Source organism: Perognathus longimembris, chromosome 3, assembly GCF_023159225.1.
Source record: "Perognathus longimembris pacificus isolate PPM17 chromosome 3, ASM2315922v1, whole genome shotgun sequence".
Taxonomy (NCBI): domain Eukaryota; kingdom Metazoa; phylum Chordata; class Mammalia; order Rodentia; family Heteromyidae; genus Perognathus; species Perognathus longimembris.
In genome coordinates this window covers 17,911,487-18,055,665 of record NC_063163.1, presented here as the reverse complement: position 1 = coordinate 18,055,665, position 144,179 = coordinate 17,911,487, and positions in this window count along the sequence as shown.

Sequence of the window (144,179 nt, the reverse complement as noted above, 5' to 3'; positions counted from 1 at the left end):
CTTGAAGGAAGCCAGGCTTACGCGGATCTCGGAGACGCTTCAAGAGCAAATCTGATTTAATAAGGGAGTGGCTAACAGTTGACATAGTAGGGGTGACGAGAAAAGGGGTGATTGACCAAGAGCTGGCGATAGGCTGGTGAGCTTGTCATAAGACCCCCTCATGGGCTAACTTCACCTGGATAGCACCACCCCAGGGGCAAAGCCCGCGAGAATGGGGAACACATGGGCCGGTGAGAAAGTTGGGGGGCTGGTCGCAAAGCCAGTTCTTCTGGTTCCGGACCCAGAGAATTGTGGCCTGCTTTCGAATTCCCCCAGGGCTGGGGGAAGGGCGGCGTCTTGGGAGCACTCTCCTCTGCCCTTCCCCCTCAAGGCCAAAGCTGAACCCCAACACCTAAAGATGTGACTTATTTTACTACATATGATTCCAGTAGAGGAAGATTTTATCAAACATAGATAATGACACATTGCTGTCCCTAACATTATTTTATTCTATTACATTTTATTCTATGTGCTCTGTGAACACATGAATTCCAATGCCTAGTTGTGTTTGTGAGTTTTATTAATATCTGTAAAGCTATTTTTATTATTTTTATTTTTACATATTTTATAGTTTTGTGGAGTATGTTTGTTGTATTTTTGTAATGGAATTGACAGTGATCATTACTCATAATAATGGTTATTACTGATAATTTAATTGTTATTAATGCTAAGGTATTTTTAAAAAGTTTTGATTAAACCACTTCCTGGTTTTATATACATGGATGTCTCCAAATTATCTTTACTTGATGTGATTTTATATTTGATTACTCCCAATGACTTGATGAATTTAATTTTAATTGAGATTTGTCTGCTAATTTCTCAAATATTTATTCTTCTTATGTTTCATTCTGGGTTAAATGTATGTTTAAGTTAATGTTAATATTTCCCTAAATTTTTATCAATGTTCCCTTATATTGAGCTTTAGACAGATTAGATTTAATGTTTTTTACCAAGTCTTAAGCAGTATTTTTCATATTAATAATTTTTTTTGGCCAGTCCTGGGCCTTGGACTCAGGGCCTGAGCACTGTCCCTGGCTTCTTCCCGCTCAAGGCTAGCACTCTGCCACTTGAGCCACAGCGCCGCTTCTGGCCGTTTTCTGTATATGTGGTGCTGGGGAATCGAACCTAGGGCCTCATGTATCCGAGGCAGGCACTCTTGCCACTAGGCTATATCCCCAGCCCCTCATATTAATAATTTTAAACCTTAAAGAGTAGTGAGATGAAATTTTCAATACTGTATATTTTAGGGGTTACCACAAAAGCAAGATATAAAGTCAGTAATACACTTATTTAGGTGGTAGTTATTGGCTACCTTTTTGCTAGATTTCTTATTGTGACTCGATGAATGAATCAGACATAATTTCCAAATTTCACATTTACACTTGTCAGTTTTTATTTTTGTTTTATGTAGTTGTACAAATTGATTGGAAAATAGGGGGAAATGATAAAAGAGGTGACATTGATCAAGATGTTCTGGTCTCATTGTCTGACTCATGGAATCAAAATCACATTACTCTTATTAAAGAAAATAAGAATAGAGACCACATTTAGATATTTCTCCAACCAGCCAGGCATCTTTACAGAGCCACAACATCATTTCTCTGAAATCACAAATAAACCACAAAACACAACTTTTACACCCTTGTCAGCAGTTTTCAGTGAAATTAAGCCAATCAGCTTTAGACAGATCAGCTTAAACTGAACCATTTGCCTTAAAAAGAATGTTAATATATAACAGCCAATCACAAGAAAGGTCAAAATATGTATTTTCTGCTTTACAAACTCTGCAATAGCTGTTGAAAGCAAGGCTTCTTTTGGCTTCCATTTGAAGTTTTCCATTTCTCAAACTATGTATTTAAACCTTATATAACCATTCTCCTCTGGCTTGATCTAATTTTATCTTTATACCTTAATGAATATGGGCATCATAGACATAAAAGAAATATATTGCTATGGTTTGGATATGAGGTATGTGTGTGCCTGAAGGTTAATGTGTTGAACTCTTTATCCTCAACTTGATGAGATTTGAAATAATCCCTAATTTGAGTTTCTGAGGATAGGATTCTTAGAATTATAATTGTTGTGATGGAACTTATTCATTTATATGAAGTATTTTTTTGAATCTATTACCTATTTCCAGATTTCTCAGAAAATTATGAACTTACATATTTGTTTTATTTCTCCTTGCCTCTGATAGAATCTCTCCTATGGCTTCAGACTTCTTTAAAATCTCTCAGAGATGGGTCTCTTTAAATAAAATGTACTTTAAATGAGATACATGTAGATAGTTTGTGGATATGAACATTGATCTTACATTTTGATAATCTCCTTTAGCTAGAATCATGTGTTACCAAATCCAGGCATCTTTTGTATCTTTGAAATGCAATCTATCTCTCATAGGAATTGAGACTCTCAGGATTTTTAAATTCAGTATTATTTCCCACTCAGACACTGAATTGATGCTTTTCCCAGTTTTCAGTACTCTTAAAAGAAAGACTGAAAATCAACAAGTAGTTGTTAACTGTTTTTTTCCTAAGATCCTTGTACTTTTGGAATGTTATTTACATTTAAAGTTTGGAATCCTCTTCTACAAATTAGGAGTTTCTCATCCTCGGTTCAAAAATCTACCTATTAATAACAAGTTACCCAGGTTATTTAAACAGCATAATAAATTGCCTTCTGCAACATTTTTGTTTTCTTCACAGAATTTATTACTAGCTGAAGTACTTTTTTTTTTTTTTTTACTCTATGTTCTTCCATTCATGGTTGTGTGTTTACTTTTTTTTTTTTTTTTGAAATAAGAATCTCAGACTCTTGTTTCTACAAAATTTCTACTTCAGGAAACACATTTGTTAGAGAAGCATTCTAGCATTTGAACTCAGGACCTGTACTCAGTCCGTTAGCTTTTTCACTCAAGGCTATTTCTCTAACACTTGATGCACAACTCGACTTCTTGTTTTGGGGTGACTAATTGGAGATAAAAATATTTCTTGCCTGTGCTGACTTCAAACTGCAGTCTTCAACTCTCAGAATCCTGAGTAGCATGAGCTACCAGAGCTTGCCTAGTTAAGCCAGATAGGACTAATGCACAGAGTAGCCAAGCTTAATACCCAAGTTGAATTTGAGTAAACATATTGTGTGAGTTTTCTAAAAAATTGGTGTAAACTATAAATAAATTAAATAAATACATATTTGGATAAATAAAATGCTGAATAGTTATGGGTTATCAAAAATCTTACTGATATTTTTGTTTAGAGTGAATGATACCTACCAAGAGAGTTCAAAATGATTTTATGTAGTTAACGTTTATGTAAAGAAATGTTTGAATAATTTAGTCACTTAATTTTTAAATGAATAATCATTTATTTATTGTCAAAGTGATGTACAGAGGGGTTACAGTTTCATATGTAAGGCAGTGGGTACATTTCTTGTTCTCCTTGTTACCTCCTCCCACATTTCCCCCTCCCCCTTTTCCTCTCCCTTCATGAGTTGTTCAGTTGGTTTACACCAAATGGTTTTGTAAGTATTGCTTTTGGAGTCATTTGTCTTTTTATCCTTTGTCTCTTGATTCTGATATTCCCTTTCCCTTCCCTAGTACTATTACAATATATACAGTATGCAGTGTACTCAAATGAGATACAGTGATTAGATTTGCTACAAATTCCAACTAATTATTAATAAGGGAGGTTTTCCAAGCCTGATCTTATTATTATAAAAGTACACATATACACAAACATAACAGATGTTTAATTGAAATGGTCCTAACAAAAATGTCACTAAATGTGCTATCTTCAATCTATTTATTTTCATTACTTTCTTAAGTATATTTAAAAATAATCAAAATTATTTTTTAATTATCGGGTTGTTTAAATTGTTTACAACATTTTTAAAATAAGCATCGTAAACATCTAGCTACATAATATTTTAGGGATTGTATATTTCAAAAACACTCATTCTCTATAAATTTTTGAAATATATTTATTAGTAAATTCTATAACTACTAAGCAACAATGTTGTGTTAGACACCAGTTATTCAAGGGTATGAATTTGAAGCAAAAAAGAAACTTTTAAGAACACAATAAAATAATTAAAACATACCACTTGCCTTTGGAATATTTTCATGCATCAGTAAAAATCCTTTCAGAATAGTAATAGAATAAAACATAATTAGGAAATGGCAGTCAATTACTCTTGGAAGTATTTCTATTTATCACCATTAAAATGCTGCTAAGCTTAAAGACAAATGTTAAGTGTGTGTGCATTTGTCAGATAAGAATTCTGAATAAATAGTGTTCTTAAGATTAGCATAAATAGCCTAAGGGAATGGCAGTCCATGAAAAGAGTCAAGAAATAACAGATAAAAGAGAAAAAGAAATAAAACAATGCCAGGTAAATCCATACATGGCAATTTAGAATACTTTTATGCTTTTCAATTTATTTAACAATTCAAACATAAAATTGATCTTTTTTTTCTAAAATATATGTGATCACTCCACATAATGATGAGCTCATTTTAATAGGGTTACATTCATTTATACCATTGTTTCTAAAACAATTTGGGAAATATTTCAAGGAGAGGTTCACACTATTTAATTTTTGCTTTTGTTGTTGTTGTTGTTGTTGTTGTTGTAATAGGGCTTAAACTCCAGGCCTGAGCACTGTCTCTGAGCTCTTTTGCACAAGGCTAGTAATCTACCACTTTGAGCCACAGCTCTGCTTCCTGTTTTCTGGTGATTAAGTGTAGATAATAGTCTCATGGGTTGGCCTGCCTGGACTGCCTTTGAACCATGATCCTCAGACCTCAGCCTCCAGAATGGCTAAGATTACAAGCATGAGACACCAGTGTCCAGCTAAACATTTATAACTATCTATATAACATTGCTAAAATCATAAACAAAATAGAAATACATGGTATCAGAAAGTAGTAATATAAATGCCACTGAACAACTTTCCTTTTCATTCTTTCTTGCACACTTCTTTTTAGAAAGGAGTAGTTTTGTCACTGTTCTATTTTTAGGGATAAATCACCTGCGTTTTACTTTTTAGATATTAACACCTTCATATACATGCATACTTTCTTGGGTCATTTCCCTTGGTTTCTATTTTTACAACTTAAAACCTTATTCTGTCCAAGTCATTAAGACTCTTCTGCATCTTAATGAATTATGTTTAGCTACATTTTTATAAGATCATCTCAGTCATTTACCCATTCACTTATTTTAGAACTTAGCACAGTGTCATTAGTAAATCATCTTTTGCCTCATTTAGGAAGAAATGCTCTTATTAAAATATACATGGTATAATCCTTCCAGGACATAGAACTCTAACCTTAACAACTACAGTTTTCTAAGTCAAGTATTGATTTTCTACACCCAAATCACCTATGTCACTACTAGGGAGAATGGATTGTGAAATGTCTTCAAGTTCTGGTGGCTTTGAGCCCATGCACCACTTATGTTCTTAGACAGAAACAATGCCAAAATACAGTCCATCTAGGAATGAAGACAGTGAAATGAAACTCATTGACAGGTGTTGCGTAGCATTGAGTACAAGGGTGAGGGAAACAAAAGTATAAATGAGGGGATCAATACTGTATATGCATGTATGAAATACCGGTGAAACCTCCTTAAACAACTAGAAGGCTAGTAAATATTAAGGAGATAAATGAGGTCCTGTCTGGGGTGAAGTACTATGGGTCGGTGGTATGGTAAATGAAGGAGAGTAGATATAGTAAAACTGTACTACACTGATTTCATTAAGTTGTCACGTGAATTTTTATGTTTAATTATATATGAACCCTATTTAAGAAGGAAAAACAAATGTTCCAATTCTGAAAGTTTCTTTTACACTGTAAAGGAAACCTTACATGGTTCCGAATTTATAGCACAAAAAATCTTACATATGATATAGTTTCAGCAGTTTTAGGTTTTTTTTTCTTATTTATTGTCAAAGTGATGTACAGAGAGGATACAGTTTCATACATTAGGCTTTGGATACATTTCTTGTACTGTTTGTTACCTCCTCCCTCATTCCCCCCTCCCCCTCCCCTTTTCCCTCTCCCCCCATGAGTTGTTCAGTTGGTTTACACCAAACAGTTTTGCAAGTATTGCTTTTGTAGTCGTTTGTCTTTTTATCTTGTGTTTCTCAATTTTGGTATTCCCATTCACTTCCCTAGTTCTAATACCGGTATATACAGTTTCCAATGTACTCAGATAAGATAGTGATAGTACAGGTACAACCACAGGAAGGAGATACAAGAGGATTAGGAATTTTATGAAAAGTAGAATGATAACATATATTGTTGAGCTGGTCAGCTGTCAATAGTTGGATTGTGAGATTATGCCATGTTTAGTAAACAATTGTAAAGAACCAAGAATTATTTATTGTGGGGATAGAATTGTAATTTAAAAGAGTAAAGGTTGGAACACAGCCACTTGAAAACAAAACTATCTCTATAATATAACCCAAAAGGGAACAAAACAATCCTTCCTTTTTTTTTAAAATGGTACTACAAAATGCAAATGCATTTATTTTAACCTAAAATAAGTTATTTTAATTTTATATTTATATGTAACTCGTTTTTTAAAAAAGGTACTTTTTATAGCAACTAAATCCTCTAATGATTAAATACAAATTTTAGAAAAAAATACTGATTTTAAACCACTAGTAATAAAATGCATTTTCATGAACTTTCTAAAGATCTGTAGATCTGTTCAGAGTGGTCCCCTTATTTTACAGAAGGAACAAATTCTTCTCGTTAGCAAAAATGAATTTCGTCTGCACAAAATCGTTTTCTTATATCATTACAAAAATCCTACCAAATATGCCCAGTTTGCTGAATATTGTTGTTCAGTATTGCTCTCAGGAAAAGGCAGATGCAATGAATGTCCCAAGGGGGGAAAACAAAACAAAAACTGACATGACACTTTCAGGGAGGAATTTTTGAAGCTGATGCCCTTGGTAATTTAGTTCCTCACAAAATTTTATAGGAGACTTTGCCATTCTTTTGTTCATCAGACTGGGAAAAAATACTGATGGTTGTGTTCTCTTTCTTCTTTTCATTTTCTTTAAAAAAATTCTACAAATATATTTTAACTAGATGTACTTTGTAACAGTGAATAACTATTATAATTGAACAGATGTGTTTAGAATTATATATCTTGCTATCAAATTAGTTTTTCAGAATGATAACATTTATTTGCTAAATATTTTATTTTTATTTAAATAGTATTCTTTTCTGCAGTAAGATTTATTTCAGGGATTGTTTAATAATTGACATAGCACTGTTCATGGATTTTCAAAGAAAATTCCATCAACCCTTTAGTTTTCCTCATAATTAGCAGGAGTTTTAACTTGTGAGCAATTTCTAAAAACATATAATTGATGTTTCATAAGGATTTAATGCAAATGAAATGGTATATAGTTAGTTAGAAATATGTTTGGGTAATAGTAATAGAAAAGAAGATAATAGTACTTTAAAATGTGTTAAGAAATTAGTTCTATGATCATTGCGAATGCAAATTCCAACACATAAACTTCATGAATATTGTGTTTATAGAAATATTATTTTATAGTTAGATAATTTCATAAATTGTGTCTAAACATAGTTTCTCATAAAACCCCGTTCATCTTGTATGACACTTATCCTACTCTGAGAACCTCTGAGATTTCAATTTTGATCTTACATGCTTCTAAGGAGACTATTTTTCAAACATTACAGAAATGTTTTTAGATTTGCTTTAGTTTTTGAAGGTTTTGTTTTATAGTTTTCCAAACTTCCAAATTAATGAAGGCTAAATTAGATACTGAATTAAAGTCTACTGCAAAACAGGTTTTGTTTTCTGGTTAAGAAAAATAGTTAAACAACCTGAATTCTACTCAACATACATTCTTAATTTTGATGTGCATTCATTGTTGTGATAAGCATAAACCTATTAAAATTTCAGCTTCTATTCTCTGAGTTTGTTCAACCGCCATCATGTTCTGATAACCTCATATTATTTTGTTTATCTCTACCTCAAGTGGTCTTTGCTTGGTTTTGGGTTGGCAAATGTATGCTAGAGTAAATCCATTTGGGAGCCACAAATGAATGATTAAAAATATAACACAAACAGAATATTTGGCAAACCTTTTCTCTGTTATGGATTTGAAATAGGCAAAACAGAAATTTGAAAGCACATTCAGAATTTATATCAGTAATGTAATGGAACACATTTTTTAAATTTTGCTTCAGATTTTAAAAAGGAGATATATTTCTGTTGTTTTAAGCACTAAAGTCAACATTGTTAATATCTGTATAATAAATGTACTTATGTTGCATATGTAAAACTACTTTTTCAAAGCAATTTTAAATAATATAAAACATTTTATTTTATGCTATTTAATTATTTATTTCATTTCATATTATAACATAGTGAAATACTTAACTTCTTAATTTTTATAAACTATGGAATAATCCATTTTGCATACTAAGCCATAGACTATTAAACCATATTTTACTTTCAAACAACCTGGGAACAATGATACACCACCAAACATGTAACTTTGAAAAAAACTGTTGATATATCCACCTAACTCTCACAACGCTTGTATTTATGTTATTGCACAAGTGAACAGACACAATTGACATTGTTTTGTAGCCCCTATTCTGAATTCCTTGCCAGGCAGGAATGTCCTTGTCCTTGGCAGGTTTTTTTTTTTTTTTTTTTTTTTTTTTTGGCCAGTCCTAGGCCTTGGACTCAGGGCCTGAGCACTGTCCCTGGCTTCTTCCCGCTCAAGGCTAGCACTCTGCCACCTGAGCCACAGCGCCCCTTCTGGCCGTTTTCCATATATGTAGTGCTGGGGAATCGCACCAAGAGCTTCGTGTGTAGGAGGCAAGCACTCTTGCCACTAGGCCATATTCCCAGCGGCCCCCCCCCCCCCACCTCCCCTTGGCAGGTTTTGGCTTATCACAGTATCCTAACATCTGAAAGCTGTAGAGGCCACAATTACCTAACTGCTATTTTTACAAATTTGTGTCAATATGATATGAAAGTATCTGAAATGCTTACTTGGTGCAGCTTTTTTCACAGATTTCATTGGGTTTGAGGTCTGGGTAGATGGAGATTGTATGAATGTCAGTAAGTATTCTACCCTCAAGACCTCCATACAAACAACGACATGTCAATGTGGACCAGTGGATTCTATTTGTTTACTAACATGAACACAAGTATTGAGTCAGTTCAATTATTAACAGAATTAAAAGTAATGTGATAGTCTCAATATATGTACAAAATATATGTGGAAGGTATCAAAATCCATTCAATATAAAATATTGTGTGTGGGGGGGCTTCTACTCATGATCTTAAGCTCTTGCTTAGCTTTTATACTCAAAGATAGTATTACATAATTTGACCTACCTCTCCACTTTCAGCTTTTTGCTGATTAATTAAAGATAAGAGCCTTACAAGATTGTCTGCACAAGCTAGCTTTAAACCACCCTCCCCGGTAGTCATAAATTTATGGTTATGTAATATTAAATAATGAAGGAATAACTATTTTCAGAAATTAACTGAGGCAATGTAATTATTCTTTCTACCTACTACATGTGACATTAATTCAGTGGAACATGCCACAAGTAAATCACAGCCAAATGGGAAAATAATTGAAAACCTAGAATCTAAACTTCCAACTTAAAATAGAATCCTAATAAATCAAGAATGCCCTTCAAGTTTCATCAGGTATATATTTACAGGAGTTTATTGTAATAGTTTATTTTTATCCAGCATCTTACATGATACTCAGTTCAGCTTAGGTGTCCCAGTGTTATTCAAGAGCCAGAGGAGTCACACAGTAGTAAAAGTTATTCCAGAATAACCTATTGGAATTTGAACTCTTGAATAGACATGTAATTTTTTTTTAAAAATCAGAACTCAATATTTAATAATACTCCAGCAACTATGGCTAAACTAATTCTCTTTCATTTTCTCTTTATGCGGAGTATTATGAAGCATGCAAGCTTGATAACAGATTTTAATTTTGTTTAATTGTGTTTCAAGATCTAGGAATTAAAGAAAAAACGTAAATGGTAGTCATTGCTATGTTACCCTTTATTTGGAGAAAGAACGGACTCAAATTTGATTCCAGAAGTCTAAAGTTGGCGTGTTTTAGGTTTTGATTAGGCTTTTTGAGGAAAAGGAGAATGCTGAATGAAGAGGAGACAAGAGAAATGATGAGAAAAGTTTCAAATTGATTACATTCCATGTGTATGGCCATATTATTACATTTTCTAAGAAAATATAATTTCTTTTAAATTTTCATTTGTGTATGTGCTTATTTTTGTTTGGGATATCTCATATGTTACTTAATATTCATTTCCCTTGTCATTAATACTTGCTTCTATTCATGAGAAGAAATTTAAATGAGAATTAAAGAATATGTATTGTGTGATGTAATAATATAACATGGAATAAAATTTTCTAAGTAATATTTAGAAACGTCAAGTTTATATTTTTCCAGAATTGAATTTGAATTAATACAAAGTACCCACTCCCTCAATTTTTGGTCCTCCCAATATTTTTGGTACTTGACATCAAATAGATCAATTCAGGTTTCATGATTCTGAAAATATAATAAATAATAAAATGTTATTAAAATACATTACATTGGTTTAAGTGTATATAGCTGTCTATGCCACTTGATAAATAGTTGGGCTTTATGCTTGGTTTTTACTGATTTTATTTAATTTTGAAAACTCTTATCTTGAATTTCCCTTGAAATGTTTTCATAATAAATATAGAGTAAGACATTTGCAATATAGTGTGCATACATAATAGTGTGTGCGTGTTATGTGCTGTATGCCTAATATATGCTATCTATACATAGCTTAATGTATATGTATAGTTGTATGTATGTATGTATGTTTAGCTTGAACATAAGCCATTAAATTATGCAATTAGATTTCAAGTGCAACATTTCACTGCCAATATAGATGTATTCAATCCTGTAGATTTCTTGAATGTCTCCTGGTTGGGCCACTTAATGATCTTGAAGTGTTCTCACTTGTGAGGTGTCACATTATTTATGAGCAGACTCTTAGGACTGTGGCAGCACACTAGGCAGCATTAATAAACAATGTCTTGGAGCAATGTATTTGTTTTCACAGGCTGAAATCAATTCACCTTGAAAGCTCTGCTCATATAGGATGAATAACGCTGGAGATAAAAAGATCTATCCTATTAGCAATAAAAGAATAGTCTCAGACAGTTATAAATTTAAAAGCAAGTATGTTTGTTGTTATGCATTGTCTCTGCCTTTCTATATCTTAAGCAGGTTTGGCTGTTTGCATATGCAAACTTTTTCTTTGTTTTCTTTGGTGAAATCTGGCACTGTTGGACATCAAAGCATGAGAAAAATTAAATCAACAAAGTTCATCTGTACACAAAGGAAGAAATATAAGAATGTTGTGCCGTGGCTCAAAGAGAGAGAGAAGGAAAGAAAGGAAGGGAAGGGAAGGAAAAGGAAGGGAAGGGAAGGGAAGGGAATGAAGGGAGGAAGGGAGGGAGGGAAAGAGAGAGGGGGAGGAAGAGAGGGAGAGAGGGAGGAAGGAGAAAGAAAGAGAGAAAGAGAAAGAAAGAGAAAAAGGATAGAGAGAGAGAAAAGGAGAGAAAGAAGGAAAGGAGAGGAGAGGAGAGGAGAGAGGAGAGGAGAGGAGAGGAGAGGAGAGGAGAGGAGAGGAGAGGAGAGAAAAGGAAGATGGAAAAGAAGAAAGGATGGATGGAAGGAAGGAAGGAAAGGAAGGAAATGAAGTTGCATGCATCGTGATTAAAATTTTGAAAATAAAGTGTTTCCTACTTAGAAATAACTTAGATTTAACTTAATTTTTTTTCAGAAGAGAAAAGGCAGTTGGTGGTTTTCAGGCTATTTGAAAGTTACTGTTCATTTCTTTAAATGTTTTAAAGAGTTAAAGAAGAATTGGAATAGTTAATGCACACTGTGTTGAATTTTTTAGTTGGATATGTGTAAAATATTTTTCTTTTTCTTTTATTATTACAGTAGTTAATATGCAGTATGTTGTATTTTTTCACTGGATATATATAAAAAATAATTTTCTTATTTCTTTTATTATTACAGGGGTTTGAACTCAAGGCTTTGCAGTTCCCAGGCAGCTGCTCTACCACCTCAGCCATAACATCATCCATTTTGCTTTTGTTATTTTTCAAATAAGATCTTGCTTGGGGCTGGGAATGCGGCTTAGCGGTACAGTGCTTGCACAGCATACATGAAGCCTTGGCTTCCTTAGCACCACATAAACAGTAAAAGCCAGAAGTGGTGCTCTGGCTCAAGCAGTAGAGTGCTAGCCTTGAGCAAAAAGAAGCCATGGACAGTGCTCAGTCAGGCTCTGAGTCAAGCTCCAGGACTGGCAACAAAAACCAAAATGAAACAAAAGATCTTGCTTTATTCCTGGGTTTGCCTGAACTATGATGATAGATGTGAGTCATCATGCCCAGATTTCTATGGGTTCAAATAAGAGTCTCAGAAACATTTTTCCTGGGCTTGATCCATGACCTAATTCAGATTTTGCGTTTGTTTAGTTGGTAAAATGCTATGAAAGGCAAGATATTTTTATAGTACTGGATGACATACAAATACATGTCACGACTACCTATTGAACAGATTCACCTTTCTTAATTAACAGCACTGAACCAAAATTGACCACTGAGTATGCAATCTCTGTACTATCCTCATATATTCTTTATTTTTTAATTGTAAAGGTGATGTACAGATGGGTTATAGTTATCTAACTTAGGTAATGAATACATTTCCTTTTGAACATTGTCACCATCTTATTCTTTTTCTCCCAGTTTTCCCCTCCCAACTCCCCCACCCTCAACTTGTATAATTCATTTTCTACATAGTGTCTGGTTTCACACTTTGTCCCACTCTTTCTGTGCTTCCCCTTCCCCTCCACAAATCAGATAAACCTATACACAAGACAAAGTGTACAGAAAGAAAAAAGAGTGGTAAAGAGAATAAATGAAAGATATGGAAAAAAAATTTCAAACAGTACAAAAAAAACTATTTCCATTCACTGTAGTTTATTTTGATAAACATAACTTAAATAATCATTTGTACATAGCTGTTGAACTTGTAATCCTCTCCTAAAAATATCCTCCTTTAGTCTCAGTGTTAAATGTGTAAGAGTCCTGTTTGATTAATACATTTAATAATCATGTCCAAATGTAATTCTTTTGTCTTTTACTATCCATTGGATATACTTATAGATTTCCAGGCATATTCTAATTATTAAAAATGAGGGATATCATGCAACCTGTGTTTCTCTGGATGTGGCTTACTTTTCTTAATATTATTTTTCTTTCAAGTATTTCCATTTCCTTAGGAATAGGGCAATGTCCTCCTTTGTGATGGGAAAATCGAAATTAGCTCTTTACACTGCCCTACTGTCCATACATTTCCACACACTCAAGTCATTATACACGATCTTTTTAAAATTCTTATTCTTTTTCACTAATCCCTGGAAATGCCATCATATTATATTGTCACAGGGTTCAAGGGAGGAGATTCCTTGTCCCTCCATGAGTCCACCACTCAGAGAGAGTCTCAAGCAAAAAGATGGATTTATTGGGGAGGCAAAAAGCGAACTGAATGGCCAGGGACACAGTGCAGACTCAGGTGCTGACATTGCGACCCCTAACAGTCCTCGACCTGGGGTTTATCAAGGTCAAAGCAGAGCAGAGATGTAGAAGTTCACACAGGGGTTAAAGCAAGCAAAAAACTAGTTAAACAAGCCATTTGCAGAAGCACAATTTTGCTGTCAGGTTGACCTAATATTTAACTTCATATTAACATTTGCTACCATGTTTCCTTTTTCAAGATGGAGTCACTTCTACTCCCCACAACATTTCCTACCATGTTTCTCAAATCAAGATGGAGTCAGACGTATGTACTCTCTACAACAATATGACTATAGGGCATTGCTAGTTTTATTTTTGTAAAACTTCTTACATGTTATATAGGTTAGAAGCTTTTTAATTTCACTAAAGATTATTCCTTTGCATGGATGCAAAACCATTTACTTATGTGTTTAATTGAACTATCGTTTCTGAAGTAAAAACTTCTTTACTCATCATTCATTTGGTTATTTTATTTACTGTTTAATTTTAAGGTGTGTGAGTACATTTCATAATTTATCAGATCTATATTTTCAAATATCCCTGTTTCTCTATTCATTCTACACACACACACACACACACACACACATATTCAGGCAGATATACATACACACATATGCATTTTTTCCTTAATAAATCATCCTTTCAACTTAAAATTAAAAATGGATTAAAAACCTTAATATAAATACTATATAATCCATAGTAATTTAAGTTATATTTCATATATACATAATTTGAGTTATATTTCATACAAGTTGTATAATTGCCATACAGAATTTTATCTTTTTCTCAAGGTGAGACAGGTAAATTTTGAATATTCCATCACTCTTCCAGGATTATTTTTCCTACATTGACCTAATATTTCACACTTGTGAAATGTCAGTTCAACCTATATTTTTCTTTTATTTCTGTTTTTACTATTTATCCTTTGGTTTACACATTTATACTTCTTAAATTAGTACTATTCTTTGTTTATTTTAGTAAAATTAATTAAATGTTAAAACCAATTAAGTAATAAATAATTGCCTTAATTAATTAAAATAGGGTTAATTTTAACACTGAATATTTTGCATTGTCTAAACTGTTCTTATTCAGAATAGTACTACATTTTTTATATTTTCATATTGTCTACAATTAATTTATCAATACCTCAAAAATTGAAAATGGATAAGTAAATGAATAAACACAACAGAGAAGTAACAATAACTTAATATTTCCAATATGACACATATTTTGATTAATTTAATCTTTTTCCATTATCATCATATCCTTTGTGTAGTTTCTATGTAGAGATTATCATGTTTTAGAAAAAATACACAATAAATGGAATATAATGTTTTAAGGAAATATTATAAAATGTATTTGCTTATTTTTTAATATTCACATTTTAAGTATTAAACAATTAAAATAGTATTTAAGATAATTGACAGTCTGCAGTTGCTATTTCAGAGTGACATTCTAAACTCAGTTATTATTTTTGTCAGTTTTTTTTGTTTCTGAAAGTCACATGAATGCAAGTAAAATAATGTTATTATTTCTTTACTGTGGGTAAATTTTCTTCATTACATAATTACTCTTTTTATTGAACGAGCTGCTATTTCTTCTCTGATGATAGAAAGGAGCAATAAGAGATCACATCTGTATTTTGTTCTTGGATTTCTGCGGAAAAAGTTCAGTTTCATTAAAGATGATATGTGACATATGTATGCCAAAAATAACTTTTATTAGATTCTGAAAATTTTATTTTACTAAAAGCTTGGTGAGGTCATTTTAATAATGAGCAGATATTGAATTCTTTCCATTCAAGTTATTAAAAACTTTAGTACATATTAAATAGGACTTTATTATGATTATTTTTATATCTGTTTTATTGATTTTCAGTATGGAATATTTTGAAGTCCCCATTAATTGATCTAAATTCTATCTAATTGTTTTCCTACCATACCACAATATATAATTTATATGAGTAGAATACCCTTTTATCTATACTATATCTCATTAACTTTTAAGCTGATTACTTAATACATCCATAGTTTTTAATTCAAACTGTTGGGTTATTACATTTTTTGAATGTAAAAAGAAGAATTTATCAGTATCTACTTTTTAAATTTATATTTTTATTATCTTTGAGCAGTTGTACAAAGGAATTACAATTCAAATCCATTTATGAATAAAATTCATCTTGGCCAATATTACCCCTTATAATTTTCCTATGTCTTATCTAATCCTAACCCTCTTCTCAATTTTCTTCATTTCATGTGATATGCATTGATTATTGTGAATGCATACTCCTCCTCTTCTCTTCATTTGTCTATCCCCTTACTCTTGATGATCAGTACTTCTCCACTTTCTAGTAAACCCTCAGTTGTTATTATACCCAATGTCCAAAATGCTACTTACAGTCTATGTCTTTAAATGTGTGGCTCTAATACTCTCCTCTTGCAGCTTTTACTCACTACTTGATCCCAAGGGAGCCCCGTATCTTAGACAGCCAACCACTTAATAAAAATTCATATTTATTATCTTAATATTAAAATTATTAGTCATATATACTAATTATATTCACATTTATTATTTATTTGATATTAAAATCACAACATAAAAATCTGAATAAGTTTGAAAAAAACAAACCTACTTCTCAGTTTCTATGGGCCGAGAATATAGAATAGCATAGTTGTGGATATCTGACATTGAGGCCACCATGATGTAGAAGTCAAGTTATCAAATAATCCTGTAGAATGTTTGTCAATGGCTCCTCCCTCTACAGTGCTTTTCTCTACATTGGAGCGGGCATTCTCTAAGCAAGAGAAGTGTAACATTCCACAGCCTAGTCCTTGTAATGCCATCCCATTATATTTGCTCACACGTTGATCATTAGAATTAAATCCTTAAATCAAGTTAGTGTGACAGAACTATGAAAAATCATGAGTGCCAGAGAGCAAAACTCATTGTAGTCCATTCTAAAAGTTATCTACCATAAAAAACAAATATTGATGTACTTTCTCTGAATCATGTAATGGTAATATATAATGCAGATATTCTTTCAATTATTATGTAAACCTTTTATTTTTAACTTATTGAATTAAAATATGCTATTAGTTAATAATCCCAAAATGCAGGATATAAGATTTTGTTATAGGTTTTGACAAGCTGATAGTCTCACTTGAGGAATTGTTTAGTAGCAAATATGCATGCTACTTGGCATTTCACAGAGCTTGCATTAAAAATAACTCACTAAATAATATTTCATATAGGCTTACTGTGTGCTAGAAAGGAAGGCAAAGGGGAAATGCATTTGTAAGTTAGTAATTCTTTTCCATTTGTTTCCATACTTAGTAAATATATTCTACATTGGTGGAATTAGTCATATACCTGTATTTTTCTCCAGTTGTTACACATATTCCTATGGAGTTACAATGGAATTTAATTCATCACAAGCATCAAAAATCTACTATTGAGACTTTAGAGAAACTTCACTTAAAATGAATTCCTTTGCTAATCCAATAAATTGTCTGAAATGATGTTCTCTTTTGATATCAAGGCTCTGGTAAGCTATAAAAATAATATCTCTGGGTTCATGCACTTGGATACCTTTTAAATATATTGCCTGAGACTGACAGGGGCATTGATGACTACTATTTGGATGTGCCCCTCCTGTAAACATTGTACCATTTATCAAGCATGCTGATGAGCACACCATATAAAATGGTGCCAGGAGGTCTTAGGAAAATACACATTTATTAGATTTTTTTCCTTCTCTTTATCTAAGAACTCTGTCATCCTGTCAACTGTCATGAGTAATGCTTTCAACTTGAATGAATTTGAGATAGAAAGAACAAATATGCTGCCACTTACCATTCTTTAAAAAGCTTGACTAATTCTGAATGCTGAGTGCAGGGAATGGACTGCTGACATGAACTATTTCTATCTTGCAAAATTTAATTCTTCTATTTTTTCTCTTTTCCTTTAGTCAAGATTGAGTGAAGAATCTTCAACCATCAGGAACTAAATTTACAGTTCCCTTAGCAAATGGTGGTAGCCATAAATTTTTTCCTCATTTCTCTTTCTGTTCCAATATCCTGGTAACTTACATGTGTGAATTCATTATGCCTTCAAAATGACACATATTGGATTTCTTGTTTGACAGCTGTGGCTGACAGATGAGGACATTCTAGAGATCATTCAAGGGCTGATGCCCTTGGGTGAAGTTGAGAGGTAGATGGCTGGTGGTTTATTAAAATCGGTTTGGATTTCTAAAGGAGACAATCACTTTCATAGCTTAGCAAGTGCATCAATTCCAACATTACAATGGAAAATCTAATCATTAATGCAATAACTTAATACTTTATTGTATGTACAAAAATAATATTTCAAATCTTTATCATAAACCTTCCAACATCTTCATCCAGGTTAGTGGTTTTGTGGCTAGTTAAAAGAGAGAGAGAAGAGGTAAAATTTGATCAGAAAATTGATTTTTAAATTCTATTGAGTAATCCTCATGCTGGTAGCTCACATTTATAATGCTAGGTACTCAGAAGGCTGATATCTTAAAGATTGTGGACAGGCAGGAAATCCAAAGAACTCATATACTCAACTATCCAGCAGAACATCAGAAGCATAGCCTGGCCTTAAGCAAAATAAAATAAAACAACAACAAATACAAAATAATGACAAAACACAAAGGGATGATGGCTAGGCCATTCAGGTCTCATTTCTGACACATGGAAAAAGACACACACACACACACACACTAATAACGAAAATAATAATATGTTGAGAATATATAATAGCATGTTGTTTTAAGAAAGAACTACTATCACATTAGACAAGATACTACATTTAACTACCATATTTTAGATAATGTTCAATTAAAGTATATTTTATCTTCTTTAAATTTAATTCAATTTTCAAGGTGATGTACAGAGGGGTTACAGTTACACATGTAAGGTAGTGAGTACATTTCTTTTCAAACCTGTTACTCTCTCCCTCATTTTTCATCCACCTTTCTTCCCCTTCAAACATTCCTACGCACCCCCCCCCCCAACCCACCAGGGAAACAGTTAATTTCCAACACAGTATTCTGTGAGTATTGCAGTTGCATTGGTTCACCCATTATACTTTGTCTCACCATAAGTTATCTTCAAACAACATATGCTGGATAGGAATGATGGCTCAATCCTACAAGCCCATGCACTGAAGTGTTGGACAAAAGGACGAGTGTGGTTTGAAGCCAGGTCAAGCAAAACATTTATGAGATCTCCATGCCAACAAAGAGCTGGTAATGTTGGTTATGTGGCTATCATCCTAACTATATGGGAAAACATGGTAGAAAAATCATGATAAAGGCAAAATTGGGGAAAATATTCCAAATTAAAAAGTGTTGGGTCATGATACAAGTGGTAAGTTCCTTGCCTGAACATGAGGTCCTTAGTTCAAAGCCCTGGAATTACCAAAATAAAATAAAATCATTAGCCTGCTCACTGATGGCTTTTATTGTTGTAAGCATCTATACAGACAGACACACAAAAACACACAGATATAATCTGAATAATTATTTCTATTTACATACTCTCAATACACTTCTGTCTTCACTCTTTTCCTTCCTCCTAACTTTCTCCTTTTTGCCACCCCTTACTTTATTCTCCATTTGTTACAGATTTGTCAGTTTTGATTCATTTGGCTACCACATGTCTGAAATATGCTTTTGGTTATGTGTATTTGTGTGTGAGTTTAAGCACCTTGTTACAGCACACATTCTAGCCGTAGCTTTAGAATCAAAGCATCTCTCTAGGTGTACTCATTTCTACTGGCATTTTATTATCTCTAAGAGACCCATAGTTGAAATAGTCAAATGATACATACGTTTGTACTATGCCTATAAATATACTTATTTGTGACAATCTGTATGTAGATTAAATATGAATTCTTGCTAAAAATAAGCAGCTTGTCATGAATAAGCACTTCTGCTTATCAGTGTCACTGAGAGTTAAAATGGCTCACATACCATTAACATGAATGTTTTAATTGCTGGATAAAACTATATGTGATTCAAACATAAATGGATGGCAGAGAATTTTATGTGGATATTGTGAATTATTTGAGACACAAGGTATTATCAAGATCAAAGTTCTGTTTAATGATAATATTATGTTCTGTCTTAATGGTTACTTGATTAAATAAGTAAAGGAATCAATTATAAAATTATTCAGGTATGATATGCACAGTGGCTTAGCATATGGAAGTGTAAACATTAGTTAAACAAAACTACATATTTTCTGTAGGGGAGAATAAGAGAAGCTTCAGTATTCTGAATTGAAGAACATTTGGAAAATTGCAAAAGAATGGAACAAATATAATTAAATGAAAGAAATTAGTTGACCATGGATAATGGAGTTGGAACTCAGGTCCATATATTTTGTGAGCCCTCCACTGCTCAAACCACAACTCTAGCCTTGATTTTTCCTTTTTCAATTAATTAATTAGTTTTATGTAAAGGTAATATACAGAGGGGTTTCAGTTAAATCAGTCAGATAATGAGTACATTTTTTAAACAGTGTCACCTCTTCCTTCCTTTCCTCTTAGTGTTTTTTTTTTCCCTCCTGATCCACCTCTCCCATAGATATAGTTCATTTTCAACATTATTTCACCCTTTGTTCAACCACTTTTCTGATTATTTCCAATGTATGGTCCTGCAAACTTTTCTGCTCAGGCTGATGTCAAACCCCAGAGTTTTTGTTCATAGCCTCCCATGTAGCTAGTATTCTAGAAATGAAATATTAGTGCCTGGACAACCTTAAAATACCTCAAATCAGGGAAGAGCCAAAATGGTTACAGGTGATGGGTGATGTGGTGGATGGAAAGATGGTAGGTGAACAATGAGAACTAATGTGAGTGGCTCTACATGAAAAGTTATTCGAGGACACTGTACTCATTCTTGTAACCTGCATAATGATAACACAGAATAAATTCTGAAAAGTTAAGATCTAGTAACACTATGTTACAACTTGTGTTTTTGTAAGGAAACCTGCATATAAAATGTCTATGCACTTTTATCCTCTAATTTCACAATGCAGATTTTCCTCTCCAATTTCAACTTCAGGAACAGAAATAAGGTCCAAATAATAAAACAAATTAATGAGATCACAAAATAGACTAGTTTCCACAGGAATATTTTAATATATGAAGCTCATTAAATCACCAGCCAAACGATTGACTTTCAACTTCTAATAAAATTTCTGGAGTTGCTCATTAATATTCTTGTTGATGTTGTTGCTTTAGGTAATGGTGCTGTTGGATAAAAAATGTTTGAAGCAGTTCTACACAGCAATTAGTAATATTGGAATGTTGTTACTGTATTAGCAACCTTATTTGCTATAACCATAAAATTTCATCACTCTGTATTGTCATGCCTAATTTAAGCTTAGATGCTACTTAAATAGGATCCAAAAACAATAGCTTTAACACTCTTAACATATTGATATGACTCTGGACAAATCAGTCTTGAAATATGTTACATTCCCCACATAGATATCTGACTTCTTTGTCACCATTATTTTCCATCCTATACAGTGCATACAATATTATTATGATATATTACATAAGATGAGTCAGGATTAGTCAACATGCTGACAACACTCAGAAGAAAACACCTTGATGGGAAAAAATAAATGTACCTCATCAATAATTAAATAAGATTTTATATAAGCTTTGAAACTTTTTGCCAAACATTAGTGTGTTACTCTAGGATTTGTATGTAAACATTACCAAAAATGGTATATTACAGATAAAAAAGAAGAATATAATCATGATCATCTTTGAGTAGATAAGATTAGGTTCCTTATTTAGTGAGCTTGGATTAATGAACATGAATAGTGTCCCAATCACTTAATTTCCAGAAACTTTGCAAATAGGACATAGTTTATAAATTGTGAAATAATCAATATATTTTCTTAGAAACTTACTTTTGTAATATTTAGGGCAATTAAATAACATTTAAATGCTCAATACAGAAATGAAATTGAATGGTGTACCTTTTCTCATGTATAATGAAATTCAAATATTTTAAATTGCCAATTGTTGAGAAACTGAGATGAGTTAATAATAATTACACTCATCTTGCAGTATATATATGTATTTACATATGTATACATATATACATATATACATATGTATATACATATATATCAGTTTAATATAAACTATGTTGTCAAAAATAGAGAATTAATTCAATTCCAAGTTATAATTTTCCTCATTTTAGAATATGAGCCCTTTTATTACAAAAACTTAAAAAATAATTTTTATGTGTGAAATTTCAAACTATGTTACATATATAGAATTGTAAGTTAATGATAGGTTTGCATTTTCAATTTAATTTAGCTAATGATTTACAAGAAAAAAATTACATTTTACAGGAAATTACTGCCTTATTATACATAAGATATTGTATGAGTATAAGTAATTAACTTTTGTCCCAAACATCCATTATACTGTGCATTGGTTTAAATAAATATTACAAGGATACAAACCTATAATCCCAGCCTATACAGTAGCAAAGATGAGGAGAATCACAATATGAATCTAGCTTAGAAAAACAGATAGTCTAATCCCTATTTCAACAAGTATGCTGAATATTTCAGGCATTTTTAATGCCAGCTACATAGAGGGTATGTGAAGGAGGAATTCTATCTAAGGCTGTGTAGCAAGAAAGCCAGCGGATCCTATCTGAAAATACTACAAAAAGTACTGGAGTATGGCTCAAGGGGAAGAAGTTCTCTATAGCATGTTGTAAGCCCAAATTTAGGTTCTATAAAGATAAATATATGACAATTATATTGATGTTACTTTCTTCATGAGGAAAAGGTTATTTTTTTATCCCTTTTATGTGAACTGGAACTAGTGATCTATTTGTAATGAGTAGAAATAACAGTAGAGGAGATAGTACCTTTACCATGAAGAGTTCCAAGTGAAAACACCTTAAACAACCAAATTAATATCATTGGTATATAATAATGTCAATATGCTTTCATTAAACTTTGATATTATGCAATAAGAATATCACTTACCTGCTTCTGTAATCTTCTCAACAACCCATGACACTCATCTAACAATGAGAAAATATGAGAAAATGACAATCAACTAACTGTTATAAAATATATGACTATTTTCACCTCTTCATGTGGCCAAGTCCATAAAACACAGGAACGTTTATGACACTCACTAGGGAAATAATCTCAGACTTGTTGACAAAATGACTCACGGTTACCTGAATGTGATATTTGTAGACTGTTAAAACATGAAAGCACACAGCATGTGGCAGTAGCCATGAAGGATCAGGAATTAAACTCAGATATATAGACATTGATGTCCCATCAATATCATGCAGATAGCGTTCCATGGAGCCCCTAAAAATTAGCAATACATCTAAAATCTTGTAACCATACTCCTATGATATACTTTTAATTTCCTTTACTTCACTTCCAGTGTTTAAAGAAAACCAAATACTTGTAGCAAATAAATTCCAAAGCAAACTTTGCTCTAATTCATTATTTTTCTATATAATATGATTATTATCATAAGATAAAGAAGAATTGTTAGGAAATATTAAAAAAGGAAACAAGAGAATGAAACTAAAAATGTATATGTGTATATGAATGGATGGATAAATGTTTCTACCATCTGTAATCTATCTACCTATGTATCATCTATATAGCTGGATATATCTATTAGTTTGTATCATACACACATATTTGTTAGGGTTAGAGTTATATAAAAGCTAGAGTTAAATTTAAGTTAGGGTTAAAACTATGTTGCCAAATAAATACTAAGTACATATACACACACTAAAGTTGTTTGGACAAACACTGTGGGTGAGAAAAATGACAAAACAATGACTGAGAAAAAAGGGAAACAGTAAGTATTAAAGGAAACAGATGTTAGAAGTAAGTAAATAAAGGTAGAAATAATACAGATTTTCTAAGATAGATGAATTTGAAGCATTGACATAAATGAGAGAAAAGGAAACAAGGGAAGGAAAAGTGAATTCAGGGCTGGGAATGTGGCTTAGTAGTAGAGTGCTTCCCTAGTAGGCATGAATACCTGGATTTGATTCCTCAGTAACACATAAACAGAAAAAAATGGGAAGAAGTGCTATAGCTCAAGTGGTAGAAGGCTGACCTTGAGCAAAAGAAGCTCAAGGACAGTGCCCAGGCCCTGCGTTTAAGCACCAGAACTGGCAAAAACAACAACCCCAAAACACCAAAAAGCCAAAAATCAACCTAAAGTAATGAGTTCATTACTATGCAACTGTAAAGGTAAACTATTTAATAAGATAAAGGATAAGGACTTAACTAATATTATAGGGCAAAAATTTGTATACCACATTAATATTCTTTGACAAAAATCAAACCGAGAGAAGATCAGTATCTGAGTGATATAGGCAGCCTTCACTAATTCTGAGTGTAATATTTTTTCTGAGATATCGAATTATAAATTTGAGATAAGAACTCATAGTTCCAGGCATGGAAATAACTAAAAGTGATCTCACTGCTCTCAACATCTATGGGTGATTTTCCCGGAATCTTTTCTCATATGTTCATTTACTGAATCAGACATTAAATAATAATTATAAAGCCTCACCTATCCTTCTTTTGTTAAAAACTTAATCCTATTACATGTGGGGATAACTTTTTCCTCTGAAGGAATCTATAAGAGTGAATCAGAAATATTATAAAAGGGGGCTGGGAATATGGCCTAGTGGCAAGAGTGTTTGCCTCCTACACATAAAGCTCTCAGTTCGATTCCCCAGCACCACATATATGGAAAACGGCCAGAAGGGGCGCTGTGGCTCACGTGGCAGAGTGCTAGCCTTGAGCGGGAAGAAGCCAGGGACAGTGCTCAGGCCCTGAGTCCAAGGCCCAGGACTGGCCAAAAAAAAAAAAAAAAAAAAAAAAAGAAATATTATAAAAGGTATATTTGTTTGCAAAAGACCAAGTGAACATTAGATATTTGCACCTTAGAGCCCATCGTTCCTTTTATTCTACTTCTGTGATAATTTAGGTGTTGATCGTTAAGTGTTGCCAATGTAAAGATAATACCCAAGGTGATCAGTCTCCTGGTGTATATTATCAGTGAAGTTAAAGCTTATATGTGGATATAAAAAATAGAGATTTTTAAATAATTACAATTGTTAACCTCTGCAATCAGACATGCTGGTACAGGTTTTATAGACTTTATTGTTTCATTTGTAGCCCTATTCATGGTCTTTAGTGATACATCTTTTCTCCCTCTCATTTAAAATTTTTAAATTATACTTTATAGTCTTTTTTATTAATTAATTTATTGTCACAGTGATGTACACAGGGGTTCCAGTGTCATATGTAAGGTTGTATCTTTCTTATCAAACTTGTCACCTCTTCCCTCACTTTTCTCCTACTTTTAATCCTCCCCAATTCCCTTGCTATTCCCCAGTTGTACAGTCGGTTTACAGGATATTGTCTTATAGGTATTACTGTTGCATTTATTGATCTTTTACCCTTTGTTTCTCCATTTTGATGTTCCCCTTCCCTTCTATAGTTTCAATAAACATAGATACAATACCCAGGTCAACCAAATTAGTTACAGTGATATCAGGGGTAAAACCATGGTGAAGAAAGACAAAAGAAAAAGGCATAATTTCACATGATATGTGGAAAATAACAGCAATGGTGAACCATTCTGTAACATGGAGTTCATTTCACTTAGCCTTATCTTATTGTTCATGTGTACTAGCTATTGAGCTAATGTGACTTCTAGGACTATCCTAGACATGTACTCAGTATTACCAGTGAGAGAAACCATACGTGTTCTATACATAATAGACGAGATTAATAATCCAGCTCAAACAGTGAAAACTATAGGACACCGGTTTATATTTTTTGAGTTTGGCCCACTTCACTTAATATGGTTCTCTACTTTTTCTTTACTCATTAAAAGCCTGAAATTTGTTGTACCCTGCAAACTTCATGAATTCCACAGCACGACTCATCTATCACCTGAGTCAAAAGCAACAAGTGAAATGAAGAAACATCTTCCCCTGCAAGCACAAACTAATTTAATCTTGCTTAGTTCTTTAGCATATTCTCCTATTTCACCTTTTAAACTCAAGCTTGAACCTTTTCAACACATAGCCCTGCATAAAACTATTCTTCATGAAGGCTTTGGGTTTTGTTTTCTTTTGCAAACAAAATAGTTCTCTCATGAAAAATGGAAGTCTCTCATCACTTCTAAATGTAAACAATTTTATTAGAGAGTATAGTTAATAAAGCATGTGAAAGGGCACAGCTAGATTTCTTATTCCTTGACTATCAGTTTACCAAGAGTAAAAATTCTTCACTATATAAACACTATATGAAATATAGCATGAAATATATTTTTTCCAAGTCTTTCCATTTCCTTAGGAATGGGTCAATACCATACTTTTTGACGGAAGCATAAAATTCTATTGTGTATATGTAGCATATTTTCTTGATCCATTTATATACTGAGGGGCTGGCTGGTTCCATATGTTAGTGATAGTAAATTGTGCTGCAATGAACATAGTTGTGCTGATAGCTTTAGTGTGATCTTGCTTGTATTCCTTTGGGTAAATGCCCAAACACAGGGTTGCTAGATTATATGGAAGCTCTATGTTTAGCCTTTTGAGGAACCTCCATACTGCTTTCAATGTTGAGCAACTACTGTCCATAAAATATAAATGGGAATTGAGGCTAAACAAAATCCAACCAAGGAGTTTAGAGGGAGATGACTAAATATATTGGATATAATAATATAATAATTTATGATATTGTCTGATCACCATTCTTCATTACAGAGACACACACAGAGAAACCATGCAGAAAAAGAGACAGAGGCAGAAAGAAGCAGTGAAAGAAGTCACTTTTCTTCTAGATTCTAAATGTATCACCAAAACTACCAAAAAAAAAATTAAGTAATGTTGTGCTAACATAGTTGAATTAGATAATCAATAACTTTCATCAAAGTTGCTTTCATTGTCCTCTGTTTAAAGATATCCATAGGCCCATCATATAGTACCATAGAAATCTCAAGAAATGAAATAAAAAATAGCCCATATGAAAGTTTTAAAAAATGACTTAGATCTCATAGAGTATCATATTGAAAACTATGAAGGGCAGTTACATATTACTTATTTGATAATCAAAACTTGAGATATAGGAAAAACAATTTGAATATATAATATAGTGATGTACTTGCAAATAATAGACAAGAACAAGTGATTAAAAGTTGTTTAAGGAACTGTTTGTGTTTAATAATAGAAACTCTATTGTAGTAGTTTTTATGTTGATCATTGGACATTGTTGGGTTTTCCAGCTTTGGCATTATGTTAAATCAGGATGCAGTTTTAAACAATAGACTTCTATTACATATGGAATTATACTATATGTGTATGTATATTAAATATAGTTATTTGGTAAAGGATTTTTTTTTTTTTTTGGCCAGTCCTGGGCCTTGGACTCAGGGCCTGAGCACGGTCCCTGGCTTCTTCCCACTCAAGGCTAGCACTCTGCCACTTGAGCCACAGCGCCGCTTCTGGCCGTTTTCTGTATATGTGGTGCTGGGGAATCGAACCTAGGGCCTCGTGTATCCGAGGCGGGCACTCTTGTCACTAGGCTATATCCCCAGCCCCTGGTAAAGGATTTTAAAAATAATTTTCTTAGATGTTGTTTATTAGGGTTTTTACTTTGACCAAGACTAGTTATCCTTAACATGATTAATTCTTTCCTTTCCAACCTTCCTTTTCTGAAGAAAACCAGTCTCCTCACACTCCAAAGTGTGTCAAGCACAGATGCAGGATGATTTCACTCTAATCTCCAATATCATGTTTCATTATTATCCTGAGCCGTTTTAGAAATGAAACCAAAATGACTATAATTTGGTATGAATGGAACTTGATTTAAATAAGGGATGCAGTTCTACTCATCCCTGAATACTCACAGATCTTTCTGTTTCATCATTCTTTTCTCTGGCTTTTATTACTTGGCCACTTCCTTACTTATTTTTTTAGTGCTTTTACAAATCCCTTTCTAGCTTCCATTATTACCCTGGGAATTGTATTACATTAGTTCGCTGTATCTATTTACATATAGCCTTTGGAAATGTTTTTTTTGTTGATGTTGTTGTTTGTCATTGAGCTTGAAGTCTGGGCCTGGGCGCTGTCCCTGAGCTCTTGAGCTCAAGTCTAGGGCTAGCACTTGATGGTGATTAATTGGAGATAAGAGTCTCAGGGACTTTCCTGCCCAGGCTGGCTTTGAACCATGATCCTCAATTATCAGCCTCCTGAGTATTTAGGATTACAGGCATGAACAGACACAGATGGAAACAATTTGATTAGCTTATTTGTGTAGTACACATCAATAATATTAAATGCAAGTTCTTATGACGGATACATAGTATTGCTTTCACAGTATTCTAAATCTGAGTAGAGTGGCTTGAAAAGGGTAAGTACTGAAAATTTTGGTTGTAGGAACAAAACAGAGCATATAATGTTACATTAACAGTGCATGCTGTAAATTGTTTTGGAAAATATTTTTATCACAAATATTCTCATGGTAGAATTAAACTTTTGGCTTCTTTGAGCTTCAACCAGGAACATGAGGTAGAAATTTTAATTGTCAGCCAATAAATAATCATAAAACTAACTCAAGTCAACAAATATATATGGATCTACAAACATTCATTCTGAATGAAAAAACATTTATTTTTTCTAATCTTCTGACTAGAATTCATTTCACAAAAGACTAGCCAAGGTTCCAAATTCTAGCTGTGACAAATTGTGCTGCGATGAACACTGTTGTGCTGGTGGCTTTAGTGTGTTCTTGTTTGTGGACTTTTGGGTAGATGCCCAAAAGTGGGGTTGCTGGGTCATAGGGGAGCTCTATGCTTAGCCTTCTGAGGAATCTCCCTACTGCTTTCCAGAGTGGCTGAACCAGTTTACATTCCCACCAACAATGAAGTAGGGTTCCCTTTTGGCCACATCCCCTCCAACATTTGTCATTGTTCGTTTTCTTGATATAGGACATTCTTACTGGGGTGAGATGGAATCTCAATGTTGTTTTGATTTGCATTTCTTTTATGGCCAGTGATGTAGAGCATTTTTTCATATGTCTCTTGGTCATTCTCATTTCCTCTTCAGAGAAGTCTCTTTTTAAGTCTTTAGCCCACTTTTTGAGGGGGCTATTGGTTCTTTGTGGTTTTGTTTTGGAGGAATGTAACTTTTTTAGTTCTGCATGTATTTTAGATATGAGGCCTTTGTCTGTTATATGGCCGGTAAAGATCTCTTCCCAATCTGTGGGCTTTTAAAAGATAGATCTCTCTCAAATTCAAGCAGAAAATTAATTAATTCATTTTTGCTCTGTATATGTTGAGACATTACTAATATCAAGATATTATGCAAACAGGATATGACTCATTCTTTACTTAAAACCTTTCAATAACTTTTGATCTGATTTGGAATAAAGCTTGAATGTATTTGCATTGCATAAAAGATTTGTAATATGATCCTTACATTCCTTTTCAGGTTTGTCATGTTGTATACTCCTATCTAGCCTTTATGATCACCTTGCTGTCTTCATGCTCAAGTAGTCATAATCGCAGAGCATGGTCTGACTACTTACAATTCTATATAGGTTTCACTTTGATTGGAATCATTTCCTTGTATTTATAGCATCATATTCATCAGTTCTCCATTATCTAGTCCTTAGATCAAAGGAATTCCCATCTGTAAAGGCTTTGCTGACCACATCTCATAGTTTACTTTTGTGATAGAATTTTAAGACAGTTTTCCTGAAGTCAAATATTTATAGGTCCTACTTCCTAAGCTCTATCAGCCTCTAAAACCTGGAAAGTCAAGTCAAGGAAGTCAAGGTTGCATTTCTAAAATGAACCAACAAAAAACAGGACTAAAGATGTTCTCATATGATAGAATGGCAATTGGGCAAGAAACAGAGCACAAGTCTCTGAATCCAAACACCAGTAATGTAAAATATATATATATATATATATATATATATATATATTTAAAAAGAATGAAGAACTTGATCTGTTTTTTTTTTAACTGAATGCTGTACAAGAGCACATTTCAGAATGAAAGGCTTTTTTTTTGAGAGATGAATTGCACTAAGTGTTTTGGTAGTAACTAGACAAGGTGGTAATGGGGTTTCTATTCTTAAAAATTGTGCAATCATTAGCCCAGCCCAGGTGCTTCACATCTGTAGTCCTAGCTACTCAAGAGTCTGAGATCTGAATATCATGGTTTGAAGCCAGACCAGACCAGATAAGCAAGCCCTTTCCCACAAAGAAAGAAGAAATGCAAGAAAGCAAGCAAACAAGGCAGGAAGGAAGGGAGAGAAAAGGTACGGAAAGAAAGGAAGGAAGGAATGAAGGAAGGAAGGAAGAAAGAAATACAGAGAAAGAAAAAAAGAGAAAGAAAAGAAAGGAATACAAAGAAAAAAGAAAGGAAGAAAGCTCAGGGACAATGCAAGATAGCACAAAAACAAATAAATAAAAACAAATTTGTAATTCATGAATAATGGTAGAGTGAGAGAGAAAGTGAATATAAGAGAGAAAACGAGAGGAGGGAGGTAGAAAGAGAAAAAACATGCAGGTATTTGGAGAAGTATTTAAAAAAAATAGAAATATTTGGGGCTGGGGATTTAGCTCAGCCGAAGAGCGCCAATGCCCCAAGTTCGGTCCTCAGCTCTGGAAAAAATAAAAAAAAACTATAAAGAAAATAGAAATATTCTATTATCTGAAAATCTGTAAATTAAAATGTAGACAGCTCGTTAATATTGAAACATTTACCTAAAATAAGTTATATCAATTCATTATTGTTTTAATTAATATTTTATTGCTTACCATTTATTAACTGTACTAATTATAATGATTGTACAAGGAGTTTGTTATGATATTCCATATGTGCCTACAATGTAACTATAAATTCATCCTCTGTAACTCACCTTCATTTTACTTCATCCTCTTTAAATCAGTATGTACAGAATTCATTACATTTTTCATGCATGTACATTAATACTTCTAACCCTATTCCACATCCTTCACCCTCTCTGTTCACTCATCCCCCCTTACACTGTTGCCCACTCTCCAAAAGAACCTGTTATACAAGGCTACCATTCCTTTACTTTATTTTATCTTAATTGTACAGGATTTCACCAGGGTAATTTTCACATGCATATTATTTTATTCTTTTGTCAAATTTAACTTAATCTTCATTATTCAAGGTGTCTAGTGAGTTTTCTTTTGGTGTCATTATACATACATTAGATATATTTTGATATTATTCATCCTCTATCAATCATTTTTCCATTTCTTTATTGTTAAATTGATGTACTAAGGGGTTACAGTTTCATATGTAAAGTAGTGAGTACATTTCTTATCCAATTTAAAATTAGAATACACAGACAAATACAATCTTGTGTAAAGATAAAAAATAACAACCTTTATGTAAGCTAATATGAATATATAGTAGTTTCCTGTGCTTATATGTAAGTCAATTTTCACTAATATTTAGGATCTATAGACATATATAAATTGACATTCATCTATGCTTTGAACTAATGAACAAATTGTTTGTAATACATTTATAAATACCCTCTTCATATGAAATACAGTTATCACAGGAGAAAACAGATTTGTACAGTGATTGAGAGAAAAGTAGTTGACAACAATCAACTCATTTTCTGGTACTTGAACACATCAAGATATTCAAAGCAAAACAAACAAACAAAAATGAGTGGATTTCCATATGTAGAAGACTTTTATATAGCTCACATAAGAGTTCTCTCCCTTGTCCCTGGGAAAGATCACCAATCTTTCCCAAGGAAGTCTCTCAGGGAAGTACAGAAGGGCTATGGTTTGACCACATGTTTCAAAAGTCCAATGTGGTATAAGAGTGGTCATTGGCTTAAGATATTACTAGGAGGTGATAGAACCTGTAGGAGATGAGAACACATGAAATCGGGTCATTAGTGTTTTCCTTCTAAGCTAATAACAGTATCTCTGTCGCTCAAGCCAGGAGACAAAATAATCTTCACAAAACTATGAAACCAGGGACCAAATAATATTTTTTTTCAAATTTTTATTATCAAAATGATGTACAGAGTGGTTACAGTTTCATACCTTAGGCATTCGATACATTTCTTGTACTGTTACCTCGTCCCTCATACCCCCCTCCCTCCTCCACATTTCCCTTTCCCCCCATGAGGTGTTCAGTTCACTTACACCAAACAGTTTTGCAAGTATTGCTTTTGTAGTTGTTTTTCTTTTTTTACCCTGTGTCTCTCAAATTTGGTATTCCCTTTCAATTTCCTACTTCTAATACCAGTATACACGGTTTCCAATATACTCAGATAAGATTACAGAGATAGTATAGGTACAACCTCAGGAAAGTGATACAAGAACATCATCAATAATAGAAGCTACAGATACACATGGGACGTTGAAAGTAGATACAACTGTGATATAACAATCGTTTACATAACATGGAGTTCATTTCACTTAGCATCGTCTTATGTGATCATAAGGGTATAGCCATTGGGCTCTTGTGATCCTCTGTTGTGACTTGCCTAAACCTGTGCTAATTATTCCCAATAAGGTATATCCTGAATTTATCACCATGGGAAATAGCAGATATGGATGCCAAGTTAATTACTTATATGTAATATCATGCACAAAGCCAGAGATAAAAATTCAGAGAAATAATCAGCTAATTTGTGATAAAGATTTTCTTCCCTTCAGTCTCCAATAATGTTCTCACTTTCATCAGAGGATTCAGCACAGACACCCGTAGAATCTTCTCCATTGTTTGTTTTGTAAAATTTCTGTTAGCAAATGTATTTTAACCATGTGGAGGCTTAGTAAATTCAAAATCCTCTAGAAGTACTACCTGTCTATAGATGGAAGGGAAAGTTGTAGATTGAGTCCAAAATTGTTGACTGAAGGAAGAGCTTCTTCAGTTGGGGATTCGAGATTTGAGATTTTAATTTGATAAGGTCTACCAATTAAATGGAATGTACTCAGCTTTACTCAAATTCTGCAAATTTAAATGGCACTATAACAAAAAAAAATAACCTCTACAGAAATATCAAGAACACTGTTTAGCCAAATATTGGTGTGCCATAGTTCTGCCAAGCTTACAGGTTGAAAACAGGCAATCTCTGTGATCATTTTCTACTGGTGTGTTTAGACACTCTCCAATCATTCAGAAAAGTTATAACCAGGGTCAAAACTCACACATATGGCCTGGTGATGAAGCTCAGTGCTAGAGCATTTACCTAGGATGTCAAAGGCATTAGAGAGATAGATAATAGTTATAGATAGATGGATAGATAGATAGATAGACAGACAGGATATAGATGAAAATGATATTAATTAAGCTCAATAATTATTTGGAAATAAATGTGTTTTAAAATTTAAAATTAATATTTGAAATTCATGAACTTATTTGGAACTTAAACTCTTGGAAACATTAAAATCTAAGTTATTTTTTATAAATATCCAAACTCTCTATCAATTAGATAAATATATATTAATTGATTCTGTACTCTTAAAAATCTAAATAAAATATGCTTTTATATAATTACCTAGTGAATAAACTTATGTGATTCGGTGATGCTGTGACTTTCATTTATTTTCATTTGTGTTTATCTGCTACTTGATTACTATGATTTCTCTTCATTATGCTATCATTTTAAAACTCATTTCAGCTTTTAGAACAATTTTCTTTGACTTTTTTAAAACTAATTATATAGTTAAAAATAGTTTTTTACTATTTGTACTGATAAGATAATGACAGTAGTAGTGATGTGTAATGCACTTTTCTAGGTTGCCTCTCATTATTCTTGCAGTGTGTTCTGACACCTGATAAATGCAAAACAACTTCAAAAGCACTTAGCCATGCAAATAACTATGCTGAAAGCATTATTGAATTTTTGAAATCCAGAGTTACTTTTATATAATTGTTAGAATGCAGTACTTATTAATACTAGCATCTGTACTGGGCTTCCTGGAAATGACAACTCACCAAATATTAATTGATTTCTGAAAAAAACCTGTGTATGTTTTTGCAAATTATGTGTATTAAAAGTTTTTGAGAAGTAAGTACAATGGGAGAAAAATATATCTATTTTTGTAATGCACATGGCCTATATTTTATTGTGCTATATATCATTCTGTTCTTTCCAAATGTTTACATTTATTTTCCATTTCAGTTGTGTTTAATTTGTCAAAGGATCATTTGACTGTCAGCTATGCCATTATTTTTTAATGCTATCTTCTACAAAATTTATGTGCATCCACCACTATGTTTTCTCGGTTTGTTGGAATGTTGCATTTCAGGCAATAGTGAGAAAAGCCAAAGGAAATAGATTAATTGATGACTGAAGCTGCAAGTTATGCAACTTTAAGGTTCTCGTTTTTACAAACACTAAACAAGTAACATTGAGAAGTGGGTTGTACGCAAATGATGATATGCATCCTTTCTGAATGCTCCTAAATTTCTGAGTACTCTTTATATAAAGCACAATGCAAGACAATCATTCTGAACTTTTTATTTTCTGAGAATAAAATTTTATAGGTTTTTAAGCTAAGCTTTGTTATAATAACCTGTGCTTGGCAATTATTATTGGGAAACAGTAGTTAAGAGTAATTGACTTAATTTTGTATTGATATTCAATAAGGAGAAATAGGATATTCAATGTTAAAAAATAATGACTGTACCAGGAAATGGTAGTTCATGCCTCTATTTAGGAGGTTGTGTTCTGAGGATTACCCATCAGAGTAAGCCTGGACAGGGAAGTCCATGAGACTCTTATCTCCAGTTAACTACCAACAAACTGCAAGCAGTGTTGTGCTCAAAGTGGTGGGGAACTAGCCTTGTACAAAAGAACACAGGGACAGTACCCAGGCCCTGAATTCAAATCACATGACTGATAAAATAATAATAATAATAATAATAAATCCTTATGAGTAAAAAACTTACTGATTCTTCCCAGCATATCTGGGAACATATAAAGACTATAATTCTTATTAGTGTTTTTCATTGATAATAACATGACGGGTTTCAACAATCTAATGTAAATCTGAAATATTCGGTGGAAAAGCAACAGTGTATCTGCATGACATCACCATCCTATCTTCCTTCACTTCCCTTCCCTTCCCATCCTTGCTTTCTTTCTTTTTTTCTTCATGGCCTGGGCACTGTCCCTGATCTTTTTCAGCTCAAGTATAGTGCTCTACCACTTTGAGCCACAGTGCAACTTTTGGTTTTATTGGGGTTACTTGGAGATAAGGATTGCATGGATTTTATTGCTAGGGCTGGCTTGGCACAGCAATCTTCACATCTAAATCTCTTGAGTAGCAAGGATTACACATGTGACCCAACAGCACCCAGAGTACATCAACTTCAAAACATGGTTCAGATAGTTTAAAGGATCAGGTGGTTTTTCTTCTTCTTTTTTTTTTTTTTGGCCAGTCCTGGGCTTGGACTCAGGGCCTGAGCACTGTCCCTGGCTTCTTTTTGCTCAAGGCTAGCACTCTGCCACTTGAGCCACAGCGCCACTTCTGGCCGTTTTCTGTATATGTGGTGCTGGGGAATCGAACCCAGGGCCTCATGTATATGAGGCAGGCACTCTTGCCATTAGGCCATATCCCCAGCTCAGGTGGTTTTTCATGAGATAAATGTGAGATTCAGATAATTTAGCCTCAAAACAATATTTATTTCTTAGTTGTTCACTTAGTGACTCAATTATTTAAGCCATACCATGATGTAGTTCTTGATAATGTCTTAGTCTACATTTAATTTAACATTTAATAAGCTAATTTTAACTATTGGAAGAGATTTTGATTTTTTCTTATGAAGTGGTTGAATAATAATTTTTATGGGAGAAATTATTTTAGTTTAATTTTTAGGAAATAGCTCAATATCACATATGTATATATTTTAAAAATATTTCCTAGAACAAATTATTGATACATATGAAATATTAGTGAAAGAAGAAGTATGGATTAGGTGAAATTCAAATTACAAAATTAAATATTTATAATGATTAATGTCTATAAATGCAGAAAAATTGCTTATGGGCAACTATATGGCTATGTCACATTTCAAAACAATGATATTAGGAAGCTTTTATGGACCAGTCAATCATTTTTATTTTGTTGTTTATGGGTAAAATTATAAAACAAAGAAAACATGCAGTTATAAAGTGAAGGAGCTTAGTAAGTTTCCCATTTAGCTAAGTGAATTAATTAAAATATGATTTTAAGGCAAAATATGATTTTAAGATAAAATAAAAATATTTAGGTAATTAATCATGTTCAAGAGTAACAGCACTCTGAGCACTGAAACCAAAGGAGGATATTCTTAGGAAAGAATCACAAGTGCTCAATAGTGTGCATGTGCATCTGATCATATAAAATAATGCTTATTGAAATAAATTCCAAGAAATAAAGCAAGTTGTTTTTTACTCAAGTGTGTGCAGTTCTTTTTTCATCTTCATTTCCTTTTTTCTTGGATTTAATCCAATTTGTTGCTGCATTTGATATTTGTACTTGTTTTCTGGTATATGTAAGTCTATCTGACTTAGGGAGGGGAAGAGGAAGTACAGAAATGTTAGGAAAAAGGGTGAAGCAATTCACCAGTGATGTTCACTAGATACTGTGTCAGAAATTAACTATAAAAATTGTGGGGGAAGGGAAAATGGGAGGGGAAAAACTAGGAGAGAATGAGGGAGTGGTTGACACTGTTCAAAGGAAATGCATTACCTGCCTTATGTAAATATAATCCTTCTGTGTGTATCACCTTTGCAATATTTTTTTCATAAAAAGAAATATTCAGGTAAAAGTGATACAGAAAAGAGAGTGTAGATTAAATTGAAGACAGAGGCAATGTTCAAATAATGACTGGCACACACATATTGTTCTTTCTACATGCATGTAGCAGCTTTATTGAGGTATACTTCACAAACTGAACAATTCACACAGATAAAGTGCACATACATTTTTAGTATATCTACTACGTTATGCAGTCATCACCACAATCAATTGTAGGATATTTCATCACCCTCCAAAGAAAGTCTTCCCATTAGCTATCATTCTATATGGATAATCCCCAGATTGCATCCTGAAACCACCACTAACCTACCTGCTGGTTCTGTGGACTTGCATAAGCTAGGCATTTTTATAAAATGAAAATGATACAGTATGTGGCCTTTGTGATTGCTTTCTCACTTTGAGAGCAAAGAACTCAATGTTTATCATGCTATCATAGGTTGACTTTATCCCTTTTCATTTAATAATAATATTCTACTAAGTGGAAACATCATGAATTATTAAATGATTAATAATTTAGTGAAAGGTTTGCATATTTGGTTATGAAGATTAATTCTCCTAAGAACGTTGCTGTATAAGCTTTTTCAGACATATTTTTAAATGCTTATGGTGTGTACCTAGGAAGTGATTTACTAAAATACATGACTTCTCTACATTTACTTTTTGTGCTAAAGGTCAAACAGTTTTCAGAACAACCGAAACCTTTTCTATTTGCACTAAAATTGTGTGAGGATTCATTTTCCTTAACCTTTAAAAATAATTTCTCTTTGTCCATATTTTGTTTGTTTGTTTTGTTTACAAGTCAGCCTTTTTAGTGGTTATCAACAGGTTTTTCACTTTTTTGTTTATGTTTCCTGATAACATGAAATGTTGGGCTTTTTTTTTTCATGTAGTAGCCGTTTGTGTATCTTTTTAGAGTAATGTCTACTCAAGCCATTTCTATTCAAACCAAAAGAGGGTCACACTTCTAATCATCATTCATTCATTCATTCATTCATTCATTGCCATTCATTCATTGAGGCTGGGACTCAGGCCCTGAGCACTGTCCCTGACTTCCTTTTGCTCAAGGCTAGCACTCTAACACTTGAGCCAAAGCACCACTTCTGGCTTTTACTATATATGTGGTGCTAAGGAATCCAACGCACGACTTCATGTATGTATACGAGGTAAGCACTCTACCAGTAGGTCATATTTCCAGCCCACACCTCTAATCTTAGTACTAAGTTTTTAGCAAATATGTTTTATTGTAACACACCATTATATATCCAGAATAATAGACCCATATCAGATATTTATGACATGTGCATATTTCTCCGTCTATTACATATATATTCTCTTTTCTTTAATTCTTTGGTGGTACCATTTAACACACACATACATATTCAAATTTGTAAATAAATTGTAGTGACCTTTTCTCTATTTAGCTTTCATTTTGTTGTCTATGGGTTTTTTGTAGTTCTTGAGATACTACTGACTTTCTGAATATACCACCAATATTAATCTCCAGGCATGTTGGAGTTTTACTCATATGTATTTTCTTTACTGAGATAATTGTTATGCATGCTATCAAATGCAATGTATAGTTCATCTAGTTGAATATGTATATACATATTGCCATGTGTTGGAAGACCATAAGTTCTTGTTTTTGTAAGATTTTTCACCTAAGGTCACTTAATTTGAGCCTGAATTCAAGGCCAATGGAGCTATGCTGTGAGCATTTTTTGCCTCAGATTATTTTTCATATACGTGCTTATATTTTTCCCCCTGGTCACTTGTGGACCATGATCTTCCTATTTGTGCCACCTGAATAGCGAGCGGGCTTTACAACACACAGTTTTTATATTGAGATGGGGGTGTTCTCACTTAATTTTTTGAAGTCTAACCTTGAAATGCAGTTCTCTGAATTTGTCCTTCCTAAAAAGTTGGAATTAGAATTATGAGCAACTTTACCTTGTTATAAAGCCTATTTTTTCACCAGTCCATTTTCTATATTTGCTTGTTGAAATCAATTTGCCAAAATTATAGAATTTATTTCCTGGCAATGAATTTAATTTTATTGATCTATATGTTTAACCTCGTGAAGTTGTATTGTCTCTTGACCACTGCTGCCATGTAAATTTGCTGTTAAAAAGTTTGAGTCTTTCACTGTTTTTCCGTATCTCTATGTTCTAACATTTGTAGATATCAAACTTTTCTATGTAAATTTTAAGATGAAATTATAAGTTGCAGCAAAGAAACCAGGAAAATAATTTTTGCAAGGCTCTAATCATACATTGATTTGAAAGTATCATAAAAGTTTAATGTCTTCTCTTCCATACACATGGAAAAACTTTAGATCTTTTTAAACTTCTTTCAGCAATTTTATTATTTTAACTATGTGATTTTACTTTTGATAAATTTATTCCTGAATTCTATTTTATGTTATGCTATTGTTCCTCATGTTTATGCTACATGGGAATCTCTTGTTTCAGAATGACTTCATTTCTCTTCCATTAAGAAATTAAATGAAGCTAGGCGTGCGCTTGTGATTCACACCTCTAATCCTACTAAGGATGCTGAGATCGAGGACTACAGTTCAAAGGCAGACTGTGCAGGCAAATCCATGTAAGATTCTTACTACCAATCAAGTACAAGAAAAGCCACAAGTGGAGCTTTGGATAAGGTGGTAGAGCACTAGCCTTGATCAGTGAAGCTCTGTGACAGCACGTACGCCCTGAGTTGACGCACGAGGACTCCAAGCAGTAGCATGCGTTTACACATAGTGCCCTCCCATTCCCCCAACATATGAAGGTAGGAAATGGCTATGAGTCATGAATCAAAGAAACAGGACAGGACACCTACTTTGTTCCACATTACCAAAGAAGATTCTCCAGGTCCTTTACTGAGGGTTCCCACTTCCTGTAAGAAAAGAAACAACAGGACAATCCTCCATGTTACAGATATGACTGAGAAATGGGCATCACAACCTTGAAACCTGATTACAAATGCATCAATAAAATGCAAGTGCTCAGAAGTGTCTGTCAAAGAACATATGCCTTATTCTCCTTTCAGGTTCCAAGGAGGAAAAAAACAACACAGTACAAATATACTTTAGAGATTGAAGTATCTACATAAAGGATGGATGACGCGGCACTGAGAATTAATATAAAGGATAACAGCAAATGCAGAAAGGAAAAGATTATTAAAAGAAGTAAGATACAGTTTCCTGTATGTTTTGTTTCTAGGTCTGGGTGGATTTTCTGTTGTTGTAAAAGGAATATTTGTGGGTTACACAGGAAATTTGATAAGAGAAAAAGTCCCCAATAGAAGGATAGAATACATGCCAGTTGTTATTATACAACATCCATTCAACACAGACATACTATTGATAAAGTTTTGTTTATATTTAATAATTAACTTAAATATATTTTCTATTTTTAATTGTCTCATATATATTCCAAAACGAAAAACCAAAAATCGGTTACAAGGAGGGATAGATAGAGCTGTACATGCACACAAAGAGATATGAACGACAAGAGCATTTGTGAAAGTGCTTATAAATGATAAGGTGCTTAAAGAAATATTAAAATGAAAGTGAAGATTTAACACAACCCTGATGACAGTATTGCAAACTCTTTGAAAAATCACAGCAATTTACAGATGAAAACTATACTTACCATAGCTATAAGTCATCAGTGTTAAGAGCAATTTCAATTTAAAACAGATTTACAGAAACAACTGTTGTACAGGAGAGGAAAGACATTCCCCTACATTTGTGTATTAACTGAAGTTACTTATCACAATTTGATGTACATTTAGCATCATAAAATTCAACTCGAATACTATTCTGATGAGCTAAATGTCATGCTTTATCATATAATTCAGTATTCTAATATGCTCTTTGAAATTGTACATTATAGCAAAATAACAAAATGCTTGATATGAACTTTAGAATACTTGCAGTTCAATATATAATAATATAGTTTATAAAGTCAATAAATTTTCACAAGATTATGCAGCAGTTTCACTAAGAAAAAATAAAAGCAAAGAGATAGGTATTACAATTTTTTTCCTCTACACAATCTTATATTGGCTAATTAAAAAAAAACATAAGGCAAGTGTATGTGTAGTCTTTCTCACTACAACTCTATATACTTCTGCATGATAGGATAAGAAGCCCTAGATCATGACATATGTTGCCATACAAAGGTTGCTACTCTTCTAAATCCATATTAGTCATTCGTTACTGTCTAATACAGCTCAGGTGGCAGATCGTGCCTCTATCCAACTTCTTTAATTTTATTTCTGGATACATACACACACACACACACACACACACACACACACACATCAATGTATAATCACCAAAAACAGCCACAGGTAGATTTGTGGCTCCAGTGGCAGAGCACTAGTGTTCAAGGAAAAGCTCAGGGACAGCAATCAGTCCCTGGGTTCATGCATTAGGACCAGCACACAAACACACAAATTAACACCAACAGACACACACATGCACACATACTCACACAGAAAGTTAAAAAAAACTTTTTTTCAACTAGAACAAAAATAAGGAAACATATGTAGGTATATTTGTGTGTTTCTGTTCCTCCAATGTGTCGATTTGTACTGAGGACAAAATTCTAATTTGAGAAATCTATTGTTAAGGTATCATAATTATATCAGATAATAGGGGATTCAATAACAAGGGCTAAGAATACCTTCACAATAAATTGTATAACTAAATTACTGCTGGAAACAATATTGTCCTTCAAGTGCCAAGAAGGTCATATGGAATGGAATTTTGTATCCATTTTTTATAAGAATTCATTCTCTTTGAATGCAATTTGAAAAGCATTGAAATTAACCTCCATTGTTCAAGTGAATAATTTTACTTACCATTTTATTGATTATTACGTGCTTCCAACATGTCTACTTAGCTATTTTCTTTACTATTTTAATTTAAAAATTGCACTATGATAATAAACATTACTTTCAGTAAACGGAACCTGTATTTCCTATAAATTCTCTAAATTGCTTGTTTTATGAAGGCCTTTTAAATAATATCACTTTTTTCTTCTCAAAAGCTGTGCTCTCAAAATTGCTTTTACTTAATTATATGATGGCTATTTGACCTCTGAAACAGTAGATCTGTTTAATACCATTCTGGGCCACAATTCTAGTAATAGAATAGTTCCTGTTTAAATGTGAATTGCTGTTTGGAACATATAAAATTATAGTAGGTTAGAAAGAAAATTTATTACATCAATCATATATGTCACTATTGTTCATCCTTTTAATTTTACAATATACTAAGAAATAGATTGTAACCATCGGTTTGTAAATATATTTTTTCTTAGACCTCCTGTACTCTTACAAATTTCATTATTATTATAAATATTGAGAAACAAAAAGAAAATTATTTTCATTATTTATTTAAAAACTTATTGAACTAATTCATTCAGAGAAAATGGATATATCATACACATATATATCATATACATCAAATATCATTGTATAATCATATACAATACAAAATAATATAACTGAACTTGTTACATATTAGCTGTCTTCAATAGGAAGAGACCAAGAGACAAAGTAATATTTGACTTCAAATATAATTTATTACAAAGATCATGTATAAGGAAACTTAAAGAATCTGATATTGGCATGAAAACAGACACATGGACTAATAGTCTTTCAACCAATTGATGAAGAAAATTTCAGAAAATTACTATTATCTTCAGTAAATGGAATAAAAAAGAACTAAACAGATGTCTGTAGAAGAAAGTAATTAGACTCATCTTTTATCATATAAATGTCAACTCAAAAAAAGCGCCAAAATATACAAATGACATTACATCCACGTAAAAAGCTCTCAAACTCTAAATGAAAAAGCTAACAGTGAAAATATACTCTTTAGTATGGAGGACAATATTTGAAACCTACATATATCACAAGTGTTGAAGTTTTAAAATATGTAAGCACCCAGATATACACCTACAAATAATTGGGTTTTCCTCTTTACGACAATGTAAATGAAACTGCAGACCACTGTGCTTAGCAAAACAATCACAAACTGATTCATTCTCTATAATCTCACTGATACTTGCAACTTATTAAAACTGACCTCACAAAAATAGAGCAGAAAATGATAGATACCAAACCTTAGAGACATATGAGAGATAAGTATATGCAAAAACATGGATCGAGTTATAAAATTAGTACTAAAAGCATGGAATGTTTTTTAATGAAACAATAAATTGGGAAGATGGCTGTATTTATTATTTATTATACCCTATAATACCATGAAATAGTGCATGCTCCATACTTTCAAAGCAAAAATAATGTGTGATTGATTTTTTTAACTTGATTCAAGCATTCAAAAATCTACAGATACCTTAAAAATCATGCTATGCAGAAAGAAGTCAACCACCCATGGACATTAACTTACATATGTCACTAAAAACCATATTCAGTTACTACATTTACAATTGGAAAATAAAGACCTCTAAGGAATGAAAGCTTAGGTAAACTTAGGATTGGACTCAATTTCCTTGATTTGGATGAGTATAGTGGGTATAAAAATCATAATATACATCCCTCCTGCACATTATATCTCATCTGCAATATTCTAGGCACAAGCGAATAGAATAATTGCAACTAAGTTGGTGAGGCTGTACTCTTGTTATGCTCTTTGAATTGGAATACAAAATACTTGTATTTCTATATGGCTAAGTGGGTATATAAGTCTCTTAAATCAATGTTTATTTGGTGTTTTGGTTTATTAATATGAAACACAAAATTCCACCCTTCTCTTGTTCAGATTTTCATGGAATATTTATATTTATCAATTGAATAATAATTTGGTGCAATTGGACCATAATTTACATGGAATTATGATTGACTTGATACTACTTTTGATAAAACAGTGCACAATGCTAACTTTATTATATCCTGATTATAATCATTTTTAGTATTTAATATTATAAAATGGGGTCTACGTAAAATAGCATGTCTGTGCCTTGGCTTAATTGAATAGTTGTCTCAAGATACTCATTATTTCATAGTACTTCTTGTCCTAAGTAGGAACCAATAATTAATTATTAATCACCTAGATCAGGGTATTTGTACTGTTTTGAAATGTACTGAATATCCAGTTTGGCTGAGAATGGCAGTGGCTGGTATTTGCAGAAGCAAAATCTACATCTAATACAATAATCAGCAATGTGGATATATTGTTGAGTTTATTTTAGTAATGTGTTTGTGTATATGTAAGAGTCATGTATATCAAAGTTGCACAATAAATTATTATTAGTATATTATATTATTATTATATTATTATATTATATTATTTTATTATTAGTATAGTATTATATAGTATTATTAGTATATTATAAGCATGTGTCTATGTCACAATAAAGTCTTTTTGTAAAATTATTTCATGACAATAAATGTTAATTAAAATCTTCATAAATATGTAAGTAATTTTAAAACATGCTATTTTTATTTTAGTTAAAAAACTACACACTATATTTTTTTTACTATGGAAATAACTATTTCCGTGTCCTGGCCAGGGACTTTTTATTGAAGTATTGTATTTTTTCTTATGAACAGCTTTGCAATTTGTGCAATCATTGAGCCTTTCTCCCATGTGGGACTCTGACAAGCATCTCATTCTTGTCCCTTCCTCCATTCCCTTCAATTTAGTAAATCCTTTGAGACTTAGTAATAGCAGACTCCTGAGAGATTGTAGTGTTTGGGGATTTTCTAAATTGTGTTAGCTATGGATTTTCTTTCAGCTAATAAAAAAAACAGTTTAAATAGTAGTATGAGCAAATCTGAAGTTAAAACTGATAAAAGTTACCTTGGCTATTACCAAAGTGAAGATATTTTTTCTGCCATTGAAGTTTCTCTTCTGTTCAAAAGAAATGATGTCCATCCACATTTTATGTAACAGGAATGCAAGTCTGCAGTGTGTTCTTATACACACAGATTAGAAGATTGTATCTTTTGTCATGTGGGAATGGTGGTAAGGTGGCATCTCAGTCTAACTTCAGCTGAAATGACAATGTCTCTTCAGGTGACCTTGGAATCTTGTCATTTCCCATTTAGTACATGTAAATTTGGTTACTAGGGGTACATTTTTAATTACCATAGTTTCTTTTCTCCCTCCATTCTTGTCAGGAATTCTGACTACTTATGAACTTCATAAAGCATCTTCCTCACAGTTGTTGTTGCTGAAAACCTAGAGTAATTAAAACTTCCACGACTAAACTAACTGTGATATATTCAGAAAAAAATTCTGAAACAACTTAGCTAAAAGTCTCCTTGCATATGTGTTGCTCTGAGGCTACAGGAACCTTAGACTTGAAGGAAACATTCTTATTTGCCTTGGACAATTCTAAGACCATGCAACATTTATTACATATCAATATTTTATATTAAACTACCTTATGTATATTGTGTATCTTTATTTCTTTTATAACTATATATATCAACTTTAAAAAGTTGTATAGATATGCAATTATCTACATTTACAGTTCTAATTCTATATGAATTCCTCTATATTATGTATGTAAGTTAAGCTAAAAATGATTAAGTTTTTGGTCTTTTATAGATTTTTTTTTCCAGAGCTGAGGACTGAACTCAGGGTCTTGCAATTGCCAGGCAGGCACTCTTCCACTTAGCTAAACCCCCAACCCCTAAAATTATTCATTTTTAAAAATAGTAGTACTGTGACATTTACTACAATTAAGCCACAAGCTTATAATTGTAGGTTTTTCACACTGAAGAAAATCAATTTAAAGGATGTGAAACAGTCTTACAATAGTTCTTCATGATTTTTATTTTTTCCACATTTTTTGTAAACAGATATATGTAGTATATTGATGAAGTATATAAAAAGGAAGGAGCAGTAGACAGAGGATTAATTCTTTCTCATCACTTTAATGCAGTGGTTGTTCAATTTCAAAACTTCAAATATTCCACTGGTGCATTTAGAGTTGTTAACCTGAGATTTATTTTCCCTATCCTTAGGCAATATAATGAGACAAAAAAGAAAAACAAGCATGCATCATCATAGTTCTACTATGTGAAATGGAAAGAGGACATATAAATAATTTTCCTGAATAAGAATATTTATGAATTAATTTGGTAGATATGACATTTAAGAATCATAATAGAAGCTGAGAATAGTGGTTAATGGCCATAATCCCAACTACTCAGGAGGCTTTAATGAAGATTGTATATTTGAGGTCAACGGGAGCACCAGTGTATAAAACCTTTCTCAAAAAATAATAATCTACCAAGGACAAAGATAATAATACAGAAAATAATTGTTTTTGTATTTTCTATCTATTAGACCTCAACACAAAGGCATCAGTAAAGAATGGGAAAAAAGTTTTGATGAAGGACACACAAATGATAGTCACCAACTTGAAAGAGCTAACAGAGCTAACTTGTGCTAGTTGATGAAATTACAAGTAGAAACTGCACAAGAGCAATGCACTTGACTTTCTACCAGCTCTCCAGAGGACAAGAGCAGACATGGAAGTTAATAACTTCTGTGATGTTATTTACTGCATGTTTTTGATCTGTGGTTTCTTTAGATGTCAAAAGGATTGCTCTGAAATGATTAAAGATGAAGGAAGCCCTTTGCATACCATTATATTTATTGAATTCACTGTGGTCCTTATTTCTGAAGTGTGATTTTTGTCACATATTTTTCTGATGGAGTTAATCTACAGTATGCTTTGGGAAAGGGTAAGCGAAGAACACAAATAATAGATAGATAATAGCAAAGCAAATCCTAATAATCTTAGAAAGAGCTAATAACAAATGACTGGCAAATTCTTACAAAAGTCATCCATGTGCAAAACAATGAACAATCGTAGACAAAGACATTGTCAGATAAAGTTTAGTAGTTTAAGTCTAGTAAGAACACATTTGCAGTCATTAGCAAAGGAGAATTTACTTTATAAGAATTATGGGGTTTAACTGACTTGGCAACTTTCCAGCTTTAGGAGTTGGAGATAATCATTTATATTTCATTTTATGTTTTTGAATGTCATTATTCAAAGTTAGAAACTGGTAATTTAGTGGAGTTGTGAGTCCTAGTTTAGAAGTAGTATTCTATGTAGAGTGATTCTTCTTTAGAATTCTGTATGATTTTTTTCCCTTCAAGATTATGGCCCATAAATCTAACATTAAATGGATTTTGATTTTGTATCTAACCTTGGTTTGGTACAAAGATTTAAGGTTATGTTAAATTAGTTCATATGTATTCTTTTTTTTTGGCCTGTCCTGGGCCTTGGACTCAGGGCCTGAGCACTGTCCCTGGCTTCTTCACGCTCAAGGCTAGCACTCTGCCACTTGAGCCACAGCGCCGCTTCTGGCCGTTTTCTGCATATGTGGTGCTGGGGAATCGAACCTAGGGCCTCGTGTATCCGAGGCAGGCACTCTTGCCACTAGGCTATATCCCCAGCCCATCATATGTATTCTTGATCATAGTATATTTAATCATCTGTTGAAGTAAGACATGTAAATTTTTGTGTGAAGGAAAGATAAAAGAAATTGAAATCAACGTGGCAGAAAAGCTAGTTTGGAAACTATCATATTATAAATTATGATATCCAGATCAATTCTTAAGTCTATATATCTCTTTTATCACCATAGTATCTAAACAGAAAACAAGCAATTAGAAGTTTTATTTTTTAAGTTAGCATAAAGTACTCGGAGGCAAACAAATTATCAAGGATTTATCAAGAGGGAATTTCTCTTTTTTTGCCAGTTGTGCAGCTTGAACTCGGATAGCACTGTCATTGAACCTGTTTGTGCCCAAGGCTAGTAGTCCACCATAACTCCATTTTCAGTGTTTGAGTGATTAATTGGAGATAAGAGTCTCATGGTGACTACCCTCAGTGGTTTCCAACCACGATCCTCAGATCTCAGCTTCCTGAGTAGTTAGGATTACAGGTATGAACCACTGGGGCCAAGATGGGTGTTTATTAAATTAAAAATAAAATGGGATATTTTAGACAATAGACAATATGGAATCAGTTGCTTGAGTTTAATAAAATCATAGCATAGTTCACTTAAAATTTCCTCCTACTCCTTTCTTATGTGTTTTCATAGACTTGTCCAGTCTCCTTCTGATTACAGTCCTAATCTCTTTATATTGGAATTTACATCCTATAGCGAGGTTTAAGCTTTTCCTTATTTTCTTTTTTCCAAAGAATTGGGGGTTTGAAGTAAGGACTGATAGCATGCTGTCAAGAACTGGCACCTGGATCCTCTCAAACTCAGCCTTCCATGTAACTTGAGCTTTAGGCCCACATCACTGTGTCCAGCTATGGGTTGAGAGGAGCTTTACAACAGTTTTTTACTGGCTGATTGGATGTGAGCTGACATCTTCCCATACTACACTACCCAAAGAGCTAGGATTAAGGGGTGGGCAATGGGAACCTGGCTCACCTCCTTCACTTCTAATGGAAGTGTTCATAAAGAACTCTTCAGTGAGATGTCAGTCTGGAAGTATTCTTTTCAGTGAATAGGGCCCTCCAGACCAAATGATTTAGGGAAAGAAAACAAAAAACATCAATCTAATCACAACAAAGAACCAAAGTCAGAGATAAAGAAGAGCAAACAGAAAGAGAGAGAGAGATGGAAGGAAGGAAGGAAGGAAGGAAGGAAGGAAGGAAGGAAGGAAGGAAGGAAGAAATTAATAAAGCACAACAGAGAGAGAGAGAGATGAAATTAAGAGAGGAGACGTGGGGCGCACAGAAAGGGAGTGCAAGAAAGGAAAGGAAAAGAGAGGTTATGGGAGGAAAGATGAGGAACTGTGTGATGCACTGTGCTAATCTTGCACAAATGCTGGTTACAAAAATAAACATATAAATATTTCACTTGATTTTCTTGGTTATATAAAAATGAAGTTTCCAGCAGCAGCAAACTGGATTTATTTTGATAAGACTGATATTTTCTCAAAGAAGAGCTTCGAGGTAAAATGTCATTAGTTCACAGAAAATTAAAACAATATATTTCGGCAAAGAATAAATTGTCCACTATTAACTTCTCAGGTCATCAGGTACTAGAACACAAATTAAAGCTTCCTTTTCCTAAAGTCAACTTTAAGGTATACTCAGGAAGAAATGTTTAGCCAGAATTCTTCTAGAAATTACACTGCCTGGTTGCTGTGTAGATAAATTGGACTATATGCACACTCTTATTTTTGTCATATTATGTATTTGTAAAAATTTGCATATATAAATAGGGATTCTTAAAGCTTACTATTAGAAATATGTTATAAATTTAGTAATGTTATAAATTTAGTACTGAAAGAATACTAAACATTATAGAAAATATGTTACACAATTCTAAATGGGACATTATAAAATTCCTGAAAGTATTCTCAAGGAGAAATAAATTTTTTGAATGATTTGATCAATGTATATTGGGGTATGTATTAGTTATACCTAGGTCACTGCCTTTTTCATTTTGGTTATCAAAAAATTTAACACTTTTCAAATAAACATTCATATACTTAGTGGGAAAGGAAAATTTATAAACAATTAAAACATTAGAGATAACTTACAGTCTTTCCAGGTAGATGGAAGAGTATAATTCTGCTTAAATGAGGTATCAAATTCCTTTAAGTCTGATATTGAAAACAATTTAATGTCAAAGCTCTATCAATTCTCACATGTGGACTTGTATGAAACTACTCAATCTCAGTGGCTTGGTAATTTTTAGTCCAATTTAATAACCATACTCAAAATCTCAACTTTCATCTTTTCATTGTACAAATTTTCAGGAAACTCTTACTTACTGTATTCTTATTGTGTTTAGTAAGTTTCACAAAAATTATCTGAAAATTTTAAGATATTTTCTTGTTCCCAAATAGTTGCAAACGATCACAATATTATCTGTTTATGTAGAATTCCTTAATTGATTTAATCTTATTAAAATTCTTAATACTTTGATTACAAATACACACATTTGGTATTTTCTTAATACAAAATGCAAAACTTATAAAATGTAAAAACAATGAGCTGGAATATAACAACAATGTAGTATACATGTTCCTCAGGCGGAATATGCAGCTGTGAGCAATATGGAACTGACTGTGTATTAGTATTTTAATGTTAATAACTTATTACAGGATATTTCCCAAAGAAAACATTCCATTTGCTAGTCCTTCCTATAAGGTATTGAAGTTCCCCTTATTTCATGCTATTGTCCTCATGTTAATTAACTATCATTTTTATTCTGTTGATCCTGAGAATAAATACAAGGTACACAGAATAGAACAGAACATCGTACACAGGACTCAACCATTGAGTCCCATTAGATTTAATTTTAACCATTCTGACAACCTCATAGTAGGTTTACATTATGACTACAGGGTATATTATGTTGATTAGTAGTGAAATCAAATATGTTTTCAGCTACAAAGATAGGTATCAAACATCTGTTCACATTTCTTGTGTTTTGTTCTGCTTTGGTTTTTCAAAAAGATTTTTTAAGTGATTTTGTATTATTTGTATTCTAGAAATAATTTTTTGTAAATTTTTTGTCTTGCAACTATAATTTCCCACATTATGGCATAAATTTCTTAAGAGAATCTCAATTGTAATCATGTAATTTATTCACCTTTCCTCCTACAATTCATGATTCTTTTTATATACAGACTAATAATTCATTTCATATCCAAGGAAAAAATCATTTTAGTTTAAATGCATCACATCTTAGAGAATCTATTGCTCTCCAATTTACAGTTAGCTCTTCAATACTAATGAATGATTTGATTAGTAGTTCATATTTCTTTTCTTTCCTGATACCCTCACAAAACTCATGTAGATCCCACTTAGAAAAAAGTCTGTATATCCATTTATCTACAAGAATTTCTCTATAGAGCATCATGTGATACCAACATATCTCCAACAACTTCATCATTTTGTGATTTAAATAACCAGTATCGCTAATAGATAGTCCATCCAGAACAAAAAAAAAGAACAAAAAAGAGAAAAGCAGACGAACACTAAAACATTAAAAACTAAAACCACTAAAATATTAAAACATTAAAGAAACTATATGACTAATAAGCATATAGTTATCTTCATTAGCATTTCATATACACCAGGCTAATCCATTCTTTTTCAAAATTACAAAGTTTATTACTACTGCTCTATAAAAAGTATAATGTTTGACTTTGGAATAAATATATTCTCTTTCTTTTATAACTGTTTTTTTTTCCATTGAAATCTCATTTACTTTTATAGTGTTTCTTTCATATTTGATTCTCAACAGTATTTCTTACTTTAATAACAACCCCTGATATTTGATTATCAATTAGTCAGTCTATTAAGGAATCATACAATACAGTTTTCTATTTGGCTTACTGTCTTTTTTCCTAAGATATCAATACTTCTATTCTAAAATTATATTTATTTTTATGATCCTGTACCTCTACTAAAACCTTCCTCCATATTCTGCGTTTTGCTTTTTATTTTATTCAGCTTTTTATTTCTATTCTATTTGAATCATTCATTTATACATGTCATTATTAATGTTATTTACACTCATCATTTTCTCTACATACATTCTGTAAAATTCATTCTCATCCAAACACTTGATTGTGACTTGCTGAATTTTGAAGACAAACCCAATACCTTTTTTAAAAGTATATTTCTTACTTTACTATGTTTGCATTGATATATTTGAGCATAATAAGTGTAGGATTTCATCTTCAATAGCTCTTTCATGAAGTTTCAGTGTCCTTTCAGTTGAAGGAATTATGGTATTTAAGCAAGACTGAGTATTGGTCATTCATTTAGAAATAGGTATGAAAAATCTCAATAAGTTTGTCACAGTGATTAACAGAGAAAATCTAAAGGACAGAGTAGGTGAAATTATTTGCTAATATTAACTTAGTGAGAATATTTGGTGATATTAATCTTCCGCCCACGTCTTACCACAGTTTTACTTTTATGCCATCCTTGGGAATCATATAAAAGGACAAAGTTGCCTTTTCACATTCCATTCCCCAAAGCTATCAGCTATTTGAGGACTACACTGTGCACATATATTCAAACTGGCTAAATCATATTCCAGCTACAGTTTGACTAAGCTCCATTCATCCCTAGGTGAGGTAATTGCTCTCTATAAAAAATGAGTTTAAAAGAAGTTACCAAAAATCCCTTTGGAGCAACATAATTTTGGAAAGAGCGAGCATACCTTTAACCTTTCATGATGGTTGTTTGAATTTTTCTGTACCATTTGTCTTCAAAATTTATAGATTATAAAATAGACTCTTTGTCCTATTCTGTGCTTAAGCCCCAAAGGTCACTGGTACAGACTCGAAGGCAGCAAGAAATGACAAACCAGTCACTTTATAATAATGATACTCTTCTCCAAACAAAGCATTCCCCTAAAAGAAATGTTTATCTCTTTTCCCTTCATCTGAGAGACACTTCTTTCTGAGTTTTGGGGTCATTTTCTTGGATTTCCGAGAGCAATAAACTTAATGTTGCTAATGAAATATTACATTCAAAGTTCATGACATCTCTCAAAATCCAATGCTTTCTAATAACATAAAATTGAAAGTAAAATTGAAAGATAGGCCTTTTTGTTTACTTTTATCATTTAAAATCCTCACAAGTATGGTGCTTTAGATACTGTTATTTCATTTTGATGGAGAAAAACCTCCATAATAGGGGATTATTTATTTATTTATTTATTTTTGCCAGTCCTGGACCTTGGACTCTGAGCACTGTCCCTGGCTTCTTTTTGCTCAAGGCTACCACTCTGCCATTTGAGCCACAGCACCACTTCTGGCCGTTTTTTATATATGTGGTGCTGGGGAATCGAACCCATGGCTTCATGTATGCGAGTCAAGCACTCTTACCACTAGGCCATATTCCCAGCCCTTAGGCGATTATTTTTAATGGAAAAAAACAGCACATAAAATCACATCTCTTTTCTTTTTTTGAGTTACAATAGTGTTTTATTTTAGTAAAATTTTCTTGTTCAGAATTTGCGAGGCAACGTAAAAACAATATTAATGACATGTCTTTTAGGAAATTTTAGTCTATGATAAGTTACAAAAGATACTTAGATTACCTTAGAAAAATTCATACACTTCAACATTTTTGTAAAAGAAATGAACTTAATAAAAACAAATTTGCAAACATTTTATTTTATGTACAAAAAATACAATGTCATATTCCTTATCTTGGAAATCCCACATAAATTTTTTTTCAGGTGTTTGATGAGTAATTTTATTTTTCTTGCTGTTGAATCCCTTCACAGGAAAAGCTCTGTTTTCAGATTTGCTTGGCATTACAGTTTCATTAGAAAGAATGTGTTCCCAATTTGTTCCTTCCCCCTCAAGAATGACCCTTGCTGATAACCCTGGAAACCTAATTTTTGTATAGAAAGGGATGAATCAAAGGTCAAACATAGCAAGCCTGGCAATATTCCCTGTACTGCAGTTGCAATTCATGTCAAGGAGAGAGAGGAAAGGCCAGGACAGAAAGTGCACTTGTGAATTTCAATAGAAAAGCTATATTTAGGCATCTGCTGTTAGATATTGCATTGGTCATCTTTTGGAGGAAGCACAAAAGTAGTATACACATACACACACTCTCTCTCTGACACACACACAGACATATAGTTGACATATATATATCTTATACTACTAGGAAACAATCCCAATAATTTCCTTTACAAGACATAAATATATATGACATTTAAAAAATACTGTTTTATAAATTTAAAAATGATATGTATACATTTAAATCTGGTTTTTATTTGTTTTTGTTTTGTTTTTCCACTCCTGGGGCTTGAAATCAGGGCATGAGCATTGTCCTTGGCTTCTTTTAGCTCAAAGCTAGCACTTGAGCCACAGTGACAATTCTGGCTTTTCCTATATATGTGGTGCTGAGGAACCAAACCCAGGGCTTCATGTATTCACATGCACTCTACCATGAGGCCATAATCCCAACCCCTACATATAAACTGAACACATTTTTTTTTGTATTTGGATCCATTTATTCGTGTCTTTTCTATTTTTGGTGCTGGAGATAGAACCCAGGGCCTTAACTATGCCACATAAGTACCCAACAATAGAGCTACTTCCCCTCTAATTACTAACATTTTTATTATATACATGATATATAACTAAAGAACATATGTCTCAAATGATTAAAAGATATACTAAGAATTTTATTTTTTCATAGCAGAATATATTAATATGAATGGTTTATGAATATTTACTACTTCTGCCCAGCATAGGGTCATAATTAAGACTTTCTTAAGATTTGTATAACAGTGCAGCAGTGCAAAGAGCATCTAATAAAACAATTGAAATGCTTAAAGGTTTGAGTTCTTTATTAGGAAAATTCCATTCTTATTTTATTTTTAGTTTTGTTTCTACTACATAAATTACACCTTCACATTTACAGAAAGTGATCAAACAGACTAGTAAACAAATGCCATTGAATATTGTTTCTTCTTTATTACTCATGGTTGCACATTAGATGTATTCAAACTGTTTTCCATAGATATCATGCAATGAGTTGGTTAGGCTTTAGCAAGTAAAAATTTGTGCAATATGTTAAACCTGAATATCAGGCTTTCAAATGTGTGTGTAAGTAGCTTTGCAATGTTTTAGTCAGAGTCAGTCACAAAGGTTGCTATTTATTTCTTGTAGTCTCTTATCAACTCTGGTTGAAATCCAGAGACCAGACTAGTTGAAATAGTATTGAATTAACATTTAGTTTTTTAATTCATTTTCTTTACTCTATATGTTTCCTTTTTGTCATAAATATCTGCATTAGTGCCTTTAAATATCCCATAGTGTAGTGAGGTGAATTTTTTAAATAAATTTTATGCACATTAATGAGATATAAAAACAGTTCAAATTCCTATTATTTTTACAAACTGTGGAAGACTTCTGTTTCCATTTATGGAATCAGAATCAGAACTGTGAATTCCCAAGGGATATTATAACTTCAGTATTCTCTGCAGGGTATATTTATAGATGATAAAATATATCATAAAATGAGCAACGTTTACCTTCAATAGATTCTCTCTTTATTATATTACAGAAAAATAACACCAAGATAAGAATATTTTGACAGTAAGAAAATCCTTACAGAACAATTCCCACCCAACAAAAACCTATATTTGTACCTCACAAAAGTCAGGCACCTGAGGATAAGTATTAGTAAAAATAGAAAATAAAACAGTTTTAATGCTGTGATAAAATACAGTGATTGCCTGGAGTTTTTAATGCTGGAGCTTCTGGTATTATATTGTATTCTAATATTCTTCTTTAGCACCTCATGTTCTTATTTTTATACTTGTTTCCATATCTGATTTGTGAGCCCTAAGTTCCATGACTTCCATATTTTTCTATTTTCTTTACTGCTAGATAATGCTGCTAGATGAATTGAAATAAGTTCAAGAGGCAGAATATGGAGACTGAAAAAGCAACGAGGAAGAGATTCCATCAAGGAATCCTTATTGTATTTAATTCTTCATTTTCATTCTTTACTTTTACTCTGATGTCTTGATATTCACATCTGTCCCTCCCCCCTCCTCCATCTTCTTTTCCTTCTCACTTTACAAAGTAAATACTTAAGAAATGTTTAAACTTGTATCTTTATGTTAAATCGTAAGAACCTTTTCATTGGATATGCTTCATCTTTACTATTTTTTTGTTTCTATTTTGTTTCCTGTCTATATATATTTCTCAATGTTTCTGTAATGTGGTAGATGTCCATATCTACAGCTATATTTCCACCATTTTTTTTGCTGTTATATTAACTTGAGAAAATGCAGTTGTTCTCCTGAATAGAATTGACCAATGACTGGAGCAGAATTTCCATCTATAGCAAAAGGGCTAATTCAACTTCTTAACTTATTTTTCTGGCAGATATTTCTGCAAAAACAAAGGTGGAAAAAAATATTGGCTTTTGTGTCTTCTCTACTTTCAAGTTGAAAATCATTAATCTTATTTTAACAGTATTAAGTCAAGCCAAGCTTTTTTGCAAAGTATTCAAATGGCTTCAGGTATAATAAATAGTAATAAGTAGAATGAGAGTATATAGATACAGATATAGATATAGATATATTTCTATGAGCACCATTTTCCCTTAGCATCAATTATTTGCACAAATTTTTTAATTTTTTTATTGTAAATGTGATATAGAGAGAAGTTACAGCTTCACAAGCCAGATGGTATGTACATTTCTTTTTGGACAGTGTCACTTCTCTCATTTTCTCCCAGTTTTAATATACCCGTATATAATAATGTACATTGGTCAGAGTAACCCCTCTATCACTCTATCTCCTTTTCCTTCCCCCTTTCACAAATTAGTCTCAACTGCTTTGTTGTCCTATTTTTATACCTGAACATAATTCATTGGTTCCACATTAATCTTTCTCCTCTCTCTCCATTTTCTTTCATCGCTCTCTACTATTACTCACAACTGGACAGGATCTGTTTATATTCCTGTCACTCATCTTCCAGAGTATGCTAATTTTCCAAATGGAAGTCATTGTAGTATTTCACATATGATTATACATCACGTTAAATTACACCTTGCTGATAAGTCCCAGTTTTTAATCTGTGAGTTCTGTAGTAAATTACACAGTGTAAGTGAGGCCGGGAGATGACGTTAACCTGGATCAGGTTTTTATTCTGGGCCATGGTGGCTTCCGTTGTTCGCAGGGAATTGCCCATTAATTTCAAAAGATGACCGGATAGCCTAGATTACTTGGCTGCTGCACTGACTTCACAGCTTTTATTAACTAAGCTTGCCCTTATAATCTTCTAGAACAACACTAGGTGTAAGTGTCCCAAATGTTCCTGAGTAACTTTGTCACAGTATTAGCAAAAGCTCAGAGAAATGCAGATATCTGAACCCTACATATGTAAATTGACTCAGGCAATGACAACATCTGCCATCTTGGAATAATTCTGACAATGAAAGAAGTCCTAATTTATCTCCAACAAGAGAGAAGTGAAGCTCCTCAATATTGTAGGTGACAAGTTGATTCATGTCCACAGTCTGGGCTGGCCGCCTTAGGGCAGGGCTGGAAGAGGATTTTCCAGAGGTTCACCTACAAGTATTGTAGAAGCCTGCAGAGCTCTTTGCCTTTGAAACACTTCTAATCCAGGTCTTAGTGCTCTTCATACCATTAAGCAGGTAGCTTCTTAACCAGCTTGCAGATCTCACCTAAGACTCAGCCCCAATGAAAACAATAATTTCAGAAACCGAATAAGAAGAGTATACACCTCAGAATTTAATATCAAACCGTAGAACATGGGATCCAGATAAATATTAAGATAAATGGATACCTTTATGAAGGAGGATAGCACTAGGTAAATGGAGCATTTCAGAAAATTCATATCTTAAATGACAGGCTCCTAAAAAATGACATTTTAAACAATATTCATGACAAAATGTAGTTATATGTTATACTAATATTATAGTGTAAGTTATAAAATATCCCATTGCATTTTTTGAAATATTTTATGTAGTATGATTGACTAGCGTTCAATGTCAAGTTGTCAGATTGGAACACTCATTGCCTAATTATAGCTTAGACATAGATTTTCCAAATGATTTGTAATTTTCCCTTTCAGTTATGGTTGATTCATTATTTTTTACAATGTACAGGAAATGTTGCTAATCTCTATTATTCTGTTCCAGAGGTTGGCAGTTACAGTCAGTATAAAGCCAGGCAGTATTTCATTCTCTCTGGGATGTGTTATTTTCAGTCACAGCTATTCAACTGTGGTTTTGTAAGCACAAAGATTTCAGTAGATGACTGCTTATTGCTGTCTTCCAATATAACTTTATTAACAAAAATATACAGTGGGCCAGATTTGCCTGGTGAGTCACGATATGCCTGCTCTTGTGCTACATGTATTCATAATCATTGTGCTTCTCAAACCATTGCACTGAAGCTTTTATTAGTCTTCTTTCAAAGACCTGCACTGTTTCCTTTACTAGGATTAGTATTTTATGTCCCATATGTTTTATGTCTACACTTAAAAAAAATGGAACTACCTACATAGAGATCATGCTGATTTTGAAGCCGGAAAGTTCAGTTTCATATATTACCCATGATAAACACTGTTTTTCACCCTAGTCTGATGAATAAAGCAGGAATTTGAAGATGACTTACAACTGCTCTGAAAAAATAGTGATAACATTCTCAGCATGACTTAATGATACAAAAGTCAAACTAAATTTGTTTATACAGGTAATATACTAATAATTTTCATTTTTGTAATTATATCTGAGTATTGGGATCCTGTGTGCTCAAACAGGAAACCAAAATATAATGGACAATTGTAATACAGAAATACATTAAGCTGGTATCTAAATATATCATTAAGTAGATTTATGGCAGAAAATACTAAAATATTTTTATTTCACTTTAACATGTCACAATACTAATTCTCAGTATTTTAATGTTTATGCTATAGGTATATAATTAAAATGCATGGGTTGTATAACAACCCATAAAAGATTTTTTATTATCCTCATTTTAATGAAAACAAAACAAAAAACAGTAAATGCTTTCTATCAAAGACTTCTCTATGTTGGACCAGTGAGCATGTGAGCTTTGATTTTAATATCTTTAAGATGTTTTTGATATTTAACTTACTATAATTAGGTACCAACCTATTTCTAATAATTTTTATCATGTTTCAATGTTAATTTTTTCCTTTTTCTTTCACTGTGTGTATTACACTAAGTATGAACTAGGAAGTTAAGGTCATGAAGTTAAATCATTCATATTGAACAATCCTCTGAGAAAAAGAACCAGGTATCTAGTGGCAGATTCAATCAATCTGGAAAAAAAATTATCCAATCGGGAATATTAATCAGTCTTTCAAATCTGCATGACAGTTATTTCATTAGAGTTTTTCTTTTAAGTGAAAGCATCCATTCCAGTGCTACTTTGCAAAAGCACCCAAGATATCTAACTGGCTGAGGTGAATCTTCATGAAGGTATTTCTCACCACCAAGCCATATATCATCAAAAAGTATGTGTCGTGACTATAAACTAATCTCAATATCTACCACTTCACTCCACATACCATGTAATCTTTATGCTGAACTTATTTTCTTGTATATTGCTTTCAGTTTTTCTGGCAACAATTTCTCAAATAAAACTATGCTGAATTTATGATGTAACTCTCTTTCATTTGACCAAATAACTATTACCTTCTCGATTGCCTTAGACATTTTGACATCTTAGAAATTCTGCAAAAAAACCCTCCCAGATTATATATCTAATTATAATTTTTCTAAGTATAATAAATATCTTTTAAAATTTTATTAGACATTTAAAACAAGGAGGCAAATGGATACCAAAAATCTTTAAAATGTTGAAGCTGTTCCATTAGTTAAAAAATCATAATTTTTTGATGAAAGTTCATTTGGCAAATTAGTCTTAAAGAACATTCTTCATTAAGTTATTTCGCTTTGACATTGTTTGACACGGTGATTTTAAAATATTAGGTCTTTCAGAAAAATAGGTTTTATAGAAACTCCTTTCGGCAACTTGCTTAATAATTGTCTAGAGATATAATTAAAAAAACAATTTATTAGAATAAATTTATAGCATTTTATTCTAGATGGCCAGAAAATATATATGTATATAATAGCCATATATATGGTTAAATAATTACATATGATGATATATGTGTGTGTATATATATATATTCATAGAGTTAAAAACATGAATTTTAAGCTGTACAAATTTTGCACTTATTATGTACCATGTATATTTCTGTCATCCCATTCCTAAACACTCTCAGGGGTATCTATGCTTTAAGTCCTTCTTTATCTCATCAAGATATTATTGCCAAAACTGAATCACAATTTTTTTTCAAATATTTATTATCTTGTTGTAGTTGTAAAAAGGAGCTAACACTTAACAAAACTATTTATGAATTCAATGACTTGATCAATGTCTCCCCTTTCAACATTCTTCACAACCATCCTTTCACCCATCCTTCACAACCCCACCCCTTTGCTCATTTCCCTAAATTTGTAGTATATGTATATTCTTGTATGTATATTCTTGACAGCATCCGCCCATCCTTTCACTCTTCATTTTTCTACCTCTCTCAAAGTTTTTATTCTCTCTCCCTTATGACAATATGCGAAAATACCATAGCTATTGAAAATATGAAAGACATTTTTAACTTGCTGACCAAATTAAAGGAATACCCACAAGAATAACAACAAAAAGCACTTTTAAGTCAGTGTGTACCTTGCATGTTCTAAAGTATGCCTTTACTGAATTTTTGAAAATAGAAACATTATTTATTATCTTGAAATTTGTTATTGTTAATCATAACTACATATCTGTAATTCAAATTATTATAGAATATATGATAATGCAGTATGTCTAAATGATTTTACATGCATAAAAGAAAAACAAAAATTAATAGCAGCAGGAGGAACTGAAACTAATGGAGAAAAAAAAAGAAAACCTTACTTTGGAAACCAGCACAATTTATCAAGTAGGAGTAACAGCAAATATAGAATTTCTGTAGGAGTAAAACTGGGAACAGTTAAAGAAAGATCAGCTAGGATTTCAAAATAAAATGAATAACATCTATTTGAATTATTCAAATGACCAAATTAGGAAAAACACATGGATTATTCTTTCTTGAATGATGACAACATTTTGTTAGCAGCTGTTCTTACATAGCTCACTATGATCTTGACAAGTTTATTTTTACTATTTTGTTGTTGTTGTTGTTGTTTGTATTTTGTTTCTATGCTCCAGAAATGATTCTACTTTATGAAGTGAGTCAATGATATTAAAGAATTTTGGGAAGTTGTTTTTTTTTTCCTGTTTTATCCATATTCACTTTTTTTCCTCTCTTTTTCTCTCCCAAATTTGATCTTATTTATTTTACACAGTATCATAAAGTTCATAGTATGTGCATGGTTAGGCACTTTTATGAAGCATAGATTTAATTAAACCTTTCTTTTTGTATGTTAAAACTTTGTCACTAATTTTATGAACCATTTTAAAGAAAGGCTAAAAAGGAGCATTATTGGTTGAAATGTATACAAATAGTATTACTCAACAATTTTGGAACAGATAAGTAATCCTAATCAGAATCATCAGTGCAAAGGAAAAAGCTGTAGTTATAAACAAAAATGATATTTATATAATGAATTGAATATTGAAACAGATACTGGAGGTTGTCAGTTTCAATTGTAGTTCATATTTGGGTTGGTCTTAAGAAAATATATTAATAACTCTGATTATATGTTATTACAGCATTTGAGTTGATACATTCTTTTTCATACATTGCCTAGCAAAATTAAGAAATGTAACTTATTTGAGAAAGAATAAAATGTACTATTTCTCTTACAATGTCACCAACTAATTTCTTCTCTTTCTCATATAGCAGTATAACTCAGAATAGCAGCAGATGAGGCCTAAAACTCGGGTAACTTTTATTGGGTTCTGAATTTCAAAAGTCGATGTCAGTACAAAAAATGTACCATCCTATCTCAGAATAAACTGGGATGTTAAAAACTGATAACTAAGCAGGAGAAACTGCTTTATTGCTTTATTAGAATAAATTAAAAATATAGCCTATATATTAGCAAATAGAAAAAATGTCATTAATTGTATGCAAATAGTAGAGTTTGGTATTCATTGATCAGGACTGGCACTTATGTGTTTGTTGTAGACAAAGTAACTAGCAGTCTATTGTAATCATGAATTAATTATTCTAAATCCTGGCAAGATGTTTCAATGTACTGTAACTTCTTTTCATTAGTGTTGTTTTGTAGTACTATAGAAAGATGAAAGTAGACAGTGTACATAGAATTTTACCTTATCTTCAACATGAGCAGTGGGATCAAATTTTATGAAAATCATTTATTTTCTATGAATTTCTTTCAAATAATATATTATTCTTGAAATAAATTGTGAGAATGTCTTAAATACTTTATCATCTATCTATCTATAATCTGTCTATCTGTATATGTATAAGTTATATGTGTGTATAGATATCTATCTTTGGTTTTCATATTTAAATATATTATACAGTATTTTGCTGCTTATAAACTGCTGTAGGCTCAATAAACTTTTAATTAACAAATGCCCATAGTCATGTTTACATGATACTATTTATACAAACTCATAAATAATATTGCAAAAAAGTGTATAGCGTGTTTATTGCTGATAGAAATAAAATAGATAATATGCTTTTGATAAAAGAACTATGTTTTCTACCTATATTTTTGTAGAGTATACCTAATAAACAAGATCACATTAAGCCAAGAAAATTCTGGATTTCATTGAAGAACTATATGCTTAATTTGAAAGAAAAAATACTAATATCATGTTGATAGTTTGACTTTGATAGCTCTGGTTAGTTTGCTCTGAAAAAACCCAATATACTTATATTTTAAATCTCATGAGCATTATCTCACCCACAAGTGTGTAACCATTTATTACTTTACAGTTTTATTAAAAATGGAACTCAAATACCTTAAGCCTTTCCCCAAATTACATGATATACCTGCAGTAGAGGGTCGCTCTACTTCTAATGTGATGAATTGGACAGTAATACATCTTCAAAAATATGCCACATCTGTACTTTTCATATAGTTTTTTTCCCCATATATCTATGTAAAAGCTATACTAGGCATATTATGCTTTGGAACTAAAACAAAAAATAAAGTATATACTCATTTTTATGCAAACTAAAAATATTGATGTTATGAAGGTCGATACTTTCTTTTAGTAACAAAGGTCAGAGATTTTGAGAAAGAGTTGACACTTACACTGCAGACATCTGATTCAAACCCCTTTCCAGTTTACCATTCATGTTATATAATTTGGCTTGTATTCTCCAGTTGATATAATTTTTAATTTCTCTTGTTGCCAACCTAATTTATACACTCATCAGTTTCATTACACATTAAAACTTGCTTATATTAATATTGCTAATAAATATTCCAAACATAACGGGAAATATTAATGAGATAATCTTCCTTGGAGGTATTCTGCATACATCATCACCCTAATAAAAGAAAATTTCTATTTTCAGAAAATAGTTAAGCATGCACTCCAGTCAAAGACTGATGGCAAGTCACATCTTTATTGATACTGTAGGAATTGAAAATAAGTGCATCTGTGTTGGAAATTACAGTGAAATACAGTGGAAATGGATATTGCATGCTGTTTTAACTTTTAACCATACTAAAAATATTCAGAATTAAACATATACTGTACTACAATTGAATTCCTTAAGGAAAGTGTGTGTGTGTATGTGTGTGTGTGTGTGCAAGTGTGTGTGTGATTGCTTTCTGTGTCAGGCAACCATTTCTAGATTATCTACAGAAGTTGTAGTGAATTGATTTTAGTGATCTTTTACAACTGTAGACAGTCTGGCATGTTTTATGTGTAAAGAGAAAATCAGAGAACATTTTCTCTGACTATTTTAGAGGAAAAAGTATGCATAGGTTTTCAAGTACTAGTCAGCACGCAGATAAAATATTTTAACAACCTTGAACACATTGTTTCTTGATTGATTTCTATGGAAATAAAATGCCTATCAAATTTAAGTTTTCAGACATTTTTTTTCTGTCACAGCACAGTGCAGGTAGAAGAATTTTGTTCTTTCCCTTGGCCTATTTTGAATGCTCTCACTTTATGAATGTTAATATTATTTTCTCTTGCCAAATATAGCAGCTTTTATCTAGAATGGATGATACATATTAAAATTTCTAGCAGCTGTAGGAAGAATTTCTGCTAAAACAGCCATAATGTGACAACCAAAAAAATACATTGTACAACCCAATCTTCTAAATTCATTTTCTTGTCAAAGACTGGGTGACAAGTGTCACATGTGCACATTTTGTGTTAAGAAACATTTGGAGCCAGTCATATAAAGACTGGATTTTTCCTGTCAAGATTTCAGGGAAGCTGAGTTTAAAATTGCAGAATTTATTTGACTAACCTTTTATTTCCTTTTTAAATTGTAATGATTAAATGAAAAAGCCACTGTATGAAGAAACTTCAGTAATATTTAATAATGAGTTATAAGTAATTTACTGTACTTATTAAGTATAATAAATATTACTGAAAAAGGGCTTATCTGTTTGTGTGTGATTTCTCTTCTTTAAGGAAACCCTACTGAACGTTTATTTGTTAATCTGTCCCTTCATGCTATTTGCAAGAAATAACATTTAAGAAACCATAGTATGTCTGGAACTTTGGCTATTGTTCTTGCTATGCATAAACCCTTTTACTACCAACCACCTTATGTTTTCTCATAGCATCAGATAAATTATTATCTTGTTAGTGTGGTAAATTCTTAGACCCTTTATAGTTCTTAATGGAAAATTTCCACAAAAGCCTTTTCTGTAACGAATGGTCAAATTTGAAGGGTAGGACTCACACAATGATGGTATCCAGATATTAGGATACCATATAAACATCTGCTATGCCATTGAGTCTTAGTGTCCACACTCATCAGGTTGTTCATCCAAGTGACAAAGTGTTAAGAATGATTGACGATAATCCAAATATATGTGGAGCTCTAGTAGAATCAAATGTGTATTCACAAAGGAAGTAGATGAAGATTAGCAATAAGAACTTCCTTGACAATAAGATCACTTACTAAAGAATGATATTATATAAATGGAGCCAGGCCCACTGTAATTGCAAAAGGTGAAAACAAGAATAAAAAAGCATTGAATGTTGAAAGAGAATAAGAAGTATCATTGTAAAATCAGTGCTTAATTTTAATAGTAGATATAGAAATATAGATTTGTATATGTGTTTTATATATGAATACACATCTGTGAGTGTGTCAAATTTCTTCTCCAAGAAAAGAGTTCCTATGAGCATGTTTACTCATGCAAATGATCTATATTAAAAGAATTGTGCCTTCTTGTAAAAATAGGTAATTATTGAGTATAGAAAGAGTAATATAAAGAAAACGATAACATAATTTCATGCACTGTCAAAAAATAAAATTATGTCTTTAAAATCAGCACAAGGGATTCTAAGGCAGGACGATTTCCTAATCTAGGCCAGTGAGAACCTGTCTCATAAAACCAGATTAAAACAGAATAAATAATAGACAAATCAAATAAGAATTAAATAAATCAAATTATACTGCTATATGAAATATTATACCTGATAGCATTTCCCTAGCCTCAGATCCTCAGCTCCTCTCACTAGCCCCCAGATCTACCCATACCTAATGAGCCACTCCTACTCACTACCTACCTACTTCTCCTTTACCACCAAAGGGAAGCTGCCACCTGGATAAAGTGCAGACGCCATGTAGCAGCCTCTCCCATGGGAACTAAGGACCCCACTAATAAGCCTCCTTTTGAACCTTCTTCTCCTGTCTGTGATTATCTCTGCATGGTCCACTGGGATGGCTGGGACATATCCTTTCAATACCAAAATTATATTGGATACTATATCAAGAAAATAAAAGTAATCCTCTAATTAAATACATCATATAATGAGTAGACATTCTGAAAAATTGATTTACTTTCACTTTCTATTTTGAAACTAAAAACAAATGAATTATAACCCATTGTAAAAATAAGAAAGTAAGTAGAGAATATATGGACAGTGAAAATAATATATTAATAGTGTAAAATGATTAACTTTAATTTAAATGAAAGTAACATCATCTTGAAGGAACTCAAGAGACAGCAATCATTTTTATCAAGCAATCAAAGTTATCGGCAATAATGCAACAAACTGAATTGTATGTTTTATAGAATAAGGAAACAGAAAATAACAATATCAAAGTTATTTCAATGAAACATAATCTGTATCAATCACAACATAACTCAAAAGTTATCTACCACTACATTATTGTCCTGTAAAATTTAAATGTGTCACAAGTTATGAATTTTGACTTTAGAACTGTTTCAGAATACTTACTACCAAAAAGACATATAGCAAAAAATATCTCATATGCATCATTTTCTGTTGAGAACACCTGTAAGATCATTGTTGCATCATGAAAACAATAACCATTCATAATGTTTTAGCACCCAATTTTGGAAAGTTACTGTCTGCTTTTTGTTTTGTAAAAGAAGAGTACTTAAAAGATTTGGGGGGACCAAGTTACAGAGATTGTGTTACCTCCTGAGGTGAGGTAGGAGTAAAATCATATTTTTTTTTTCACATAATAAATTAAATATTGTCTTTTTAGAATATTTTGGCAAATAGACCCAATTGTTAAGTGGCATTAAAACATCACTTAAAAACTCTAGAGGATTTAGATGAAAACTTTACATCTTAAACTTCGTGAGCAAAAATGTCTGCCAGTAAGATTTTTAACAAAGTTATAACATAGAAACATGGGAATAAGATATGACTAGACTAGAATAAATTAGAGCCATCAAGTATTTTTCAGATATTTAACTATTCTTTATCAAATGAAATTCGAATACCATTAGTAAGTGGGTTAGTAATAATTTTATGTGAAAGCAATGCTAGTTCTGTCTGCTATGACAGACCACTTCCAGTGGGTGTCATTCCTTGACTCTAAAGTTATCTTTATAATACTACTACTTTACTCTGAGTTACAAATGATTCCCTGGTCATTGCTTTATTATCATTCCCACCTACACGTTTCACTTTATCAGTTGAAGTCTTTCTCTTGCTTACTCTTCTCAGTAGCAGCCCACTGATCCTCTAACTGGGTTACTTGCAAGTGAACATTTAAAACAACTTGTGTAACATGAAATCACTTAAAATCTCATCCTTTTTTTTGTTATTTAATTGTATGTGCTCTATAAAAACCACAAAAATAAGACATTCTTTTAATTATTTTTATACTATTGTTTTACAGTCGTTATTTCCTGCTTGTGGTTTGAATGTGAAGTTCACTTCACAGGCCTTGAATGTGTGGCCTCTAGCAAGGGGGTACAATTTGGACAGTGTCTAAAAACTATACAATTAGAGATGTAGCTGGAGATGAAAGCTCCTTCTTAGGAGTATCTTGTCACTAACCCTTTTCTAGCTGTCTATTTGCTTTCTATCTGCCACTGTCCATGCTACTACCAGCTGATGTTCTATCAAATACCTGTGTCTAAATATGCATAGACCAAACCATCCAAAAGAATGAAAAAAAAATAAATCCTTCTTTTCTTAAGTTGTACTGTCAAGCTTTGTGCCACAGTGACCAGAATAAGTTTTATTTACATAAATAAGTATTATATATATATACATAAATTTAAAAAAAAACATTCCTGACTATGTAGTTTTATGATAATCCACCAAAAGGGAAAAATAGTATTATTTTGACGAGTTGTTTACTCATCTAAATTTACTTCAACTATTAAAAAAAAGCATGTTCCAGAGAAATATTATCTTAAAACAATCTCCTGACTAACACATAACTGTGCCAAAGACCAAAGTGAATACTATTATTATTTACATGCAGGAACTTAATAAGAGTTGTGTAATATCTATTTAAAAAGACAAAAATGTAAAATTCCGCAAAATAACAAGCACTTACATTTTTCAGTTTAACACATTGTGAGTATGTCATTCCAAAGAGCATTTTATGATTTTAGGGAAATTTCTTTCTTAACTTTAGTGGTTAAAAAATTACATGTATGGTTTACTTATTGAATACGGTTTATTTGGAATAACCCCCAAATATCTTGATTTTAAATGTAATTTTTGTTTGTCTTTATCTAAATAAACAAAACATCACTGTCCTGAAGTATGCAATAAAAAACCCTTGATATCCATTTTCTGAATTTTTTTTCAAAAGCCCTTCATTTGACTCGCAAGTGGATTCTTAGTTATATGTATTTTGATGTAATTAGCTAACAGGAATCCAGAAAGCAATGAAAAGACATTCTGCAGTGAAGAGTTATTTGTACTTAGAGGAAAATGGAAACTATATTAAAATTTCAGTGGGTTAACATAAATGTTAAGTATGTAAATCGATATTGCAATAAACAAATCTGATTATGATAAAATTTGTCACATCTATGAATACATGACTGCATAACTAGGTTTACTTCTGATTGCTAATTTAATAAATTACATATAACTAAAATATTTTCTAATTTGAAGTTTATTTCACTTAGGATCATCTTACGGGTTCATACTGGCATAGCTATTAAGCTATTTTAATCTTCTAGGACTGTCCTAAACGTGTACTTATTGTTCCTTATGAGTCCAAGTTTCTTTGGGTCTGGCTCACTTCACTTAGTATGATTTTTCCAAGTCTTCCTATTTCCTTATGAATGGGGCAATGCCATTCTTTCTGATAGAGGCATAGAATTCCGTTCTGTATATGTACCACATTTTCCTGATCCACTCATCTACTGAGGTTGGTTTCATATTTTGGCATTGACAAATTTTGCTGCGATGAACATAGTTGTGCTGGTGGCTTTAGTGTGGTCTTGCTTGTAATCTTTTGGGTAGATGCCCTAAAGTGGGGCTGCTGGGTTGTAGTGGAGTTCTACATTTAGCCTTATGAGGAACCCCCATAACACTTCCATAGTGGTTGAACAAGTTTACACTCCTACCAACAATGTAGTATGCTTCCCTTTTGGCCACATCCCCTCCAGCATTTGTTATTATTAGTTTTCCTAATAATGGCCATCTTTACTGGGGTGGGGTGGAATCTTAGTGTAGTTTTGATTTGCCTTTCTTTTATGGCCAGAGAGGTAACACAATTCCTCATGTATCTCTTGGCCATTCTCACTTTCTCTTTAGAGAAGTCTCTTTTTAGGTCTTTGCCCATTTGTAGAGGGGGCTGTGGGTTTTTTGAGGATTTGTTTTTGGAGGAATTTAATTTTTTGAGTTTTACGTAAATTTTGGATATGAGACCTTTGTCTGTTGTATGGCTGGTAAATATCTTCTTGCAATCCCATTTGTCCAACTACTGATTTATTGCATTTCTGGGCCTTTATTATGAAAACAAGTGTATAGCACTCTTGTAATTATTTTCAATATGCCATTTGAAACCGTGCCCTTCTTCTTCTTCTTTTTTTTTCCTTTTCCTGTATTCCCTTCACGTGGTTTTTACCCCTGATAGCATTGCAACTGATTTTAATACCCTGGATACTGTATATATGTGTATTGAAATTAGGAAAGGGAAAGAGAACACCAAAACTGAGAGACAAAGGATATAAAGACAAACCAATGCAACAGCAATATGTACAAAGCCTTATGGTGTTAACTAATTGTACAACTCATGGTGGGGGGATGGAAATGGGGAGGCAGGGGAAAAATGAGGGAGGAGGTAACAAGTTGGGTAAGAAATGTACTCACTGAATTATGGATGAAACTGTAACTTCTCTGTACTTCACTTTTACAATAAAATAAAAACATAAAATATTTTTTGCAAACTGTTTTCATAGATTTCAATTTACAGAATCTGACCTAGCCAAAAATTCTACTGTATGTATGATGTTCAAATATTATAAAAAGCCTGCAAATTTCAAATACATGTGCATTAAATGTTTCAGATTTGGGATGATCATTTCCTTGACTATTTTAATCTATCTGTGTATTCCTTGTTAATATTTTGTATTATTCATGTAATAGTAAGCAAAATGTGCACTTTATTATGTTAAGTTCCCTGAAAGTTTTAGTTAGATTTTAATTTTCAGAATTATTATGTTTCTTTATGTAGTTAACATTAAATGATATTGTCTTTAAAATTATAAAACAAATATTATTCTTCTAATGAAAAACTTCAGATAGATCTCTCAAACTTAAGTAATTCACCACAAAAGTATAATTTTATGTCCATACATATGTTAATACTAAAAAATAAAGTAAAAACGGTAAATTTTATAACAAGTATGTGTATATATCAGAAGACTGATGTCACAATAAATGGTTTGAAAATGCATCAGTTGTTTTGTTTCAAGTATATTTGCTGCAAATGAAATAAACAGAAAGTTTGCCATAATTCTTGTATTCAACACAGCATAACTAATCATGTGTCACCCTGGTTTTTTTTTTTTTTTGCAAATTTCTCCACACTAACTTCACATACAATTCAAATAAAGCTAATAGAAAATAAAACAACTTATAAAATGTCAAGATGAAATTTCCAATTAAGTGTTGGAATACTGTAGTTTAGCAGACTCAGAAATTAGCAAAAGCTGAATGTAGTTGTTGCATGACTATAAATCCCAGCACAAACAAATTGAAATAAGTTGGTAAGCCAAAGCTACATAATGAGTTTAAGATCTGACAGACCTTCATGGAGAAACTGTGTCTCAAAAAATATAATAAAATAATTAGGAAATTTATTATCTTAAATTAATAAACACTATTTTAATTTAAAGTCAGTTAAAAGTCATAACTAAAAAATGATGGGATTATGTGGGAAGCCAGCAGCAAAGCTCATCCTGACCTCTGGCTATGTTGTTATCACAAGGATGTGTGAGGACATTGGCTTACTGGGAAGTCAGAACTAATCGGAAAATGCTGTTAACCAACCTCATTCTGTTTTTACTGCCATCAGATGTTGCTGATTTCGAAGCCTTTCTGTGTTCTTTAACTTTAGTAACCCTATGCTCTTCCCTGGTTCCTAAACTGCATATAAGCTGGAAGATAAGAATAAACGGGGCTGCAGTCTTGAACTACAATCTTGAGCTGCAAACCTCCCAAACCCCATCTTTTGTCTTTTGTCTTTTGTCTTATATCTTTCTTTTTCTTTAATCCTTGCCGCCTCATTCAGGATTCCCTTTCACTGCCGGCTGGCTCCGGCAAGTGGCACCCAAACAGGGACCTGAAAACCTGGGACTACGGCAGAGGACCCTGCTGAGGTAAGAGGACGTCCAATCACTTGGGAAAGAGAACGGGGGAGAGTATGGAAAAGTATCGTTGGGAGTAAAATATTATGGGACAAGGTAACAGTTGCATGCTATATGTGCAGGCCCTCAAAGGGTTGCTTCATGCCCGGGGAATGAAAGTGGGGCAAAGTCAGTTAGAACATTTTTTTAACTTCGTTGAGGAAGATTGCCCCTGGTTCCCAGAGGAAAGAACCATTAACTTAGTGAGGTGCCAGACTTTGAAGTCAGGCCCCACCATGTGAACCCCATTTTAGGATCGAACCCTGAGCCAATCAGATTTGTACCTGTGTTCTAATCTTGCTTGCACAGCTGATTGTTGTAACCTTGTTCTTTGCCTTTATAAGCCCTGTGTAATCACAGCTCGGGGCTTCCTCCTAACCTCCGCTGTGTCGGTGGGTAGGACGAGGCCTAAGTTGGCAGCTCGTTAAATAAAGCCTTGCCTTGCTTTTGCATTTCGGAGTGTCTGAATCTTGGTGGTCTTCTTGGGGGTGGTCTTGCGACTTGGCACAACCCTTAGAAGTTTGGCAAAAAATAGGAAAAAGGATTCAGGAACATTATGACACAAATAGCCCTGAAAAAACCCCAGTGGATGTTACTACTCTTTGGAATCTGGTCCAAGATTGTTTGGATCCTAGACATGAACAGATTAAATTCAATCAATCAATTGGAGAAACTGAACAGGGACCTGATGACCTTCACCCAGCCCTGGGAGCATATGTGGCTACCCAAGAAGAGCTAAGAAAATTAATAAAATCTGAACCCACTGAGCTAGATAATAAGGAAGACTCAGATGGCTCAGACACTGAGGAAAAAATATACAATGAACCTACTAAAAATAGATTGACCCATGTTGAGAATATGTTGAAATCAGTTATAGCCCTATTGTCACAGCTTCATCCAGTATAACAAACTCCTTTAAAGGCAGATACTGTTGAGCCCCCACCCACAGTCTTGGCAGACTTTGATCCTTTCCCACCACCCCCTCTGCCTGTTATTGCCTTAAAACAGCCAATACCATCTAATCAGCTGGTGCCCTTAAAGGTGCCTGGCCCTCCTAATGATGAATCCCCTTTTGGGATGAGTGCTAATCTCACCCCTAAGCATACTATCCTAATGCTTTCTTTGTCACAGGCTGCTCACAGAGGGGAGGGACCTGAGGCTAGGGAAATGCTAACACCACAGAGGTAACTTCTCTACTGAGCACTCTACTTCCATCCACCATGACAACAACAGATTTAAAACTCCAACCAGGGTGAGTGACCATTAGCCGGGAGCTTGGATTTTCCATAAAGCCACTGGGTTAGGTCAAGGGAATCAGCAATTGTGGGTGTTTGGAGTCAACTGATCTCTAGTTTAGCTCAACTGGTCATTCATCAAATGGGGGACAGTCTAAAATGCTTCAGGAAAGCTGCTCAAGTTTGAGCCCAATCTAGCAGACTTGGTTGGCCTTTGGTCTGAGTGGATCTTGTGACTAGGAAGATGGTTAAAGGCCCAAGCCTTCTAAAATCTTTTTAAAGTTGTCACCCTGTTTAAACCAGTAGGGCACCAGCCTACAAAAGCCAGAGTACTCAGAGTAAGCAACCAGGGAATACTGGGAGATTTCAAATGCCTTTAACCAGTCTGTGTAGAAATTTTCAGGCAATCAAGTAGGAGGTGTGACAATCTATCCAGTGGACTCTGAGAGATGCCACTACAACCTTGCCCAGATCCAACCCATCTCTCCTGCCTGCCTCCATCACACCTGATTCGGGATGGAAGACAACCACTTCGGATTCGCTGAGCTGAGACTTTTACATTGTCCTGACCCTTTGCCCTCTTGATTGTTATTCATTTGTGCTTCCTTCCACCTGCCCAGTAAGGTTAAATGATATGATTTGATTTGATGGCACATGGATCTCATTCAGTCTGCTGTTCTCTAAGTGTTGCAGCAGAACTGTAGCAAGTATTTGTTGGTCAATTCTCAACAAGTTACAGGTAAGCTCTACTCCTATTGTTCTCCCATCACTGTAATTGGAAATAAAAAAGGGTTTTTATGGCTAAGACTCTGTGGATTACAGTTTGAAGCCAGCCCGGGCAGAGAAAAAAAAATATCCCATAAATGCCAACTGGGACAAGCTATCCAAACAATGAGCACCTAGACGGCTTTGCTTTGCCCATGTTACCATAGATACCTACTTTAATTTTATTATGGCTACTCCTTTTGCCAGGGAGACTAGAAAACATTGTATTTCCCATTCCCTATGCTTCTTTGTCAATATGGCAAATGATATTAAACATATTAAACATATTGAAACTGATAATGATATGGGATATGTCGGACGAGCTTTTCAAACTTTTTGTAAATCTTACCAGATTGTTTACACTATAGGAATTCCCTATAAGCCTCAAGGTCAAGGAATTGTTGAATGAGCCAACGGTTTGTTAAAACACCAAAATTTCTAAATTAAAAGTGGGGGAATTATATCCCTTCTCTCTTGTTAATATTCTTTCTCACACTTTATTCATACTAAGTTTTTAAAATTTGGACTGGAATGGCCTTTCCGCAGCACAGTGGTTATGGAAAAAGAGGGAGCAAAGAGCTTTTGCCCAAGTTAAGTGGAAAGATCCTTTAACAGCTGCTTGGCATACGCCTGATTCAATATTGACATGAGGTCAAGAACATGTCTGCATTTTTTCACAGGATGAAAATGACACCCGCTGGTTACCTGAGCATTGCGTTAGGATTGTGGAAGCTCATCAGAATGGCACAGGAGCTGACTCACTGGGCTTACATGCTGGATCCACCAATTGTACACCCTGCAACTTGGGAAGGAGAGGGGTTGTTTGTTCATTTCAACGGATCAGCATAGGGTACAGCTCCACATCCTTTTGTCCAACACGTTAAAATGGGAAATTTTGCAGCTTCTGGCATTGGAACCCCTTTATATTTTACAACTAACTCCAACAGTTATATTCCAGGCTGCACTGTAATGCAATCCATAAATCATTGAATTTGGATTCCTGACAACAGTCAAGTGTATAATATTTGAATGACTTCATTGCCTACTGGGTTCCCTGTACATGATAATTCTACATCATCCTTCATGATACCTCACTGCATCAATCTTTCTCAAATTGTAGAATCCAGGGGGAACTGCACCCCATGAAGTGTAGACATGAACATCCTTTTATAACCAATATTTCAGTAACTAATTCTCAGTTGATGGACTGGTCGGGAGCCCAGTACAACCCAGGTCTGTGGTGGATGAATGGACATCCTCAACGTCATGCTTGGATGTTAGTGGCTTCCCTAAATAATATCTCCTGGCCCACGGCTTTCTTTTTAAAAAAAGTATTATGAGTTGTGTAGCACCTCCTTATGCCATTATGTATGGACCTTTTAATATTTCTATAGGAGCCATGTATTTCAATGTTACTTGTACTAACTGTACTTTTACAAACTGCTTGTATATGGGTCTTTCTGATTCTACAATTGTTATTAAGCAGCCTCCATTTGTCATGCTTCCTGTGAACATATCTAAAGCTTGGTATAAAGAAACAGGTAAGAACAGTTGAACAATTTCAACACTATATCCCTTCCTTGACTAATGTTAAGGGACTACTAATGACAGTGCTCGGCCCAGGGATACTTTTGCTGATGGTTTTCCTATGCCTTCCGTGCATTGTACGTGTATTGCAAAACTCTTTTTTTAGTTTAGCCAGCCAGTTACATAAGATCAAGCTCCAAGTAAATGAATTTTCCCCGAGAGGAACTGCAGCCAGAGACGGGTAAGAGGGGGTGCCAGTGTGACCAGCCTAAGACAGGGCCTTTGGCTTTGCTCTGAAGAAGTTCCCAATGACGGGTGTGACAGACAAGGTGACCCACCCAACCTAAGACAGGCGGGTTCACTTCTTTAAACAAAGATAGGGGAGTTGTAGGGAGCAAGCAGCAAAACTCATTCTGACCTCTGGCTATGTTGTTATCACAAGGACGTGCAAGGCTTACTGGAAAGTCAGCACTAATTGCTGACTTCAAAGCCTTTTTGTGTTCTTGAACTTTAGTAACCCAATACTATTCCCTGGTTCCTAAACTGCATATAAGCTTGAAGTTAAGAATTAACAAGGGGCTGGGGATATAGCCTAGCGGCAAGAGTGCCTGCCTCGGATACACGAGGCCCTAGGTTCGATTCCCCAGCACCACATATACAGAAAACGGCCAGAAGCGGTGCTGTGGCTCAAGTGGCAGAGTGCTAGCCTTGAGCGGGAAGAAGCCAGGGACAGTGCTCAGGCCCTGAGTCCAAGGCCCAGGACTGGCAAAAAAAAAAAAAAGAATTAACAAGGCTGCAGTCTTGAGCTACAGTCTTGAGCTGCAGACCTCCGGAACTCCATTTTTTGTCTTTTGTCTTTTGTCTCTTGTCTTGTATCTTTCTTTTTCTTTAATCCTTGCTCCCTCAATCGGGATTCCCTTTCACTGCTGGCTGGCTCTGGCCGGATTAAGGTTGGTTATTTACAATGAATTTAAAAACCTCATTAATATTATATTTTACTGGTATTATGAAGTTAATTTGAAGTTATAATTATCAGCAGAACATGATAAAACTGTGGAAAAGTTTACATATCTTATGTGGTTTGCTTCTCCCTGAAATCCATGTTTATAAGAAGGTGATTTAAACCTCTCAAAGCTTTAAATTATTTAGCAATTTTCTTTTAATAATTGAGTCAACTGAGGTCATTTTACTTTTCAAAACCATGGTGACCATTTAGAAAACTGTCTGTTAAACAATTATACTCTAATAAAAACTTTGCTGCAGAAATTAAATAACAGTTGGGGAAATATTTTACAAAGAAATTGATTAAACAACCTAAAAAACATTCACAGTAATCAAATATTTCTACAATGTACCATTATTAAATACACAAGATCTTTTCATATTTACCCATTAAAACACACAAGGTTTTCCTAGTAGGAAGTATTTTGAACCTTCCCCCTCAGAAACTATGAATAGTCAAATTTGTTGAAATCACAGAAAAATGTGATGAGCCCAGCAAATCTGGAAAAGATACCTTTATTTCCAACATAATTTTTTACAGTTGGTGTACTATAAACAATATATCCAATATATTTTTAATAATATTACAGGTATTGAGGTAAGTATTCATCTTGGGTAGTATAGACATACACACATACACACACATATGTTTTCCCTATTATTAAAGTTACTATGATTTGTAGTAAATAGCAGTTTAATTTTCCTTATAATTGATGAACATACTAATGACTAATTTGAAATAAAATTGTAATAATCTTTAATAGACTTGTTAAAATTTATTTAGCCATCCAATTGGTATTCAGTATTTTAAACATTTTATACTTTTCAATGTAAAATATAGCTGCTTCCAAAGAAAACTAAATTTTTATTTGCTATGTGTTGCTATGTGTTTATTTGCTATTTGTTATTTGAACCACAGCAAAATATGTAAATACCTGAAAATATTTTCCAAATTATTTGTACCAAATGTAAAACTAATGTTTAAAATATATGCTAAAAATCAAAACAACATTGAGATTCCACCTCACCCCAGTAAGAATGGTTATTATCGAAAAAACTAATAATAACAGATACTGGGAAGAGCTGGGTGCGGTAGCGCACGCCTGTAATCTCAGATATTTGGAAGGCTGAGCCTGGAAGATCGCTTGAGTCCAGGAATTCTGGGCTGCAGTGCTCTATGTGGATCAGGTGTCCACACTAAGTTCAGTATCAATATGGTGACCTCCCGGGAGCGCAGGAACACCAGGTTGCCTAAGGAGGGGTGAACCGGCCCATGTCAGAAATGGAGCAGGTCAGATACTGAGAAGGGATGTGGCAAAAGGAAACCCTAATGCACTGTTGGTGAGAATGTACACTTGTTCAACCACTCTGAAAAGCAGTATGGGGGTTCCTCATAAAGCTAGAGCCATAAAGCATAGAGCTCCCTTACAACACAGCAACCCCACTTCTAGGCATTTACCCAAAGGATCATAAAGAAGACCATACTAAAGCTCCAAGAACAACCATGTTCATTGCAGCACAATTTATTATAACCAAACTATGGAACCAACCGAGATTCCCCTCAGTGGATGAATGGCTCAAGAAATTGTGGTATAGAATTCTATACTTCTATCAGAAAGAATGGGATTGCTCCATTTGTAAGGAAATGATAAGACTTGGAAAAAAATCATACTAAGTGAAGTGAACTGGACCTAAAGAAACATAGACTCTGTGGTTTCCCCTAATTAGTAATAATATATGTGTAGGATAATCTATGCAAATTATCACAATAGCTCAATATCCATGTACATATGATCACATAAGATGAAGCTAAGCAGAATGAACATCAAATTATGGACACCAACAGTCTATCATTGTTGTTACTTTTAATGCACTATGTGAAATTTTTTCCTGTTTTCTTTTGTTTATCTTCCCTGTGGTTTAGCCCCTGTTGCCACTGCATTTGATTTTTGTAGCCTGGGTAGTGCAGATATGTTTGTCTGAATCCAAGAAGGGAAGGGGAACATCAAAATGGTGAGACAAAGGTAAAGGCAAACCAATGCAACAGCAATACTTACAAGAAATTGTGTAGCAAACTGTACAACTCCTGATGGGGCGGGGATATTGGGCACAAGGGAAGTTGGGAGAAAAATGGGAAAGGAGGTAACAGGTTTGACAAGAAAACAAGGTCCTCTCTACCTTAAGTATGTTACTGTAACCCCTCTGTACATCACCTTGACAATAAAAAGAAAAAATTAAAAGGAATGTGTGCTAATAACTTAAATACAGTGAAGTGATTATATTGAAGTTGTATGTAAAAGTTTGATAATGAGTCAAATAATAATGTAAAACTAAACAAATGTGCTTAAATGATAGAATATCATGTGCTATATTAGAAAAAAAATATGTAAACACCCTAATTATATTGAAAATAAAGTGAGAAATTTAAAGACAAAAAGAAAAATTCTTATTCAATTAGATATTGCAGTAATCACCTTACTTGAAATCAACTTCCCCTATGAGTAATTTTCAACAATTAAATAGATTATGACAGGAGGGAGTTCAGTTTAACAACAATCTGTCTTTAATAACTAAATAATTTTTTTACAAAGAGAAAAAGGACATCCTGGGAGATCAATATTCTGCATTGGGCAGCTTGGGAAATACAAATTAGAGATTAGTGACTGTGAGAAAGTAAAAATGTTCCCCCAAACAAATTATCCCCAAGTGAAACATCGAGTCACTTACTACATTTGGTTTTGACTAGGAGAAGCTGATCTTGACATCTGCTGTCTTGCTAAGCGTATTATTACTCCAGATGGTGACTTCAAAGTATTCTCCAGTGTTTCACTTCTGAAGAATAACAATTTTGTGCTTTCTCAGTTCAATGCCCTTCGTTTTGTGCTATTCTTTCACTGCTTTGCTTCTTAAAATATTTCATCAAGCTGGGTACTAGTGGCTTGTGTCTGGAATCCCAGCTACTCAGGAGGCTGAGATCAGAGGATTGCAGATTGAAGCCAGTCTGGGCAGAAAAGTCCCATGAGGCACTTATCTCCAATTAGAACCAAAACGACTGGAAGTAGAGCTGTGGCTCAAGTGGTAGACCACTAACCCTGAGCAAAATGCTTGTCAATAGTGCCTGGGTCCTGAGTTCCAGCCCCAGAAATGGCTCCCGGCCCCCCAATTTATCAATAATATATTACTAACCAAGTGTGATAAAACATTAATGTTCATATTGATATTCAATAATTCATAAATTCAATAGAAAAATAGGACAAAAGAATTGTAGACCCCTTGAGGTAAAAGTAAATCCATGACTCAAGTATTGTTTTAATTTGTGATCCCAATTTTAAAATTTTTTTGTTGATGCATGCCTTCTTGTTTCCTCTAACAAATATATAGTGCAGTATAGTTCATGCATGGGAACTGTGAGAAATAAGGCAATAATACAACGGGGATTAGATGAAATACCGGATGGGTTAGGTCATATGTGCATTAAAAAATATATTGGTGGCAGTGTAATAAAATAGAGACTACAATCTTATGTGGAAATAAAAAAGTGAAATTTAAGTACACTTAACAAAAGTCCCCACCACCCAACTCAACACACATACTTGCTTCTGTTCACTATAATAGCAACTGAGCTACAGAAAAGGCACTTTTAAAATGAAAGCTTATTATAAGTGCCTACACTAAACTAATAGGGCTGGGAATATGGCCTAGTGGCAAGAGCGCTTGCCTTGTATACATGAAGCCCTGGGTTTGATTCCCCAGCACCACATATATAGAAAATAGCCAGAAGTGGCGCTGTGGCTCAAGTTGGCAGAGTGCTATCCCTGAGCAGAAAAGAGCCAGGGACAGTGCTCAGGCCCTGAGTTCAAAGGCCCAGGACTGGCAAAAAAAAAAAAAATTAACCTCTCAAGAGTGCTTGCCATGGGCTGGGGATATGGCCTAGTGGCAAGAGAGCTTGCCTCGTATACATGAGGCCCTGGGTTCAATTCCCCAGCACCACATATACAGAAAATGGCCAGAAGTGGTGCTGTGGCTCAAGTGGCAGAGTGCTAGACTTGAGCAAAAAAAAGCCAGGGACAGTGCTCAGGCCCTGAGTCCAAAGCCCAGGACTGGCCAAAAAAAAAAAAAAAAAAAAAAAGAGTGCTTGCCTTGTACACTAAAATAATATTAGTAGTAATGGAGAAAGTATATAATATGTAAATGCAGGCGAATGAGTACTTTAAGAATGAAGAAAATGATAGGAATACATAATGAAACAGAAAGGAAGCATACTCAGCATAGCTAAGGAAAATCTATGAGTTTAAGGCTATGATAATAGAGAATTCCTAAAATTAAAGCTTACATAAAATATACTGTAATGAGAGTTTCAAAAACTAGGAATGGGTAGACAGATGGAAACAACAGCATTTGAAGAAGAGTGAGACATTGGTGGCTCATGCCTATAACCTTAAGTGTTCAGGGAGTTGAGACCTGGTAATTGTGGCTGAAATCTAAGAGACTCTTATCTCCAGTTAAACAGCAAAATGTGGAAGTGGATCAAGTGGTATAGAGATGAATAAAATATCTGAAGGGGAGAGTAAGGCCTGGAGTTCAAGTCTTGATATTGAGACACCTAGAATAAAAAAAAAAAATTTGAAGAGTACATTGTCAAAAATGTTCCAAGTTTTTTTTTTTTTTACTTACTCATCAAGAAGAAACACTAATCTCCATGTCTTCAAATTAATTAACATTTATGGATATATTTGAGTTATTTGTCAATACATTTGTCAATAAAAATCAAATATTTAAATGCATGCAGATTTTTGAAAGTTATATATGCTAGAATTTATCTAAGATGTCACATGGAGAGAAGGGTACGACAGAATATCTTCAGAGTCTAGGGGCAAAAGATGTCCACAATTTTTGCAGCCATCTCTATCAAAAAGCAGCAGCAAAAGGGCTTTTTTACTATGACTGAAAGCATGCACATTAATTAACAGAACCTTTAGATGAGAATATTCTAGTGGAAGAGATATTATATGAAATGGTAATCGGGATTTACAGGGTGAAATTATGAAATCAGAAACATGATACATCGATATATAAAATGTTACTATTTTCCTCCCCTAATTTCTTTAAAAGACAACTTGCCACATACAAAATTATGTTTTATTGTGGAATTTATATTTCTGCAGAAAGAAAGTTCATAGCAGCAATAGGTAAAAGACAAGAGTGACAAACAGGGCTCATTTGTTATTCATGGTTTTATACGATTCTCATATTGTTAATAAAAATCTCGACTTGTGCTTTTTGCTGTATCCTTAATTTGATCATGACTTAGATGAGTTTCAGTAGGTGCACTTTCTGTGTGCATTATGTAATACAAGGCAGCAAAGTTCAATCTACTTCCTTTGTGTTTGTCCTAGAAAATAAATTGCGTTAAGGAGTTTACAGGGTATTTTATAAACAAGTGCTAAGCATTATTATTAGGATATATGTACTGTGGATTGGTGGTTCCCATTCATATAATTTCATTTTCAGCTATCATATTTTACTTAAGGTGATAGTTTTACCCTATATTTCCCCAGTTTGGCCTTGAATTAATGATCTTGGTTCTTTAGACTCCTTATGTCTATAATTATAATTGTGTTCTTGCTGGTCTGGCCATTACTATTGTTTTGTCTAACTCACATTTCAAATTAGCTTGTTCCTGTAGTAATCCACAAAAATGTGGAAGTATTTTATTTATTTATTTGTTTATTTATGGTGGTTTGTTATATGTCACTAGTTGCTAATATTTAATATACTATTGCTATTTTTCTTTTAGTCATCTGTATTTAGCCATCTATAAAATTCAAATAAGGGTTTTATTTTATTGTATCAATGGCACTTTGGTAAATAATATTACATAGAAATTCTCAGTTACAGTCTTTTTTACATCACGTATTCTCAATAACTAAGAACAGAATTACATATATTTAAACAGATCATTATTATAAATTCACAGTTATAAATCACATATAAATACTATTTTACTTTTAAATTTTCAAATAGCTGAAATTTGTCTTTTGGAGTGCAGAGCCTACTGGTACCTGCAGGTCATACATTCTTTTCAGAAGCCTGGCTAGTCATGGGACTAGTTTTGGCAAGAAGCTAGCATGTACACGTGCAGCTCGAGTATGTTACTGAAAGGAAGGTTATAAGCAAATACAGAAATGCTAAAACAAAACTAATGAAATACTACCTCACTGCGAGCTAATATTCTTTTAGTTGATATTGTTCTGTTTGATCATATTCAGCAAAAAATGAATTGATTTAAAATGTAATTTCATTTTCATTTATCCTAGACTATGTTCCTATTTCCCAACACATTTAAATCATAAATGGAAATTTTTCACCAGAACCCTTCCTAACTCCTCTTTTATTTTGTTCTACTCAACTCAACAGATATGTATTGAGATATAATTACGTATAATCTCTTCAAAGGACACTGTGGATTCAGCGGTGAATAATAATTATAAAAAAATCTCAATCTGGTAGGGCATACAATCTGTCTTCAACTAAATATAGCAAACCACAGTCTAAAAATAGGACATTGCAATAACTTTTATGATTTGCAAAGTTTAGATGACATCAATAGAAAGTATTCATATTGTATATACATGTCTTCATTTTGGGAACCTTCAGTTCATGTAAGAAGTATAAATTACTATAACATATTTCCCTATCTAATTAGCATTTTACTATGCTATTATTAGTTGTTTTGTTACTAAAATAGCATAGTAACTATTATTACTTATTTAATAAGTATAAAAAGTGTTACCATTTTAACAATCATATTAGCAGATACAAGGGTAATAACACTACAAAACAATAAAACTCAAAAATGTCCTAAATGAAATCTAATAGGCAATTACATTAAAAAATTACACCAGTGGGTGCATAGTAATTTTTAACATCCTGTTTTCATTGTAATTCCAATATTATTATATCTCATTTAACAAATATGACACTCTAATATTCCAATTTATGAAAAATGTTATATATTTAAAACTATTAGCATGACAATGGTGATGTTCAATGCTAATTATTTTACCAAAGATAACAGATAATTTTGGATAATTTGAGTTTTAACTTCAAGCTCAATGTGTTGTCATTGATTTTTAAATCCACTATTTTTGAAATTATTTTTTTATTATTACATGATTGAACAAAGGAGTTACCATCCAACACATCAGTTGATAAGTACAAGGGCTCATGATTGATCAATACTGTTTGTGTGTCATCATCAGGAAAAAAAGATACTCATATAATAATAATTTACTTTAGTTAGATCAGAGAAGAAATATACATTAAAATTGAAAGTAACATTTAATGAACATGTGTTATTATTAATGCTAAGTAATTACTATTTTGTCTCATCAGAAGTAGATTTATTTGTATTAAATTCTGAAAACAATCATGCCATTATTCCAATCTACATTTGTTGAGAAGTTACTAAAGATGTGGTAGTAGCATTGTGATTTCATCTTTTTTTCATTTAACTAAAATAAATTAAACAATTTAAAACATGGTACTACAAATTACAGTTCATGTGTTAATAATTCCACACTTTGAGCCTCACTTCCACTTCTGATTTTCATTGCTTAATAGGAGATAAGAGTCTCATGAATTTTTCTTTGGGGACTGGTTTCTTACTGCTCTCTTCCCAACTCAGCCTGGAGGCTAGCTAGAATTACAGACATGAGCCATGCAGTTGGCAATTAAATGTTCTTCTACTGCCTCATTTTAAGTTTACTATAACCAATCTGTAGTCACGAATTTTCATTTTCTGGAATAACACTGAGGTTTGTCTTCTGAGTCATGAATCCTGTTGGTTTTAGTATGGCAGTAAATTTAGAAATCCTGTGTGTTTGTTTTAATATTTTGTTAATATCTTAAAATGCTTGCATATTGTATGAGGAATCCTTCATTTCCATGGTGTACCGGAAACCAATAAAAGTGTGTTTGATTTTATTACCACTATAATCTCTTTCATTTACCGCAATTATTTGGCTTCATGCATTACATTTTGTCCTTAAAATAAATTGATTGGCATAAAGAAAATACATAGAAGTAGCATGAAATTAATGGAAGTTATAAAGGATAATCACAGCTCTTACTGCTAAAATATGAATTAAAATTTCTGTTTCCTTCCTGATATCTACAGGCCGGAAAAAAAAAATTTAGTTGTAAGCTTTACTAGGGGAAATCTCAAACATTTGTTCTTTCTTCACCCATTCTTCATTTGCCACTTAGACGTAAATTTTTTTTATAAGAAACCTGGTTTAATGAAATATCTTCTGGAAAAATACTAATGGTTAAAAGAAGACCTTTTGCTTGCATTGTTTTGGGAGACAGTGGCAGCATTACAATTTAGAGGGTATTGATTATGTCACTATAACTAAAAGATAAATAAACATATAAGCCTCATGATCCATATTAAAACAACTTGTAAGAGAACTGACAGTAAAAATAAAACTAAATAAATGAACCAATAAATAGTTTAAGATACTGATTCAGAGGATTAAAACCTTACATAATAATTTAGGAAAAAGAAATAGATATAGAGAAAAAAAAACTTATACTATTACCCCAAACTTAAGAATAAAGAAAGAGTCATAAAGTGTGGGGCATGCCCAGAGGCAATTAGCTGGTCCTGCCTGTTTTCCCAGCCCCAGGGTCACCTGTGGCTGTTACTCCCCAACCCAGAAAGGCAGTCCTAGTTGGCCCCGCCTGTCTTCCAGCCCTGGGGTCATGTGTGGCTATTACGAAGAACCCAGAAAGGTGGTTCTAGCTGGCCCCGCCTCCCAGCATTGGGAACACGTGTGGCCAAGATGGCACCTGGTGGTCCTGTGGGCTGTGACATAGAATTAGGCCACCTCTTAGGATTGGTCCCTCGGCCCTCCACCCTTGACAGACAGCTCAGGCCTCCCTTCACAGTCCCTAGATAGGTGCACGTACACCCTTCCTTTCCTGCCGCTCTCTGACCTATTTGAGAGTGGAGCTTACTTCAATAAAGCGAGAGGTGTACAGACATCTCTCCTGGACTCCGTCTGATTGTCCTCCAGCGAGTGAGGGCTGGGTGCAGGCGGTCCGTCGACCCTTCTCCTTTCTTGGCTGGCCTCTGTTGGGGCGAGCTTTCCTGTCTCTCCCACAGGTCAGGAGAGCGCTGGGGGCTGAGACCAGCACAATAAAGAAGATACTTTGTTAAATTCATGCAATTTGCTGCTTTTGAAGATTATGTATGTAAAAAAGATGAAGTATAAGCAACTGAGCTGATAGCTTAAAGATAAGAGAACAGAAAACACATGTGATCACATACATAAAACCCAGAAGAAAACTCCAAAGCCTAACTCAAGATGATTAAGATTACAGAAAGAGAGGGCATATCAAGGACAGAAGAAGACATTGTTTAGGGAAATGCAATGTCACAGAAATAGAAAAGTGAGTCTCCAGAATGAAGTGGATCACAGTGTGGCCAGCCTGTGTGGTCAATAGCAAGGTTCACAGAGTCCACTGTTACACATCACAATGCTTGATAAAGACACCAAACATACTTAAGAAGTTTTCACATTAAAAGCACACTGGAAAAACGAGAGATAGATATATAGACCATTGACCAATCTCTCCCTGTATAAAACTCTAATTTGGGCAGTGACCGTCTTGAATGTTAGAAAATTACCTTCTGTTTAGAAGACATGTCAGAACAATGAGCAAACACAGGGTCTAAGATTGTTGCAACACAGCTTCTAAGCACATTTGGTCATTGGTTTAGCAAAGTCGGAATTAGAATACATTCTGATTTGTCTTGCCTATGGAAGTAACCTGGCAGAAAATGTTTCCTTATTTTAAACTTACATTAAAAATTTGTTTCACATTGATAACTCTGATTGTGCACTTCTGTTCCACACCTACAACAGAATTTTACACTCTTATAACTTGAAGTCCTAGACAGTAATTCCAATTAAGCCTTTACCTGACAACTTTTTCAATAGGGTTCTCTCCTTTGTGTGAGTGTTATGGCAGGTGGCAGGGGGTGGTAAGAGTATTTCAGTAGTGGACCATGAACTCAGAGTCTGGCACTTGCACTTGATTTTTTTTTTGCTCAGACTGGCACGCCACCCCATGAATTCCAAATCCAATCTGGCTTTGTTCTGGTTACTTGGAGATTAGAATCTGCCTTTTGACTGAGAGTCTCTCTGTTCTCAGATATCAGCCTCTAAAGTAGCTAGAATTCTGATGTGAGCCAAAAGTTCCTGTCTTGTTCTCTTTTCGAAATTGTTTTAATTGTCTTGCTAAATGTTAAGTAGGATTATGATTATATCATCACATTAAATCTACTACAATACTACGAATTAGTTGGAAGGTATAAAGAAAACCAAGACCTACTTGAAATTCAGTAGAAAGGAAGAGAAATATTTAATAACTCTTGAAAATGTGTGCAGATAAGTCTGATATTATACTAGAAAATGACATGTTTTAGCTTCCTAAATATTAAATGTATTCGGCTACCTAGAAGGAATGTAAATATACCTGAAAAATAACCTAATATCAAAAGTGCTGGGGATATAACGCACATGCTTAAGTATGGAGCATTTGAATAATATAGCAAGACCTTGACTTTAAAGTACAGGGAGACAAAAATGTAAAATACATACAAAGAGCAAGTTGCTATGGTTGCTATCGAGAATGTGAAACATTGTAACTATTTTTGTGTATTCATCTTCTTTAAACCTCTTTTTTTCTGTCCAACAATTTGAATGTATGTTTTATATAGTCTGGTTGTATAACATCATACTTCCTTCCATTCAGAAATTGGTCTTTTAAAAAAATTGTTTTTTTTTTTTTAAAAATCATTATGGGGCTGGGGATATGGCCTAGTGGCAAGAGTCCTTGCCTCGTATACATGAGGCCCTGGGTTCAATTCCCCAGCACCACATATACAGAAAATGGCCAGAAGTGGCGCTGTGGCTCAAGTGGCAGAGTGCTAGCCTTGAGCAAAAAGAAGCCAGGGACAGTGCTCAGGCCCTGAGTCCAAGGCCCAGGACTGGCAAAAAAAAAAAAAAATCATTATGGCTTGTTCAAATGCATAGATGTGAAAAAAAAATCAAAAATAAAAATGCATTGAATTTAAATAAATGACAAAATACTCATGGGCATGTCCATACAAGCACTAAGTTGATTAAATATTTTCTTGAAGCCAGGCACAGCAGTGGTGGCCTCATGCCTATTATCTTAGCTACTCAAAAGACTGAGATCGGGCTGGGAATATGGCCTAGTGGCAAGAGTGCTTGACTCATATACATGAAGCCCTGGGTTCGATTCCCCAGTACCACATATATAGAAAATGGCCAGAAGTGGCGCTGTGGCTCAAGTGGCAGAGTGCTAGCCTTGAGCAAAGAGAAGCCAAGGACAGTGCTCAGGCCCTGAGTCCAAAGCCCCAGGACTGGCAAAAAAAAAAAGACTGAGATCTCAGGATCATGGTTCAAAGCCAGCCTGGGCAGGAAAGTCCATGTTTTCTTCAATTAACGACTACAAACCCAGAAGTGGAGAGATGCTCTGGCTCAAAATGGCAGAGTGCTATCCTTGAGTAAAAGAGCTTAAGGAAATCATCCAGGCATAAAATGCTCCAAAACTCTCTCTCTCTCTCTCTCTTTTTCCCTCGCTTCCTCTCTCTCTCCTCCCTCTCTCTCTATCTCTTTGACACACACAAACACACACACATATGCAGATATACAACTCAAACAAATGTTTATTTTTCAGGAAAGTTTTCTTAAATAAATACCTTATCATTTTACACTTTGCAATCATGTATTTGACTATGGTGTGTCATATTATTTGCATAGAAATTACGTGCTTAAAAGAAAAACAGAAAAATCAGTTTCCATTTTCCTGGTGGTGGGACAAGGAAGAAAGCACAGAGGCAGAAAGCAGGCAAACAATGATCTCTGGTTCTTTAAACTGTGGTGCTGTCCAAGATCTCCTGGGAATACTGTGTGGGAGATGTGCTGGTAAACAGTGCTCAGAAAAGGAAAACACTGTTCGAGTCACTAGACTCTAAGCCAATACTGCCTAGGATCAAAACGTAGCAATGGACGCTGATGAACAACATGAGCATAGATTCAGTACATAACGTGTTTGAAGGAAATGGCCATGGCTTTTTACAGTACTGTCATGGGATTTTTACTTTATTTTCATACTTCAGCAAAAACTAATTTGAAACATTATTGTAGTTTACAATTTGTGTTTTTATTTTAATCCTTATATTTTCGTAAAGGAATTTAGGTCGAAATAATCTCAATATAATTTGGACCTATAAAACACTGGGCTATTTCAAATCTGTTCTCTAATTTTCCCTTATTTTACTATTCTGTGCTACCAGTAAACACAACTGTTTTATGAAGAAGAGTGGATTGCAACCATACAATTATTATTTTAGGATACCATTTTCTATTAATGGGCTGTTTTCCTAAACCTGCTTGTGTTTTGTCATGATGTTAATAGATCCCTTGTGGTGTCAGCCTTTCAAGTAGCTAAGATTAAAGGCATGAACCATACTGGTACCTGTCTATATTTTCTAACTTTTGTGATCTGTCAATGTAGTGGTCTCCCTAAAGAAATAAAACCAATACCAAAAGCTTTCCTTAATTAACTGGCTGTTTATTAAGAAATTTTTAGGCATTAAATGAACAGTATACACTTGACATGTTTCTCTCTGACAGAAAATACTTTGGGGAGCTTTGTTAATTAGTCCCATTTGTACAAGGTTTCTAACTTAACAACAACCATGTGAACTATGAGAGCAAAATGTCAAGAGTCTAGGCAAGAAGATGTGATTATTCATAAGAACATAATCTAACAAATAGGGAGAAAATATCACATTTCTTGAAGTGCCTTTGGAAGATTTAGATTGTAATGGGAAGGAAAAGATATCTCAGTTTACCCTAGTTATGTTTGAGCTCGTAAAACCAAACCTTTATTTTATGAAAAAATACTAATGAATGCCATTGAATATATTATTCTGTACATATGAACTAATATTTGGAGAAAAGTACATTTGTGAAGTAATAAAGACGAAATTTCAATTATTTCAATAAATGAAAAGTAACAATGACCCAGAAAAGCTAAAAATCAAAGAAAGGTTGGACAAATGGGACTGCATCAAACTGCAGAGCTTCTGCACGGCAAAGGACATAGCTCGCAAGATAAACAGAAAGCCCACAGACTGGGAGATCTTTACTGGACATTCAACGGACAAAGGCCTCATCTCTAAAATATATGCAAACTAAAAAAATTACCTTCTTCCAAAACAAAACCGCAAAGAACCTATAGCCCCCTCATCAAGTGGGCTAAAGACTTACAAAGAGACTTCTCTGATGAGGAAATGAGAATGGCCAGGAGACATATGAAAAAATACTCTACATCACTGGCCATAAAAGAAATGCAAATTAAAACAACATTGAGATTCCATCTAACCCCAGTAAGAATGTCATATATCAAGAAAACTAACAATAACAATTGTTGGAGGGGATGTGGCCAAAAGGGAACCCTACTTCATTGTTGGTGGGAATGTAAACTGGTTCAGCCACTCTGGCAAGCAGTATGGAGATTCCTCAGAAGGCTAAATATAGAGCTTCCCTATGACCCAGCAGCCCCACTTTTGGGTATCTATCCAAAAGACCACAAACAAAATCACAGTAATGCCACCAGCACAACAATGTTCATTGCAGCACAATTTGTCATAGGTAGAATCTGGAACCAACACAGATGCCCCTCAGTAGATGAATGGATCAGGAAATGTGGTACATAAACACAATGGAATTTTATGCCTCTATCAGAAAGAATGACATTGCCCCATTTGTAAGGAAATGGAAGGACTTGGAAAAAATTACACTAAGTGAAGTGAGCCAGACCCAAAGAAACATGGACTCTATGGTCTCCCTTATTGGGAATAATTAGTACAGGTTTAGGCAAGTCATAGCAGAGCATCACAAGAGTCCAACACCCTTATGATCACATAAGATGATGCTAAGTGAAATGAACTCCATGTTATGGAAACGATTATATATATTATATTATATATATCACAGTCCCATCTGTATCTGTAGCTTCTACTATTGATGATGTTCTTGTATCACCTTCCTGTGGTTGTACCTACACTATCTCTGTAATCTTATTTGAGTATATTGGAAACTGTGTATACTGGTATTAGAAGTAGGAAGTTGAAAGCGGGGGGAAAGGGAAAGGGGGAGGAGGGAAGGGGGTATGAGGGACAAGGTAACAAACAGTACAAGAAAGGTATCCAATGCCTAATGTATGAACTGTAACCTCTCTGTATATCAGTTTGATAATAAAAATTTGAAAAAAAAATTCACAAGAGCCCAATAACTATACCCTTATGAACACATAAGATTATACTAAGTGAAATGAACTCCATGTTATAGAAATGATTATTATATCACAGTTTTAACTACTTTCAACGTCCCATCTGTATCGGTAGCTTCTATTAATGATGATGTTCTTGTATCGCCTTCCTGTGGTTGTACCTACATTATCTCTGTAATCTTATCTGAGTATACTGGAAACCGTGTATACTGGTATTAGAAGTAGGAAATTGAAAGGGAATACCAAAATTGAGAGACACAGGGTAAAAAAAGACAAACAACTACAAAAGCAATACTTGCAAAACTGTTTGGTGTAGGTGAACTGAACACCTCAGGGAGGGAAAGGGAAAGGGGGAGGAGGGAGGGGGGTATGAGGGACAAGGTAACAAACAGTACAAGAAAGGTATCCAATGCCTAATGTATGAAGTGTAACCTCTCTGTATATCAGTTTGATAATAAAAATTTGAAAAAAAAATTCACAAGAGCCCAATAGCTATACCCTTATGAACACATAAGATGATACTAAGTGAAATGAACTCCATGTTATGGAAATGATTGTTATATCACAGTTTTAACTACTTTCAACGTCCCATCTGTATCGGTAGCTTCTATTAATGATGATGTTCTTGTATCACCTTCCTGTGGTTGTACCTACATTATCTCTGTAATCTTATCTGAGTATACTGGAAACCGTGTATACTGGTATTAGAAGTAGGAAATTGAAAGGGAATACCAAAATTGAGAGACACAGGGTAAAAAAAGACAAACTACAAAAGCAATACTTGCAAAACTGTTTGGTGTAGGTGAACTGAACACCTCAGGGAGGGAAAGGGAAAGGGGGAGGAGGGAGGGGGGTATGAGGGACAAGGTAACAAACAGTACAAGAAATGTATCGAATGCCTAACGTATGAAACTGTAACCTCTCTGTACATCAGTTTGATAATAAAATTTTGAAAAAAAAAATAAATGAAAAGTTACGAGGAATAAAACAAATTTATTTTCCTAAAGCATTTTGATATCATGCTTTATGAGATCTACTAATTGTTTCATTTGAAACCAAGATTAGTATTATATTTTTAAAAATAAGTTATTTCTGAATTTCAAATATATATACATACATATATACACATATACATATATGTATATATGCATATACACAAATACACATAGGAAATGAATTCGATAAAAGTGGAGAATATACTATCAATGGTGAGGTGAGTCAGAGAGGATGGTGGACAAGGGAATGGAGAGCGGAAGGCCAGGTGAAAGCAGTCTTAATTTTCAAAGTGCATTTGTGGTAACAGAACTAGGTAAATTGAGGCAATAGGCAGAGTTTGGAGGTATGGAGATGAATGATGTAAGGGGTGACTTTAAGATGCATGATACTGCTTTTAGAAATTGACTTGTGATACTGAAATCTGTTTGTACGGCTACTTAAAGATAAGTTTAAATGTCCTGAACCAAAAGAAAAGAAATTCCAGAGAGTGACTGTATGACTATATGAATTATGACTATAGTTATATATAAAACAGGATAGAATAAGAAAACTAGATTGTGTAAAAAACTTGCTACTTTCATAATCACTGTGAATTTTCTGGAGCAATAACTGTTTTCTATTACAGTATCATGAGATGCACATCATGAGTTCCCTGTATACTTCATGCTAGGTCCAATGAAATGTTCTGATTCGATTGAAAAATAAATGTTTTCTTTCCTAAAAATTATATGAGAAAATGTCAACTGGATAGAAACAACAAAACAATGACAACAAAAAAGGTCTGACTCTGAACACTTGCTACAGTAAAAGAAAATGATATATAACCTGGAAAAATGGGGCATTTATTTGTAGTTTGGGCCAAAACTGGCAGAAAAAGATGTCCAATCTCTGTCTTTCCCAACAAACAATGCTATTTTGTATACAACTTAGAAAATAATTTGAAGAGCCAGGTAACATGCATAAGGAGAGTTAGCTTTGGCTCCTCTTACCAGAAAGAGGAGCCATCCCTAGTCCTATTAGTGACAGCACCAGAGATTTGATGACAGGCCACTGTTATTCCCACCAAGTCATTTATTTACTGGAGGTAGCTTCCCGTGAATAAGGCAAGTCTTTTGTTTGTTGATTGTTTTTATTTCTCAATCTGGGGAAAGAATGTGATGCTGTAGCTTCAGGTTGCTTCTTCTATGCTGGGTTGTGTGTATATACCATTACAGAAATATGAAGTATACATGATTTAAAAAAATAAGGAAACAAAAGAAAAGAAGTGAATAAGATGTTTGTTCCTGAACCTAGAAATATTTTTAGTATCATTCCAAGTTCTAGAGCAGAATCCATCTAGGAGACAAGATTGGACTATAGCTAATTGCTCCACCTAGTGGAAGAACAAGGAACATCCCAGTAGCCATCTGCCATTTTTTTTTTTTTAATTTTTTCTTTATTGTCAAAGTGAAGCACAGAGGGGTTACAGTTTCATATGTAAGGCAAGTACATTTCTTATCCAACTTGTTACCTCTTCCCTTATTTCTCCCCTACCCTACCTACCTTATTTCCCCCCCTACCTACGCCCTATTCCTTTACGCCTCTCCCCCCGCCCATGAGTTGTACAGTTGTTTACACCAAATGGTATTGTAAGTATTGCGGTTGCAATGGTTTGTCTTTTTATCCTTTGTCTCTTGATTTTGGTATTCCCTTTCCCTTCCCTAGTTCCAATACACATATATACAGTATCCAAAGTACTAAGATCAGATACAGTGATACCAGGGGCAAAACCCCAGGAAGGGAATATGAGAGGGAAAAAAAGAAAAAAGAAAAGAAAAAAAAAGGTACTGCTTCACATGGCATATTGAAATAATTACAACAATGATATACCACTTGTTTCCATAACTTGGAGTTCATTTCACTTAGCATGACCTTATGTGTTCATAAGAACATAGCTACTGGGCTATTGTGATCTTCTGCTATGACTAGGCTAAACATGTACTAAACATGTCCATGTTTCTTTGGGTTTGGCTCACTTCAATTAGTAGTATTTTTTTCCAAGTCCTTCCATTTCCTTACAAATGGGGTAGTGTTGTTCTTTCTGATAGTAATGGAATTCCATTGTGTATATGTACCACATTTTCCAGATATACTTGTCTACTGAGGCATCTGCCAATTTTTAGTGCTGTGTTTTAATTTTTTTATTTTTAAAACATATTTTATTGTTATTGTAAAGGTGATGTATAGATGGGCTGAAATTACCTGTCAGGCAATGAATACATTTCTGTGAGATCATTATCATCTCTTCCCTTATTCCTCTCAATCTTTTATTCCTAACTCTCCCGTAGGTTGTATAGTTCATTTTCAACACACTGTCGAGCAAGTATCACTGAGAACTTTAGTTATTGACAATCATCTACCTTGTCTGTGAATTTCATTTTTTCTCTTAAAGCATTGCTTATTAATAATTTCATATCATTGTCCATTAGATTGTGATGGGTATTTTGTATTGGTCATATAATACCAAAGAGGGAAAGACACTGAACACAAAGTAACTTTTAGCTAAATTTGAACAACAACAACAACAAATGTTCTTATAAGTAGACTTTCACTTACAGGAAATCTACTGTGAAATTGACAAGCTGCTTTTGCTGAGGTGTCACTGAATGTTACTTGGGCCCATAAATTATTAAAAGGAGGATAAGCCAACGGTCTTCCCCACTTCTGTGTTGTACTTATAGTCTTTGCACTCTAGCTTTACTTCTTTCAGTCATTTTTCAGCCATCTTAGAATCCAGTAGGAATGTGACTGCCTTCATGACTCCTACTGATTCTCACAAGACCTCACTTGTCCATCCCTGAGACAGTGGGCTGCCAGACTGCTTATGACTGTATGTAGACTGCCCCAGTGCCCACAGAACACATGACATCTGCTCATGCCTGTGTCTCGGACTACTTGATAATGCCCACCTTTCACTCCTATCCCCAATTATTTCTGCCATGTAAACCTAAGGCAAATATTTGTTTAGGGAAGATAGGCTGCTTTGTTTTCTTCTCATGATTGTCATGTCTTTTCTTTGGCAAATTGTGCAGAGGGGCAGTACCGTACTAATGAAACCCAGGAGTTTGGGAAATGAGGCCTAAAATCTGCTGTGGTACAAGTAGGTATTATTATGCATGTAGCAACTACATTCATTAAAGATATAATATAAATGTAAAAATTCCAAGACTTTTTTTTACCAAATCTTAAGATTTTTCTGCCAAAACAAAAATGATTAACAAAGAACAATATTTTGAAAATCTGATAAAATAGAAAATAATCTATGAAGCTCACCTGATACAATGAAGCATCCAATATATTTTATCTTCTATTAGAAAAATTGATATCAAGCCCCACAAGTGAACAGACATTATTTATGGATGGAATAAGTAGTCGTTAGGAACCCTTTGAGCTGCTTCTGAAGCAATACACAAAAAAATGTGTTTCTAAAACTTATGGTTACTATTGACTTATCAGTTATTAAAGAAAAAGCTCTTATAGAAATCAGAAAGTCTAAAGTATGTTAAATTTATGAATAAAAAGGTCTATAATCATCTTTAAATTTTAGTGCCATACAACTCTACTTATTAGAATAATTCAGCATTGACCTGCAAGACAGGTCAATGATGTTGTTCATTTGTCCATATGTATTCAGGTCAAAATAAGGGAAAAGTTTCTTCTGAGGTGTTCATGAATCAAAACATGCAAACTATAAGACCCATGAGGACATCAGTCACTTGCCTTAACAGCTTGCAAATGCAGACTTAAATGTTGTCTGAGGTTGATATGGGGGACTCCTTTTGTTGATGCTTGTCTTGATTGAGGATGCAAGGCTCAGTCTCTTACAGAACTGAGGCTATAAGCACGGCATTCTTAGCCTTTAGCAAGTCAGTAAGCAGGCCTAAACTAGTAGACCCACATACAAAATGATATGAAAACATTACATTAATTCTTTCTTTTTCATTCGTATTAGACTCACCAACTCTCTGTAGGGGACCTGCTAGACTTAGTGGCGTTTTTATTATTATTATTAAGCAAATCATAACAGACTTGTCAAACATAAACCCTTAGATTCCTTTTGCACTTTACATCCCTTCCCTGCTAATTGACAACACAATGTTACAGAAATAAAAATTCACCTGAGAGAAATGACTGGAAATGGACTCAAAGTAGGGCAAAAGGATCACCAAACCATAATAAAATCCAAATATTGCCCTGTCAGCCAAAATGCCAAGGCCAACATTAGTGTAGATGAAAGCATATCATCACAAAGAGCCTCACAACCATGCAAAGCAGGAAGGGCAGCGCCCCATGGCAGACTGATCATGGAGAACTTACCCTGAGTCACACTGAAGGGTCTGTAACATCCAATGCATCATTTTTCTGCCTCCCAAATGGTGAAAAAAAGCAGCTAGTGAAAGCAGACATAGATAAGACAAAATGATTACAGCAGCTGCATGGGAATCTTACATCTTTTCCCTTTGGCCAGCATTGGCTGACTATGAGGGTCTAATGCCTGAAGTGGATATTTTACCTTGGCTCTGGTTCTCCAAAATTGTTACTCAAATTCAAGTCTGGAGAAACAGCTCTAGGGGCTTCAGATATCAACTGTAATCACTTTATCCTCTAGGCCAAGTAAAAGGAATGGTGAGGGGAAGAGAAAGGAGATTTACCATGGTGTACAATATTCTACAAAAGAGAGTAATGTAAGATCTTTACTCACCTTTGGGGTACAGACAGTGGTTGTACATTTAATGAGAGGAAAAATTGAGAAGGGGCTTAAAGGTATCCATCTATAGCTATCCATAGGTATACTTATTTCTATATATATGAATATGTACACATATATTTGTATATACTTATGTGATACATGAACATACATATATCATGTACATATACAAAGGCACACAAACACACACACAGAGACACTCACATACATATATGGCTGCAAGAGGACTCCTTGCAGCCACGACAGATATAACAAATGTATAATGGAGGCAGAGATGCTAAGCTTCTGTTAATCTCTTAGGTATTGGAAAAAAAGTCAGGAATCAATGCTTTATAGAAAAAGGAGTTTCTCAGGGCATGCTATAATTATATAAGAGACATAAAGCCCAAATATAATACAGTCAAAATATATAATTCCATATCTGAAAACACCTTCATTTTATTTTCCAAACAAATTTAAATTCACATGCTTCTCAGTGTTCTACACATGTTAAGAGCTTTTGACATAAGCACCTAATATAAATATACCCAGTAATAGTCAAATTCAATTTATATTTGTGACAAACTGAAATGCTCTGAGTTCTTTAGGTTACTAGAGTAAATTGTAAGTTTTGCCTCACTTATACATGTTGAATGAAGTTTTTGCACAAGATTAACTTTGGGACAGGACATTTTCATTCTCAGCATATTTCCTGTAGTTAACTGGAGATGTGAAAGACAATGTTTGAAATCATATTTTATTTCCTAAGGCCCCTATTGAAAAAGGATAAAACATAGATTTAAATAAAAAAGATTAAAGAACAACTTTCATTGTCAAAAATGTTCCAAAACTGTTCCCAACTTTACCTATAGTATTCCATGGTTTATTTATGTATTTATTTACGTTTTGCCAGTCCTGGGCCTTGAACTCAGGGTTTGAGAACTGTTCCTGTTTTTTTTTTTCTTTTTTTGCTCAAGGCTAGCACTCTGCCACTTGAGCCACAGCACCACTTATGGCCATTTTCTATATGTGTGGTACTGAGGAGTCGAACCTAGGGCTTCATGTATGTGAGGCAAGCACTTTTGCCACTAGGCCATATTCCTAGCCCCTGTGTTCCATGTTTTTGAAAAATGTTATAAGGTTCAGATTAAGGTTTTCCAATTGATTATACCATCCAATTATTGTTTGTTTATACATCATCCACTTGATGTCAGAGATTAGTTGCCTTCTAGAATTGGAAAGAATGTCAATACTTCATCTTATATATTAAGAATGTACTCTTTGATCTTCTGTTTTTTTTTCTTCATTAGTAAGCTTGATCTTATATAAATCATAATGGAATGCTAAGTTTTTCCAGAAAAGGTATGTTCATTTATTCAAAATAATGCATCTAGGACTACCTCACAAATGCACTCAACAATTGTCATTGCTAAAATATGGACCCAACCCAGATGCCCCTCAGCAGATGAGTGGATCAGGAAAATGTGGTACATATACACAATGACATTCTATACATCTATCAGAAAGAATGACACTGTCCCATTTGTAAGGAAATGGAAGGACTTGGAAAAAATCATACTAAGGTCAGTGAGCCAGACCCAAAGCAACATAAACTCTATGGTTTCCCTCACAGGGAATAATTAGTACATGTTTAGGTTAGTCAGAGCAGAAGATCACAATAGCCCAATAGCTATCCCATAAAACACATAAGATGATGCTAAGCGAAATGAACTCCAAGTTATGGAAACAAGTGAAATATCATTGTTGTAATTATTTTCAACATGCCACGTGAAACAATACCTTTTTTTCCTCTCCTATTCCCTTCCTGTGGTCTTACCCCTGCTATCACTGTATCTGATCTTAGTACTCTAGTTACTGTATATATGTATATTGGAATTAGGGAAGGGAAAGGGTATACCAAAATTGAGAGATAAAGGATAAAAAGACTAACCATTGCAAAAGCAATACTTATAAAATCATTTGGTGTAAACAAATGGTACAACTCATGGAGGGGGAGGGATATGTGGAGGAGGGGGAAAAAGGGAGGAAGTAACAAGTTGGATAAGAAATGTACTCACTGCCTTACTTATGAAACTGTATACCCTCTGTACTTCACTTTGACAATAAAGAAGAAAACAAAACAAGAAACATTCAGAGTGCTGTGGAGATAAAGGATATTAAGTCTTACTCCTCCTAGTCTCTGCTGTCAAGTATTCAAAACAGAGCGAGATTAGATATTAAAATGTTTTGAAAATGACTATGATAGATTCCACATGATAGTAGAAGCACAAAGCGAAAAGAAGTCTGCTGAATCAAGAGTTCAGAAAAGGCTCAAGGACAAGAGAAGCATGTCTTGCCTATTGAAAAGCAAGTATGGGGTTAAGGAGATTTCAGATAATATAGAACCAAACAATCATTGTGAGCACAATGAAGACACAATATAGCATTCCTACATTTCAGAACTGAGAACAGTTTTGCAGGCTTGAGAGCAATGTAAAATGATGTATTTGTAGCATAATATAGAATCACAAGAGCTAAAACCCAAAATACATTTATTAGCTGTTGTAGTTTGTTTAGGAAATGATATTACACATTGTTTGTAGATAAGAAAATCATTATTACTTGTGGAAAAATTGTCAGAGACTATTAGTTAGAAAGTCATGTATTTTTTGGTGTGGAAATTCTTCTTTAGTCAACTTGAGAAGAACCGGAAACATTGTTAGTATAACATTTGCATATTAAATGGAAAATTCATGAATGGGTGTTGTTAATAATGAAAAATACATTATAGCAGTAAAATGCTGTTTAATGCTAAGGAATAATTAAAATCAAAGGTGTGATTTTAAGGCATGATTTTAAGAAGGTATGATTGATTTACTGAACTGTAAAATAATATACTTGAAACTTTTTTTTGTTTTTAAATAAGTGGTTCAGCCGGGCTCTGGTGTCTCACACCTGTAATCCTAGCTACTCAGGAGGCTGAGATCTGAGGCTCCTGTTTCAGATGAGGCAGGAAAGTACCTGATACTCTTATCTACAATTAATCAACAGAAAATAGGAAGTGCTCTTATGTTCAAAGTGGTAGAGCACCAAACTTGAGCAGAAACAGTCAGGAAGATTCCCCAGGCTGTGAGTTCAAGACCCACAGCTCACAGAAAAAAAGAAAAAAAGAAAGAAAGGAATAAAGAAAGAAGGAAGGAAGGAAGGAAGGAAGGAAGGAGAGAAGGAAGGAAGGAAGGAAGAAAGGAAGGAAGAAAGAAAGAAAAAGAAAGAAAGAAAGGAAGGAAGAAAGAAAAGATAAGGCCTTATTTAGAATATATTGGCACAGGAATCATCATTAAGAGTGGTAAAGTTGAATACTGATTTACTCCTCAATGGATACATAATTATAATTATCTAAATATATTTGTAACAATAATCTTCCCAATGATGATAAAGGCTGGAAAAAAAGATCTCAGGGAGAGGTCCAGGATGTGAGTTAAAGTCCCACAACTTTTACTTCCTGTCCTCACCGTCACCCCCCCCCCCCAAAATGATTTAATATATTTATTATCAAGAGGGAACACACCATAGTAGTTTTCTATTCCATTAAAGATATAAAGAAGTTTCTCTCCAAGAGTACAATTTCTCCATGGATTCCTAGGAACCATGCGTCTGTTTGACATAGGTGGCAATGGAAAGTATAGAACACCGTGGTTTTCTCCACCGGAGAAATATTTCTTATTTAGGCCTTGATATGGGGAATGAGTGGTATAACTTCTACTAGGTTACTCATTAATAAAAGATCTTTAACAGATTTAAAAAACTGCCAGACACAGAATCCAGTCCTCTGCACTAGTTTGCTGTTTTCCATTAAGGATGGATATGGCCTTGGCTTAATATCCATATTCTTTCTAGATTCTAGTGGTGCACACCAGCAGAGTTGCCTGACTGTGTCTAGTTTTACTGCATGCAAAGTTCTTTCCTTTTACAGCTATTCTCTTCTCTGATACCCTAAAATCCTAAGGATCTTAAGATAAACATGGTTCCTTCTTCTTGGGGCATTGCAGCTACATTTCCTCTTGGAAACATGCACAATTTGGAATGGTTAGATAACACTTTTGCACAGTAAAAAAATTTAATACGAATAAAAAAATAAAAAGTTTATCAATTAGGCTTAAGAGTTGGTATCCTATTCTGACTATTGTTTCATTATCGATCAGTTCAGACTTTTCTTAGTGTCATCAAGTGTACATTGTTGTCCTGTAATAAAACAGAATAGAGTAGATATAATCTATACTTTTGTACAATTCAAGCAGAGAACTAAAAAAAAAATAAAAGGAAATGTGGAAGTGGAGATAAAAGATTATTGTGAGTCTTTCTGTAGTATTATTTGTTTGAGGATACTGACCTACAAGAAACATATCTTACCCGTTTTTTAAATGGCCCCAGGAATGAGATTCTATAGCAAATACCATACTGAGAGGGAAGCAGCCTGTTCTAAGAACGCTGGTATCTGATTGCAGGAAAGATGTATCTACCACTTTTCTTACTGAAGCTCACAGTTAAATCTACAGAGGCAAGTATCCTAACTTTTATTTAATCTTTTCTGTATGTTTTAACACTGTTATGAGTATGGCAGAAATAGACAACATTCTTTCTCCTTAATTTTAGACAAAACGATAAAATGAAAACATTTCTCCAACTTTATGTATTTTCTATCATTTTGCTCTTAATGTGAGCCAGTGTTAAAACTCAGAGCTACACTATGGCTGGAGGCTCTTGTAACAGTTTACTTCTGTTAAACTAAAACTCTACACATAAAGACTCTAAAATAGAGGGTTTATTGGATAATTACTGATTTTTATAAGACCAAAAAGACCATTCCTATGCAAGTTCCTGAGTCCCCTACAGCAAGTTTAGCAAGCAATTGGAAAAATGCCAACTGGGCTAGAATTAAGATTATTTTATGGTAATGAAAATGTTAGGAAGTTGTACCACACGAGGTTGTTTAGACCTTATACAGAGTTTTTAATAACCTACATTTGCTATAGATAACTGGGAAAGGATTATAGAAATGGAAAGTTGAAGAATAAGATGGCCATCTATAGGAATTCACAGTTGTTTTTGGACAAATTAGGAGTGAAGCTAGAATGTGAAGCACCTATGATGTGTTTAAGGGCTCTGACTTAAGGTTTAATAAAATCTCAAGAACGTGAAATCATTTTTGTTCTGTTTTGCCTCTAACTTGTTACTCATTTCCTCATCTGTCATCCTTTTTATCTTCTAGTCTTTCACAGTTACATGTAGGGTATCTTTATTTTTTTTCTTCCCAAATTAATTGTTGCAAATTGTCCATGACTTCAAAGGAGATATGAACGAGACAAAGGAGATAATACCTTGGCAGGGCTACAAAGAAACCAAAACAGAATATTTATCAAAAATAAAACAAGCAGCCATGGTTATTAGAGTTTAGGGACCCAGGAGTATAGGTTGAACCACCCAATTAAAGTCTCAAAAGACTAGACTTGGGTCCCTATACAGTCAGCACCATCAAAGACAGGAGAAGTGGTGAATGAGAGCAAAAGGAAATTTAGTAACTACTATCACTTTGGGAGAATCCGTATAGAGGTTCTGTGATCCCAAGTCTGTCTTGAAAATTTAAGGTTTTGCAAGAGAGCAAAAATGATAAGCGGGCTGGGGATATAGCCTAGTGGCTAGAGTGCCTGCCTCGGATACACGAGGCCCTAGGTTCGATTCCCCAGCACCACATATACAGAAAACGGCCAGAAGCGGTGCTGTGGCTCAAGTGGCAGAGTGCTAGCCTTGAGCGGGAAGAAGTCAGGGACAGTGCTCAGGCCCTGAGTCCAAGGCCCGGGACTGGCCAAAAAAAAAAAAAAAATGATAAGCACATATTAGGAGCACACATACCGGACAGAGGAGGCATCTTGGGCAGGCAAATAATTTGAGTGTCATTATGCCCATCTGGCTTCAGGGCCATTGTTACTGATAGCATCATTATGTCTATGTATGCAGTGACTATGAAATATGAACCATTTTAGGTAGTATCCAGATTTTTGCTAAGAAAACTTAACACACCATTCTTCACAATATTCCTTCATCCTTGTCATATTTCACAGATGATTAAACTCACATTACAGAAATACTGAAGAACTTGCCTAAGGACACTATATTGCTGAGTGTCCTTGTTTTTACAACTCACTGTATCAAATGCTAAACCTGTGAGATTCCAGAATTCATAAGCAGCCAAACCAAAAGAGAGGGATCCTCACCCTCCAATCTATCTTGATGAGTACATAGTCCAAGTGCATTTATGGAATGTAGAAATTTTGTGGTCTCAGATGCATGGAAATATGACTGGAGGTATGGAAAGTTGAGTTGATTGGTGATTTGCTCTTCATAGAACCATCAACAGGAAATGGAAAGATTATCGTGATCTGAAGCTAGGGGTTTGCCTTTGTGACACTGAGTGATTGCCTATCAATCATATGTGCAAAGTCAAGTAATAGACTGCAAGGTTTCCAACTACTTGACTTAGACAATATCATTTCCAGAAAATAAAACCAAAAATTCCTTAATTAGTCATGCATCAAAATTTTATCTATAATAGAAATAACAGTAGTTGATTACTTTCCCATTTAGTCCATTTAGTTAAGTGACTTCTAAAACTAGTTATGAATATTTGCAATTTAAATCAATTAAGATCAAAGGATTCACAATCTCTGAGTTTCAAAGAAATGATGTACTCTGTTAATTTTTACCTTCAATAGGGAGACAGAATGGCCTAAACTATTCATAAAAGCAAAACATGGAAATAATCATATGTAACAATAATAGCTATTTCAGAAGCGGTGCAACTAGTTTTTAAATTAATTTGTTTGTTTGTTGCTTAAGACATAGTCTTGCTATGTGGAACAGGGTAATCATAAACCCACTCTGAAACCTAGGCTGGAGTTAAACTCATGATCTCAGTACTTTAGTCTCCTGAGTCAAAAAGATTACAAGTCTTCAGTACTATGCGTGCCTTGGTTGTTGTATTGAGCCTATCTGCCTTCAAAGTACATACTTTTATGCTGTGTTCTTATTATCCTTAAGTAAGCAATTATAAAGCAATTCTCCTTCAACAATTGAATTTATGAGTACAATGCATCCCGATCTGTGTCACCCTTTCATTCATCTTTCTTCACTATCAAAATACTTACTTCTAACATACTTTGCTATTTCTCTATTTCACTTTTATTATAAGAACAAGTATTATTTTCTTTCATAAATGTGTAGGATTTGAAAAAGAAATTACAACAGATGAACTGTAATAAATAAAATGAGCAGTGAAGGCACACAGGGATCTTAGAAAATGATTTTTAATACCCAACATCAATTTGTGAATGAGCCAATAACATCTAGTTGATTTTCATATTGGATGTGTAGTAACAGGAGAGTATTATTGGATGCCTGTACATTCATTTATCTCTAAACAAACAATTTAATTTTATGTTTTAGAGAAAAAATTTCTAGCACATAATTTAAATTCTTATCAACCTGGAATGTGTACAGGGGAGACATGTGTTGGGGGAAAAGTCTATTCACATAAATTATATAAGAACAGGGTAGATAATGGGATTAAGCAAAGAAACCCTATTTCCATTTTTATATCTCATATAATCTAAGGATTTTTTTTTTCACAGAAAACTAACTTTGAACTGCTCTTGGACACTTGGAAAGGCCTAGTTCTTAGGACCGCAACTGACCACTTACTATGAAAATGAAATCATCAGAGAGGTGAATTGTAGTGAATCTGTATAGGGAAATGCCCCATGTAAGTTTGCCATATTGGGAAGACATTAAGTAACCTCCTAATGCAATAGAGGATGAAGTAAGACACTTGCGGGAACTTTACCTGCCTAGCACGTATAAAGTCTCATGCCCACATATTTAGTGCTACTAGAAATGATGAAAAAAAAAACAACTTTTCAAAATATAGTTCTAGCTGTTGTGGTTTTCACATATCCATTTATAAATGTCTTATTCACATCCCAAATAGTCTAATTTTTATAATTCACCTTCCCATTTAAACTTAATGATAACTTAAAATTATTATGCCACAAAGACATGTGCAATTTTGTTGGTCAATTTCTCTTTACAGTACATTTTAATTCAAACACTATTTACCTTCTTCCAAATAGCATATTTTTTGCTCAAATCAAATCACAGGAATATATATATATATATGTATATATATAGATATTACAATATGCTTGTATGATTTTCCGATTCTGAACTTCAATTATTATCATCAATTGTAAGTCATTCCTGATTCTATAATATACTGTTCACTTTAATTTTATTCCATGGAATGACCATTAATTTCTCACTCATTTTCCACATCATATTTTAGAAGAGTTATACGCTGGCTTGAAATGTCTTATTTTTATGTAGAAGAGTATTAATTAATGTATATTAAATTATTAATCATAAGTGGCAAAAATCAAGTGTTCACATTATCAGTGTGGTAAAAAGAACAACATGAATTATTTATTTAATTGAATGACATTTTAAATGATGCTTCACTCTAAGCCTTAGGGATGTCAAACAAATTAATGAGAAATTAGAAGAGTTAATAACACATAATATCCCATCAGGAAGAAAATAATAATTACTGAGTAACTGAAGATACTTGGACTGATCTTCTAAGTATTGTATCATATAGAATGTGAATAAAAGATGTTTGCTTTTATTTTTCTCCTATTAAAAAAGTCAAATAGAACTAAAATTTAATTAAAAAAATGGCAAATATTTCAGGCTTTTCTTGCTAAGATAGCAAGTGTGATTATAAATGGACAACAGACAAGTAATAGTTGTAAAGGGTTTTAATTTACTTTCTAGAAGTTCCTTATATTAAGTAGCAAAAGCTACTGATGTTATATATGTAAATCAGTGTATAATTCCTCCTAACAAAATTACATACCATATTTTTACAGTTATTTTTAGTTATGTTGGAGATTGACCTACAACTGCTAATCCAGAAAAGAGAAAGAAAATAGGTAGAAATGTGGAGTTTTAGAAGAATTTATTTGGATCTTTTGTATTTTCTTCTATTATCTTCAGATCTCCTCTTGTAGGATAGGCTTACTCATGTTAATTTCTTCATGGATAAAAGAGGAAGGAATTTCAAGCTCAAGATCAAATATATTTTTAGTACCTGAATAATAATATTAAGGTCCTACTTATCCTACTTATACATAGCATCTTATAAAACTAACAATAGTTTAGTAGAACAATCTTATAATGTCATTATCAACAAATTATTTTTATTAGTATTTTTGGAATACTTAATAAGAAAGTGCTCAATAGGGAGAATAGAGGATACCTTTTTGGTTTCATTTGTATCATACCTTTAATAGAATGTTCTTTCTGACTTGTTTTTTAAGTACCTTTGTGTACATGAATTAAAACACAGAGCATTTCTAGGCTGACCTACAAATTCCCTGAAATATATATGCCTGACCTTGTAAAGGAAGAATGTGAATTTTAGCATTGGAATTCTTCAATTGTTCCTTGATTTATTTTATTTTACTTTAAATGTGCTGTCACTGCAGGAATGGTAGCCCACAGACAAGGTTATTTATTAGAAAATTTTATTCACAGAACAAAAATGCAAGCAGTACAAACTTGAAATTCTGCCGCTCTTGAAAGGATAGATTTTTCTGTCTGTTTCCACTATGTGACATTTACTTGAGGAGATTTATATTTTCAATGAGAATTACAAAACTGGTTTTGATAACCACAAGTCTAAATTCTCCAAAAATAATTTAGTAGGAGATAGACACTTGTTCATGTTAAAAAATGACAAATATTGTTCACAACAAAATTAAGCATAGCTAAATTGGTGGATGGGAGAATATTTTTTCTACATATTCAAAATCAGCAATATGGGGATGACAAATCTCCCCATTTTATTCATTATTTAAGATAAATTCTAGTCAACTCCCCACTGTTCTTACACAATAGATTAGTTTATTCTAAAGTTCATATAGAAATAGGAGTAGCCAGAATTTGCATGGGAAACAAAAAGTTATAAAAATAGAAATACTTATACTAATCGAGTCATGTATAGTTGTTTTTGCTACATGACTAACATTTCCCATTTCTTAATGTTCAACAAATTGACTATAGTTAAGAAAACACTAGTACTTTCTTGTAATTTTCTAACAGATCATATGTGAAGAATTCTTTATCTGCCCCACGTGATGATAACTCTGTATGACAAAGGATGTGGTAACATTTAATTAAGATAACATGATATATGTATATCAAATTTCCTTGCTTGGTTATCTCTGCTTCTTAACTATAACTTTATCAAGCTCAATTTGTGTGCGTGTGTGTGTGTCTGTGTGTGTATAAATAGTAAAGCAAAGGAGAACACATGAAAGCCTACCCTAGTTCAAATTTCTCTGACTTTTTCAGTCAACAGCTGGAGAAAAACATCTGCTTTAATATTCTCACAGGATAAAATAAAGCCAACAGGATAACTTCCCCATCTTAATTTTAGCTGACACATAGCACAGCTATCAGAAAGTAGAATGATATGTCATATTCACAGATTTTAAGGATCAGACTGTGTTGGAGGGAGTTGTCGGATCAGGAATCTAATAGCACAGGTAGATTTTCTATGAATTTTTTCTATAATTAAAAATTTAAAACCATTAAGAAACAGTTAATGAAGTATTTTAATTTTTTATTTATTGTAAAAGTCATGTACAGAGGGGTTACATTTTCATAGGTAAGGCAGTGCGTGAAGTCTTCTTTTTTAAAGTAGTAATGCAGTTAAGTTCTTGGAACATGTACTATTGAATAACTTTAGTTTCCATCTATTTTTAGCAACTAAATGAACTGGAGAGAAAAGTAGAAAACAAAATGCATGTATTCCCAGCAGTCAATGTAATGCACATGGGTTGTATTTTTGTTTTATGTTAAATATTAATATGGGAAAAGAGAAAAAATTACATTTATATCATTTGAGGTAGTAATGTTTAATATATATTCAGTCATGTACTTTTTGTGTGTTGTATTTTTGTTAATTGTGGTTGCCAAGTTAACTGAATTGACAAACTTCTAAAAAACTGAAAGTGACTATTTTGTTTAAGTACTTCATACCAGGTATGAAGTATGAAGGTATTTCCAGGGAAATGTGATATGCAGGTATAGGCAAGACCTGCCATGAATGTGACTGGCCCCATCTGATAGGCAGGTAGACCAGATCAGTGCCAAACAGCAAGGCAAGGCCACGCTTATTCTCATATCACCCTTCATTCTGAGAACATTTGTTTTGTTTGTGACTGTTGGTTGTGAACAAAGGGCCCTGCTTTCTCAGTCTTTTTTTTTTTTTCTTTTGACAGCAACTTTCCAGGAGACTTTCAGTTTTTTTCAGCCTCACTCTAGAGCTTTATCATTTTTCCTTGTTTTTGACAAAATTCCAGTTTCTTGTATTGACCAACCACTGGGTTTGTCAGTATTCAGTTTTCAGGTGTTCATCTAGTCACCCTTCAGCCTCAGATGGTATGCGCCAGTCCAATAAGTTTCCTCTCAAGTTACAGACTACTGATCTGTTCCTCTGCAAACAAACCTGAGTAACGAAAGGATAGTTACTAAGTTGACACTACATAATTATACTAATGAATAATTACGTTAAAAATAAAAATGGAAAAAAAGATTTTATATTGGCATTAGGATGATCTATCTCTCCAGACACATGCTGTGCCAACAAAGATACCCTTTCAAATAGGATTAGTGAGCATTAAAAATATGCTGTCAAAATGAAAAGCATATGTAATTGAAGTTATGGCTCAAGTAGCACGGCTGAGAGAGGGTTTGAGGTTCTAATGTCAAGCCCTAAGTACAGTTGTACACACATACACACACACACACACACACACACACACATAAACAATATGGAAAATTGTGATAAATATCAGTAAGTTTACAGTTGACATAATTTTAAAAAATGTAGACATGGACAAGGAAAATTAAAGTTATATAAGTTGTTAATTTTAATTTAGAAAATTAATTGCATGTGTTTCTCATGTTAGTTATTTATGTAATCACACACAAGCACACAGACATATAAACTATATGTATTATATGCATATATATTAAAGGATATGTTACATCATGTTGTTTCCATATATGAATATTCATATATTATAAAAAGTTACTTCTTTCCTCTTATTTACAGCTCAAATAAGATTCAATTTACAAATACATTCTTTGAATGTGTTTAATTAGCTTATGTTATGAATACAAATGAAAGAAAATATTGGTAAAAGTTATTTGACTGTTAGGATCAAAATAGTAAGAATAAATGGATTGAAATAGGTTTTGTCCTTTACTTCCTACTCTAGAGTTTTCTCCTGCTTATTGAGCTCATTACTTCTCTCCTTCCAGGTCCATAAATTGACCTCAGTGTTCTCTTATTAATTCAAAAGTCGCTTTGTGCTTGGATCAGCATTGCTTGGCACAGGGGAAATGAGAAATGGGGCCATTGATATGCAAAGAAGGGCAGTGTGGCTGGATTAAAGAGAGTAAGCTTTTGGCCAGTTTCTTCCAACTTGGCTCATTTAAAATTCTCACATGTTTAACTAAAACAAAATATTAATGAATTTTCTGAAGAGAGCTTATAAACGATAAATCATCAAATCTAGTGTAGTCTGAAGGGCATAAGAATGACATTGTAGTAGATTGATTGTCTTTGACCACTTCTCAGGTGTGGGATATGTTACCTATTTTCTTTTTTGAAAATGAATTCTTCCATTGGTATGAATAGTTTCACCATGACCTTTCCACCAGGAAAGAAAACACTGACTTTGATTTAAAAAAAAATCACCTAGGAAAGTCTTCTATGCTTTAAAATTTTAATGAAATGTAGTCAAATGGCTAAGTAAATATAAGTAGGAGAAAGAAAAGTCTACATTGGTAGACATTTTTTTTCTTAATTTCAAAGTTAATGAATGCTAAGAATTATATTCAGTGCATGGAACCAAGTATCAAAAATGAAAATAATTGGATTACAAAAGGGGAGTAGTTTCACTTAATAATTACTTTAATGAAATTTAGTTTCTTTGTAATAATATGCAAAAAACAACTGAAGTCAATAGAAATTTTGCCTACTGCCTTTGACTTTCAAGTATATATGTATATATATATATATACATATGTGCATATTGTATATGCACATATGTATATATATATACAGATTACTATGTAATGAATACTCCCATGTGTAAAAGAAAATTAAAGATGTATCTATGTATCTAGCTGGGCACACAGGCTCAAACCTCCAGTCCTATATACTTAGGGAGTGAAATTCTGAGGATCTTTGTTCACTGCCAGCCATATTCATTAAAAAAAGATTCTTGATTCCATCTTGACAGTTCGCTGGGCATAATGGCAACTGCCTGTCATTTCCAGTGATATGTAGAAGCACAAATAGAAGCATCATAATCAAGGCCTTTCTGAGAATAAAGCAATACAGTACCTGATTCGTGCCTTCTGTACCAAGGGGCTATAGACCTACCCCCAAAAGATTGAACACTGAACACGAGCCTGGGAAGATGGCTTAGAGTTAAAGTGCTTATGCAGCAGGCATGATGCCTTGGATTCGATTCCTGGTACCACAACAACAACAACAAAAAACACACAAAAAAGCAAAGAAAGAAAATTAAAAGAAATTAAATTTAAAAAAATGGCTGGAGACATGCCTTCCACGTGGTGAATCACTGAGTTCAAACACCAGTAAGCCAAAATGCTCAAAGGAAAAACATTAAAAAGACAATGTTTTGGTTTGAACTCATGCCCTCAACTTGCTAGGTAGATACCTACATATTCGAAGATAGCTAAGACCAGCTCTACAAAAATAATATGTACAGACCTGGGAATATGGCCTAGTGGTAGAGTGCTCGCCTCGCATACATGAAGCCCTGAGTTCGATTCCTCAGCACCACATATATAGAAAAAGCCAGAAGTGGTGATGTGACTCAAGTGGTAGAGTGCCAGCCTTAAGCAAAATGGAAGCCAGAGACAGTGCTCAGGCCCTGAGTGCAAGCCCCAGCACTGGCAAAAAAAAAAAAAAAAAAAAAAAAGATATGTATAAAATGAACATCAACTGTTAATGTAGGAAAGAATTTCTTCAAAATATACAGTCTTTAATGAGTGATATTTAATATCAAAATAAAAACATTGAATTAAAACTTTTGGGAAACAGCATGGCAAATGTTAATGAATAAAGATGTAACCTTGTAAGTAGCAACTTGTTGGTTTTTCAATGATCTATCAGTTCATTGACACCATTTGAATTTGGTTATTAAAAGATAAGAAAATGGGGCTAGGAATGTGGCTTGGTAGTAAAGTACTTGCCTAGCATGCATGAAGCCCTGGGTTTGATTCCTCAGTACCACATAAATGGAAAAAAGTCATGCTGCAGCTCAAGTGATTAAGTGCCAGCCTGGAGGGAAAGAAGCTCAGGGATGGTGCTCAGGCCCTGAGTTCAAGCTCCAAGATTGGCAAAAACAAAACAACCACAACACAAAAAAGGCAAGAAAATTTACAGTGGTGTGTTTCATAGAAGTTACAAAAGCAATAGAATACCTGGCAAAATTTTCATATACTACATAATAAGATGTTTAAGAGACAATGAAGTTGTTTTGTTTCCTATAATTTAGTAAATTAATTTCCTGAATTATGTTGGGAAAAGGATAAGCATATAGAACATTAAAACTTTACATGATTGTAAATATTTATTTTGTTTGAATTTTACTTCAAATATTATATTTCATAAGGGTTTTAGTTTAGTGCTGTGTGATGGAGTCATTATTGTACTAGCTTGAGTTTTTGATGGAGAAAAATCATTTCCCAGAGAACAATTTGCTAATCAAAAATTTTAAAAATGTTGGGGTTGGGAATTTATCTCAGTGGAAGAGTTCTTGCCTAGCAAGTTCAAGCCCGTGAAATTGATGTTCATCTCTGAAAAAGAAATTTAAAAAAATACTAGAAAATGCTACTATTGCTTTTTCAAATTCATTTCTAAGTTTACTATTCTACATGTACCTTTATTTATCTAACAATAGAATTAAATGGTCCAATGCAAATTGTTATCCATTCACAAAGTGCAGCAAAGAGATTTTTTTTCAGCTTTTCTGTTTTTTCTTTTTTTTGCCAGTCCTGAGTCTTGAAGTGAGGCCTGAGCACTGTCCCTGGCTTCTTTTTGCTCTCAAGGCTAGCACTCTACAACTTGAGCCACAGTGCCACTTCCGGCTTTTTCTGTTTATGTGGTGCTGAGGAATTGAATCCAGGGCTTCATGCATGCTACTTAGCAAGCAATCTACAACAAAGCTGCATTCCCAGCCCCTTCATCTTTTCTTTGAACATTAATTTTAAAATCTGGAATCTAAGTCAGCAATCATTAGAATGAGCTCTGGCCAATTAATGCGTTCTTAAATCCACACATTTGTTCTTCCTCCACGACTTTATTGAAGGTCTGGCATTGTCCAGTGAAATTATATTGCAGAAATTTCCTAGCTTATATATGGATTTTAATTCAAAAGATTTCTGGCAAATATGCACTAGTTAAAGCAGCTATTTGAAATTCAAACCTCTACTTCAGTTGATATAAGTAATGAGCTCTCCAAAGCAAACTCATTAAAAAAATCAGTTAACTTACTACAGGGATGTACTCTAAAAAAATGGATTCAACACCGCTCATATAGTGTGCAGAGTTTTGCTTCCCTTATCTCTGAATTCTCTACAAATTGGCCTTCTTTGCTGTGGATCCATATATTGTATTGCAAAACCCATCAAGGAAACAAGTCAAAGATTCAAGGGAAAGAAACATAAAGAAAAAGAAAAGAAGTTTCTGAACCCTGTTTGGATGATATGCTGATCTTGTTTGATAAAACTTGTCTGGTAATAAAAGATTTACGTTTAGTTTCTCCTTCTCTAATCCTTTACTTACTAGTTTGCCATTTTGGAGAAATGTTCATTATTTGAATTTTTCTGTTCAACATTATTCTCCTTACAATCTTTTGTTCCCTTTTTATGATGAAACAATATGGAATTATACAAATCTCATAACCAAATCTACAAAAAGTCAAATCAAACACTGTGGCCTAGATGGTTATGGTTAAAAAGTAATCTGTTGTTTCCAGCTACTTCAGCTTAGTTATATGTCCTTATTATCTGGCCAATTTCTCCTCAGTTGTACCTAACTTACATCTGTTTTTCTACCTTTCTTACATAGATTATAGCCTCCATATTTCTTCTGTTGTTTGGCTAATTTTGTGATACAAATTAAATAGCTTGCATTAAACTGTTAGAATATAATGATTAATATTAGGACAAAATACTAAAAACTCTCATTTATTTTCTAAAAATTAAACAGTCCAAGAAGAGAAAAGCAAAAAACAACAGATGTTTAAATTAAAAATAGTGATGTATATACCAACTGTTATAAATTATTACATTTATGTGGGGGTAGTAATCAGAAAAGAATACATGTCAGTTAAATATTAACAAAGTTGTAATGATAAATGTAAATAATGAAATATCTTCCAATATTCTACAAATATAAAAAACAAAATTGAGGGAATGGAAATGTGTGGTAATGAATATTTCTTCAGAACTTGGGTTCAAGTTTCACATGTTTTATTTATATAACAGTAAGAAGTTCTGTTCCATATTCTTGGCTTTTACACACACACACACACACACACACACACACACACACACACACATTTATGTATGTTTGGGAAATAGTTAGGTATCTGAGGACCACCACCCGGGGTTGAACTTAGCCAACTATCAAATTCAACGTTTTGATCTCAGTGACTGAACACAACAGCAGAACAATGTTATAAATCGCATTTCTTGTCATTCTACACAACATTAAAAAAAATTGAATCACCAAACTGCTAGGGCTAAGGGTACTTTACCATTGTAATTTAAGGAAACGCTCAGTAGCCATCAGTTGGGATTACCAGCCAGCAAACACTGCATTCACCACATCTTGTGTAAATTCCCTTTCATTCTCCCACCAAAGTGGAAACTGATAATACATTCCTGAACTTGTACCCCAAATTCCCTTGGAAACTTATCTAATGTATCTATAACCCCATATCTTCCACTCAATTTTTGCCTACCTGAGAAGGTACATTTCTTCCCCTAACATTTTCACCTTATCACTGTTCTCTAGGCGTGGACTTGCTCCTACTTCACTCTGCCCTCTGTGATTCCATTAAGAAGCCATGCATTTAATTTCAGAAATTAAATGCTCCCAACACCAATGTAAACCTAGTGTGAGACTTAGTTATAAATCACTTCGTGGTTAACATGAATTCTATCTTCTTTGAAATTCTAAAGGTGTCAGGAAGAACTCTAAACAAAATGTGTAAACTGAATTTGAAAAGAACACTGAAAGGTTTATGAATTGTATGAAACAGATGTGTACTTAAAATATTGTAATTATATCACATTAACATATATTTAAGTCTATATTTAAATTTTGATATATATATAACATCACAGATCTTTGAAGCATGAAAAACTACAGAAAATTATTGACAATTTTCTGATGTACATTATAAAATGCATTTAAAGGTTCCACGAGGTTTTCTTTAACTTCTAATTACAAGCTAATTATTGTAAACTAAGTATTTCTTCAGAACAAATTATTCAAATCACTAATTAAATACAGAAGAAGAATTGCAATTAATTTAATTTAGAAGCAAATGATTATATGCTAAAAAATTGTGTCAGGTTTCTTCTAAAATGTAGTATGAACAGTATGAACAGTTTTTACATATATAATTTGATAATTTAGCAGTACAATTTAAATAAATGAAAATAATTTGTATAGATCAATTTGAACTAAATTGTTTAGGAAAAATATTTAAGACTACCAGGTAACTGATTTTTTTTCACAGAAATTGTTTATATTCATTCTGAAGTTATTTTGGGGAAGTGAGGAAACTACAAATCATATTTGCTTACATTTTGCCAATTAAAATTTCTTTAAGAAAGATGATTAAGCATCCTTATTCTTTTGACATCTTAGAATTGAAGTTTCTCTCTTGAGAATTTATTGTTTTCTGTATTAACTTGTTCTTTCCCAGATGGCTTTTCTATTTACAAAGTAATATTAAATGTTGAAGACAGAGCCTTTAACTTATTCCTTATAAATTAGGGTATAGATATCTGAGACAAGAAAAATAAGAAGTTATTAGTTTTATTAACATACCCACAGATTATTTTGTGTTTCATTATAATTGAATAATTATAATTGAATAGTTTAATTATAATTGAATAGTTTGTGTTGAGGTTTCTGTTTGTCCCTTATTTTTTTTTCTTTATTGTCAAAGTGTGAAACAGAGGGGTTACAGCTTCATATGAAAGGCAGCGAGTACATTTCTCATTCTATTTGTTACCCCCTTCCCCTCTCCTCCCAATATTTGTGCAGTTGGTTTTCACCAAATGGTTTCTAAGTGTTGCTTTTTGAATGTTTTGGGGGTTTTTTTTTTGTTCTTTGTCTCTCAATTTTGATATTCCCTCTCCCTTCCCCAGTTCTATTACCTATATCAGACAATATCCAGAGTACTTGGATGTAGTACAGTGGTAGCAAGGGTACAGCCACAGGAAAGGACTACAAGAGAAACAAAACTAGACAAACCGGGCCTGGGGATATGGCCTAGTGGCAAGAGTGCCTGCCTCATATACATGAGGCCCTGGGTTCGATTCCCCAGCACCACATATACAGAAAATGGCCAGAAGTGGCACTGTGGCTCAAGTGGCAGAGTGCTAGCCTTGAGCAAAAAGAAGCCAGGGACAGTGCTCAGGCCCTGAGTCCAAGCCCCAGGACTGGCAAAAAAAAACAAAAAAAACAAAACAAAACAAAAAAAAAAACTAGACAAACCACTCAGTCAAACAAACAGACAAGGAAAAAGAGAAAAAAAAGTAGTACAAGTTCACATAGCATTTTGAGAATAATACAACAGTGATATAACTCTTGTTTCTGCAACGTGGAGTTCATTTCATTTGTCATCTTCTTATGTCGTCATATGGGTGTAGTTATTGGGGTATTTTGGTTTTCTAACATGACTAGCCTATTCGTATTCTAGCTATTCCCTATGAAAAACACCATAGGGGTGTCTTTGCATCTGGGTCACTTCACTTAGTATGAATTCTTCTAAGTCTTTCCATTTCCTTACAAATGGGGCAGTGTTATTCCTTCTGATGGAAGCATAGAATTCCATTGTGTATATGTACCACATTTTCCTGATCCATTTGTCTACTGAGGGGCATCTAGGGTGGTTCCATGTTTTAGCGATGACAAATTGTGCTGTGATGAACATAGTTGTGCTGGTGGCTTTTGTGTGGTCTTGTTTGTGCTCTTTTGGGTAGATGTCCAAAAGTGGGGCTGCTGGGTCTTAGGGGAGCTCTTTGTTTAGCCTTCTTGGGAACCTCCCCACTGCTTTCCATAGGGGTTGAACAAGTTTGCATTCCCACCATCTATGCAGTAGAGTTCCCTTTTGGCCACATCCTTTCCAGCATTTGTTATTATTGGATTTCCTGATAATGGACATTCTTACTGGGGTGAGGTGGTATCTCAATGTTGTTTTGATTTGCATTTCTTTTATGGTTAGTGATGTAGAGCACTTTTTCATGTGACTCTTGGCCATTCTCATTTCCTCTTTAGAGAAGTCTCTTTTTAGGTCTTTAGCCCATTTATTGAGGGGGCTGTTGGTTCTTTGCTTGTTTGTTTTGGAGGAATTTAAGTTTTTCAGTTCTGTGTATATTTTAGATAACAGGCCTTTGTCCTTTGTATGGCTGGTGAAGATGATTTCCCAATCTGTGGGCTTTCTATTTATATTGGAAGTTAAATCCTTTGCCCTGCAGAAACTCTGCAATTTGATACAGTCTCACTTGTCCAGCCTTTCTTTGATTTCTGGACCTTTGTTGAGGAAGTTTTTTCTGGTGCCAAGGAGTCCTAGAGTTTCTCCTATTTCTTCTTGCAGGGTTTTCAGGGTGTCTGATTTTCTTTCTAGGTCTTCGATCTATTTGGAGTTGATTTTGGTGCAGGATGATAGGTAGGGGTCTAGTTTTGGTTTGTTACAGGTATTGATCCAGTTTTGCCAGCACCATTTGTTGAAGAGGCTGTTTTTGTTCCAACCTATAATTTTAGCTTCTTTGTCAAAGATTAGGTAGCCGTAGATCTGTGGGTTCATTTCTGGGTCTTCAGTTCTGTTACATTGGTCCTCAGGCCTGTTCTTGTGCCAGGAAACAAGCTATTTTTATTACTACAGCTTTCTAGAACAATTTAAATTTTGGTATTGATATTCCTCCTGCACTATTCTTTGTACTTAGGATTGTTTTTGCTATTCGGGGTTTTTTATTGTTCCATATGCATTTCTGAATTGCTTCCTGTATTTCATTGAAGAATGATGTTGGGATATTGCATTGAATTTGTAGATAGCTTTTGGTAATATTGCCATTTTCATGATGTTAGTCCTCCCAACCCAGAGCATGGGACTTTTTCCATTTCCTTAGTTCTGCCTTAATTTCCTTTTTTAGGTTTTTAAAGTTCTCATCATAGAGTTCTTTCACTTCTTTGGTTAAGGTTATTTCTAGGTATTTTATGTTATTTCTGTTTTTAAGTTAATTAATCTGGCAATTCAGTAAGATTAATTTTAGTCTAGAGAAAATGAGATAAATTAATAAGTTTCATATTCTTGTGTTTTGTTCTTTCTTTAGCCACTAACATGGTTTAAACTTAGGGCCTCCAGATCACTAGAGTATCTTTGCTTAAGGTTCGCTTTCTACTAGTTGAACTTTACCTGAATCCCTTTTAATTTGCTAGCTAATTGAAGTCTGGGACTTTTCTTTCCATACTTGCTAAGAATTCAATCCTCCAGATCTTAGATATTTGAGTAACTTAGGAGAACAAGGGTGAAGGAGCACCTGGCCAGGACAGCTGTGTGTGTGTGTGTGTGTGTGTGTGTGTGTGTGTGTGTGTGTGTGTGTGTTTGCATATAATGGATATTTCTTCAGTTCTATACGTTTTATTTTAACTTGTTTCTTTGTGATGTTGTTTGTGTGCCATTCTTTGACTTGAAGTCAGGATTTAGGCTCAGTTCCTGAGCCCAAACTTTTTCTTCCTCAAGGCTAGTACTCTACTATTAGAACCACAGCTGCACTTATGGTTTTACTTAAGTTTATTGGAGGTACAAATCTTATGATCTTTCTTGCTTGTGCTGGATTTGAGCAAGACTTCTGAGTAGCTAGGATTACAAACTAGGATTAGCCCTTGGTGCCTAGTATGGTTCTGATTTTAAAGATTTTTTCTTTTTTTCTTTATTTTCAAAGTCAAGAGGGGTTAGAGTTTAATATAGAAAGCAGTGAGTACATTTCTTATCCAGCTTTTTACATCCTCCCTCATCCCCCAGCCTGCCTCCCCCCTTCCTTTTCCCTCTCCCCTCCATGAATTGTACATATGTTTACACCAAATGGTTTTGTGAGTATTGCTTTTGTTTTGTCTTTTGTCTTTTATCCTTTGTCTTTCAATTTTGGTATTCCCTTTCACTTCTCTACATGTATATGCAGTATCCAGGGTACTAAGATCAAATACAGTGATAGCAGGGGTAAAACCACAGGACAGGAATATGAGAAGGAAAAAAAGAAAAAAAGAATAATGTTTCACATGACATGTTGAAAATAATTACAACAATGCTATACCACTTGTTTCCATAATGTGGAGTTCATTTCTTTTAGCATCATCTTATGTGTTCATACAGGCATAGCTTTTGGGCTATTGTGATCTTCTGATATGATTAGCCTAAACATGTACTAATTATTCCATATGAGGGAAACCATCGAGTCTATATTTCTTTGGGTCTGGCTCACTGACCTTAGTATGATTTTTTCCAAGTCCTTCCATTTCCTTACAAATGGGGCAGTGTCATTCTTTCTGATAGAGGCGTAGAATTCCATTGTGTATATAAGCTTTTTTATGTTAGAAGTAATGGGATTTGAACTCAGCATTTCATATTTTCAAGTCAGCTACCATATCTAATGGTTCACACCTCCAACTCTTATTATTCTGTTTACTTTTGAGATAGAGTTGCACTTTTTGCCTGGGCTGTTCTGGAACACTGTTCTGCCCCATCTCATCCTTCTTGTGTAGCCAGGATCACACACACACACACACACACACACACACACACACACACACACACACAGCTGAATCCAACTAACAGTTGAGATGGGGTCTCAGGAAATGTATGCTATGCTTCACCTGATCCCTGAAAGCCATCTTCTAATCTCTGACTTCTGGGCAGGTAAAATTAAGAGTGAAACTTCAGAACTTGGACAAAAATATATTTTATTTATTTTTCAAAAATAAAATTTAAAATTCCAGTTAGGCACATTATTTTCCCAGATAGATTTTTTTTATATCAACTAATCTAAATATCTTAAAATGAGTATATCCCTATTGTTCATGAATATATATTTATTAACTTACCTTGTAGTTATTGATGGTTCACTTACCTTTCAATTGTGGAATTTCCAAGGCATGGTAAAGCAAATTCAAATAAATATAAATATACATATTCTTTCTGTAATGGTTGGATTTAATTGTGGAATCTCAAACTCTATTGAATAACTTAAATGTTCACTGAATTCCAAAGCAATAATGACTCCTGGAATTTCAATTTTATTGCCACTCTCTATGTGAATGCTATTAGCTCTGTAGCAAGAGACTACATCCTGGTCCTATTACTGTACACGGTTTCTTCACTGCATTTTTATAGATTTGGGGATATTTTTATTATTCTTTGATAAAATAAAATTTAATTATTCTATATAGACATTGAGCAAGGGGCTGGGGAATAACTCAAATGTTAGAGCAATTATTGACCAAGTAGAAGGCCCTTAAGTCAAAACCTTATGCCACCAAAAAAATTAATGATACATGTATAACTTAGGAAAAATAAATTTGCTTCAAAGAATGTAATTATTTGAAGTATTCACTTTGAGATACTTGATTAGATCACTTATTTTATTTTGCATGTATTTTTCTATGTATTATTACAAACCTAAATGTTTTCTAGTATTTCCTACAAGATAAAGAAATGTATATTTTAAATTGTTGTTTTAAAATATATTGGTGAATAAATTTTGTAGGTAAATATCCATTTAGTTCTTGTAGATTGACCATTGATCAACATTGGATTGTTGTGGTGAATAAAATTTAGACATAGTTAAAATTTAGCATTATCCATTGTATTGTTCAATCAAAAATACAAATAAACAATTATTATGTATGTTTTCCACACATTTAAACTTGTGTTTTACTAAGTATTTGACATTAATGTTATAGTGAGAGAATAAACTGAGTTTATTCAGAATGTTATGAACAACAGAATTTGCATTATACTAGTAAAACATATTCATATTATGCTCAAATTACTTTTTAAAATTTGTTAATCTATTTATTTGAATTTTAAAATTGATTCAATATTTGTTTTGCATAGTGATAGGATAGCAATTTTTCAAACAATTTTAATAAATGTATTGAATTTAATAAAGGCATTGGTGTGCTTGCGTTCTTTTAAATCTTTATGTTGAAACTGAATTCCCACTGCAGGGTTTAGAATGTAAATAAGTCATGAGAAAGGAAATGTCATTAATTGGATTGGGATTCATAGAAATTTGAAATTTTGATATATGCAGTAGGCAACACTCATACAGCAACAAGTATGTGATACCTTCATCTTGATATTCTTTATTCTGAGGGGAGAAAAAGCAAATTATCATTCATAATCCACTGTTTCATGTCATTTTGTTATAGCAACACCATAAGACAATATCACTCTAAAATATATTCTATGACACAGAGAGTTTCCAAGGATATTATAATGTGTTTGAAGCATAAACACTCATTGTATTCTAACATCATCCCAGAGGATTTCAGTGTGTCTCTGTATTCAATTGCTTGAACGATGTGCATCTTCATTTTCAGCTCAGCATGCGATCAGAAATAAAACCATAGCTACAGACCACATTTGTAGCCTGTGAATTTAGCTCAAATGGTGAAGTTCCTTTATATTTTGAAACTTTATTGTGAAATTACTCTTCCTCCAAGCACTTTTAGACTGTCAACCTATGCAGTATTTAGTATTTAAAAAAATAATTTTGAGTATTTTATAAAAGAGGTGATAGCCTTAGAAGAAAAATAGCACTTCAAAATTAAACATGTAATGAACAACGAAGAGTAAAATTATTTTTCAAATATTGTATGCTAGAATTGTATTAGAAATGGTTTCCCTAATAGCATAGTAAATAAATATTATAATACAATGGCATTATTCAAGGGAGCATCATCTTACATTTTATCTATCTCTATATAGACTATAATGGTTATCATTATTTATTCTTTTTTTAATCTAATAAATTTCATGTAACAAATAAAACAATACATGATTGCTTAATGAACCATAAATTCATCAAATTAATTTGACAATAATGCTATGACAAATATTGGCCTTGGAAGTAGGGCTGTGGCTCAAGTGGTAGAGCACTAGCCTTGAGCAAAAGAAACTCAGGTACAGTACCCAGGTGTTGAGTTCAAGCCCCACAACCAAAAAAAAAAGACAAAACAAAATGAAAAGAAAAGAAAACACTGGCCTTATTCTAAGGAAGAAAAAAATACTCTAGAAAAAATTACTTGCATTGTGTACAAAATGTAGGCACTAATAAGTAACATAATGTGTTAATCAAATTTTGCATAGAAATGTAGTTTTCCATAACCTGAGCATATTTAAGTATAAATGATATACCTTCAATCAAAATACGGTTTAAACAAAAATATTATATAAGACTTCCTCAATGAAAAAGTTGGGTTTTCAGATGCAGATATTTCAGATTACAGTAATTCAGTAGACTAAGCCAAATGGGTGGCTCCCTTACCTTCTTGTGGGAAAGACCCCTCATGATCCTTGTGTTTATATTTGCCTTGGTGTTTACACTTGACCCTTGCTAGGGTAAACAGGCCTCCCCTATTTCTTAAGCAATGAGCCAGAGCTGTCCAGTTAATGGTGGTCTGGCAGCAATATGCTGCTTTTAGCCAATTGGGAACCCTATGAAGTTGGTCATGGCCCCTACCAGAATGTGAAGCCTACCGGGGTGTACAGGTGTGAGGCAAAAATAACAGGGCCTCCTCTTGAGTGACAATTCCTCCCTACCTCCTGAGTTCTTCCACTGGGCTGGCAAGCCCTGTAGGTAGGTTTGCCTGAAGATCTACAGTGGTAGCCAATGACAGGTAAGATCTCCAGAGGGGGGCAACATAAGACAGGCACACTTGAGTAGGGCACCTCCTCCTAATTAAAAACAAAAGGGGGGAGATGTGGGGCACACCTTACATCATTAAGAGGCAATTAGCTTGCCCCGCCTGTTTGCCCACCCCTGGGGCCACATGGCTGTTATGCCAGAACCCGGATGGGTGGTCCTAGATAGCCACGCCTGCCTTCTGGTCCCCACCTCTCAGCCTTTGGACCACTTGTAGCCAAGATGGCTTCTGGTGGTGAACCCGAAGGCAGTCCTGTGGGCTGTGACATAGAATTAGGCCGCCTCTTAGGATTGGTCCCTTGGCCCTCTACCCTTAACGGACAGCTCAGGCCACCCCTCATAGCCCCTAGCTAGGTGCGGGCACACCCCTCCCCTTCCTGCTGCTCTCTGACCCTTTTAAGGGCGTGACTCCTCCCAAATAAACCGAGATTGGGAGACCTTTCTCCCGGGCTGTCTGGTTGTCCTCCAGCGAAGGGGGGCTGGGTTTGGGTGGTTTGTCGACCTTTCCCCTTTTCTTGGCTCACCTTTGTCGGGCCGTGCTTCCCTGCCTTTCCTGCTGGCCAGAACAGCACTGGGGGTGAAGGACCCCGCCACAGTAGAATATGAAAATGTCAATTAAAGTTATACATAGAGAGAGAAGCAAGGATGAGTGAGAAACTAGAGAAAATGTAGTAGCTTCAAGTTAGAATCAGTTAATTTATAATTTACTCTTTACAAAAAATTTAATATAAAGAGTTTAAAAGGAACAAATACATGAAATTAAACTTAGTAAATAATAATACAAGAAATAAGTAATTTAGGATATTGCTTTTATTTCCTGTTTGTTTTGTGGAACTAAAATTTAAATCAGGCTTTCACACTTATTATGTGGAATCTCTACCACTTGAAGCACACTTGAAGCACCAACTTTTGCTCTTAAAAAATTGAGATAGATCCTGGCAAATTTTTCTGAGTAGAGAGGCCTGAAACCACAATCCTTCAGATCTGAGGTTATTTTGTATCTATATTATAGATGTGTGCACTATATAAACATAATTTTGACAATGTTTGTTTTCTATATTTCTATTGTATATTACATATGTAGATTGGAATTTCATTTTCAAATAAAATTGAATATATGTGAATATTATAATATCATGTAATTATAAATTATGAACTTTTTATACTTGGTAAAGTAATTTCAGTCAGCCTTATCAAATATTGTCTGGAAATGACATTGTAGTGTGTAGAAAAGGAGAATTATTTATCCTGAGAAAAATAATATAGTATGGCTTTATGAAAATCTGAAGGAGAGATCTAATTTTTTTTTCTTTTTGCTCAAGGCTAGCACTCTGCCACTTGAGCCACAGTGTTTCTTCTGGCCTTTTCTAAATATGTGGTGCTGAGGAATCGAACCCCGGGCTTCATGTATACAAGACAAGCACTCTTGCCACTAGGCCATATTCCCAGCCCCTGAAAGAGAGATCTAACAGGTATTGCACACTCATTTTTCAATAACTTTCCTCTATCTGGTTAAGTCACTTTAGAATATATTGACGACTATAGAAAAAAAGATACAAAAGAAAATACTAATTGTAGTTTTTTTGTACATCTTACTGAAGTTTAGGAGAGAAAACAGAGGCTTGTCTTGGCTCCATTTGTAATGGAAGGCATAAAGAATTGTTTTTTTCAAGTTAGGCATAGATACTATGGGACACACTCTTCTAATATTTTGTCTCTCCAAACTGTATATATGTATGGTAAAGCTCTCCATTTTATTATAAGAGGTCATAGTATTCCCAGCAAAGAAATCCAGTGTAATCAACCAGTTTGGAAACTAGTGATTTCAGATTTTAGTCAGAAGCATTTCTTGTCTTCTGGGTTTTCAAGTTCTGCTGCCCTGAATTGATTTACAACATCAATTCCCTGCATGATCTGATTATTTCAGATTCTGAAGAATTTGAAAGCAGCAAGAGACCTTGTAAGCATGATTTTCAAACCCTCAAAAGTTTCTTCTTTTATTTCTCATGAATGTCAGAAGTCCACATGTTACGTGTAGTTTTCACAAAGAGAATAATCCTATATCTCTATTTTGCCCTGATGGAAAATATTTCTCATCTCTGTCGGATTGGAGTGAATAAATGCATCAGAAAGCTATGTCTGTTAGTCACAGGGACATTTGTCTCCAGGCCTAGAATCACATTTGCCATAGCAAAGTCAAGTATCAGAAGTGAGAAGCCACTTTCAGGTCTTCCAAAGCAGCAGGTAGGGTCTGAATACACAATGAATACACAATTGTATAAGAAATGTACCCACTGACTTACGTATCCCTCTGTAACCCCTCTGTACATCACCTGGACAATAAGTAAGTAATTATTTGGAAAAAAAACAGACAGAGGCAGAGAGGACAGAGGATTTATTAGCTTTAATTGAAATATCACTGTGAATATGAATGGAAGTTTAACCCATGCAGATAAAATATAGTGAACAGTTGTGTCTACAAATGTCAGGTTAAGTTCACATGTCAGCCTATTTTTTTTAATTTTGCTTTTATTTCTCTCTGATATTATATTTGCCCCTCTATTAAAATAGAACACTGTAGGAAAGGCATAGAGTTTGTTGGCACACCAATAGTTTGGTATATAATTCACTGCAAATATAAAGATAACAGTGGTATTTAGGATTCATAAATTTCTGGAAAGCTGTCAATTTCAGATCTGAATAACAAATATTTGGGAGAAGTTTTTTTTTTTTCCAAAAGTATTTTGTCACTGAAAATTGGTCATAGAGTAATAAAACGTATCCGATGCATTCCCTTCTTTAAATAGCAAAGAAACAGATTACAGCTTCAAAATAAGTAAATGTCAGATGCGTTCTTTATAATTTAACTATAAAGGTAAAAAATTACCCAAATTTCACAACTTATGCTTTTGTACATATCACTCAGACATCAGAAATGTTTATTCTGGGGAAGTATTTGACCTGAAAAGTATCTCTTGTTTATGTAATTACTTCCCAAAATGTGGTATGAAAATAAATGTGTACGAAGAATTTGTTGTAATGTCATATAGCCTTAAAGTTCAAGACACCAGATTTTGTAATCAATATTAAAAGAACAAGGCAGATTAACTTGTTAATAATTTTATCATGATGTTAATAACAATAATAGTATTAACAAAATTCGGCAAAATTTCACCATTTATTTAGTTGGGATCTAGGTTTTTAGCATGTAATTGATGAAAACAAACTAGAAAGTTTAAAAAAAAACACTTGGCATTTGGAAAAATTTATTTCTCTTTCCAAACCTATGTGTTTGAATAAAAGGTTAATGACATTTGGCAATGTTTGTTGTTGTTATTGCTACTGTTGTTGTAGTTGTTTTCAGTCTTGGGGCTTAGACTCAGGTCTTGTGCACTGTCTCTGGGTTGTTTTTCGTCAAGGCTAACCACCACTACAGCCAGAGTGCCATTTCCTGTTTTGTTTTTTTTTTTGTTTGTTTTTTTTGTTTGTAATTAATTGGAGATAAGAGTCACAAGGACTTTCCTGCTTAGGCTGGCTTTGAATTGAAATCTTAGTCTCATGAGTATCTGGGATTGCAGGCCTCATCTACTTGTCTCAATGCCTGTTTCTATTGTTGTTTGTTTGTACATGAGTATCTAAACCCAAACTACTCACTTCTGTTTATCAAAGGGAAGAGTAACCCTTCTCTAAAAGATAAACTAAAATAAATTAGTAAAAAAAAAAAAAGAGCCATTATGGAGAATCAAATTCCAAGAAACTCATATTTAATGAGCAGCTATTGTGTGATTAACTCTATTCTAGACACTGGAATTGGAGCAGTGAGCCAAACACAGTATTTAAAAATTTTTCTTTGAGGAGTTGTACAGTGAAGCTGCCACTTAACAAAACAGCTTACAAACACAGCATACATGGTCAATTTCATACATTTTAACATTCTCACCCATTGCTTCCTACCTACGCTAGTTTTCACTCCTCTTTATTTTGTAGGATATACATTGAATACTTTAATGCACACCCCACTTCTGTTTATTCACATATTTTCTTTTCCTTGACCCCAACCCACTTCTTTCAAGTACCTGCTGACCCCAAGTTCCTTAACTTCTGGTAGTGACCAACCAAAGAGTAGAAGGTAGAAATACAGTACATGTCAAGTACTGCTATATGGAATAGGAAAAAAATCGATTAGGAGTTAAAGGTTGAAATTCTCATCTCTTCGTTTAACTAAATGCTTCCAAGAAAGGGCAGGGAATGGAGTCTGCATTTACTGAACATTGGCAGATGATTTATCCAGGCACGTCTCCCCACACTTTCTGAATTATGTGTTTCTGAAAGGTGGGAAGTGAGAGGAGAGTTTGGGTCAGAGCAGCCATTTGTTTGTGTCCTCATTTCCACAACTCAATCTACATATCCCTTCCATCTGTTCTTGAAATATATTCTTTATATACATGAAAAATCATAGTAAGTTCTGAGTCATTTGAGCCTGACCATAATCTTGCAAAAATCCTAATTTTTACCTATGATTTCAAAGAAGTGTCCTAGTATAGTATGATACCCACTGATGCTGCCATCTGAAATAATCCTCTGCCAATGGGCAGTGCTAACCCATAATCAGTGGTAGAACTGCCAAGTGGGATGTGCCATTGGTGATGAAAAGTTGATACTGGAGAAAGGTGTCATGAATTTGCTGTCAAATGATTTTAAAAAAACAAACCTCCATAAGAGACACAGTGGAGGGATGGAAAATACATATGAAACCAAATACTAAATTATATGAAACATTGTAAAAAATCATAAATAAAAATGTAAACTTTGGAATTTTTGCTATTTTACTTAAAATCTGTGACCTATAAATTAATGAAATTAACTGGACTGACATAAAAGATCCAAAAGAATATAAATTATGGATTTTTACAGTATATTTTTATATCCTCTGCAATAATGAAATTGCTTCACCTAAATATTTGATTGAATTTTTCAAATAAATAAACCTGTACAGATTTCAAAATTCATATTCCATAAAAATGCCAGTGATAGAGTATTGCAATAATAAACTGTCACATGCATTCCAAAAGAATTTATGAATAATGTATGAGAAGAACAAATGAAGAAATTAAACTTGGAATCAGATTATGCCAAAAAATACTGTTAATTGCGCACACTTCTCTATGAAGCCTAATGTATTACACAAGAGATTATAACTAATTACTTAATACCAAGTTATGGTCTTGACTTCTGCTAAGGTAAACATCCAAACATTCCTTAGTGGCACTTTTGCGCTCCACAGGTTGATTTTAAATATGATTACTTGTGTTGTTATTTATTAAGATAATACGATTATGATGTCCTTTCTGGCATTTCTCAAAATAAGAAATAGTCAGGCACTGGTGGTTTATGCTTGTAATTCTAGCTACTTAGGAGGCTGAGATCTGAAGATCAAGGTTTAAAGGCAGCCTGGGCAAGAAAGCCCTTGAGATTTGATCTGCGATTCACCACCATAATGCCAGAAATATAGTTGTTGCTCAAGTTGTAGATTGTTATCCCTGACCTCAGGTATGTCACTCAGGCCCTGAGTCCATGCCTCAGGACAGGCAGAAGAAGAGAAACACAAAGACAAGGAGAAGGAGGAGAAAGAGAAGAAGGAGCAGCAGCCAAGTGTTGTAAGCAATGTAAGATTTTTGTTTTTTCCAGATGGAGTAACACACACACACACACACACACACACACACACACACACACACACCCCTACACATTTGAATCAGGAGAGATTTCATAATTTATTGCCCTCTCCCTCACAAAAGACTTTGAACTTCTCAATGGGGCTTGACCACATATCAGAGACATCACATGTCCTGTTATTTTCTTGGGTTTAGTTAAATAATGAAGAAGAATCCCTTCATCTCAAACTACTGAATCAGCTCTGCAAGGTACTTTTTGCCACATAAGTAAGTATAACCACAAGTTCCTGGATGTGAGGATGTGGATAATTTGAATTTGTTATTCTACTTGTGAAGGGGTAAATATGAAGCAGACAGATGGACAAGGGAGACAAAGAATTTATTGCTTGATTAAACTGTAAGCTTTGGAAATCAATTCAAGTACCTACAAAATATTGAATACACAGGTCTGTGACTCATATCCTTAGTAACTAAAATGACTATTAGAAATAAATAATTATACAAGAGGTATCATTGTGATTATACACACGTGCACATAATATATTTTGTCCAAATTCATCTCCATCCATTGTTTTTCTGATGACCAGTCATATATGCAAGGGAGAGAAAATAGTTAAAATATTAGTTGATAAATATATTAATATATTATAATAATATATTTTAGATATTATAACATATATAACATATATTATCTGCATTAATAAATGTTTAATTTTGTTAGAACATATACATTCAATAAAATTCTTAGTAATACTTTTTCTATATGCTTAATGCAAAGGTCAGTGATGTTAAATGGTTTGTCTTACCTTGAATATTTTATCCACTTACAGAGATAAATATCTAATTCAGTTTTAATCTGTAAAAGCATTAAATTATATTTTACTTCTGGACATTTTCATGTGAAAAATGTTGCAAGTAAATTTACCAGTTTTGGAAACCAGGATTATTCCTCTGGAAGGTCTGTGGAGTGTTTACTTAATATAGAGCATACAATTAACAAATTTTGGATGAAGTAAGAGGATCATTTATCAATATTTTCAGCTTTCAGAAAATAATCAGAATCTTCAACCTTGCTTTGCCTGTTTTGGAAAGCACCACTTCCATGATGCAATCTTATGATACAACTTCATCACTATTCATGATAGCAGTGAAAGTTCACAATGATATTTTACAAATGCTGGTAATCTGTCTGTAATTTATGACTCAGGTCCACTATATTTCTAAAATACTCTAATTACGATTGTTAATATCTCCTCTTCCTCATCACTGCTATTACTTGCAAGCTCATATATTACTGTGCAGGACACATGGCAATGGACAAACACAAATGCTAGCATTTACCACACTTTAATCCTAGCAAGTGCATGTCATTACATTAATTTAACCCCTAGCACCATCATAAATGCTACTCTCCATGACCCTAAGTATTATTTCCTATAGATTTTTCAGCTTCTTACCAAGGGCATTTCTTTATATTGCTGAGGACAAATTCCAGGACTGATAAATGATTCTTAAAAGTCCAAGCAATTATAGCCATTACAAGTGCAGATCTGAACTTCAGTCTTACAGATTAAATTACATGAAAATGTTAATTTGGTAACTAGAGTACATAGAATTTAATATTGTTATATTGCTACTTAGCATCCATTATTTTGTTGTAAATGGAAAAATTTCCAAGTGGAACTTTCATATATAACCAAAAACAACAACAATGAAAATTCCAAACCTAGGAGAGAATCTTTTTGGTGTATGTTAAGACTTGAACTCAGGCCTGGGGTGCTGTCCTTGATCTTTTTTGCTTGAGGGTATTGTTCTACCAGTTGAAATACAGTGTCACATCCAGCTTTCTGTTGATCTATCTATCTATCTATCTATCTATCTATCTATCTATCTATCTATCTATCATCCATTCACCCATCCATCCATCTATCTATCTATCTATCTATCTATCTATCTATCTATCTATCTATCTATCTATCTATCTATGTATCTATCTATCTATGTATCTATCTATCTATCTATCTATGTGTTCCTGGGGCTTACAGTCATGACTGGTGCTCTACCACATGACACTGAGCTCTGCTTCTGATGTTTTAGTGGTTACTCGTAGAAGAGTCTCACTGACTTTATTGACTCGTTTGGCTTTTCTGAGTGGCTTGGCTTTGAACTGGGTAGTTAGGATTACAGGCATGAGCCACAAACATTTGCCTTGAATTCTTATATTTTAGTTAACTACATTAAATTATTTATAATTATTTATCATTTTAACTATAATTATGTGTAAAATTAACAAATATATTTTGCTTTATATTATGGTATTAACATGAAATGAGAATTCAAATCTTGAATTTTATTTATTTCATGAATTTAGTTTTCAGTGCTAGAGTTTGGAGGCAAAGAATATAGAGCCTGTAATGAAGTTAAAATAATAGAGTAAAAGAAACTTTTGTCAATTCTAGGGTATTTAAAAATCATATTTTGAGATATCTTGTGAATTTATTTTGCTTGTCCCAATTTTGTGTGAACATAAATTCCAAACTAGAAGTTTGCACATTTAGAGACGATACACACATGCTTGTAGTTGGTATAAACAAAAGTATATGTTGCAATAATGAATATGTATTATAATCAAGTTTTTCAATTCCTTAAATCACATTTACTCTTTGTCTTTTAATAGCTCTCTTCTTTTTCTGTAATGTTATTGGTGAGTAAGAGAAAAACAATGGCTGGGATATAATTTGGTGGAACACATGTCTGTTTATTGAAATAAGTGGGACAGTTTTGCACCATTGGGACCAGCCCTGTTCCTATTTCTATGCAAAATTGTAGGTTACCACATTTAGCTACACATTAAAAGCTTACACATTGAACTTTTGCTTTTCAGGTGTATTTTCTCTATGACTAAAGATCTTTTGAAGCTCCATAATAAATACAATTTAAAATTATTTCCTTTAAATGATGCAACAAGTTGAAAATAAGAGAATGACCATTATTTCCTCAAGCTTATGTTTTTTAAATTAAACATAAGAAAACTTAAATCTCAGCATTTACTTGCAGAAAAAAATGTTACCAAACATTCAATTAAAATGTTTTATTGAATTTCTAGTTCTTCAGTTTTTGCGAGCAAGAATATGTCATAATTGCTTCTTATTTGGCTTAGAAGGTGTATTTATTATATTGTTTATTTCCCAAACTTTAGAAGCATAGAAGTTCTGAGCTCAATATTCCTGTCTTTTTTTTTTAACATTTGCCAAATTCCAGGTCTTGAGGAGCATGTGTTTATTTAAACTCCAAAATGCAAACCTTATTTCTGATATGTGATAAATTTATTGATTTAAAATATTTTAGAATATAAGGTTTTTGGTCAAAATTGTTTATTTTTTTTCCTCAAATAGGTATGTACCTTTAATAGAAGATGCTAATTCAGAATACTTAGCCAATTTTTCAGCTACTATTAGAAAAAAATGTAATGGTATCACAAATTCTTTTTAGTTTCCCAGAACATTTATCATTATCTCATCTATGGTAATTCAAATATAAATATAAAATGCCTGCCTATTGAAACATTTTAGCATGACATATTAAGGCTAAAATTCTGCTGCACAATGCATACGCACACCTAACCTAATATTTTCATAGAAGAAAAAAGCCACAGTGGAAGAATTTGAAATTGTAAATGAGAAATATAAAGGTGATGTAAAATGTCATCATCCCACACAGAGAGACAATGGATGTGTGTACTCAATCACTTGTGAAGGCTGCAGCTCTAAGTGTCTTGGAAGAAGAAAGCACAATGGGAATGGAGGGGTAAATAGAAGAGGGGTAGAAAGGTGAATCATAGTGAGTGGATAAGTATCCAGTACTAGAACACAGATAGGAAGTAGTTTTCATGATAAGTAGCTCTGCTGTTCCATAAGCATAAAATTTTTCTAATTATTTATTACATGCATCCAAACAACTAGAAGTGTCTGAACTCTGGAACACATAGATGTGATAAATATTTGACCAGATAGGCCATTTCAGATTGTATCAAATTATTCTAATGAATAATGAAAATATGCAGCTTGGCAGTACTGTACAGCTATAAATGCATATGAACATTCTGTGTAAATTCAAAACTTCAAAAAAGTAAAATAATGATACCCAAGCAGAAACATAAATGAGGAACAGAAGAAATCAGGATTGAATTTGCTTTGCAAGATTAGACATTAGGTAGTAAGAAAACTATTGTAATTCAGAGAAAAAGACTAGGGAGAAAAAAATACGTAAAACCTATAAATAAAACCAGTCACTCAAGGGAGAGGAACTGAAGATCTTAAACAGCAAATGCCTCTCCCAAAACCCTCTCTGTCCTCATCTGTCAAGGGCTCTCGGAATAATCCCTGGTTGCACTGGCTGATGTACTCCCTAAGTACTCAAATCTCATGAGCACTATAAGCATAAAAGACACATGTTAGAATGATGACACATCTCAATCTTTTCCTATTTGTCATCGGGTATCATTTTTATCTCTGGTAAAGAATAAAAGTAATAACAGCAGCATTTTCAGCTGTTTCCTTCTATGATTAAGGCAACATCAGCATATTTCCTTTGGTTTGTTCTTTTCAGATAGTTGAGTGTTTTTTTAAAAAAAGTCAATAGTTTTTGAGTAACTATTAAATATATATCTTAGACTTTTATATTGATACATTTTAATAGAAATATAGATTATACTGGCTATATTAAAGTTGGGATATACAAAGATTGTCTTTAGTACAAACCAGTATCACATTATTAATAGTACACTAATATCAAGGTTAGTATTTATTCTTCAGTGATGCTCATCTCATCATTTATTTTCTAGACTCCTTGGTCTATGGGAAGTCATTTGCCTCATTCTTAGAAAGGAAGGATGAGATATGTGTAATAAGAACTGAATTTCTTCCTGTCATACACTCACTCACACACCCTCATAGTTCTTGCAGGTCACTAAATCATTGTTGCATGTGCATCCATCTTCTTGGCTTGTCCCTGGCTTGTTAAGTTGGCCTGAAGATTTTGAGGCAGTCTTTATGAAATTACTGATTTGTGTTCTCACTAAGTCTAGCCTCATATTTCCAACTTCTGGTCCATCTTTCTTCTGCTTTGGCCCTGAGAAGTGGGATGGTAGAACATCTGAGATTTTGTGCACATTCTCAACCTCTCAAGTCAAGAAGCCCAGTGATACTGTGAAAAGTCACTTGCCAGTGAATACTCCATTTCATCCTCATTTATTTTCCAACACATTTATAACTGTTTGGTTGTAACGCATAGTTCATAGGATACACCTAAAATACTTCCTTACCACCGTAACTGAAAATTTGTTTATAGATTGTTTCTTCAATGGGAATGAATCCAATTTTTATTTTGAGCCTCTTAAGACAATGAATTTGCTCCAATGACTGGACTTGGGTTTTAATGTCTCTTGGGTTTTGAGGTAAGAAAGTCTATTCCTTTTCAAATATTCCCAAAATAAGATTCTGTTTACTTAGCTCACTAGTCGTTCATTGCTATACATATTCAAGAGGAATGAAGTATTGAAGAGTTTTTTAATAGTTTGTTAAAATATCTGGAACATTATGTTCATTAAACAATAGTCATTGAAATAAGAGTCCTGGAGCACAATTAGGAGTTAGTCCTCATTTAACTGGGCTTCTTTGTTTAATCTTTGCATTGGTCTGGATACTTTATTTTCAAGCTCTGGCTATTATATCCAAAGGAAAGAATGGAAGTTTTTTTTTGTTTTGTATTTCTTTCTGTTATCGTTTTTATTTATTTAATTTATTTTTTTTATTGTCAAACTGATGTACAGAGAGGTTACAGTTTCATACGTTAGGCATTGGATACATATCTTGTACTGTTTGTTACCTTCTCCCTCCTTCCCCCCTCCCCTTCCCCCCTTTCCTCTCCCCCCATGAGTTGCTCAGTTGGTTTACACCAAACAGTTTTGCAAGTATTGCTTTTTACAGTCGTTTGTCTTTTTATCCTGTGTCTCCCGATTTTGGTATTCCCTTTCACTTTCCTAGTTCTAATACCAGTATACACAGTTTCCAATATACTTAGATAAGATACAGAGATAGTGCAGGTACAACCACAGGAAGGGGATACAAGAGGATCATCAACAATAGAAGCTACGGATTCACATGGCATGTTGAAAGTAATTACAACAGTGATATAACAGTCGTTTCCATAACATGGAATTCATTTCACTTAGAATCATTTAATGTATTCATAAGGGCATAGCTATTGAGCTCTTGTGATCCTCTGCTGTGACTAGCCTAAACGTTTACTAATTATTCCCTATGAGGGAGACCACAGAGTCCATGTTTCTTTGGGTCTGGCTCACTTTACTTAGTATAAGTTTTTCCAAGTCCTTCCATTTCCTTATGAATGGGACAATGTCATTCTTTCTGATAGAGGCATAAAATTCCATTGTGTATATGTACCACATTTTCCTGATCCATTCGTCTACTGAGGGGCTTCTGGATTGGTTCCATATTTTACCTATTTGTCATAGAATGGAAGTTTAATTTAGAATATTTGATAATGAAATTTTCTCTGAAAAAATTCTGTTATTATAGTTTGGAATTTATAGTATTTAAGATCATATGTGTGCTGTATAGTAATGGTAGTATTGTAGAATGGCTACATCATATTTTTTCTTAAAGCATGTGTCAGAGTTTCTATGAAGTAAATTTCCTTTGGAAAATGGAACCTTTGGAGAGAATAAAAATGCACTAATAATACTATTTTTGGGGTGATAAATACCCTAGGGCTTCCTTAGTGAAAATGTTGCTGGAATAAAGTCTATTGACTTTTAAGACAAACTTGGTAATTAACCTCGGAGGCAGTTTGATCTAGGCTACTAGATCTAAGCAGAACAATGGTAACTTAAATTTACAAACAGGAATTAAGTAGGCTTGGAAACAAGATCCTTTCAAATAACAAAGTGTTAATATAATAAATGTGGAATATTAACCAAATTTAACAAATGTACCTATTAGTTCTAGCAAGAATATTGTTTTATTTCTGTGCACTTCTGTTTTATTGTATGGGATTTGTTAGTGGGACAACACCAGAAAAATGTTCACTTCAGCTTAAATGCAATGTAGCTTGGAAGATATAAATTATTGAAGATAAAACTTAGATGTTTCTGTGAATTCCTTTCATTGATATGCAGTGTATTTCAAAACCCCAATTATCATTTTGAAAACTAATTTAAAAACCAAAATAGGGAAAACTATATAATATAATCCAAAATTATAAAAAAAGGTCTATAATATACAGTGTTCAGAATATTTGAGTTTTTTGAAAAAGTTATTTGTCTAATAATAAGAATACTCAGCATTAATCTTCATTTACTATATCAAATAAAACATTATTGCTATAAGTATGGAAAAAACACAAATTTCAGAGCTGCCAAGTAATGTTTCCAAAATCAAGCACAGAATTAATATAAGATTACAATTCTGAAGAAAAACAGGCAACGAATGTAGTTTTTTAGCCATGAATATTAAAAATTCCATTCATTTCCAAAGTTACTGAAGTCAGCTTCTTTTCCCCAAACCACTTCAGTTTGAAAGATTCAAATATTTTTATTACAGTAAGACTGTTTTTTCACATTCTTTATAACATTTTGGGATTGCACTGTCACCTAAGTAATTTTATTTGCAATCTTCAAGGCCTACACTTTTGACTTAAAAGAACATTGGAGTCTATAAGCCATCTGAACATTGCAGCACCTCAGAGAAGAGTTTTATCATTTTAAAATACTCTCAGGTTTCACCTAGTTTTCAATCTGTTTTTTTAAATCACACATACTAGGAAACACTATTCTCCAAAATTTTCTATACATTTCCCTTTTCTAGAATGTCACACAATCAGAAGCATATCTGAGTGTGTGTGTGTGTGTGTGAGTGTGTGCCTGTACACATGTACATGTGTGTTTGTCAGTCCTAGGGCTTGAAGTCAGTGCCTGGAAGCTGTTGGTGGTGAGCTCCCTTTGTTTTTTTGCTTGACATTAGAGCTCTATTACTTCCAACTTTCTTTGTTCTTGAGACCAAGAGTCCCACACATTTCCTATTCTATCTGGTGACTAGTGATCCTTTCCTGTCATCCTTTAGAGTATGAGGCTAGCAGGCCCGAGACACTAATATTTGGCTAAATATAGTCTTTTCCAGTTCATTTTAATTAACACTATGATTATTCATCCATATGATTTTATGACTTGATATTCTAACAGTTGATTTCTTCTTACAATGGAAATATTTTCCCTTAAATAAATAAATACATACAAATAGACACACGTACATGTGTGCATTTTATTCAATCACCTATTGAAAAGCATCTTCATTGCTTTCTATTGTTGTTAACTTTGTGTAGCATTTTTGCTTATTAGCCCTCTCTCTCTCTCTCTCTCTCTCTCTCTCTCTCTCTCTCCTCTCTTTGTTTCTGTATGAAGCAACTCTTACTCTGGCACTATTTTACTTGCTTGGCTGCCTCTCTATCACTTGAGCCATCTTCTCTGTGTTTTGTTGGTTGTTTGGAGGTATAATCTGCAGGACTTTTGCCACAAAGGTGGTGTTGAAGGTGGCTTCTCTGAATCTGTCTTCTGAAAAACAAGGACTACACTTGTGAAACCCTGGCAACTGGCATTATTTACACTAGTCTATTTGTGTATTCTAAGTTCCAGATGATACATTTTACATATTTTTATATTTTAATGGTAGGCGCAAATAAATTCACACTTACAATATTATTTGATAAGGTAGGAAGAAAGGACTACTGGTAGTGTATGTGCCTAAATTCTTTATTCTGTGCTGGGTTACTTCCTGAGAAGAACTAGATATGGGAGGGGCTTTAGCAACATCCTAGAAGTAAGTACCATTAGAGTAGCAGTATTGGAGAGATTCTAGACAAGCAAGGTTGATGGGTATTTGCTGGATATGACGTTGAAAGACGTGACATAATTTGCACAAGCAAACCTGATATTAGTGTACAACTGCAGCATAAATGATAGGTAGTTGTGTTGGGTTGCTATTTTTAAACTTTATAAGCTTCATGATTTTAAGAAAATAATTGCTTTATCTATGATATTAATCAACTGTTCAAAAAGTATTCCTCCTTTGTAAAAATATAGAAACAAGTACAAATAAACAATTTGGCTTCTATCTACATTTTTAGGTTAATGAATATTTGTTATTTTACTGATTCTATAAACTTTAAATGATTGCACAGGATGATGCAATTTAAAATGTTCATTTATATCTTCAGTGCTTCTTGATTATAATCACCTCTTTCATCATCCTCCATCCTATTTTTCCCCTTTCTCTTACACTGAGAATACATTGTTTTTAATGACCTAGATAGAACTATGAGTTAGAGAAGCTTTTCCCAAAATACACAGGAAAGAAAAGCATGAAAAATACATAATTGCATCTGATATTCAAGATTGCCCAAAATTAAATGAAACTAAAATTGAAAACAAAGCTCTTTTTTCCTTTCCACTTTAGTACCATTTCTGTTCTTCTGTTGCCTTTTTACAAATAAGTATATGAAAACAGTACATAAAAGTAACAGTAGGAACTTGGCATTTCATAGTAATAAGCAAAAACTGCCTTATATTTTCACTGTGCTTTTTTTTTTCAATCTGTTCAGCAGAGCTGCATTTTCAGTCATAACTGGAAGATATGTATACTTGAGTGACAATATTACTTTCCTTTTTTTTAGGACCATTTTTTTCACCCATGACTTGACATTCATCTCAGGACACCTCCGAGTCAATGTAAGCCACATTAATGCTGACATTTTGCACTGTCAGATATTTCTCTAGGTCTTAGAGTCACAAATAAATTTATTTACTATCTTTCTTTTTTGATGACTTCAATATGTGTATTCCAAGTCAATTTATATAGCTTATTCATAAATAGGTTATGCAATTTCATTTATATTCCTATTGAGTCCAGACAGTATATTCCAGCTATACACCAAAATGTTTATGAAATTCCCTATTATCAGCAACAGTGATTTACCAACATTTCTTCTCACAAATATTCACATGTATAACTCCATGCCCTACACTGCAGGTTGTAGAAATGTTTAAAACAGGGCCACATAGTTTTCTGCCTCAGTATTCTGTCACTTTCCTACAGAAAAGATATCAACAACTGAACAAATTCATTTTTCCAAAAGGTTACTAAATATAAAAAAAATGTATACTTCAGTTCCTTGTATAAATTCTTTCCTCCCTTCCTTAGTCTGTAGCTCAGTCAGCAGGTATCTAATGAACATCTACTCTGTGAAAATCTCTGTGATATTATCATTGTAGATGCTGGAATAAAATTAATAATACCCTTGTCTTGGGAGGATGAGTTATCCATCAATTGGAAAGAGACATATGAATCATGGATCATAAGGAGACATAATTTTAAAAGTGAGTATTTAAGTTCTAATATATATGTATATATATGTATGTACATATATAAAATATACCCATTACACAAAGCTATTCTGGCAATGAAATGTGTATATGTTCATATATATCAATATATAGTACACTACTATAATATATATAGTACTACAAAGATGTTCTGGCAAATCAAACTAAACAATCAAACTATTAAATTATAACTCTGAATCTGGGTTTTTAAGGAGAGATATTATTTATGAAACACATTGAGTTAGCACAATAAGAAAAAACAATAATCAAAGAAATATTGCCTTGAAAACAAGTCATGATGTGTTCTGATTAGACAGTAAGTTGGATAGGCAGGAGTGTCTATCTGTGACATGTATGATAACTTGTGATTTAGCGATGTATAACCTAATAAAAAAGACTCATATCCAGCTGCAGATATATCCAGTGTGAGCAGAAAGCCACTCTTATCTCACACCATGCAACTACTCCAGAACTAGCAAAAAGAAGTTAAACTGTTGAACACATATACCACATCTAACAAAGAAAACCAAACAAAACCTCACATTTCTATCAGTTAAAGTGTACTATCTTATTTTGTACAGTCATACCCTTAACATTTCCTAGATTAAAGTAAAACAAGCAATACCTGGGTGCTTAAATTGAAACAATATATCCAAATATACCTTGGTTAAATGCATTTATGTTTTGTAATTGCTTTCATCTGCTTCAGATATGTAGGGTCATTGTTTGTGAAATTAATGTGTCACTGACTATAACTATACTGGGTATTTGAGTTTAAAAACAATCTCATACTCTCTATAAAACATTGTATGTTAAAGTTAAATGGAGAAATAACCCCTTTTGGTATTCCTGGAGGTTAAATAAGATGACATGTTCAGTGTGTTAAAGTATTTCTAGATATTTGGTAAGTGCTTATAAATGTTAAATACAGGGGCTGCGAATATGGCCTAGTGGTAAGAGTGCTTGCCTCGTATACATGAAGCCCTGGGTTTGATTCCTCAGCACCACATATATAGAAAAAAAGCTGGAAGTGGCACTGTGGCTCAAGTGGTAGAGTGCTAGCCTTGAGCAAAAAGAAGCTAGGGACAGTGCTCAGGCCCTGAGTTCAAGCCCGAGGACTGGCAAAAAACAAAACAAAACAAAAAATAAATGTTAAATACATTCATGAATTTTATTAATATTGCTCATCATTATATATCCACATATTTATTCACTTCTTGGCGGATAAAATATAAAATGATAATAAAATTGAATTTGTATAGTGTATGAAATATTGCTATACATAATTTATTTTCTAGGAAATTATTAGCAATTATGACATATAGGCATCAAAAACAGATTCACATGACCACTCACTTCCTTATAACTTTTGGAAAGCAGATACAAATCCTCTAGTAGTAGAGCAATTACAAAATATTCTTACCTGCAAATGGGCCAATTCTAGCTGTTTTTATTTTTTCCTTTAAAATCTATCAGATATAGTAAAGTCTACCATGAGAGGACATTAATGTGCAACGCAACTATGCAACTAAATAAGCATCTCAATTAGGAAAATAGAACATGTCTTCTTTGTCCTGGAAATATGTTAAGTTTCTATACAGAAGAAAAGAATTGGAAAGAGAGATATTATAAAGTGAGGATTTTCATCTCCCATAAAAGAACTCCCCCATAAAAGCAACATAAATTTTGCATTGATTTGTCAAGTGAAAAGTTTTCTGAATGTTGGAAGATCATGAATCTATTATACCAGAGGAACATGTTTTGGAGAAAAAAAAAAATAAGTGAAGCTTTTAACTTCAGTAAAAAGAACTCTGTTTTTTTTTTTTTTTTTTTTGGCAATGTAACTTGCCCGTCTCCCTTCACCCTCTTCCCAATCTTGAGACTGCATTGAAAACTAACTAGCACCATTAGAATGACAGCAACCCAGACAAGTGTCCTTGTAGCCACTAAAGAGAGCAGATGTTTTAGACAGCTATCTAAAATAAATCTGATTTACTGTTTGAATCCTCTGAAAATTCACTAGAAAAGTCCTCATTGCGAAGAAAAGTTATTATCTGATCTAACTCAACAGGTCTGTCTCCAGAACAGTCTTTGCAAAAATTAGTAGAAAAATAATTGTAATATCAGTATTGTCCAATAGCTGTTCTAATAGAACAAAAAGTATCAAAAAGGGCTGTCTAATAGAACAAAAAGTATCTGGAGAATAATATTCATAGAAGATTAAACATCTTTGACATGGTCAGGAAACCAAAACCACTATGCTCTGCAGAATGTGCCACCACTCCCAGTCCCAGAGACAGACTGAGACACATCTCTGCCTCATGGGTGATGATAATTTGAAGGAAGCCCAAGAGAAGAGCCTGAGCTCACAGAGCATGATTGCTATGGTAGTACCCAAGACTCACTCATTTTCTTAACAGGGACTGAGGATTTTATGGGGCACACGAATCTTGTTATAATCACAATAGAGACATTTCTTTAATTCCCTCTTCATAAATTTATTAATTTGCCAATTACAAATATGTGTTTAATTACTTGTACAAAAGGGTTTGAATTCAACTGCTCCATTTATTAGCACAATGCATCTTGATCAAAGTCAGATCTTCCTCTAAAGTGACCTAGTTTTATTTGCACACGTATGTACTGAATATTAAGATTTGGTTAGTGTTTGTGTATTTGCATGTTTGTGCATGTACAGGTTTGGAAAAAAAAGTTTGTACAAATTCTACAGGCTCCTTAAATATTCCTCGCACAAAATGGAATTTTGTTTTTAAGGCCCTGAGGAAACTTATTCCAGTGTAAACCAGTATATATTGTAGTGAATAAACTTGACCTTTATCAAGATACTGGAAAAACATGTTTCTCATAACTTTCAGAACAAAACATTAGGGTAATATAAATTTTTGAGTTCTCATTTCTTTGAATTTTACTTCATTCAACAGAGGAGTCAATTTTATTATAAGTCTTCAGGGTTTTAATTATTATAGACCTTAAATTATAAATAAATTTAATATTAAAATTTTAATATGTTAATCCGATAGCTACTTTAATATATGAGTAAATTAAATTCCAGTTTGTATCATCTCCATTTCACAACTTAATTATTGGTATTGGTTTATAATATTATTTACTGTTATTAATTTTTTAAGTTTTATTAGATGAAATGATTAGGGAATACAGTTTTAAGAATTTTAATCAGCCCAGCATAGTAGTACACACTTGTAATCAGTTACTTGGTAGACTGGGATGGAAGAACTGATAGATTAAGGCAAATCTGATACCCTGTTTCAAATTTAGTTTCTAATAAAGGATCTAGTGATGTAGCTCAGTGGGAGATTACTTCCCAACCATGGGGCAGGCTTTGGGTCCAATTCTCAATTTGGGGGGGAAATGTAAATAATAAGTTAGTTTCTTTTCAGAGGTAATAATTGGCTTTAAATTTGGCTTAATGAAACAATTATTGTGTTCTGTTTTATAGGGCTGTTGCCACAAAAGTTAAGTTACTTTTTTTCCAGTAAAGCACTCAAGGAAAGTGTGAAATTAAAATAATGAGAAATGATATAAAAATAGTAATGGTAGTGCCATCCCAAACCGATCCTTTCCCATCCATACTCTAATTGTTTAAATCAATTACATATGAAGAATTAAAAGGTGGGAATACTGAAAACACTTAACCATTTTGTTTCAGGCTACTACATATAGTAACTTAAAGAAATGTTTCACCATGTTCACCCCAAGGCATATCTTTCCATGAAGGATGATTACCATTATTAGAGATTGGTAAACAAATTTAATATTAAAACTAGAATTTCTGTTCATATGAAGTGAATTTTTATATATGAAAATTTGTATTTCTACTTTTGGCATCTTGGTATCACAACTTTATTATTAGCATTTGTTTTACAAAATGAGCATTGAGGAGAACCAAATTGTTTAGGGGAACATTGGCAGGGACTCTTTCTGGCTTTGTAATAGGAGTTAAGCTTGATTCAGGGGCCATAACAGATATTCAAGGATTTGCATATGAATAGCTATTTTCAAGACGTTTATTAGGAAATTCAGTTAGGTTCAGGACAACATTCCCTGTAGCAGCTTTGTCTGCAAGAGAAATGAAGTATTCACAGGTATCAGCTTGATCCTTTTCTATCTCTTTTGAGTGTAGAAAGAGGAGTGCTTCTGCTTGATTTTTCTTAAATCATAATAGCTTGAGTAGGTTTGTATATAATTGGGATCAGATTTGGGAGAAATGACATGGGGATAGATCACAGAGCCTCATGCATACTATTTAATAATAATAATAATAATAACTACCACTGATCTGCAAGTCTAGCCAGTGAACAGAACTCTTGGAAATACCAAATAATTAAATCTAGCTAACAACACCACTAGACTTGTGTGTTCCACACATAAGCTGCCATGGAGCTCAAACTTGGAAAATGTTTGTATCATGGACACTGTTAAGTGATTCCAAGTATTTTCTCCCCTGGAAACACATCCATCTGACTAAAATTACTAAAAGCAGTTCACACGTTTACATGATTCATACTATTAGCTACTCTTCAAAAAAGACTTAAAGATCAAGTCAATCAAAAAATTAATTTCGATGTTGATACTCAGCATTTATTATATCTTTTACATTTAAAATTGTATTAAGCCTTATGAGTTACTTTGCAATTTAGTAGAAGGTAAGTAAGTGGAAAAACTATATACTAAGCAAGTGTTTTAACTGAATAAAATTGGAATATTAAAACTCAAAGAGAAGCAAATGATTTATTTTCATTATTTATTCATTTAAATTATAGTGTCAAGCACAGACAAAAATGACCACAAATGCTGTATCTTTTATTACTGGCATATCTATGTTTTTAAAACAATGGAGAAACATCTCTGTGATACAATATTTCCCAGCATTTTCAGTTAGTGTGAGTGTTCATGATAAATTTATTCAAGAGTTTTATGAAAAGGAAAAAATGTCAAAATATAAACTATTTCATATAGGTATAAAATCTTAACAATTCAAAAGAGAATTTGGTATTCAAATGTGTAATTCCAAAAATTAAAATATAATGAAACAAATGTTTTTTACTGCCTTTGCTTGTTCACTATACCTGACTTACATATACTTTGTATTATTATGTGATAATTCATCCAAAACACTTAAAAAATTAGAGTTACTCAAAATCTGGCAAGTATTATAATGAGACCAATATACTAAAAATGTCAAGTGAGTCTCTAAAGAACTGTAGTAGAAGTCATCATGGATCCTATTGTTATAACTATGCTAATCACTGTAATTCAAATATGCTATCTGATTTAAAACAAGAGGTTTCAAGGAGAAATTTTCACATCCAAAAGCAAGGAGTTGAATTTGGACATTAGTGGTTAACACTTGTAATCTTAGCTACTTAGCATGATGAAGCCTAAAGGATCTCAGATCAAAGCCAGCGTAATCAGAAAAGTCTGTAAGACTGCATGTCTAATTCACCAATAAAATACTGGTCTGGAGGTGCAGCTCCAGAGACAGAGTGTCATAAGTAAATAAGCCTGAGAGTGCTACTATGCCCCTGAGTTCAAGCTCTAGTACTAAAACAGGACACACACACACACACACACACACACACACACACACACCACACACAAAGATCTTGAGATGAGTATATTATCCTGAATTCTCTAGGTAGGCTACAATTGTCATCAGAAGAATCATTACAAGAGAAAGACCACAGGTATTAGATCACTAAATATGAAAAATGCTATACTTCGAAGGAGCTAGTGACACATGCTGAAGAATACTGGTAGAAAGGAGAAATTAAAGGTACATTTATAAATCATTTATGGTCATTTGATATTATAGCTGATGTAACTAACATAAGAACTAATGATACTTCAATCCTGACTCTTCTAGGTATTCCTTTTTCTCCTCTTTTTACTTAAATTACTTTAATTTTACAAAGGGGAAGGGCTTCATTGTTACCTGTGCACACCTTTTCTAAGTATCTTTAAAGACCATTTCTTTTGTTTGTTCTTTTAATCAAAATAATAATGATTATACAACAATGTCAATTTATTATACTTCTCTAAACCAGACATTGTTCTAATCTTTCACAGGAGGAAGTTCATATGACCTTCATAATTACCTCATTGAATCTATTATACTAATTTTACAAAGATGAATTAGGGACAGTAAAATATTACTTTTCTCTAAGGTTAATAATCTGGAAATTTTCAGATTTGAGAGTGGAATTCAAATAATATGTCTTCAGATTTAAATTCTGAACAATATGTTTTCCCTCTGAGATATTAGACCCAAAATCTTTTATATGAATACTTCCCTTTTTCCAATTAAAAAAGCAAAGCAGATATAGGTTTATGTATGTATCTTTAAACAATAATTCTTGCATAAACTGAATCCTTGAAAATTTTAAAAACAACTTATTAAAGCTACTTTTCTTTTCTGACTGTCACAAGTCCAGTATACTAAGTTCATTTTCCATGATGTAATATTCATGTCTGAAATATCTATGAAGTGTGGCCATACTGAAAAATTCCTTACATTAAATGCTATTGACAAGATATTTGTCCTAAGAGCTTGCTTTGTCATTTGCAAATATATCTGAAAATGGTATTTGTATAAGCAAATGGATTTTTTTTTTAAATCTCTATGAAATTTTAAATGTTATGTTCAGTTTTAAGCCTATCATTAAGGAAAGTATTCAGTGATTAAACAATTCAATAAATATCAAATATTCTTTGCAAAATAAAATCTACTGTAGCTTAATATTTCTTTTCAGTTTTAACCAAAATATATGAAATTCTTATAGAATAAAAAATCAATTAAACTGATGTTAATCTTAGAATGTGTATGCTATTGTGGAATAAGATAGTTAGAATTAACTGCAACATAGTTCCAAATGATTCAGTTACTATTTTTTAACAGTGACTCAGCAAGTAGCTGAGTCTTAATTTCTATATTTTCCTCTACATATTGTTAACATAACCACTCATTAACAACCTACATGCATGCCACACACACCTACACGTATCCCCAAATGATAATTGTAGATATTTAAGGAAAGCACTAAAGAAAATACCTACCAAATTGTTCTAATGCTAAAATAATACTATCATAACAGCAGCAACAAAGTCAAAAAGCATTTACCAGACATAAGTACACACACACACACACACACACACACACACACACACACACACACATACATACATATAGGATATTGTTTCATTTCAGAGACTAATATTGTGATTTTGTGTACTATCTTTTCTGTGTGTTACTAAGTCTGAGCAGTAGCATAACTATGGGTACCTAGTTATATGGGAAGATAAAATGAACTATTGTTAGGTGATACTACATTTAAACTACAATTGTAAGATTTGGAATGTTTAAAAGTGTTAAAGAGCTCAGACATAATTAGTTTTTATATTACATATACTGTATCTCTCTATATATATATGAATATACACACATATAGTATATTTTATCTGAGACATGATATTTTAAAGTGGGTATTTAATTTAGGAATTAGAATTTTAAATAGCCATT